This window comes from Peromyscus californicus, unplaced genomic scaffold (assembly GCF_007827085.1).
Source record: "Peromyscus californicus insignis strain IS unplaced genomic scaffold, ASM782708v3 Scaffold_6__1_contigs__length_162567912, whole genome shotgun sequence".
Classification (NCBI taxonomy): domain Eukaryota; kingdom Metazoa; phylum Chordata; class Mammalia; order Rodentia; family Cricetidae; genus Peromyscus; species Peromyscus californicus.
This window is the reverse complement of record NW_026294584.1, coordinates 149,278,511-149,422,689: the sequence shown is the minus strand read 5'-3', so window position 1 is coordinate 149,422,689 and position 144,179 is coordinate 149,278,511. Positions and strand designations below refer to the sequence as shown.

The window sequence follows — 144,179 nt, the reverse complement described above, 5'->3', positions numbered from 1 at the left end:
TAATGTGTAAGTCAGCCTTCCATCTCTGTAACAAAATAACTGACACACTTTAAACAGAAGTATATTTGCCTCACAGTTTCAGAGACTTCAGACCATTGTTTTGTCATTTCTTCTCTGCCAATGGCAAAGAGAAACACCAGGGTAGAGATGCCTCACTGAGGAAATCTTTCACTTCACGGTATCCAGGAAGCCAAGGCAGAGAAGCGGCCAAGGTTACATATCCTCTTCAAGGGCACACTCGCCATGGCCTAATGTGCTTGCCTTCTGAAGTTCCACTTCTAAAGAGTATCATAGACCAGTGGCCAAGCCCTTAGCATATGGGCTCTGGGAGGACATTGTCAATGCAAACAATATACATAAGGACAGTTAACAGTTGTGACCCTCCCTTCTCACCCATTCACTAGGTACCATTAGGAATTTACAGTCATGCTTCTGGAGGTAAATCAAATAGCCAACCTCCATGCTTCCTTGGGGGAAGTGGTATACAGAACTTCAGTCCATCTATCTCAGCATTTCTGGACCTTCCTGAAGTCACATGTCCTTGGGAGGACCTGGGAAGAAAGCTCGTGTAGTTTAGAGGCTCAGTAGCAAAGTGGCCTGCTATCTTTCTGTTTTCTGTCGTCAAATGCATGACGGGGAAGGGGAACAAAGGACATGTGTGACAAGCAGGACCTGCACTGTGCTTGCATCCCTACCTTTGACCCCCTTAAAGACTCCTAATTGCAGGCTCCTCTCTGCAGACCAGGGGTGTCAGTTAAGATGCTCAAGGAGTGGGCTGACCACCCCTGGGACTGACGTTGGAACCTAGTTATTTCCTGTTTTATCTCCAATTCTTCCTCAGGCACTGAGTCCCAGTTCACTCACCAGCACCGAATTCCTGCCTTCTTTAGATGACTGCGTTCCCTACTCCTCCACCTCAGTGAAAACCTTTCTTCTTGTCAAGCTCTTCAATCTGCCTCATTTTCTTCATATGCTTTATATTTAGTCATGTGCCCCAGTTTTTGTGTGGGTTCATTTTGTTTTTGTGTTCTTACCAAATAGAGACTCTTTTCCTCAGCTGTCTCTGTGTTGATGCCTTTGACGGACACTGTGTTCATCTTCTCCTTCCCAGGGTGAACCACACTGCCTAATAAGTCACAAGTGTTCAGGAAATACTGAATGAGAAAGAATGAGTGGATGAAGAGGAAAGCTGGATCAGTGTATAGTTTTTTTTGAGAAACTGTATCCTCCTGGAAATACCTACATGCATCCTCCTTCCTCTCTAAGACAATGTTCTTCTTTTCCCCACAGTCTTTTTCTGTATTTATACTGTCGTGTTTCCCTTACTCTCTCCCAGTGAAGACCCGTGGAAGTCTCAAAAGTTGTGTTTTCATACTAGTAGCATCTTAGCCAGGTGGTGGTGGTGGTGGCGGCGTATGCCCTTAATTCCAGCACTCGGGACTTGGGAGGCAGAGACAGGTGGATCTTTGTGAGTTCAGGCCAACCTGGTCTACAGAGCGAGTTCCAGGACACCTAGGACTGTTACACAGAGAGAAACCCTGTCTCAGAAAAAAAAAACAGCAACAACAACAAAAACCATAATAGTAGCACCTTCATTCCTTCTGAGAAAACTTACAGGTGGCTCCAACATCCATTGAAACAAGCGAGCCGTTGGTCCATTAGTAAGTGCCAGCTATATTATGGGAATGGCTGACTCTTGATATTTTAAAACATAAAATTCAAGTCGTTAAAGCATATTTGTATTTCATTTATAAGAGCATGAAGTCTCTTGAGAGGAGAATCAAGCTTAAATCACTACCATCCATTATCCTCAACTGAGAAAGGACGCTGTTTAGCAATCTAAAGGAAGATGTTAAAATTCTGCCATCTGGTGGCCAACTGAGACATGACATGTGTTAATTTTCTGAATTCTGAATTTTCTTTAGAATCACTCAACCACACTGGGGTTAAAATGACCACTTCCCTCCATCTTTCTCTCTATTTTACGGTGCCTCCTGTTATTTTTGCTTACTTCAAAAATGCTTTTACCTCATAGCAGGATAAGTTTATAACCCATGTACCTGAATGAAGGCTGCCAGCAAGTATAATGCAGATTCTCCTTAGAAATAATTGTATACATGTGTTCCTCTGAATATTAGAAAGCAAACACACAAAGTTGATAGTTCATATGTGTTTCCCTCATCTTTAATACTGACAGAACTCTTGTATGATATAGCTACCAACCAGGGTTCTAATGGGTCTTCAGATATGTAGAGGGCTGGAATTTTTCTGGGGAGATGATTCATTTGGCAAAGTCCGTGCTGTATAATCATGAAGACTCGAGTTCATATTCCTAGCACCCACATAAAAAGTGCAGCACAGAGGCACATTCTGAAATCTCAGCACTGGGGAAGCGGAGTGAGTTGGATTCCTGGGGTTCGCTCACCAGACAGTCTAGTGGAATTGATAAACTCTGAGTTTAGTGAGAGACTGTCTCAAAAACAAGCTGAAGAACCTCTGAGGAAGATGCCCAGTGTTGACCTCTGACCTCCCCACACATGCACACACATGTGCACAAGCCCCTGCGCACACAAACATGTACACACAACACATACACACAGAGAGAGAGAAATGTAGAAGACCTGTGGGAAAGTACAGTCTTGGGGTTCAGGAGATGTGAAAGCCAGAATTAATGACACCCTTGTCTACTGTTTTATCATATTTATTTTCTAGTAAAACCCAAAAAACCCAGAGGAATCATTCACTGAAAGCCATGCTCACACAGGCTCTGCAGATGTAAGAAGCAAAGTGATCATGGAAATTATTGATCTGAGGTTCCCTACGATGGGCAGATAGGAGAATGACAAATCCACCTCTAAAAACAATGTGTTCCGTACTTATTACCATAAGCTGGCCAGAAATATTGTCCCCTTGTGCTGATGCTCTCGAAATCAGATTCTTACTAATTTTTAGTATTGCAATTAGATGAAAATGAGCCAGGTAGCCTGCTGATCGTCCCAACAGTCCGAAGAACAGAGAACCTGAAATCCTCGCAGGCATTTCACATTACCTGGTACAGCAGCTACTCACGTCCCTTGTCACCTCCATCAAAGCCACTTTTAAGCACAATCACAGAGACTCTGAATGGCTCTGGGGGAACTTGTGTTTCTCTCTATAATTTATGACTGGAACGACACTCCACCGGGAAGGGAGGTCAGGATGGGAGCAAAATATTTTCTGAATACACTATCAATCTTATTGATAAGGACGGTGCTGGCCATGGTTGCAACTAAAATTATTTCTTGGGTAAGCACCTGAGCTAATGCAGAATGTTCCAGAAAGTTTCTGTGGAGTTAGAAGGAGTACGATTTGATACTACTGGGACAAGAACCTGGGGCTTCAGCGTCGGGAGACTGGGGACTAGACCGAGATTCTTGGGCTCTCTGCCAGACAGGCGCAGCCGCACTGGGAGGGCAGCCCTGGATTCCAGGTTGTGTTAGGTGACGCTAGCGCCAGCCCGTCTGAGGCGTCAGGGATCTGGAATGGCGAGTCCCTGTCATCCTGCTTAGTCCTCTGCCAACTTCACATGAGCTGGAGTCAAGAGAGACCCTCACTTGTGAAAGTGTCCCCTCCAGATTAGTCGGTGGGCGAGTCCATGGTGCATTTTCTTGATTGATGTGGGGTGGTTCAGTGGACTGTGGGCCGATATCAGGTCCTGGCTGCTATAAGAAGGTAAGTTTATCAATCCGTGGGGAGCAAAGCAAACACTAGGCAGTGCTCCTTTGCAACCTCTTCATGAGCTCCTGCTCTGGGGTCCTGCCCTGCGCGAGCTCCTGCCCGCACTGACCTCCCTGGACGGTGGACTATAAACTGTAGGATTAAGTAAACCCTTCCCTCCCTAGGTTGGTTTTGGTCATGGTGTTTTGTTACAACAACAGCAAAAGCCCTAACTAAGACCTCTATTGTGCAGAAATCTGTTTTGTTGTTGTCTGCTTGTTTTTGGTCCCAGCAGAGTGTGACGGTACACATTTGTAATCCCAGCACCTGGGAGGCAGAGGCAGGAGGTCACTGTAAATTCAAGGTCACCCTGGTCTGCAAAGTGAGTTCCAGGCTAGCCTGAGATACAGAGTGAGACCCTGTCTCTAAAAGAAACAAACCAAGCAGGCTGTTCCTTTCTGACATTCTGAACAGGTCTAGAACGGAAAATTCAGCTTTTTCGTTTAGAACTATCCAGACAATTTAATGTGACGCCAATTTAGACAACCTGTGTTCAAACACAGACATTGACAGGATTTTTTTTTCCCTGAGTTAGACAGTGGATAGTTTAAGCTTGTAGGCAAAACAATTTCTGCAGCATAAACTGCACCATGATAGTTCGGAAATGCCATAGACCATAACAAGTAAATAAATGGTTTCAGACATGATCTACAGAAATGCCGTTTGTGGCAACAGCTGGTAGGGTGGCTCCGGCCTACAGGCTGGAGTTTGCAATCTACTAGGCAGATTCTACCTTCCCGTATCTGTGAATGCATCAGACAGTGACCACAGGGAAAGTCCCCCTCTGCCTCCCACAACACACACACACACACACACACACACACACACACACACACACACACACACACACTAGTTCTCCTGAAAGCAGTCGATCACATCTTATTTGCTGACCTCATCCTGGGAAGATATTTCAAGTTGTGAAGTATGCGAGGAGGCTCTAGATAAAAAAGAGATAGCTTTAGACTCCTCCCACCCAAGGAAAACAGGAAAGTTATGGTTGAGAAAACTAGCCACGGATAAGCAGAGAGTTTCTTCTGAGAAGCTTTGTGACGAGCACTCATGGGTGGTTTCTGGAAATTCCACTGCTGTGCAATCCGTAAAAATCAATGTAAAGTGAAGAAGGGGAGGAGTATGATAAAAGCCACCTACAATCCTAGCTCTCAGGAGGGGCAGGCAGGAAGGTGGTGTGGGCAGGAAGGTGGCGCAGTCAAGGCTTGCACCACGGAGCACCCACCTGTGTCAAGCCCAAAGTGCAAGGAAACAACAAACAGCCAAGTGACAGAGGAGACCGATGAGGGAGGGGACGCAGATGACGACCTGCTGACCTCTCCACATGAGACGGAACTGGATCAACCTTGCTCCAAATTGGAACAGAAGCCTCCAGAAATTCTCAACCTGCCTGCCTACCCATTTGACCTCTAGGGTTGTGTACCCAGAATTCCCCAAAGACCACCAAGAGACCAAATCTGATGCAAAAGCAAAGAGTCTTTTTACTATTCCGAGTGAACCCGGGCCTCTCCATCCATCTGATGCAGCAGCAGAGCAGGAGAGACCCCAGCAGCAATGGGGCAGGGTTTTTAAAGCAAGCGGGGCTTGGGGTCTACAGACTACATAGGAACAGACTCAGGATTGGTTTATGTAAGTGGCAATCATGTTAGTAACTTTTAATTGGCTAGGGTTAGCTGGGGGTTACATTTATCCATGTTGGGGCAGGCCTGAACAAATCCCAGGCTTTGTCCTTGAGCTGCTGTGGAGGCTGGCTGGCCTAGCCCATACTGACTGTGGGGGCTGACTCAGTGGCCCAGGCTTGGTGTGTCTTATCTCCCTGTTCCTGCTTGACAGGATCATCAGTGATTATTTGTTTGTTGTTGTTGTTCATGACCCTCTCAGAAACTGCTTGCTTAGTCTCAGGAAACTGAAATTGAGGCCTGATCTCAGAGAGAAGACTGAGCCAGTCTGTTAATGGCATCTGCTTGGTCCTTTCACAAGGCACACCAAATATGGGCACTGCAGGCCTGTGAGAGAAGTCAACCACCTGTGATGGGCAGTGGTGTTCATTCTAGATGCCAAGAGTGACAGAGCAGCCTCCACTAGCTGTAGGACATGGGGACAAAGCTAAGAAAGAACATCTGTCACTCTTGCTTGGTTCTCTATGGTCTGCCCTTGTGGTTATCTGTATAATCACCTGTCTTAGCTTTAGCAGAAAAAGACCCATTCAAGGTGTAATGTGTGACTCTTTTACAGTACTTACTGTGCCTTTGCCTTCATTTTTCTTGCTTATTAAATCACCATCCAAGATAGTGTTCATAATAGTTTTACCAAAAGAAATTAGTTCTAAATACCTATAACAGAGAAGAGGTATTCCTATAGAAAATATTAATCATAGTTACAAAACACTGAGGATTAAAACTTAATGTGCTTTATGTTTGCCATCTACAGGGCAAAGATTGAATATAATGTTTAATCAACTTTAATTGGAGATAGCCAATCTGAAGCTCATTCCACTTCTTTTCCTTTCTGTTCTCATATTTTATTTCATATAATTAAAATTAAATATACTAAAATTAATATATTAAATGTTCTCTCATACTTATGGATATAATTTATTCAGAATTGAATTGAAGATAAATAACAAATAAATGATTACTTGACCCTTCCATAAATATTTATCAGATATTTATGGTGTACCTACTATGTGCTCAGTCATGTTCTAGTTCACCAAAAAGGGCAGAAAAGAAGTCCCTGTGATCACTAGAATATGCATTCTAGTGGAATTTTCTGGAATTAAAAATAAAGAAACCACATCTAAGATAATAAATATCCCCTGATATTAAGTTGGAGCAAAGCTTTATAAGTTTTGAAAGTGGCCTGGTAGAGAAGAACATGGCCTACAGGCTTGTGGGGACAGCATCTTACTGATCTCTCCCATTCTTGATTGATGACAATGACTTCCAGAAGTGGAAAGCCATCAAAGAAAGCTACAAGACTGGAGACAGCGCCCAGGAGTTAAGAGAGAGTGCTGCACTTACAGAGGACTGGGGTTTGATCCCCAGCGTTCACACAGGGAGGCTCACAACCACCTGCAACTCCAGCTCTTGGAGATCCAGCATCCTCTTCTGGCCTTTGTGGGTATCTGTTAACACATGGCACACAGGCACAGAGAGACACACACACACACATAAATGAAAAACAAAAACTGGGACACCAGTGGATTCAGGCAGTGGTGCAGCAGATAAAGTAGCAGAAAAGGCAACCGTACTGAAAAAGAGGTGGCTGGTGGCACGAGGCCGTGCTGAACAGGAAGCGTGGCTGCAGTCCTCTGGAACCATGAGTGCATCCTGCTCCATCCCAGCTATGGCCCCTGCCAGCCAGGGGGGGGGACTCAAAGATGTAGATGCAGAACTCAATAACCAGTGGCTGATGATTACTTGGTGTAACACTGAAAGGTTCATAGGTCACACGGGCCCATTTCCTTTTGTAAAACAATAGGAGCCCAGAGGATTTTTTTTCGGGGGGGCCCCAAATCCTGTTACTGTCTGACCTGGGGTTTCTGAATCAAGTCTTCTCTATTCTTTATTAATATTTGATAAGTAGACAGTGGGAAACTTTCCAAAATGCAAAAGCAATTATAATTTAGCTAACCAATATTTTAAAGCAAACTTCAAAAAACTATCCACAATAATGTATTTTATATAAAAAGGAGAAACAGCTGCGACCATTCCATTTTTAACTCCCCACTAATATTCCTCACTCTTGTGAGGTGCAAGAGTGAGCAATTCAATGCATACCACAATAATCATAAGTAATTTAAAATAATTTACTCTGTAATAATTGTTAATAAATTTGCAAATTCTCTGGGAAAAGAAACAAATATGTTCTGGTGACTTTGGGGAGGTTGCTGTGATTTCAGAGAAGAATCACTCCTCTGACTGGCTGAACTGAATAAATCCTACTAATCTTCCCTGTTCTTAGCTTATCTCTTTCTGGTTTAGCTTCCTGGGGGTCTCCAGGAATGGCTGATAATGGATACGAGATATAAGCTCTTCATTGATGATACGGAAGTGTTTTTAAATGAGTACTTTGAACTTACGTTTTAGCAAAACCAGTACCACTCCTAGACCCTAAGACCACTGCCAGACAGTTAATCCTCCATCCTTGATCTGGCTTCCTCTCTGCTCCCTGGTTTTTGAGATACCCATCAAAAAAAATTCAGATAAATCACACACAGTGTATTAAGGAAGATAGATAGAGTTTAACACTCAATGGTATAAAGCATCTCAAGAGTGAGAGTGGACAGAGAACAAAGGAACCACTGTGGAAATGTCCAGAGAAGTCACTGTACCTATCTGCATTTTTTCAGTAGGTTTATACTGATGGTTTTCCTTGAGGGACATTTTCTTGCCCAAGAGATCACTGTGTCCACTTGTATCAACGCTTAAGGAATGCAGACAGGTATGTCTTCGTGATTTATCAGAAAGTTCCCAGCTAAATAATCATCTATGAGACATGGTTCAGATCCCACTCTTCTGACCAGAGTCTTACAGCTTTACTTCCTATTTACAAGCTGCTGATTATGGTAGAGGTGGTCATCCTCAAGGACATTCAAAACTCCTACTATCTAACTGTTCATCAATATGACAGGAAGACAAACCTATTTCTTCTCTGTCAGCCACTGATATTTACCTGCACACAGGGTCCTCACAGCCTTCACCCTGTAGTACTATGAACATCTAATGGAACAACAGGAAATCAGTTAATGTGACTCAGCTATTTCAAAGACATTTCTCCATGGTTGGAAGTGGCATTCACTATGGAAGGCTATTCCAACAATAGTGAAAAGGGACATGAGTATTTATTAGACACTGCATACTTTTCATTAAGCCAAGTGTCTTACATGTGCTATTCCAACTGATTCTCCTTGGAATGGTAGTTATTATCATCTGATTTAAAAGGATAGATCCGGAATTGTAGTATAGGTTTACTTGATTGCATATCGCATGGATCACTACACTAAAGTCCGCCTGACTGTCACTGTCATGGTGCTGATAATGTGCATTTTTCCTTCTTTGGCTCTAACCTCAGTGTCAGTTCTCATGACCAGGTTTCTACAGACCTAGAGTCATCTCATAATTACCTCCACTTCTCCACACAATGACTAAGGTGCTAGGGAAGGAAGCCTGCATGAAGGGCAGCATAAGCTGGGGGTGTCCTGGGACCGTGTAGGCATGCTCACTTCTTTTAGGCATCTCTGTTTAGACACATCCATCACACACATGATTGTGTGAATGAATATGAGTTAGAGATGGATATGAGTTGAATATCCCTTACCTGAAATGCTTGGGACCAGATCAGTGCATCTCAGATTTCTTTTCTTTTTTTTATTTAGAGAGATTTGCATATATGTAATGAGATATCTTAGAGAGGTATGATGGCCGATCTTGGTTGTCAACTTGACACCCCTGGGAAAAGGAAACCTAAATTGAGGGATTGCCTCCATCAGATTGGCCTCTGAACTTGTCTGCAGGGCATTCGCTTGATTGGTGGTTGATGAGGAGGCCCAGTCCACTGTGGGTGGCACCACCCCTAAGCTGTATAAGGAAGGCGGCTGAATGTGAGCCCTGGAGCTAGCTGGTCAGCAACATTCCTCCATGGTTTCTGCTTCCAGCTCCTGCCTCCAGTTCCAGCCTTTACTTCAGCAGATGAAGGGCTGTAAACTGTAGGATGATATGACTGTCTCCTCCCAGATTTGTTTTTGGTCATAGCATTCATCACGACAACAGAGAAGCACACTGGGACAGGAGGGGAACTGTTTAAACATACGATGTATTAGCATTTCATGCGTACACCACACAGGCAGCCTCAAGGTCATTTTATGCAATATTTTTACTACACAAGCGTTTTGACAAGGATCTGTCAGATGGGGACAAGTGCTGGACGTTTACCAGAACATGTTATTCATGATGCTCACTCTTCTGCAATGGTCCCGGAAACACGAGTTTCTAGAAGAGGTCCATTAAAAGACCGCCCTCAAGAAGACAGAGCAGACTCTCCATCTCACATCTATAGGGGGCAGAAAGCACAGGGTGTTGTGGGGGCGAGGTAGCACTTGTAAGAGATGAAAGAGAGGTACTACAGGGTGACAGCGGCCAGGAAGTACTTGTCTGGGGTGGTCTTCAGCTTCCTGAGATCTGTCTTCCTCTTCACTACTGGGAACTCCACAGTGGACTTTGCGCTCCTGCAGCTGGCTAACTAGAACCTAAGGAAGGGTTTCTGCTCAGTTAAAAAGATTGAGGTGGGGGCGGGGTGTGCAGAAGGAAGGGAGCCAGAGAGAGCTGCCAGTTCACATTTTCTAGCAGCGTTTTGTTGAGGCTCGAACTGTTTTCCACGGAGGTCACATGAGTTGCAGAGCTAAGTACGAGGTCTGAAGCCCGTGCTTCCGAACTGGTGGTCCACTGCGCGTTTTAGCCTGTTTCTTCCAGTGATGTCCAGAACACATCCTGTGACCCAGCATGCAAGCATCACAGGCAGAACCCAGTGCAGACCTGCGGCGCCCAGAGCTGAGGCATGTCACTCTGGGAGAGATGGTGAAATGGCGGCGGGAACTTTCCAGAATGTCCTGGAGAAAAGCAACCTTCTGAAAACACTGATCACAAAACCTTGAAGCAGGTGAAGTTATACATACCGAAATGCTTTTACAAACTGTGATGGGGTCCTGGAAGTAAAAAAAAAAAAATGAGAACAGCAAAGAAAACCTGGAGAGAATTCAGAAGCACGCATAAGCAAGTGTGTACACATGGCGTTCACACACAAACAACTCGCCAGTAACTGAGAGCGTCTCTCTGCTACATTTTTACTCACTTATGACATATGTGTATGTATATATATACAGAGACAGAGAGACAGACAGACTCAGAGAGAAAGACAGAGATACACAGAGAGAGATGATAGATGATCAATAGTGACATTTTCAGATATATATATATATATATATATATATATATATATATATATATATGTACACAGTGTATATGAGCAATTTCTGAATTTAATCACCAAAGAAATGACAATCTATACTTCCATGGTGGAAGATTAAAGCCTAGGAGGCAACTTAGGTTCCTATTCAGCGTGTGTAAGAATGCTGAACATCGTGCATGAATGTCCTTTTTTGTGTGGCCGTATCACTTACTACATTAAGAAATGGGATAAATTAGAATATATGACAAATTATTTTAATCAGTATCAAAGATCTGTTCGGGGATGGAAAGACGGCTCAGCGGTTATGAGAGCTCACTGCTCTTGTAGAGAATCCAAGTTCAGTTCCAAGCACCCTGCATCAGGCTGCTCACAACCCCCTGTAACTCTTTAAACTCAATTTTAAATAAAACCTCTGAAACAGGTTTCCCAGGCAAACCAGTACTCAACTTCTGAAAGTGTCATTACCTCTGTCTACCACTAGGTGACACCACAGATGTAGCCCTAGCCACAAACCTTTATTTCAGCTAGATGTTTTCAAATTCACTGTACTGTCCCCAGGCAGGCCAGAGCTAAGCGATACATGCAGGGTGACAGGGGCATGGATTTTGTGCAGGATCCATAATTTTATCTCATTCTTGAATTCTAGTAAAAAGTGTTTTAAAGAAAGTCAGAATTTTAAAATTAAAATTTAGAAAACTCATGTTTTAGTCCCCCTCTGCCCTCCTCCAACACATACCCACATGCCAGCTACAGGAAGCTGTTTCTTCAGGAGTTAAAGTCTTTCTTACTAGTTTTTCCACTTAATAATTTTGAAGAAGTGCTATTTGGATGTGATATTTTGGGCCAAATTCATTTGGAAGTTAAAGTATAATGACAATTTAAAAACACCTGCCTAATCTGGGCTGTTCACCTGCTGAAAACACAGCTTTGACTTTCAACACTAATTTCACTGCTAACAGCATCTCCCTAAGTACTGATCTTATCAACAAGGAAAGGCTTTCAGAGGTCTGGAGACCCAGACCACACACAGCACGGTGGCTCCACACTGGCTGAACCGGCCTGGTGGTGAGGGCTCTTTCCACATATGCCCAGACTGCAGCAGAAACAGACATTTAGAACTCAGTTTCTCCCTCTGAGATGAACTCCTCACTGAAGTCTGTGTGTTTTCAGTCCAGGACTTTTACCTCAGGGATCTAGTCCCTTAAATTCAAAACAGGATTTTTATTATTATTATTAAATTTTTATTTATATTGCGTACCAACCACAGTTTCCACTTCCTCCTCTCCTCCTGTTCCCTCCCCCCACCTCCTTTCTACCCACCCCATCCCCTCCTCAGAAAGGGTAAGGGCTCCCATGGGAGTCAACAATGCATGGTCTGTTAAAGGTTTTCTTTTTTAAAACCTCCTGAATGTTTTTTTGTTTATTTAGAGACTGGAGTTAGTGTAGTCCAGGCTACAACTAGCCTCAAGTTCTTCAGATACCTGGGCAAAACAACTTAATTCAAAGCTAGGAGGTGAAAAGACAGGACCCCTTATCCCCTCGAGGAGAACATAAGCACCGAAGGCTCCACCTCCAATGGCAGCACCACCTTCCCACCGTCCCACACTGGGGACCATGACTGGCACATGGGCATTCAGTGGGCTGTGATGGTTACCACTGCCAACTTGATGAGATTTAGAATCACCATGGAAACAAATCTCTGGACGGGTCTGTGATGAATTGTCTAGATCAGGTTAATTGGGGCATGAGGAACCACCTAAATGTGGTGGCAGCATCACACGGGCTGGGCTCCCGGACTCAACCAAAAGGAGAGAGAGCTGAGCACCAGAGTTCATCTCTCTCTGCCTCCGGACTGCAATGCGAAATGAACATCTGCCTCAGGCTCCTTCCACCATGCTCTCCCTGCCATGACAGACCTTAAGCGGGCTTCTATTATGCAGGTAGCAGAAGACAGAGCTTAGAAATAGTTTGGTCATCTGATCCAAAGTGTTCTGCAGACCAACATGTGCAATGGAGACACTCCACTGTCCAAACAGGACCTGCCTGTTGATGGTTGATGCTCACTGTTCAGCAATGTCTTCCAATTGATATTTCTCAGGATGATGAAATAATTTATTCGTTCAGCTGCAGGAACCCTGTGGGTGTTTGGTATGTGTCAATTTATGGTTTGACGCCCAGAGGAAAGTTCCAAAGCCAGCAGGTTTTCTTACCAAAGAATCTGCTCACAATCCATGTGTACCCACTATAACCACAAATCTACTCCTTCAACTAAAATCTTTTTGATGTTCTTAGTGACAACTGGGCCTTCATTTTAGTTGATGCTTGTAAAGGGGAACCAAAGGGTCATTAGCATCTCTCATTATTAGCATGTGGACTCAATGTTTACACCAGACAGAAGGCAGTTTTCAAATGCACGATGGTTTTCCTCAGTTCCCTGCAATTCATTTTTACAGAAAACTAGTTAAGCCCCAATTCATAGCCAGCATGTACAGGAGGATCTTTTGACAGAGTTGTGTGTATTTGCATTCTCAGGGTTGTAGTCTATTCTGTTATCTGAATGGAGTTTTGGGTAAAGGAGTCTTTCATGTTTCGAATGCAGTCTGCTGTATTAACCTGTTTGTGTTGTTGAGCGGCATGAAGGGAAGTGGAAGGGAAGGGTTGTAAGGAGATTGCAGTGAGCATGGAAGAGGTGAGACTCAGGAGCCTGTGTGTCCAGCCACCTGCTATGACGTACAAGCTGGGAGACTTCTTTAGTGGGGTGACTTTTCAGAAGTGTGGGAAAAAGCATGAACTGATACACAATCAGACAACTGGGAGATGTTTTATCCCCATAAATGCTGTAAAAAAAATAAAAACCCTCAGGAGCATCTCTCAGCTCTCTCCCTCTTCCCACCCCAGCTCAGCTCTTTCCTCCTGCTCTCTTCCCCCTTGTCCATCCCTGGCTCGCCTTCCCCTTCCTCCACACCTGTTCCTTCCCCACCATCTTCCATTTCGCATGACTTAGCTGTCTCTTTCTTCCCTGATTTCTAGATTCTTTGCAGTGAGTTACACATTTGTACTTTTGTTGTGTATTTTTAGACACTAAATTTACTATGAAGTAAAAATACATGCTTTATTTGTCAAATTCTATTAATATGCAGATTCCTTATGTCCTGTGCTATTGCTGTTCAAAGAATGGAGACACAGACCCATCATGTCTTAAGTCTGTTTTATCTTGAAGACAGATAAAGTATCTTATGTATTCTGTGTGGAAGAGAAAAGAAAATTACTTTAATGTTAATTAAAAGACAATCCATGTGTTGATTGCAAGCAAAGCTTGTCCTTGTTGGTGGTACATCCAGATTCACAAAAACCCAACTGTGACAAAACCAAATGATCTTTTTTAAAGTGGCATTATTTATTCGATTCTTTTAGAGGGGTTGGCATGTATGAACAGTGTGCATGTGGAGGTCAGGGGACAGCGTGAAGTGGCCAGTCCTCTCTTCCCATGAGCCATCTTGATGTTCGCCTGCAAGTGATTTTAATTAATGTGTCCTTAGCTTTTAATTGACAAGAGAGTTTCCAACAGATTATATTCAGGAAAAGATGTATAACACCATCATTACAAAGTCATTTTTCTGTTTCTCTTAGTACTTGTTTTCACCAATGCCTACTGATGCATTCATCTTTCTGAACACTTTTTTTTCTGAAGGAAGACTTCTCATATAAGTTGTAAAATGCAGAGCATAAAAATATGAGCATGTAATTTCATTATGCTGTGAAGAAAACTAGGAAGAAGTCAATAGAGCATGAAGAATTTGTTGAGACTGATTACCGATCAGGGCCACAAGAGCTATCATGGAGCCCTATGATGATTGGCGTTCATTTTAGTTCAAGCAGCATTTCAAATAACATCATGGAAGACAGCTGTGGTGGCTGACAGTGTGGCGATGAAGAAGTTGGCCAGGTGGGTGGGGGAGAGGAGTGGGTGTGTAGTTGGTTAGGGTGGAAAGAACATCAGTAGGAGGGAGGGTAAATTACCTCTAAGAGAATCAACGCTGTGCAGTTCAGTCTTCATGTGCTATTTTATCCGTCATCTTATACAAGTACTTTCAGGCAGGGCACAGATGCTATGTCACACACACTGCGTCAGTCTGTGCTAAGGCTGGCTCTTTCCCTCCCCTCCCTCTGCCTTTATGCTTTCTTTTCTCTCTCACTTGCTCCTCCTTTTCTTTCCTCCTTACTCTGTCACAGGCAGCTTTCTTAATTTTATCATTTATTTATGTGGATGTATGAGTCTGGTGTGTGCATGTGTGTTGTGTTGTGTTGGAGGGGAGGTGTCCGTGGAAGTCAGGAGAGGGTACTGGCTATCCCCAGGAGCTGGAGTCACAGGCAGTTGCATATATAGAGAAATGCACATTGAAGCATCCGTTGCCGCCCTAGTCCCTAACGTGAAAACCTGGGTCACACATCACTTGCAAAAGTGGCAGAAATTTTGGATGATGATCCATAGGCTTTGGGGCTGTGGTTATGGAAGAAGAGTTGACTGTGCCATAGAAATACAGTGGAGCAGCCACAGCTCAAAGATGTAGGTGAATGTTACTAGAATTGGCGAATGGCCATTCAGGGGGCCTAGTACTATCACATGTGCACATCATGGGTAAGAATCCAGGAACCAGTCACCACAGAAACAGGGAGATGCCTTCATCCCTGCAAAGAAGTGGCAAATCACATCACTCTCTACACTAGCCTCTTCTCTTCACCCCAGGAAGGTAAGAGCCTGGCCAGCAAGGCCCCACCACTTGGAGCTTTGGGAGCTGCAAGCTGCCTGGCCTGGGGAAGCAGGGAAGGAACCGAATTGGATGAGGAGGCAAAGCGATTAGACCAGCTGGACTGGCTCTAAGCTAAATGAGACCAGCTGATCAGAAATGCCCGACACCTGGGGAATCTGGCTGGAATATTGCTCAGGGAGTAGAGGCCTAGCAACTGTGGGAAGCAGAAAAGCTTGGTCTGTGCTTCTACCACGTGAGCTGGAGTGCCTTCATAAAACGGCTACAGAAGCAACACACAGCCCATGTGCTGAAACATTGGCGAAGGGTAGCCACAGGGGACACGTGCAAGTGCTGGATGTGAAGTTGAAGACGCCCACAAAACCACAAAATGTAGATGTTAAGTGTCCACCCCTCTGTAGCTGGAGTTTTCTCCAGTCCTGCCTAGCCCCACGGACCCCACAACCGCTTATATCACTCAGAAGCTCATATTAATTAAACTGCTCGGCCATTAGCTCAGGCCTACCACTGTCTAGCTCTTACACTTAAACTCAGCCCATTTTTTTTTCCTTGCCACGTGGCTTGTGGCTTACGGTAACTCACATCTTGCTACTCGTCACGGTGGCTGGCAGCGTCTCTCTGCCTCAGTCTTCCACTTCCCAGACTTCTCCTCTCTCTTTTTCCTGCCTATACTTCCTGCCTGGCTACTGGCCAATCAGCGTTTTATTTATCAGTCAATCATCCACAGCATCCCTCAACTCATTTTAGAGCTCAGAAGTGAACCCCAAGTGTCACATAACTTGCAGTGGTGGGGAAGGACCTGTTTAGAAGGCTGGAAACACAAGGCAGTTGGAACTCTCTCAAACCACTGTTTTTAACTCCTTTCGGCCTTGCTGTCCTTTCCTTACTCCCAAACAGGGAAATCCTGTGGTTTTTCAGCTCATTATTGGGCAAACAGAACCCACTCTAGTTTTCAGATGATGAAAAGACTAGATGTTCATCTTGCTTGAAGCCCATTCAATTTCCTGTCGCTGTTAATAATCCCGAGTCTAGTTAGTGTGGCCTATTTGCACATGGGTGTGGGGCCATCCACTCCTGTGGGCAATCTACCAGAGGCCATGTCCCCAAAGGAAGGTATTCTTTCTCCCTCAGCAGCCATCAGTTGAATCTGGAGTGAGGGCATGCCCATTCTAGAATGTGTAACCCACAATCATGAGAATCCTTCAGGATTCCAACGGGCTCAAGGAACATGAGAAAAAGAACAGGATACTGCTGTGGGGTGGTCTGTATGTCAAATGTGTTGCTGATTAGTCAATAAATAAAACACTGATTGGCCAGTGGCTAGGCAGGAAGTGTAGGCGGGACAAGGAGGAGAATAAAGCTGGGAAGTGGAAGGCTGAGTCAGAGAGTCACTGCCAGCTGCCATGATGAGAAACAGCATGTGAAGATGCCGGTAAGCCAAGAGCCATGTGGCAAGATATAGATTAATGGAAATGGATTAATTTAAGCTGTTAGAACAGTTAGCAAGAAGCCTGCCACGGTCATACAGTTTGTAACCAATATAAGTCTCTGTGTTTACTTGGTTGGGTCTGAGTGGCTGAGGGACTGGCAGGTGAGAGAGATTTGTCCTGACTGTGGGCCAGGCAGGAAAACTCAAGCTACAGGATACAGTTGAAAGGGGGTTGATGTCCTTTGGTTAGTGCAAAAGTGAGCAGCTGATGTACACCTCGCCATTTCCATCGAAGGTCATCACCTTAGCCCTGGCTGGATGACTTCTGGAGAAGAACCACTTTCAAGATTGCTCCTGAGGGGCTGAGCATGCAGCTTGGTTGATAGAATGCCTCTGGAGCATCAGGAAGCCCTGGCTTAGATGCTCAGCACAGACTGAACTGGGTATGATGGCACATGCCTGCAATCCAAGCAACAGGAGGTGGGGAAAGGAGTTCATGGTCACTGTTGGCAACAGAGGGAGTTTGAGGACAGCCTGGGACACATGAGACCCTGTTGCGAAGAGGTGGGGGGGATTGTTCAGGTCCATATTTTGAACCTGGAAAACATATGCATCATTCAGAGTGCCTGAACTTGGAACTCACGCCAACACAGCCTCCACTGCTCTGTCCCCAGTGCTCTGGATTCTCACTCTAAGTGGCTGCAGAGCCAGCTGCTATTAGAGCTAACTCCCACCAACCCCCACCTTCTGAAGGTTCCACTACCCCCAGCAGTACTGAACTAGTCCATGAGTTTTGAGGGTGCTTTAAGACTGACACCAGCATGACACTGTGTTCTCAGCCTGTGACCTGCCCCAGATAAGGCATGTTCCGAAGTAATGTGGTGTTATGTAAGTGCTGGAGGAATTTGCACAGCGATAGCATAGCATATCTGTCTAAAACCATGGGGTGGGGCTAAGAAGGAAGAGCCCGTCAAATGGCTCCTAGGAGCTCCACTTAATTGTAGGTAAAGCACAGAGGACATTTTTTAGGGTTTAGAAAGATAACCACAGAGACAAGCTACAATAGAATAGTGTGACAGCAGAGTGACTGGAGAGTTGGCTGTGTGGTTAAAAGCCCTGGCCTCTTTGCAGAGGACCCAGGTTCAATTCCCAGCCCCCACGTGGTGGCTCAAAACTGTAACTCTAGTTCCAGGGGATCCTCTGGTACTGCACACACACGGTGCACAGAAATGCATGCTGCCAAAATACCCAGACACATAAAACAACAAAGAAAAAAAATTTAAATCACAAGTGCAAAGCAATACCATAATAAATACTTCTGTGCCTTAAAGAACATCTGTTCCTGTTGCCGTCGCTACCATCTAGACCCAGATCCATTGGTTTGTGTTGAAATGTGGCATCATTTTACAATGAGGTTGAGAGCACTGGTCTTTCAAAATATCAACTGGCCTTTTACACACAAATAATTTTTAAAACAAAATGTAAAGACCAGCCAGATCTTACAAAGGGAGAGGAACATATTCCAGCTTTTAAATTTTTCAAGGTGAAGAGGAACACTGACATGAAATGATGAAAATGAAAACAAATGACAAGGCCAACCAGTGGTGCACACTGTTAATCTCAGCACTTGAGAGACAGGGGCAAGTGGACCTCTGTGAGTTCGAGGCCAGCCTGGTCCACAGAGTTAGTTTTAGGACAGCCAAGCCTACACAAAAAAATTCTGTAGGAAAAACAAAAACAAAAACAAGTAACAAACCAAGAAAAGTACCAGAAGGGCAGCCTGAATTGATCCTCCCTCCTCCCTAAATGCTAGACCATGACTGGATCTGTCATTTGTTCTGAAAGTTCTCGCTGGAGCTAAAACATCGTGTCTAGGCTGAAGGGAAGCAAGCACATCAGACCTTGACATTCTCACTGGACAAATAAGTTTAAGATGAATAATCTTAGGTTGTTTTTGGCATCATAAATATGTACATGACTTAAGGAATGTACACAATATGCCCGTACCCTAAGAACCATAAAAATGTAAAAAATAAAACTGAGGCCAACGAGATGGCTCAGCTGATAAAGATACCCATGTCAATCCTAGTGACCTGCACTTCATTCCCAGACCCAGATGGTGGTGGGAGAGACGGACTCCCAGGAAGTTGTCCTCTGACCTCCATGTGGATCCTTCATGGTACATGCATATGCACATACAAACTAAATAAGCAAATAGATGTAAATATAATTTTTAATTAAAAATGTATATAAAGTCAAATGTACATGTTTACACTTGTATTCCAAGGAGGGCTTCATATTCTAGGTAGGGAATGTGATCTGACTTAGTCTAATATATTTTATATTCCAAAATACATTTAAAACATATTCATTTTCATGTGTGTACGTGCATCTGAGTATGTCACATGTGTACAGGTGTCCAGAGAGGCCAGAAGAGGGCACTGGACCCTATAGAATGAGACTCGCCAGCAGTCGTAAGCCACCGGGTGTGGGTGCTGGGAACAGACTCAGGTCCTCTGCAAGAGAGTATGCCTGCTTAACCAATGAGCCTAAAACTATGCTCTTAACTCTAAATTCTCTAGCTGTTCAGATTATTTTAACTTTTGGTGGTTATAGCTATCACATATATATTTTTAAATGGAGAGTAGGTTGTTACAATTAAGGACTGGTTTCTATAATGTTTAGCTCCACTTTGTCACTTACAGGCTCAAAAGCAAGACAAAAATGAACTCTTAAACAATATTCTAGGCACCGCTGGGACAACCACTCATTAACATCCTTGAAGTCGTTTTAGACTGAAAGACAATTTCTAGCGTTTTCCTAACTGTAGTAAGCAAGTTTAAATGTTGGAATATGGAAATTCCAGCTAACACATCATTTGTGTATTTGAGAGTAATGATGAGTAGGACTTTGCCACATAGGAAAGGGTTTTCCTGGCACAAAGATTTGCTTTGTTGATTAGATAAAGTGGTAATTGTTTCCATTCAAGGTTATTTTTTAAGTTGTTTATGTCTGCGGGAGTCAGTCTATCCTGTCTGTGGTGAAACTTGACCTTCCAGATAGCTAGTATGAAAATAACTGATGATTTAAATAAACATGAGCATGCAAAACATGATTCTCATTTTCTCTCAATCCCTTAATCCCAGGGACTCACATCAGAAACGTCAATGTCCTTTGTCCTCCAGCCATGAATTGGCTGGTCATACACGTCGGGTGGCTTTGACAGATAGTCTCCATTGGGCAGCTTTGGACCAGTCACTCAGAAAACCTGGCTAGACTCTCAGGCTTGGGACTAAGTCCCAGCACAAGAGGCAAATCTGCAGGAGACATGTTTGCCACTTAGTCAATCTGAATGATTCAACCGCTAGGAACTAGGGAGACAGAACAGGTCAAAAGATTGTGTGTTGACAATGGCACCAGGGTCAAGGTCCCTGAAGTTTTCAGGAGTCAATACAATTTCAAGCCCAAGAGAGTGAGGAACGGGTTCCTTGCTTATAGGGTCCACATCAGCAAAAAAAACATGGAAGGAAAGAGGAGTGATGAAGAACTATCTCCAGCCTGGAGAAAATAGCAGTTTTTTTTTTTTTTTTTTTGGTTTTTCGAGACAGGGTTTCTCTGTGTAGCTTTGCACCTTTCCTGGAACTCACTTGGTAGCCCAGGCTGGCCTTGAACTCACAGAGATCCGCCTGGCTCTGCCTCCCGAGTGCTGGGATTAAAGGCGTGCGCCACCACCGCCCGGCTGAGAAAATAGCAGTTTTTAACGGGCTATGACACCTTTTAATATTTTTTAGTTTTATTTACAAATTGAAGCTTGCATAAGTAATTACATGCACATATTAGAGCATTCAAAGGATATAATTGAAGGTGTGATGAACAGGAAGTTCCCACAGCTGCTACTAGGATCCTGGGGGCTGTCTTGATCAAGCACTCTGCCCAGGATGGAAGCCTCAGGAACAGAGAGCCACCCAGGTGTCTATCCCTGGCCAGGCTTGAAGGCAGCCTCCCTTCTCTGGTACACAGGCTGCCAGGGAGCCAGATTCTGAACTCTCCAGGCTTCTTTCTCTGACTAGCCCCAAGCCAGAGCTGAGAGCCAGGGACCAGGTTTTGGTAGTCTTCCTTGCCTTCCCCCTGGGCAGAGTTACAGAGTTGTTCTGTGTTTTAAAACCCCAGGGTATCCAAAAGTATAGTGTCAGCAAGGCTCTGATTGGCTGTGGGTTTGTAAACAAGGTGAAAAGATGAGATCAATCAGAGCTGTCAAAGCTGGTTGGCACAGGGGTGGGTGTGTGGTTGGGGCATGACACCCAGGGCCTGCCAACAGTCCCCAGTCAAGTCTGTGGGTATCTGGATCTGTCTCTGTGGCTGGAGGGAAACAGACTCTTGTTACCTATGATCTAGTCAGGTTGCCGGGTTTGGGCTTTGTTTGCTGTTTATTTGTTCTTGCTGCATTGACAGCTATCAGCACCGATATCTTTGCAGGCGTTTTGACCACCCAGCCTGAGCCTGCCTGCCACCAGAAAGCTCTAGGCGGGTCCCTCTGACTCCTAACCAAATGCATGGTAGTTGCCACCTTTGTCAATTTAGGCAAGAAATTCTGTGAGACTCGGTCTTTACTCTCTGAAAGGACAAAAAAAAAAAAGAGACTACATCACAGAAACCCTCTCACCGTGTGGAGATTGTTGTTTTTATTTGTGTTGGCTGTGGGAGGTTGATAGTCTGACTAGTGTCCTCTGAGGCCATCAGTAGCCTGCAGTAGTGGCTTTATATTCTATGAGAAGCAGTGTATCCAGGGGAAAACCTCGCGCGAGTTCATTCCCTGATTTGTAGCCCCTGAATTGCTCATCGTGGAAGAAAATCCTACCTTCCCACTCTTTAAGAGGAGAGTCGTGTAGATCTATGACTGAGATTCTGCGGCTCAGTTCAAGTTTTTCTCACAATTGTGTATCACACCATCTATCTATGGTAAGATTTTTTCCTAGCCCAAATAACATGAGACTGTTAACAAAAGCAAGTAATTTAAATGTGATTTTAGTCTCTGCTACAGATTCCAAAGCCATTGTTTTATATCAAAATGTAGACATGGATTAATGGGGCTCATCTAATGGCAGGGATAATGACTCCAGATTGAAGAATTCTGTATTCTGTCCTTACTTAAGGCTCTAAAAAAAGTATTCTCTGCTCTAAAGTACATTGTCACAAAGCTTTAAAAATAAATTCCTTAAAGCAACCCAAAGTGTTCATTTATTGCTCATATAAGATAGGCCTGAGGCTCCAATGAGAGCATAATTAATGTCTATGAATTGAAGGTCTCATCACTATAGCATGGACATTCTTGTCAGTAATGGATGATATGTTCCAGGGAGCATCTGCATCTCAGACTCCTTGTAATTGAGCAAGGTCACTAGAGGGTTTTACAGGAGGCCAAAGCCTCTCTGACTGACAGCAGGAAGAGCGATAGAAGGCCTCTCTCACACCACAAGGCAAGCTTTGCAGACAAGGAACATGCTGGCCTCCAAAGACTGCAGTCTGTTCCTTGTGGGATGCCACAAGAACGCAGAAAACTCAACTCTGGAGTGTGTTACTTGACAGTTGGTGACCCAGTGATACCCTTGCCGGGCAGCTGGAGGCAGCAACCTGTTACCAGACTCCTGCTACAGATACTCAAGGCCTTTATGGCTTCCTGCTTATATTGGACTTCCTGTTCAGAACCTTTCCTAAAGGAACCCAGTTTGGGAAAAGCTCCCAATTAAAAAATCATCCCAGGGAATATGAGGTATTGCAATGGTAGGCTCATCTGCTGTGTGACTTACCCTGGGACAATGTGAGCAAACATTGATTCACTCCACATGGGCACCAACAACAAGGGAATAGTTGGTGACCCAAGGCTAGCTTATTGGGCCAATGAGCTTATTGCAGTTACTTACAGGAACATGTCACTGAAAGACAGCTCTCTATGGAGTCTTCAGCATGGATGGTGACTCGTGAAATCTCCATCCCTGCAGGTCCCTGCACAACTTTCAAGCAGTTCTACTGAAGAACATCTCTTCTTCCAGCCACTGTTTACTGCTTACAAAACTCTGGGAAAGGGCCTTAGGAATCTTGGAGCTTCCTAGAAAGTCTTAGGAGCCTCTATCCTCCCTCCAGGAGTAGGGAAGTTTGGAGAAGGTACCTACACATGGACATCCCTACCATTCCTTCCTACTGCCTGCCTCCCTTAGCCAGGACCCCTGGCCTCAGCGTTTCAGATTTTAGCTCTCTCAGATTTCTACTATCAGTGGCCTGGGAGCCATGGCCTGAAATAACTTTCCCATCTCACAAACAGGGCACTGGTTTTGCATTCGGACAATTAGACTCAGTTTTCTCAATGCTTACAGTTTCTTATTTTCTTTCTCCCAAAAGCTTGACAATTTCTGCTTCCTTTTGTGTCTGGGGGGGTCTCTCTGAGGTCACCTCAACCCATTAGTTAGGCTCCATAACATTCAACTTCAAAAGCACCAAGGCTACCTCATAAGACCCCTTCCCCATAATCTCATACATTGTTATTTCATATGGACAGATTCACAGATTCATAGAAATTCCCAAGGGAGAGAAATAGTCAGACTTTTTAACGGTGGGAGGGGGCAGCTTGACAGAGCCTCATTCTGTTGCCCTGGCTAGCTTCTAACTTTGGACTGTCCTGCCTCAGTCTCTCAAATGCTGAGATTACAGACGTGGGCAATAGCGCTGAGCAAACCTTCAGGCCTTTGACAAGCAAAGCCAAACAAAATGCATGAAAGAAACAAGCTCTTCCCTTTGTAGGGCTTCCCTTAAAAGGCTGCACTGGTTTTGATTTATCTAACCCCAAACACCTCTGAAACTGTCCTCCCTAGGACAAGAAGGATCTGGCAGTTAAAGTGATTAGCAACTTCAAATGTTACCTCCGGCCTCTGCCTTTCCATTCTGATCCCTGTCTGGAAGTCTGTGTAAAACTTCACCTAATTTAATTCTGATTGTAATACTGTTATAATCCTGACACGAGACTTCTGAAGCAGAAGTCCTGAGCCTCTGGCTCTTGCAATCTTCCTCCCCACTTCCTGGATGTTCCCTGAGCCTTGGGTGTAAGGGTCCTGTTGTGGATGTATCAAGACATTGTCACTGTTAGTCTTCCGTTTCTGGTATAAGTGCCACAATCAGAGATACAGGACTGGTTAGGTCCACAAGCCCGGATTCCAATGTGGCCTGCTTCTGTCCTTAGCCATAATACTGCTGCCCTAATTAACTTCCAGTAAGAATTAACTTCTAATTACCTCAGTCACTTCCTTGGGATCTAAGAGAAAGAGACATGGACGGTGCATGTGAAGGAGGTATGAAGTTAGGAAGGGGGAATAGTGCAGAACAGTGGCTCAGGTATGCGACCCAGAGAATGCAGACTCCAGATGTTACAGCTGGAAACATGTGGATTTGGGACTCTGAAGAGAAGCAGAAAAGACGTTGGGAATCCTGCAGTAAATCATTTCTGGAGTAACTGATTATCAGCTTTAGCTTCTTGCTTCTGTATTCTGGCTTTGATCAGACCCACCACTCTGCCTTTTGACTATTTGACAGTCCTCTAGAATTTAATATTTGCATGTTTTCAGTGCGGCTTCTGTCTCTGGTTGGGATGCAATGCAAAGTCTCTTAATATTTGATAAACAGTCCTCCTATCTTCCACCAGCCGGCATCGCCTGGAATGCCTCAAATGTGTCCTGGTTGCTGTGCATGTGTCATTATATGAACAACATCTCTTGAACTGATACTTTACAAACCTAAGACGGTTTGTTAAACTGTCCCTTTATTTGGTTTGCAAAGGTTTCATGTAACATTTGGGTGGGTTTTCCTCATCTACATCTTTAGAGGAAGCTCTTTAAACTTGATGCTTTGTGATGAAAATAATATAATCTAATAAACACTGTGCTATGGAATCAGGAATAACTCCACGCAGTTGCTTATTCTGCACAGTAGTCTTCACTTTGCTGACAATTCGATTTTGTTAGAGAGCCTGTCGGAGGCTCTGTGGCAGCTTGGCAAGGGGGGAGTGCGCTCTCTCCCCCTCTCTCTCTCTCTCTCTCTCATTCTGGATTCATTTTCTCACACAGTCCACAGTCCATGGACGTTCTGCTGGTGTGAGGTTACTCTTTTTCCCTTCTGTGTATTTGAATGGATAAGCCTTCAGGTTTTTTCAATTCTGGCAATAGTTACAAATTGACTTTAACTATAGCTCTGTAAGCTACTAGAATACAGGGGAACGTTGGTTGCTTCTAACATTTTCAGGAAAAGCAAGGAGATGGTTTTCTATCCTGATTTATTATGCACATGCTTGGATTTACAAAAAAGTTAATTTCGACTATTTTAGGGTTTTGCTTTTTTGTTGTTGTTTTTTAAATAATCTCTAGCGGTACAATGTACTGATGTTATCCTCTAGATCAAGGCAAAAGGAAAAACAGAGATTAACCCTTCCCCAAATATAGAAGAAGGCACTGACGGTCAGCCACCTAACGATGACTGGCAAAGAGTGAGGCTTGGATAGAAATGAGTCCTTGGTGCCTCCAGCGCGCCGTCATCCCCTAAATAATCCCCAGACCTGCATGATTGACAGCAGCATGCCTGCCCCTCTCCCTGGCAGAGACAGGAGTGACAGCATCTTTTAATGTACTTTCATGCCTGCCCATCATCACCCTTCCCGAACAAGCTGTTAACACACCACATAGCCACCAAAGAGTAGATGAGGCCTCCTGGCAGCGATTTTGCAAGAAATACAGTTGCAGAACGCAGACATCTTCCACATTTACGCTAAGGAATTTTGCTACAGATGGACCAATTTTCTGGATAAGCTTTCCCAACTATCTCCATTATGCATGTATTCACTTCATAGCTTGTTTTTAAAGGGGTAATGTGATTGTTTAAATTTTCCAACTGATGAAATACATGTGATACATATGCCCTCATCGCAGGACAGAACAATTGAAACAGACGAAGGCATTATTCCAGGTGAGCCTGACCCTTCCTGTGTGTCTACCAGCACCATCCCCAGCCTCTCCATCTGTTTGCTTTCCGGCTTCACACGTGGTCTGTGCCACAGTGCCTACTTGCACACAGAAATGGCATGGACTCTTTTAACATGGATTGCATACAACTTTAGATATCGCATCTTATTTTGTGTTGGAGATACTTTTCTGACAGCATACACACATTAATTTTATATTTTTAATACAAAAGCTTACATTGACCTTCAGGTAGGTTGATTTTTTAGATTATTTTAATATAATATTTTTATTAATTCTTTGAGAATCCCATACATTGTATTTGACCATATTCACACACCCCCATTCCTCTCCCTAACTTTTCCCAGATCCAACCCCTGCCTCCCTACCGACTCCCAACTTTGTATCTTCTTGTTTGTTTGTTTTTAAATGATGTCCATATAGTCCAAAGTGTGTGGCCATTCACTGGAGTGTGGCTAACCTACCAGAGACCACAGCCTTAAAGAAAACGGATGCTCCTACCAGTCCATAGCGGCTCACTCAAGGGTGGAGCCTTATGAGCTCCTCCCACTCCATACTAGAGTACTGACTGGCTTGATCTGGGGTAGGCAACCACAGTTGCCTTGAGTTTATGAGCGCAGTGGTTCCCTCATACCCACAAGACACTATTTCCCTCTGGTTTTCCCCAACATCTGGTTCTTATCTTTCCACACCCCCTCTTACAAAATGGTCCCTGAACCTGTGGCAGAGGGTGATAGAGATGTCCCATTTGTGACTGAGCACTCTGCTCACAGAACTCTCATCAGTTGGGACTTTTCTCATTAATCACCATCTGCTGCACAAAGAAAGTTCTCTGGATGGTATCTGGGGCTGTACTCATTCATAGGTCTAAAGATAGGAACTTAGAGGCAGTTTGATACCATGTTCATTTACCAAAATATTAGTAGAGGGTTCCCTCGAGCCTGTACGCTTCCCCAACCATGGGTTCTTGGCCTCAATTTATTTTTCATGTGTTAGTTGGGGTACCACAAACTGTCAAAATGTTGAGATTGTATTTCAGACTTACTGCTAGTTTAGCATACAAAGATCACTCATGCCATCTGAGCATATTAACACGCAATCAAACTTACAATTCCATGTGAGTAGATTTCCTCAAAGTTATACATAACAAGGCTAAAGTGTTTTTATAAACATAGTGATTACTAAGTTGAATTTGTGTCCATACCCCCCATCAACTTAAAACTGTTCTACTGCCCAGCTAAAAGCCAACACAATCCATAACAATAAGAACTCAGTAACTCTATCATGAAAATCTAATCTCTGGTGGTCTGGAAGAACGAGATGGACTCCTAGAGTACTAAATGTGATTCAGAGGTTATGGCTCAAAGGTTTTCTCATCAGCAACTTGCTTGTGTGGCCACGTACAACATGAGCTGTCTACTCCTTTTTATGTTCTAACTTTAAATTTGTATTTATTCTTAGAGAAAGAGAGAACACACCATTTTGGGGAGGAGCCTGTTCTCTCATTCCATGGTAGGAATCTAATAAAGATCACTGTGATTATGACAGTCCTGACCACCATGTGATGAGGGCTGGGAAGGATTTCAAGTGAGAGTCTAAGCCAGAGAGACAAAGAATATTGGCCACAGGTTGTGTTTCTCTAAACACATTGGTTTCTGCATTCTTGTGCTGTGGACAGAGAAAGAACAAGGAAGATATCAGCCTTGTCAAAGGTGAGAACAGTGTCAAGGGAGAGGAGCTCAGCTAAAATATAAAAGTCTTGGCTATAAGGGTCAAGGGCACCAGGTTGTGTGTCCAGTCACAAATTAGACATATACACCCCCTTCTTGCCAAGGCTCAGGCGCCATCTTGGAAGAGTGTGGGAAGACTGTTAAAAGCCAGAGGGTGAGGAAGACCAGAGGTAAGCTGTCCTCTGGACATGGGAGGACAGCCGCACTCATAGACTCCAAGACGCCCCCAGAACAAGCCGGTCAGCACTCTAGCATGGGATCTGGAAGGGGTGCTCCTGAAGCTCCGCCACAATCTGATGAGCTACAGATAATTGATGGCTTCTGAGGTGGGGAGAGACAGGTTTTTTTTAAAGGGTGTGGCACCTGGTAGTTCAACCATGTTGATAACCTCACACCTAGGAGTCCGTGGTTAACAAAATTTGGACTCAGAGAGTTATTTGAAAATATAAGAGGGTATGACGTTGAGAGGAGATGGGGAAGCAGGGGCTAGATCCAGAAGGAATTAGGGGAGGAGTGGGGGTGAATATGACCAAAACACATTATGTGAAATTCTTAAATAATTCATGAAAATACTATATTTTAAAAATAGCACAAGTTTGGGGAGGTAACAGCACATACACCATAGTGTAGAGTGAAATTGTTTCAAAAACTCGCTCCTTTCTTGTGCTTGATTTTCATCTGGCACACCTTTCCTCTTATTTCCACCTCCAGTTAATCTGTCTTTATATCCAAGGTGTTTCTTATGGACAGCATACAGTTACACTATTCTAACCCAGTCGGAAAAGTTTGATTTCTTACTTGGAGTTTTTGGTACATTTACATTTACTGTAATTACTGAGGTAAGGGAGCACAAGCCTATCTTGTTGTTTTTGCCAAGCTGCTCCCATTGTTTCTTCACTCCTCCTTTAATTAATTAACTAATTAGTTTTCAAATTGAATGTGCATTGAGGTTTTGCCTGAATGTGTGTCTGTGACCACATGTGTGCTTGTCCCCTCAGAGGCCAGAAGCAGGTGTTGGATCCACTAGAACTGGAGTTACAGACTGTTGTGAACTGCCGTATGGGTGCTGGGAAAAGGTGCTCTGAACCTCTGAGCCATCTCTTCAGCCCCGTTCTGTGGTGGTATTTTACTTGTACTGAAATGTGATTTTAATTGTATGTTAATAAATAAAGTTGCTCAGGGGTCAGGGCTATTAGAGCCATAGCAAGTGCGTGGCGGTGGTGGCACACGCCTTTAATCTCAATACCATAGAGGACCTGGAGAGCTGTACATACAGGCAGTGATGAGGCAGTCACGTGTTTGGGTTTACAACCAATGAGAAGGCAGAACAGCTAGACTATATAAAGACATACACACAGGAAGTAGGTCCCTTTCGGAGAGCTCTCTTGACTGAAGAGGATCGCTGAAGCAGGAAGGGTGAGGCTCTTAGCTCTGACCTCTTGGCTTTCTTCTCTGAATCGGCTCTGTGTTTCTTATTTAATAAGACAGTTGGTTACATCTACACCGTTCCTCATTCCTCTTTTCTTGCTTTGCTTTATATTAATGAAATGTTTTATCTGCCCCATTTGCTTTTGTTTTTCAGGGCTGGGGACTGAACCACGTCCACAGGCATGATAGGCAGGTACTCTATGGTTGAGTTACATCCCCAGCCTAGTGTTTCTATTTTATGTTTGGATTTTCTAGTATTTTCCTAGAAATAATCAAAGTGTATTCTTAAATTATATGTCTATTTTACATTAATATTCTTTCTACATCTCAGAAACTTACATCAGTATTACTTGGTGTAAATTATTGATGTCATAGGTTTTTGCTTACAGGTGTTACCTCATACCCATAAGACATTTTAATGCCGTGACTTTAACTGGTTAATGTTCATTTATTTTGACCTATGTATTGACATTAATTGAAGTGGCTAATTATGGCTTAATTCTTTTTCTTCTATTTGGAGTCATAAACTTAAAGAAAAATTGTTCTGCAAATAATTAGTGAACTCTCCCAAATTGTGTTTGAGCAAATGACTTATTTCCGTCAATGTAGAATCAATCCTGGTATGGAACTTTAATGAAGTCACTCTGTCTGTCCCCTTACATCTTTCACAAGTTATGCAGAGATCTTATCATCCATTCTAATCAGTTTTAAGATATTTCCCTGGTTGCTTTGAATACTTTTCTCTCCATTTTCATTTCTGCAAGTTGGTCAGGCTGTGTCTCAGTGATGTTCTTCTGTTATCGGCCTGTTTGGTGTTCATGGAGCTTCTTATACTGGAGCACTCCCAGTTCTCAGCAGATTTGCAAAACGTTTGCAAAAATGCCTTTCAGCCATTATTTCCTGAGATGCCTCCTTTTCTCTTTTTCTCACTTCTTCTCTGAGTAGGATGACAATGCTTGTGTTGGGCGCTAGCATCACGGTCCACATTTCTTATGATGCTCAGGTTTTTCCATTCATTATTTGCCTTTATTGTTTCTTCCAGATGTTTTCTAATATCACATCTTTGAATTTACTTATTCTTTCTTCTTTTAAAAATTTTAATATTTGGTAATTTTATATATGAGTATTGTATTTATTTCATTTTACTAATTCTTTCTTTTAATCCTATATTCCACAGCTAAACTCACCAGACATGCTGTTAATTTGAGGTATTATATTTATAAGGTTTTCACTTAGCCATTTGTGTTGTTTCCATTCTGTATCAGTTCCTTTGCTGCTGCTGCTGTGATAAGACACCATGACTAAGGTGACTTGTAGGAGGGAGGGTTTATTCAAATGTCCAGTTCCAAAGCTCTAGGAGTCCATCACCTTCATGGTGGGGGGCACGGCAGCAAGCCTGTATGACCACTGGAACAGCAGGCTGAGAGTTCACGTTTTCAACCACAAGCAGGAAGCAGAGAGCAAGTACAGAGCCCTCTAAAGACATACAAAGCCTGCCCCAATGTCATATTTATTGCAACAAGGCTATACCTAATGAGCTTCTCCAAATAGTACCACCAACTGGGGATCAAGTACTCAAATTCCTGAGACTATGGGGGAGCATCGCATTCAAACCAACACAATTCTTTGTTGAGATAGCCACATACGTGAGAACATTACTTATGGTTCTTCTGATTTTGGTCCATTCTTTCTCCCATTGTTTCTACCTTCCCTAGACAATCCAGCAACCCTGAAGCTGTACTTAGACTCTAGCTCCAGATCACCTGTCAACCGGCTTCTGTCATGTTAGCTTCTCATCATTACTGTTTTGTCTTTGGGGCTTTGTTAGTGCTCAGTAAATTTTCCTGGATGTGTTGTGGATGGATGTTTGTGTGCCCAAAAATGTCATACATTGATGCCGTAATTCCCAATGTGAGTGTATTTAGAAAGGGCAAATACTCTCCCAAATGAGCTACATTCCCAGGGTCAATATGATTTCTGATAAAAAGAATAAATCATATAATAAATGTGAAATATATTATTGTATCATTCAGGATTCTATATAGGAGCAGAATGAATATATATGTATAGATACATATATGCACATATATGCATACACATGTATATGTCTATCTACATATGTGTGTATATTTATGTATGCATGTAGACTTTTTTTTTTTTTTTTGGTTTTTCGAGACAGGGTTTCTCTGTGTAGCTTTGCGCCTTTCCTGGGACTCACTTGGTAGCCCAGGCTGGCCTCGAACTCACAGAGATCCACTTGCCTCTGCCTCCCGAGTGCTGGGATTAAAGACGTGCGCCACCACCGCCCGGCTGCATGTAGACTTTTATCTGTATGTATATAGATTTTTAGAATGGCTTACAGGCTGTGGTCCAGCTACCAATGACTGTCTACCAACAGAAGGTCCAAGAATACAATAGTTCATTCCATGAGGCTGGATGTCTCAGCTGGTCTCCAGTATACACCAGAATCCCAAAGAAGTAGTCTCTAATGCCAGTGGAAAAATGAACTTGCCAGCAAGAGCAAGCAGGCAAAGAGAGCAAGCTTCTTTCTTCCACGTCATTTATTTAGGCTGCCAGTAGAAGGTGTGGCCCAGAATAAAAGATCTTCCCACTGTAGGCAGATATTTCACTGGGACCGTCAGCTTCCCAATAATGACATGGAGACTTATTAATAAATGTGAAAGCTCCGCAATAGCTTAGGCTTGTTTCTTATAGCTCTTATAACTTAAATTAACCCATTTCTATTAATTTACTTTCTGCCTTGTGGCTAAATTACCTCATCTCCATACTGCCCACCCTGTTGGCTCTGTGTCTCCTGGTGTCTCTGGCTTTTTCTTACCAGTGTCCTCTGCCCCCAAAATCCTGCCTAGCTATTGGCCATTCAGCTCTTTATTAAACCAATCAGAGTGACACATCTTCACAGTGTACAAAAAGATTTCTCCATAATATCCTACCTTAAAAGATCTGGATTAAAAGTGGGTCTTCCTATTTCAAATGCTTTAACGAAGGAAAAAATCCCTCACAGCTGCACCCAGCTGTTTGGGTTTTAGTTAATTACAGATGTAGTCACACTGACAACCAAGAGTAGCCATCGCAACTGTACAAGAAAAGATGATGGTGGGATCACTGGAAGCAAGAATAGCTAAGAAAATACGAACAAAAAGAGGCAGCCATTGTCAGAGAGATAGACAGAGGCTTGCTGTAGGGCCTTCTGGGAAGCACTTAATGAGTCATAGTAAAGAGCCAATAATAGAAAAACCACGATAATAGAGCTACTAAATGAATTTCTTCCTTTAAATATAGAACTCCATTTAAATGACTTTGAGAGTGAGAGCTGTAAGTGGAATGCAAATGATGTGCATCTTGACAAGGAGTCAATAACACCCCAGCAAAACCAGAGAGGAGGCTAGGAGAGGTGAGAGCACATAAGAAAGCTAGTCTCCCCCTCCTTTAAATCGGAGAAACCACGTGACGCAGAAGAAAACTGATACCGGCACAGGCACCATGAAGTCAGAGCCAGGTCACATGATAATTTTGACTGCTCAGGAACTGTAAGGATGGGGAGGCTTGTAACACGTCTCACGTTCTCTTCTCTTTGCATTCATTTTGATTTATGGAAATGTCATCTTCAGTATGATGGTACTTAACAAATCTTCCAATAAAACCATGTCCTATGGTACCTGGCCTGATGGCGAGCATCACTACTGTCCCTCGTGTTAACAGTGGCCATTTCTGGATACTACGGTCTTGGGGCCAAGTTTCTACTTCTTAGAATTTCTCCACATGCTTTGATTATTTATAATGAGTATAATTTCAGCTTGAATTATACTGTGTGGTTTTCTTTTCTTTTCACCTTCTCATTAGGTTAGAAGTTTAACTTAAGTCTGGAAGCCAGGGAGTATGGATGACAAAGCCTGCCCCCAGGGGAGGGACTGCCCAGGAGGCAGACATCGTGGAACTGATCCACGAGGCAGGTGGCTTAAGGGAAAGTGTGCATTTTTGCGGCTTTTGATAAAAGATTCGTTTCATAGAACAGAGGACACACGGTCAGTACAGTACAGTAGATGTGCGGCTCCAGTGCAGCTAGCTCATCTGTCCTGGTCCAGTGTGTCCAGAACTGCAGGTGTGACATTTACACATCCATGTCTACTGCTGTTCTATTCACGGTAACAAGGACAAGAACATGGAGCCAGCCCACATGCCCATTAACAGGAGAATGGATCTCGAAAATACAAGTACACACACAATGGAATTTTAGTCATCTGTCAAGAAAAATGAAATTATGAAACTTGCAGGAAAGTGGATGGAATTGAAAGGATTCTGTTAAGGGAGCTGGCTCAGTCTCAGAAAGATGAAAACCATGTGTGTCTCTCACATGTGGGTCCTAATGCCTTACATTCATAGGAATGTGACTAAGGGGTAGAGAGGGGTCTAGACCAGGGAGCTAGAGAGGAGATTCTGAAAAGGGAGCAGAGAGGTGTTGGAGGGACAAAAGGTCACCTGTGATGTGAATGTGGAAAGGGATTGGAGGGCACAAAGGAGGGAGAGAGAATGAGGAGGGGGAAGGAGCAACAAGAATTTTGCTTGAAGAATGCCACCTGATTCTCTGTAGGCTAATATAGGTTTTTAAAAAGTCGCAGGGGTGCACACTAATGCACTCCTACATTGAGTGATGAGCTCTCTTTTATAAGGACTGTCCAAGAGAATAGAGAGAAACAGCTTCTGGGACAAGATAATAAAGGATTGTTCACATGAAACCCTGCTTGTGGGCCTGTGTCTTCTTCAATAATATCCATTGGATAGGAGTGGTAAAATACAAACTCAAACTTAAGTCACTGTAAAATTTTATATATATATATATATATATATATATATGTAACCTAAATTTTATGTTATATGTAAAGTATATATTTGTAGATACTCTCAATACTGCTCTACAAAACATTATGAAAAAAGAAGGCAGATTGAAACTTGATCATATTAATGCTACAAAATAGCACACAATTTGAATTTTATAGAATTCTATACTATCTACATAATTATCTTCTCATTGTAGGCTTTAAGGTAGTCTGTATTCTGAGATGCTGAAATCTCTATGTCTCAAATATGGGATCCATTCCTTCAATTCCACACTAGTTAGTTCATCCTAAATCAGGATACAAGCAATTTAGATGTATCTTGTCTCAAGTGGTCTTCTAAGTTGCATTTATTTGATCATTGTGTGGCACGCCCTACAACATAGGAAGAGAGTACACACATACACACACACACACACACACACACACACACACACACACACATACACACACACACACACACACACACAGTATATTCCCCACTTCTCTCACCTCTGGAATTTCGAGGTTTAGCAGAAAACTGAGAAACAATGCTGGCAGGGTGATGTGAGATGTGGAAGAGAGTGTCCGATTTAAGGGTCCAGGGGATGTTGGGGTGACCGGGAAATTCGTGGTGGATGAGGTGTGTAAAGCTCACCTTTCTCAATGACTTATCAAGACAGCCTACTGAAGGGGACACATCCCGTGACTGTCAGAGGTACAGCCGTCTTTATCCAGCCTGTCTGGCAAGTCCTGCTTCCATAGTGACCTCCCTTCCTTCGGGTTTGGCCTTCTCCTGTTGCCTTGATTTCTGTAAGCCACCAGATACTCTAGTAAGAAAGCCCAGATTTGCAATGAGGAAAGAGACCCGCATAGACATTTCCTGTTGCTTTGTTCGTGCATATCACTGTCTTTGGGAATCTTTTACCTCTCTGGAGTTCCCCTTCCCCTGTCAAAGACTGCAATTACAATGGCCTTGCTTACCTCAAGGGAGGTGAATATCAAAGGAGATGAAGGATGTAAGCAGGCCTTGCATAGCTTAGCATAGCATGAATATTAATTATCTTTGTTGGGGTTTGAACACAGTTGGGTAGGACAGGACGCCAAGGGAAATCTTATAAATGCTGGTCTTGCCAAGAGAACTGAGCGCGCTGGAGATTTTTACCATATATACAAACATGAATTGCAGTTGAATTTGGTGTTTATATCTTTTGAAGTATATTTGTTTCCGATCCGGTCCGGATTTTCTCCCAGTCATTTACTAGCCTTGGACCAGCCTGCCCCCCTCCCCTCCACCCACCCCCACCCCCCCGCCTCTCTCTCATCCTCTGCTTCCTCTTGACTATCATGAGAATAACTGAACACATTCCCAAAGCGTGTTGACAAGATCCTTTGAAGCAAGGCGTAGAGAACACTGCGTAAGTGATGCTTTTTAATCAAGAAAGAACTTAGCTGGAGCCTGCAGGCCTGGCGCTGAGCTAGGCTGGGTTGTGGGGCGCTCGGCTAGCAGGCTGGTCCAGCAGGGGACGCCCGAGCGCCTCACTGCAGCATCCCGGCGGCGGAGCGCAGCGGCCGGCAGGAACTCGCGTCCTGCCGCAGTCTCTCGGCAGCTAGTCTGTGCGAGCTCAAGGGAGGAGACCCCCGCCCGGGCACCACACTTGCAGCCGCGGTAACTCCCACCCGCGATCGCCGCCCTCTGGCTCTCAAACGCCTCTCGCAGCCTGCGTGGGTCAGCGTGAGAGGGCTTCTCGGTCTCCGGGGCGGATTGCCAACTTGGAGAGGACCGCGGCTCTCTACCCGGCCTGGAGAGTGAACAGGTGAGTGACACACGTGTCCAGGTGGCTCCCTGCGGACAGAGTGCTAGTCCCCGAGAGCTCAGTCCCTGGGTTTGTCCTCCAGGTTGCGGGGTCCCTCGCCAAAGGCGACTTGGGGGTTCTCTGAGAGGGATGTGAACGCCAGCACCAGGCTTGACAGCGCGTCCTGAGCTAAGGGCGTCCTTCTGATGTAGGGGACATCTATCTGCTCCCTGCTGTGGAGCCTGAAATTTGCAAGATCTGAAGTCCACTGTGGGCTTGCTTCTTGCTGCAAACCTGTTGATTTCAGGTTAACGAGATAGCCCGGGGGCTTGCACAGTTACAGCTTCTTTGCTGTGGGTGTTGCGTTGTGATAAGATGAAGGAAAATTCCTAGCAGAGAAACTGAGAAATCTTTATTTCAGGAGAGGTCTGGCTCAGAGGGAAGCGATCTCACTTCCACCATCCAACTGGGCTCCTAGCTGCCCTGGACAGCTGCACTTTGTTTTGTTGTTGTTGTTTTTTAGGAAGCCATAAAAACACTAAAATGTAGTTATAAAGATACCCCCACCCCCCTCAGATGAAGTGGAAAACACTGACCTGATAAGCACGGTCTGGGAAATGATTTATTGGGAGCAAAACCTAAGTAAATAAACAGATGAATGAAGCGTTAGAAATACAAATGTCACAGGTCTAACAATCCCCACAGGTAGCCACTTGGGTTTGTATATAGTTGTGTGGGGTGAGTTAATGAAGGCATCAGTAGTACCAAATTAAAAAAAAAAAAAAAAAACGCTTTTCTTTCCTTTACCCTAATTTTGCTCTAATGACTTTATGCATAGAAAAACGCTCCGTCTTTCATATCCTAAAAATGTAGGTGTGACTTTATGATTGGGAATAACAGGAAGTTGAAAGTCGTCTGTTCCTTTGTTTTGCCCCCACTAAAGCCCTCTGCTCTGAGAGTGAACTTCTGGCCATGGTAGGAATAGTTCCATGTGTTAGAACCAATGAGTTTTCTCAGATCTGAAAGCTAGAAGGTCTCCAGTTCCTAATTCAACAGGAACTTCCCTTACGTTACTATGACAACAGTTGACACGTTGATGGTTTCTGTCAATTTTTCATGTGGAAATAAAATGTGAAGGCATCTCTAGGGGTCAGTTTTGCATCTTCCCTTTGATTTTTTCTAAACATAGCATGAGGCTGACAGTAGCCAGCTGGATCTTGATTATGTTACAAAGGGGGGAAATTAACCCACATAATCTCTCTTTCCATGAGCTTCACAGGTCAATAGGAGTTGCTGAAATATTTGACTTGGTTTTAAAAAATACATTTGATTTTGGTTACTTTTACGAAGCATTAAGAATATAACCACATTTTAGGTATATAGGAATGACACTTTTACATGAAATAGCAAATCATTTGTGAATGCTCCTGATGTAAACATGCTTTATGTTTCAAAGAAATACAAGTCAGTAGCTATTCGTAAGTTAAAATATAGCTAACAAATTTAATATGTAAACCTTAAATATAAGGCCTTTTCTTAGTGGACACATATAAAATGACAGATAAGGAATTTGCTTTGTTTTGGCACACTCTCTGCTTAGGTGGCCCGAAATACCCTGAAACTCATGATGTAGCCCAAGCTGGTCTTGGATTCAAGATCCTCCCACTCCAGCCTCCCAAATGCTGGGGTTACAGGCCAGCACCTAAGGAAGTATATGCCTTTAGCCAGAAGGATGGGGTCATCATAGAACCCTCACCCAGTGACTGAAGGAAGCAGATGCAGAAATCCATGGCCAGGTCCTAGGCAGAGCTCCAGGAGTCCAATCCATGAGAGAGAGGAGGGATTCTATGAGCAAGAGATATTGAGAAAAAGTACAGAGACAACTAGCCAAACTAGTGGAAACACATGAACTGTGAACCAACAGCTGAGGAGCCCCCATGGTACTGGACTAGGACCTCTGGATAAGAGAGACAGTTGTTTAGCTTGAACTGTTTGCAGGGGCCCCCCAGGCATGGGTATCCAGACCTGTCCCTAGTGCATGAGCCAGCTTTTTGGAGCCTAGTGCCTATGGTGGGACACTTTGTGCAGCCTTGGTGCAAGGAGGAGGGACTGGACCTGCCTCAACTGAATCTACCAGGCTCTGCTGACTCCCCATGGGAGACCTTGCCTTGGAGGGGGTGGGAATGGGGGGGGGGTGTGGGGGGGGAATGCTGGGGGGCAGGAGGAGGGGGAATCTGTGGTTAGTATGTAAAATGAATAGAAAATCTCTTAATTAAAAAAAAGGAGTAAGAACAACAACAAAAAAGGATGGGGTCAGATCTGGAAGATCTTTGAGGATCACTGCAAAGTTCTGGTTCTCGTTTCCTGTTTGGAGCTGGAAGGAAAGTCTGGAAGAAGCACCCACCTCTTCTTCCCTCAGAAGCACCCACGCTTTAGAGATGTGCTCATCAAAATGTGTTAGGTCCACATTAATGGCTCAAATACATAAAAAGAGGGATAAGAGGGAACTAGGAACTAACTCCTCCTTGTGGGATATGTGTTCAGAGGGAGTTCTGTTTCCTCTTTCCCTTTCTTAGGCTGTTTTTAAAAAATCTGCATATCCAAAATACTGGACAAGATCAGTTAAATTATTTAGGAAACAGATTGTGAGATCGTGGTTGAGAAAGGTTCTGTAGCCCAGGCTGGCCTCAAGTTGGCTACGCAGCTGAGAGTGACCTTGAACTTCTGAACTTCTTCCTACATTCTGGGATTAAAGGTGTGCACCACCATGCCTAGCAAAACATGACTTTACAAACTAGAACAGTGAATGAATTCTGAACACCAGTGCCACCGAGTTTAACATATATAAAAGTGAGGTTTTTGAGTTTATGGCTGAAGCATGGGTGGAGAAGTTCAGACAGTGGGAGTCCTCAGCCTGTGGGAAAGATGTAAGGCTTCCCATGATTGGCTGTGCTGGGGCCCCCACGGCGAGCACATAGGGAACTTCTGTTGTGACAGTTTGTCAGGTTGTACGGCAAGTTGTGACGAAGGGAACTCCATGTTTTTAGAGTCATTGACACAGCAAGTGCCTGGGGACAGCTGTGCATATGGTGATAGGGAGAGGGAAAAGTCAAGAACTTAAGCAAGTTTTTTCATCTGTCCCCTGAAGAATGCGTGAACAGCTGGCCCTCGCATTCCTAGAAAGTGGAAGCTTAGGATGGGGAGAGTCCTGAGGGCTGCCAGGCTGCACAGCCAGATCTGAGGGAAGGAAATGCCTTGTTTGTATGGAGAAGAACCAGGACAGCACAGGTAGAACTGACAAGGAGACATGTCAGAGCCCAGTACAGTAGGTAAGGAAGTTCTAATTGGAAAAAGCTGACACTACTTACAAAGGAAATAAACGGATCTCGAACACCTGGAATTAACCAGTCGGACACAGAATGGTTAGTTGACAGAGGAAAATCTTTGGGTAATAACTGGGAGATTCCCTTGACTGGTCTACCCAAGGCCTTTCCCAAGTATATACTTCCTCAGTATTAAGAACCCAGATGTTGAGCTGACGGTATAACGTGTGATAGAGATGCTTGCCTACCATCATGAATGAGGCTTTAGATTCAATTCCCAGCACAGCATAAAATTCAGTTAACAAGAACCCCAGATGTCATGACTAAGCGTCAGCCTATATACAATGAGCAAAGGCACCCAATGCCATGCTGGAGCGTTAGGACAGTGTGATAAACCAACTTGCCTGAGGTCATCTTTAAAGAGGACTCTGAATGTGGAGCACACTTCATACCTTTTGTGTACTAGGGTATCACACCCAGCAAAACATAGAAGTATTATTTAGATATTATATATTTATTGGCTTTTGAACTATGTGTATCTGTTACATAATTTACCCTGTTGATCTAGTGTGAACTGAGATTTAACCTCGAAATAGAAAATTGAATTGTGTGGCGATGAAGTTGACTGAGATGAATGTGTATTGTTCATTAAAGAGATCCCAAAGTGCCTCTCCCATCATGTGTATACTGGCTGGTTTTGCCTGTCAACTTGACACAAGCTAGAGTCATTGGAGAGGAAGGAGCCTCAGTTGAGGAAATGCCTCCATGAGATCCAGCTGTAAGGCATTTTCTCAATTAGTGATCCATGGGGGAGGGCCCAGCCCATGGTAGGTGGTGCCATCCCTGGGCTGGTGGTCCTGGGTTCTATAAGAAAGCAGGCTGAACAAGCCAGGGAAAGCAAGCCAGTAAGCAGCACCCCTCCATGATCTCTGCATCAGCTCCCGTCTCCAGGTTTCTACTCTGAGTCCCTGCCCTGTTCAGTGATGAACAGTAATGAAGAAACGTAAACTGAATAAACCCTTTCCTCCCCAACTTGCTTATGGTCCTGGTGTGTTGTTAATGCAATAGAAACCCTAAGACAATGTGAGTTTCTATGTTGAGGATTTATAAGCAGGTGATAAATGCATTTATTCACATAGCATTTGTTTTCAATTATGCCAAGAAACAATCTATCCATAAAAAAGCATAGTAGAAGTGCCTTGAAAGAGTATACTATATGTGCACATTTTTAAAACCAAACAGTTCTAAATTATTTTTTTAAGATTTATTTTTATTTATGCAATGTGTGTTTGAAGGTGTGTGCACATGAGTGAAGTACCCATGGAGGCCTGAAGAGGACTTTGGATTCCCTGAAGTTACAGGCAGTTGTGAGCCACCCAATGAGGGGGCTGGGAACCAAACTCAGGTCTCCTGAAAGATCCATATTTGCTCTTAAGCACTAACCTATCCCTCCAGCCCCAGTTCTAAATTCTTAAGTCCCAACTGTACTTACTGAGTAGTTTAGAGTGAGTTACTAGGGCCTCTCATAGGGTGGTGGTGAAAACCAAATCAGAAGATGCATAACTTGTGTGGTTTGATGGTCAGTGGTAACTGCCAACGTGGTGGGATTCTGGAAATCACCTGAGAGGTAGACTTCCGAGCCCACTGTGAGGTGAGGTGAGCAGCGGCAGCGAGCCTTCATCCCTTTGTGTCTTCCGGTTGTAGGTGTGGTGTGACCAACGCTTCCCATTCCCACTGTCTTGACTTCCTGCCTGCTACGATCGACTACACCTTGAACTATGCACGACAATAAAACATTTCGCCCTTAAGTTGCTTTTGCCACAGAATTTTATCGCCACAGCGACAGGAACATAAACTAAGACCGAGGGTGACTGGTGTGTACCTGGTGTTCCACAGACGTGGATTCGTTTGTCACTTAGAATTCCAACTCTTGTCTTTTAAGGATTGTGGACCCTTTCATAATTGACATGATGCAGTGAGTCTAAAGGCTGCCACCGAAGCCATCTGCTTGCATCCCGAGTCTGAACAGCAAATCCTGTCACCAGAGACCATGGCGAAGAGCGCAGAGGTCAAACTGGCCATCTTTGGGAGAGCAGGTGTGGGCAAGTCAGGTGAGGTCCTTCTTGTAGCGTTTATAGGATCTGTGAGTTGGTGACAATTTTGGGGATGGGGCAGGTAAGTAGTCAGTATTTTTCATGTTCTGCCTGTTGTCCTTCCTCTGTATCTAAAAGTTTTATTTTTCACAGATAACGCATAAATTCTGCTTATTTATGACGAAGTAAATTTGCTGATGACATACAAGGAACTAGGTAGATCATAAACAGCCTGCAAAGAAATCAAATTGTGGAAATTTCATAAAATGTCCCTTCTTTCCTGGAAATGGAAGATCTCAAGAGGTCGATTGATTATATGTCTCATTTGTTTGTATATTCTCAACAAAACGGTCCAAGGTCAAGCAGATGTTGGGGCCCCAGTAAGTGCTTGTTGAACGAATCTGTCTGTCAGTGACAGGGCTGTTTTCTTCCCAGTGCGTGTGTCTCTAGCAGGAGAAGGACATTGAGGAGTAGGAGTGCAAACTTCTGAGCAAGACAGCTATGGCCAGGCCTCTGGAGTGAACCTAAATTAGTAATTCTGATTAACATCAACAATGTAGAGGCCTCTTTTCTTTGGCAGTGCTAAGGAGGCGAAAGTCAGGTCCTTGTCCGTGCTCGGCCATCACTCCATCCCTGAGCAACAGCCCCAGCCCTAGGTTCCTTAAGACAGAGTCTCACAACAGAGACCCAAATCATCTCTTATTCCCTATGCTTTAAGTTAAGTGTGTGCTGAAGGAGATGTTCACCAAATGCTAACACCCCGTGACTTTACCAGTGATGAGGGCTTGCTTGGTGTCTCATGGGAAGGAACCAAAGCCACACAGAGCTTTTGGCTCTCAGCAAGAACACAAACGCCCCTGGTGGGTGTGAGTGGGTAGACAGAAACCTGCCAGGAAAGAAACCGGCTGATCCCCACACAGGTAATCTATATGCTTTTAAAGAAACACACACACACTCACACACACACACACACACACACACACACACACACACACACGTGCAAGCACACACACGCCTTCTATTCTGTGGCCTTCTGTCTTCCTGGCTGTCCCAGCAGTGGTCTACCCTGCTGTAAGTCCTGTCTCTGTTGGGTTTTCTGGGCTCTGCCTCTGCGACCTTGCTTCTCCACCGCTGTTCCTGCCTCTGGCAGAATCCAAACAAGGAAAACAGCCGGGCCAGGGCTGAAGATGCCCATGCTCCTCCCCCTTTAATCTCCTTCAGTTTCCCAATGGCGTGAGAACCTCTGTCTGTAGCTGGTAGAAGGATCTGGAGAATGAGGAAACCGCCCCAGGGAGTGTGTCTCTGGTGGCAGGAATGGGATCTGTGGGATGGATAGAAAGGTGTGTGGGGGCGGAGGGCGGGGCTTGGGGAGAGGGCTGGTGGGAAGACTGTGTTGTAACAGTTCTTCCCTCCCTTCCTTCTTCCTTCCTTTCTTCTTTCTTTCTCTTCCTGCCTCCAACAGGAGGCATCAGAGGAAGAGTTCTTCCAAGCCTTTCTGCATGGTTCAGAAAGCCGAACCCAGGGCTGGCGGGATGGCTGGGAGGGGAGGAGGGTTTGCTGCTCAAGCAGGAGGTGCCTGAGCGGAATCCCTGGCACTGGCGTGAAAAGCTGGCTGCGGCCAGGGCCATCCCCAGCCTTAGCTATAGGTGATGGAGCAGGATTGCCCGGCTTGCTGACAGACAGCCTGCCTAGTACCAGGCTCTGTGAGCCTTTCTCAAGGAAGTTAGATAGTGAAAAAGCAACACGTACGTAATGCCCTGCTGGAGCCTCTGCACATCCCACACACCACACATCCCAACACAGATTGCACACACACCACACCCCAAATAAATAAACGTCTTAATTTTAGGATAGTAAAAATAATATAGACAGAAGATGCAGCCTCAGGGAAGAAGTGTCTGGTCTGTGACTGCCCATCCACGCCCCATCCTCGGCACCTCAGAGTGAACCAGACCCTCCTATCCTGGCTGACCACTACCTGAGCTGGGCCATCGGTCTCCTCTGAGGACCTCCGGAGTGGTTTCCATTACTGTGGCACCTGTTGCCATCATTCCCTCCTGACGGGGTTTCCCTGAAGCCCACCTATCTGTGTCCAGCCATCTTTGTCTTTTCTCAAGTTTGGTGAATATGGGCACTGAGTTTCCTGTCTGTTTTGGTCATTCATTATTTAAACGCGTTGACCCGCCCCTGTAGCTGTTCTGCAGAGACTCCCTCTGCTGAGGTCATGACCCATCAGTTCCCGAGAAAGTAAGTCAGCAAACCTGTCATCCTGTAATCCTCTTAGGATTCTTTTAAGGGCTCCACACAAGCCCTCTTCCCGCAAGGTTCCTTCCCAGTGGGTCGGGGGCATTACCCTCCCTCCCGGTGTTCTGGGTAAGTCTGTTGGCTCTAACCAGTTGTGTTCTGCCTGCCTCTGACCTCGGGTCTTCTGAGAGTCCGTGTGATAACTAAGACCCCCAGGTTGTTTCCACTTCCTGTGGGTGATTCTCTACATCCAGGGCAAAGATGCACCCACTCTAGAGGAGCAACTTTGGATGCCCTGAGCTTCTTATTGTTCATATTAAAAGCAGAGGCTGAGACTGCTCATGTCGGTCCTTACCAAGTCTGTGTCTTGATGGTGAATAAATAAGTCATTTTGGATCCATTTCTCCATCCTCCCACAGATGTTCCTCCCACTGTTCACACATAACGTTATAGTGCGTGTGTGTGTGTGTGTGTGTGTGTGTGTGTGTGTGTGAGAGAGAGAGAGAGAGAGAGAGAGAGAGAGAGAGCGCACATTGCATTTGTGGAGGTCAGAGGACTATTTGTGAGACATAGTTCTCTCCTAAAGGAGAGGTTGGAGAGGGGAGTTGAACTCCGGATGTCAAGCTTGGTGGCAAGTGCCTTTACCCACTGAGCCATCCTGCTGGCCCAGGTTCCCACCACTCCTGGTTCTTCCCATTGCAGTGAAAATGACCATAACAGACAACCTGTCTTTAACATAACTTGTTTGTTCTCTAGGCAGACTCTGTTTTCCTATTTCAACATTTGAATGCTTTCTTGAGACCTGAACCACACCCCTCGTTGAGAAGGCTGCACAGTCTCACAATCTCCTCACAGATGGAGGCCTGGGAGACAATTCTGAACTTGGCCACAGCTCAGTGGAAACAACCACAGACTGATCTATCAGTTCTGAAAACACCGTGTAGCAATACTGAGCTCATGTTTACTCTAGTTTCTTAAACTGTCCCTACCTGGTTTCTGCCTGGTCAGGATACGACATAGCCACCCTTCGGCCCGAAAGCCTGCGTGTGTCTTATAAGTAATCTTTGCTTGCTCCCCGCGCCACCCCACCCCCTTGTGTGTGTGTGTGTGTGTGTGTGTGTGTGTGTGTGTGTGTGTGCCCCATGTGCTCGTGCGCCCATGTGGAGTTCAGACGTTAGCCTCAGACATCTTCAGTTGGTAGCTATCTTGTATTTTGAGACAGTTTCTCTTGTTGGCCAGGAGTTTGCCATTTGGCTAGGCTGGCTGGCCAGTGGGCCCAGGGATCTGCCTGTTTCTACCTCCCCAATGCTGGGATTATGCCACCAGGGCACTGCTCTGAGTCTGGAGCCCCAGGGTCTTCCTTCCTTTGTATACCAGGACTGAATCAGCTGAGCCATTCTGCCAGGCCAACTTTAACTGTTTTAAGTCTGTAAGAAATCGTACATACTGGAGTGTACTGTAGTTGTGATTTACTCAGGTGCCTCCAGCACCTAACTGTGATCCTCCCTTGGGCCTACACAATCTGATCTTTCTCCAGGTCACTGGAGTACCTCCCAGGGAGCCAGCTTGAGATTCGGGTCTGTAGAGACGGAACATCTCTGATTTGACTTGGTCTGAATTGCTCAAGGGGCTTCGGTCTCAGTCCCCCCTCTGCTTTCTCACCCACGCACTGATGTATTGTGGGGTATTGTCCGTGTACTGTAAGACATGTATATCAGTCTGAGTCTTGAGCTCTGCGAACTTGGCAGTGTGAGGCAAGTCACTCCTCAATTCTTTAAGTTATGGGAAACACACAGTAGTGCCCATCTCAGTCATCAAGACTGAGTTACTGCATGCAAGTCTTTTAGTGCAGATCATGGCACGGAGCAGATGTGCATATGCTTGCTCATATTGCTAAGATGGTTCATATATCTTTTGATTTCTAAATTCCCTGATGAATAAATTAAATAAAAAAGAAACATGTATTCTACTGGGTATTTTCTTTTTTCACTGAAAATCAAAAGACTTAAGTAAGGTCAAACTATACCCTTCCTCAGTAATACCAACATATGATACACACATGTGCATACACACAGAGATGGGTTGGGGGAGAACAGACAGAGACAGAGAGAGAGAGAGAGAGAGAGAGAGAGAGAGAGAGAGATCTTTTATGAGTCCAAAGTCTAGTTCATCAATTACAGCTTGGCCACTGATGGTTATAATGATACTTAATGACTTTATATTAAATCATGGGAAAATAATCAGAAATATATTAATTTCACTAATATATTGACATACTTCCATTTGAAAGTGCTTCCGGTATATAATGGAGGACTTTCTAATCCTAAGTGATAGATAGGTCTTCTGGGTTTAAAAAAAAATTGGACCGAACTTTCTAGTTGACAGGTTGACCATGGAAATACCAGCAAGGAAACAATTTAGGAATGTGCTAATTACTAGGGTAGACCAATATCATAAGTGAGGGGCGTATGTATGATACGCATGTGACAGCATGCACACGGCCTGGTGTAGGACACAGACTCTTTATCCAGTCTAATTTCACCTTGCAGGCTTGTCTTCACATGAGCTCAGACAGCATGCTGAGCACGGTGGGGGTGTGACACAGTGGAGGCTATGGTTTCCCAGCTTTGCTAGGCTTCTGCCCCAGCAGGGTAAACATTTTCCTCTACTAGCCAATGGTAGACCACGAATAAACATGGCACTCACACCTCCCTCCTGAGTGTCTCAGTCTATATTTTGACAGGCTCCAAGTAATTAAAGCAAAAAGACCTGCCAAAGCCCAGAAGACACCAGACACACACTTCATTAAATGCTTCCTAGATTCACGTTATTCAGATTGTAGCAAGTATGGGAAGGGTTGATCGAAAAACAACTGAAAATTTAAATTTGGTTTCACAGTTGACACCCTCATTTCAGAACTGAAATACTCTGCGCCATCACAAAATGTATTTCTTGAAAGGGCTAGTCTAGCTGATTGAGTAATGCATTCTCTAATTCAAAAGCCAACTGATGCACTCATTCGTGCAAGCTTAAATCGTACACTCAGATTTCTGGGCTAGAAACTGGCTGCCAAATCAAAACAGCTTGTGATATTTCCATCCCTTGGCCCAAGGGTATTTTTCTCCTTCTTGCTCTTGTCTACCACTTTTTACTTTAATGAAACAGCAACAATTTTTATTTAATTTTAGTTTTTGGATATAGGGTCTCATTGGAGCCCAGGCTGGCTTCAAATTCATTATATAGCTGAAGATAACCTTGAACTCTTGATCCTTCTGCCTCTACCTCTCATGTTCTGGAATGGAAAGTGTGTGCCACCGTGCCCAGTTTTATGTGCAGTGCTAGGAATGAAGCCCAGGACTTGATGCGTGCTAAGCATGGACTCCACCAAGTGAGTTACATCCCCATCTCAATGATTCTGATTTTAGATGTGATTTTTGGTATACACACTAAACTATTTGAAAATATGCGTGCACATTATGACCAGAATTTACTTGTGAGTCCTGTGTACAATCAGGTCAGTCTCCTTAGGTTGCTGAGAAGGTTTTGATTGTTTAAGTGGCTATATCACACTGATTCTTTGTCTTTTAGACTTGTTTTGTTCCTACCTGAATGTTGCTTCTTAAACATTGTTGTCAAGGTACTTATGACCAAAGAAAAGAAAGATGTAGGGGACTGGGCGGCTTGTTAGCCTCTCATAATCTTTTTATTCTTTTCTGTATTTCACATAAAATGCATGCAGGTTAATATTAATATATGGTCTAGCTGTGTTTGTTATTGCTCAGGAAAATTTAACAAGTTGATTTTTGGCTAAATAACACCATGGAGGCCTGAAGAGGGCATCAGATCCTCTAGATCTAGAGTTGTGAGCCACCTGATGTAGGTGCTGAGAACTGAACTTATGTCCTCTGCAAGAGTGCATATGTTCTCTTTATATGACTTTAATCACTCAGCTGTGCCTCCACCTTATGTTTTGAGACAGGGTCTCTCACTGAATTTAGAGATCAAGAATTAGCTAGACCAGTGATTCTGTCTCTGTCCTTGGCCCCCAGAATAGGGATTACAGGTGTTTGTCCCCACACTTGATTTTTTTAATATGAATGCTAAGGATTCTAACTCTGGTCCTTGTGCTTATGAAGCAAGCACTGTACCCATGGAGCTATCTCCCCAGCCCTTATCTCCTCAAATATTCATCATTCTTTTACAGTGCGAACAGGTAAAATTGTCTTTCAGACATTTTGAGTTATACATAATTAACTTATTAATAAGTTAGTAATAAAGTTACCATGTTAGTAATAAAATATTAAAGTCACCGTGGTGGGCAATATGCCACCAGAACTTGTGTCTCCTGAATAAATCAAATGTGGTACCTTTTGATCAGCACCTCCCCTCTCCCTGTCCCCACCCCTGCCCTGGCCTCTGTAAAGGCCATTTGCTTCTGTTTCTGAGTATGGGTTTGGCTCTTTTATGTTTTCCATGGAGATTAGTTGGGGTGGCCTTTGTCCTTCTGTGTCTGGCTGTTCTTCCTATGCATAAAGTTCTCTGGTGTCAAAGTTGTTGGACGAACAGGATTCCCTGATACATGTTAGGCTACAAAGTACTCTGTTACATAAACATCTTTTCTTAATTGACCATTGGCGGCTAGTTTGGTTGTTTAATATCTTGGTAATTGAGAATAATGCCATAGTGAATTTGAGAGTGTAGTGTTGATGAATTTCTAAAATGGTCTTATTAAATAAAAAACACAGAGCTAAATATAGGGGTGAAAGCCTTAGAGAGATCAGGGAAATAGGGAAAGCCACCAGCCAACCTTACTTACCTCGCCAACTCTGCAGCTTCCAAATGCGAGCTACTTCCTGTCTTACTCACGCCTTTATTGCCTTGATGTTCTGCCCTCTCACTGGCTCTCTTAACCCAGCTACCTCACTTCCTCTTCCTACACAGCTCTGTCACTTCCTGTCTGTCTGTACAGACCTCCAGGCCTCTATGGTTGATACTGGGATTAAAGGCGTGTGTCACCATGCTTGGCTCTGTTCCCTAGTGTGGCCTTGAACACACAGAGATCCTGCCCGCTAAGTGACAGGATTAAGGACATGTGCTACCACTGCCTGACTTCTTTGTTTACTTGTAATGGCTTCTTTTTCCTCTGATTCTCCAAGAAAGCTTTATTTATCAAAGCACAAATAAAATATCACCACAATGCAGGCATAGATTATATAACCTTAGTGATAATATTCTACAAACATCAGTCAAGGTAAAAAAAAGGGTAGATTATGTTTCCTTTTTGCTGTGTAAGAACTTGCAAGGGGTGTGTGTGTGTGTGTGTGTGTGTGTGTGTGTGTGTGTGTGTGTGTGTGTGTGTGTTTGCGCATATATGTAGATATTTCCTTTTTGGTTTGCTTTTTTTTGTTGTCATTGTTTATTTTTTGTTTTGTTTTGCTTTGAGATGTGATCGCTTTACATAGCCCCGACTGACCTGGAACTCATATGCAGACCAGATTGGCCTTGACCTCACAGAGATCCTCCTGCCTCTGCTCCAGGAGGGCTGGGATTAAAGGTGTGAGCCACCACGCCTTCCTTCCCTCAAAATGTTACAAGAAGTGAGGTCCATTGATGACTCTGTAGTTAATGGTTAGAACAGTTTTTAAAGGATTAGGCCAAAGGGAGGCAAATTGCCTGCAATCAACTTAACTTCTGAGTTGTCAGAGAAGTCTGTCTTCCTGTGTCTACACAGACAAAGAAGTAAGAGAATGAAAACGGATCTTTGTTTTATCCATCTGAACGGCACCCAAAGAATATTTTTAAGTTACAGGACTCTACTTAGGGATGGATGTGTATAAAGCCAGAGTTCTGTATAGGTTCAAGTCATGCGTGGCCATTCTTGCATGCCCAAGCAAGGAAAGTGTGTCAGTTTCTTCTCTCTTTGCTGTGACTCAAAACCTGACCAGAAGCAACCTAAGGGAGGGACCAGCTTCCTCTGGCATCCAGGTTGAGGAGGTGCAGCTCATTATGAAGGCAGGCCGTGCAGCAGGAGCCTGAGTTAGCTGGCCAAGGCAGCTGCAGAGCTCCGACCCACCGGAAGTAGGGCGGGGCTGTCAGACCTGGGGCCCGCCCACACTGACCTCACTCTTCCTCCGTCCTCCAGCGAGGCTCTCCTACTGGTTCCACGCCTTCCAAATCAGCACCACACACTGCTGGTCAAGTGTTCAAACTCGCGAGCGTGTGGGGGCAGCAGAAAGACAGTTATCCTGCAACAGGAAGAGGAGGAATTGTGCTTTAAGAGTCCCAGGGAAAGAAAAGCGGCAGGAGTTGAGTGGTGAGGAACAGTTAAGCGCTTTGTCCGCGGCAGTGGTCAATTCCTAGTTAAACTTTCCACTTAAGAATTGCTGCAGTATCCCATGAAAATAGCTTTTTCTTTCTTTCTTTCTTTTTTATAATGGAGACAGGAACATGAAAGAGGCAGAAAGACAGAAAGATACATTTATGGAAAAAGCAATACAGGGAAACAAAACCGAATTAAATCATGAACTCTTTTTAAAAGTCAAAGGACATTTTTCTGTATTTATTCTAATGTACTGTATCATTGTATTCAATCCTCCTTTGCTTTGAGCGGCCGGCTACTTCATTCGCTGGAACGCCATCTCTGTAGTTAAGTGTCAGGCTTCCGCTGCTTCCGATTGAACTTGACATTTTTTTTCTTTGCCGCTGATGAGGACTAACTTTAAGAGGAGGGAAGAAAATTTTAAATCATCCCTTTTCTTCTCTTGTTATTCTTGGTATCCCTCCAACTTACGGGTTTGAGGAAATAAGCCAACTTTTCAAGGTGGTACCAGCCTTGAAGCCAAAATTCCAGGGCAAATGCATCTCTGTAGCCCCAGCTGCCTTTGAAAATTGATGTGGTTTCTGGAAAAAAAAAAAAAAAAAAAGAACCATAATTTCTTCCATCCTATTAAAAATAGGAGTGCAATATTGCAGAAGCCAGGCAATCTGAAGTAGGTAATTGCAGCATACGTAAACAGATATGCAAAGCTGATATACATATACATGAGATGCAAATAGGGGGCCTGGTAGTCGTGCCGCTCCCTGGTGCTGGTGCTGAGACTAGATAGAACCCCAGGTGAGGACTCTGCAAAGCTCTTGGGACTGTTTTCATTCTGCCCCATGCAGCTCTTCTCCACGTCCTGTCAAACATTTTCTCTTACAAAACCATCATCAGAATTTCACAATACGACCTTCGTAAAAGCCAATGTTTTGTTTTACGAGAAATTTCCGATGAATAACCGGTGTGTGGCAACCATTCCTGGGAATGCCAGGTGTGTTGTCAATCATTTGGGGTACAGACCTTCCAGTAATTGGAGGAAGACCACCCACACTAGCAAGGTCACCCCGTTACTTACGGGGCCTGAGTGAGTGGTGAGTGTGTGCTCCGCTCCTGCGTAGCCTGTTTGGACCTGCGCAGTTTTGTGCAGCACAGCAGTCCTTGCCCATTACTGCTTTGCCTCTTTGGAATCGGGGATGTTTTCAGCCTGTGCTCATGGCATCACACAGAGCATGCTGATGCCCTCTTCCATTTGACAGTCCTGCACAACCAGCATGCCTCACTCACTTCTTTCCTAGTCTACTGACAGTTACTTTGTTCACTCCCCCGAGAGCATTGGCTTTGAGCAGGCTCTGAGCCTGCTCAGCCTGGCGACTCTGAAGCCCCCCGGGCCTAGGTTGGATTGCAGCCATTGGAGACGTGGTTTGCCCCAAACAGACCTGAGTGAAACAGTTTTGCCTTCTAGATACACATTCTGCTAGGACAGCCAAAGGTCACTGCTGCTCTCAGGGTGGCAGGAGATGTGACGGTGGTTTGTGGGGACTTCACTGAAAATGAAGGCTTTTGGGTTTTCGGTGTGTGGTTTGGGTTTTTAATGTATACTCTTGCTGAGCTAAATATTCCCTAAGCAGGGTGTGTGCGTTTAACCCAGGTGGAGAAGTTTATTTTCGCCATCCTCGGTATTGTTTTTGTCAGATACAACTGGTTCTTCTGTCTGTCAGGGGCCTTTTCAGTCTGAATTTGTGTCGTCCATCCTCCCAGTTCCCCGTCATCTGGATGGATACTCGCTGGGGAATATTACAGGCCCCTGTCTATCTGGCTGTCTGTGTGCATGCATGTATGTGTGTGTTGTGCATGCATGTGTGCCTGTGTGTGCATGTTTGTGTGTGTGTGTGTGTGTGTGTGTGTGTGTGTGTGTGTGTGTGTGTGTGTGTGAAGGCCAGAGGATGGTTTTCTAAGAGGCGCACACCTCAGTAACTCTGATATGAGGAATTGTGATGTTGAGATAGTGAGGTACTTGGCAGTAGTGGGGGCAGATGGATCTAACCTGTAGTGTGTCTAGAAGTTAACCACGTAGGCCAGCTATGACACAGGTTAAGCATTCCTAATCCAAAAATCCAAAGCGGGAAGTGCTCTGAAATTTGAAATTTTCTGAGTGCCGACATAGGGTGTCGAGATAAAAGACTCTCACCGGAGAGTCGATGTAAACATTCCAATGTCAAAAGCAAATTCTAGGAGAAGCATTTCAGACAAGGAATGGTCAGCTTGCCCCAAGTTTTTTGCAAAGAAGATCACACAGAAATGGAGCCCAGAACCTGGATCTTAACACCACATTGCCAGTCAAGTCTCATAAAGAGCCAGGCTAACATACCGTAGCTAGATAGCTAAAGAGGGATTTTATGTTGCTCTCTGGTAAATGGTGTTTATAAAACTTACTAAAGGTGGTGTCAAAAGAACTGCCATGTTGAGAAAAGTTTATGCATCTTTACATTTTAGGAGCATGAGTAACGTATTTTCCTCAATGTTGCATGTCCTGTCTCCTTAAAAAATATTTTTAAATGTTTCTTTCTATTTTCTATCATGAGGCAGTAATTTTTTTTTTTTTGGTTTTCAAGACAGGGTTTCTCTGTGTAGTTTTGCGCCTTTCCTGGAACTCACTTTGTAGACCAGGATGGCCTGGAACTCACAGAGATCCGCCTGGCTCTGCCTCCCGAGTGCTGGGATTAAAGGCGTGCTCCACCACCGCCTGGCTATGAGGCAGTAATTTAAGAGGGAGAGACAAAAATAAAAATAGGAAAGGAAGAATTTTCAAAAATTGTGAATATTTGTCTGAAAAGTAATTGATTTCCTTTTGTATCAAGAACTCCATAAATTATAACTGGACCAAACAACCGGGCCAGCTTTGTACTCACTTGGCTACATAGTGAGATGTTTTGAAGGGTGACTCAACTACACGTGGTAATAGAATACACATTATCTGCTACAGTGCCTAGAAATCTTTTCATTAAAACATTTTATGTCTTTTTTTTTTAACTTTGTTTGTTTGTTTGTTTTAAAAGACACAGCTCACTATATCGACCTTGCTGGCCTGGAAATTGCCATACAGACTAAATGAGCATCAATCCTCCTTCCTCTGCCACTTGCTGAGATTACGGGTTAAAATATTTTGTAACCTGTCCATATATGTTTGAGACAGGGCCTCATTTAGTTCAGGCTGGCTTTGAACTCACTGTTCAGTCTAGGATGACCTTGGTCCTCTTGTTTCCACCTTGAGAATTTGCGAATTACTCCTGCAGGTGCCACTGCCTCCAGTTGTATGTAGCACTGGGGCTTGAACCCAGGGCTTTGTTTGTGCTAGGCAAGCACTCTACCAGCTGAGCTACTTCTCCAGCCCAATGATAGTCCATTTCTTTCTTCTTTTCTTCTGTTAACCACAACGCATTATTGACATGGATCCAGTGTCGATTGTATGATGTGTTATACAACAAAGCTAATCTTGAAAGGATTTATTCTTTTTTTTTTTTTTTAAAGATTTATTTATTTATTATGTATACAGTATTCTGTCTGCATATATACCTGCAGGCCAGAAGAGGGCGCTAGCTCTCATTACAGATGGTTGTGAGCCACCATGTGGTTGCTGGGATTGAACTCAGGACCTCTGGAAGAACAGTCAGTGCTCTTAACCACTGAGCCATCTCTCCAGCCCGAAAGGATTTATTCTTAATGCAGTTCATTCTCGGGTTCTATTTGAAGAGAAAATTGGGCAGGAATAGAGAATAGCTTGAATAAAGGATAGAGCTTGTGAATTTTTGAAACATGAACTCCAATAGACAGGTTGATAACAACAACAACAACAAAATTGTGTTGGGCCATCAAGATGGCTCAGCGGGGGAGGGCGGTTGCCACCAAGCCTGATCATCTAAGTTCTGTCTCTAGAACTTGTGTGGTAGAAGGAGAGGACTGACTACTGAAACTGTTCTCTGACTGCCACACTTTCACCATGACACAGACACAGAACGAATAGACTAGTAACCTTTTCTTTAAGGAAATTGCACCTTGAGGAAATGTATGTGTACATTCACCGTTTGGATCCTTTAGGTCAGGAATGCTAAGGACAGATAGGAGGGAGAGAGTGCTGGGAAGTTTTAGGAAAAGGGTGAGTCCCAAATCCCCTCATCCCTTCTCTACCGCAGAGCTGACTGTGGTTCAGGTGAGTGGGTAAGGCTCCGCTTACAAAAGGCACACAGCACCACCAGCTGGGAGCATGGGCTAACACTTGAGCCTGGGAGGACATTTTGCATGTAAACACAGCCCCAAGAAGGCTGATTCAGGCTCTAACAGTGTCTATGAAAATGTGTTTTTACTGTGTTTGAAAATTGCTAGAGGAAATGGAGATCCAGAACAAAGGAAGCTGCAATTAAACTGAGATCTTAGAGCCCTGTTCTTTAACATTCAGCTCCATTTTAAAAATAGTTTTTCTCTTCCAAATTCCACCTATGATTTCATGCTAAAACCTCTTATTTGGCTTTGGAGGCTGAACAGTAAGTGAGTGGCTAGGGAAGGAAGACGGAAATTATAAAAAAGATGGAAAAGTAGAACTTTACTGTGCAAAAAATGTGGAGCTTGTTAAATATCTCCACTGGAAAAGAAAGAAAGGATATGCTAAAATTTGACTCTAATGAGCCCCAGAAGCAAAAAATCAGTAGCTTTTCAAAAACATGAGAGTCCATCCTTTTAATATTAAGGAAAACATGTAGTCAAGTCAAAGATTTGAAAATAATTGTTGAGCATAATAGAAGAGGGATTCGTTCCTTCCGTGAGGTGCAAGATGGTCTTGTCAACCAAGGGCTGGGGGAAGCAAGCTCCTCACCTGGGGAAAGTGCCGGTGGGCTTCCAACAGCTCATGATCCAGGACTGGTTAGGCCTAGATCCCATCAGATAGCTAGAGATCTTTTATCTATCATGAATCATTCATGATTAATTATTGCTGGGGCCTTCTAGGTCAATGTGTACTTTTAAAAATTATGATACTTCTTATAAATACCTAGGATCACTGTTTTCATTGTTATTAATATTTGGATTCTATAACTGAATGTTCAAAGTTATAATGTGTGGACATTTAATGAAAATTTGACATGCAGATCCTTGATGGCAAAGTGGAAACTGTGCTAGATGCTTCTTTGGGGGCTTCCCCCACCAAATAAAGTAGAGAGGAAATTTCTTCAGTGCAAATTAAGAGATACTTCACACCAATCATCACTGAGACCATGTAAGCTATTGTGAATGGATTTTTAAAAAAAGTCAAGTCTCATGAAGCAAGAATTTTAAAATTATATCTTTAAAAAGATTTATTTTATTTTTATTTGTGTATCTGTGTGTACGGCATGTGTGTACATGGGTGCCCTTCCAAGCCAGAACTGTCTATCAGTTCCTCTGGAGCTAGAATTACAGTTGGCTATGAGCTGCCCAGTATGGTGGGAACTGAAATCTAGTCCTCTGCAAGAGGCTGAGCAATCTCTCCAAACCCTTAAAAATTATCTTTGTGCAATCTAGCCATCCCATTGTTTTTAGTATATAAGTAAACAGTTTCTGTCTTATTTGATCATCTATAAAATATTCATTACACCAGACACAATTGTCTCTGCTCAGTCAAGTTCATTGGCAGACCTGTGACCCTTGTTTGAAGTTCCCCCAAGTAGTAATTTGAAAGGCCCCAGTTTTTTTTTTTTAAACTTTTATTGTGGTGATAAAATTTTCTTTTTTACTGAAGGAAAGGAATTGTTAAGAAATGGCAAGTTCATTTTTACACTGGGATGCTTTGCTATGGAGGGGCGCTGATAGAGTCAGGCAGAATCAAAGTCCAACTCCTTAGGTACCAGTTCCACTAGCACCTAAGTTAAATTCACTGTGTGCTTTTCAACACTCTAGTGTTTGGAAGTCGGTGACATGGAGAATGGGCCATCAAGACACTTGATGGCAAAATTGACAAGCTGAATTCAATCCCCAGGACCCACATAGGAGACAACCAGCTCTTGCAAGATGTACCCTGTACCCTGCCCTACACACACACACACACACACACACACACACACACACACACACACACACACACACACGAATGTTTTTTTAAATTCCCATAGTTTGTGATGAATGAGTATATATTAGTGTGTGTCTGTATGATGGTTAAAGCTAAAATTCCAAGTTCTCAGAACCAAGTGGTCTATGAATTATCATACTTTCTAGCTTGTAAATGAATAGAAGATTTTGAGATATAGAGAAAGTCAATACTTAGTTTCACATTTAGTTTTATTCTCCCATGGGAGGCAAATCCTGGTCTAGAATATGGGGATATAAGAAAAATGTGAAACCGCCCGCCTCTGTCCTAGATGCTGGGACTGTGCCAGACCTATGATAGCCTGATACAAACCAAAGCAATAACAAGAACAAAAATTACTCATGAGCATTCAATAAAAATGCCTGAGAATGCCAATGCACAATGGAAATATCTCGTAAAATGTGTACAATCACAGTAACCCATTTATCTCTAAACAGCCACCCTGGGGAAAGATACCTGGTGCTGCCACCCAGGGCCTCACACATGTCAGATTTACATGAAGTAGACGTTGAGATTCTGGACATTTGAGCTGGTGACATTTTGGCCAGACTTGTGAATATGTTGCCTTCCATGGCAAAGGGGACTTTGCAGATGGGATTGAGGTTATGGATGCAGAGATGGAGTTTTCCTAGAAGTGTCCAGGGGAACCAAACCTAAAAGTCAAAAAGTGAAGGACCTTGCCAGGCTGGAGTCAGAGGCTGGGGTCAGAGGCCGGGGTCAGGGGAAGATGTGACTAAGATGTAAGGGACCTGGAGACATAATGGTTTCAAAAGACTTTTTTGAATCTTTTTTTTCCATTTTTCTTTATTAAGAAGTTTTCTACTCACTCCACATACTATCCACAGATCCCCCCTCCTCCCTCCTCCCACTCCCCAGCCCTCTTTTCCCAAGCTACCCTATATCCCCACATCCCCAAAATCAAGGTCTTCCATGGGGAGTCAGTAGAGCCCAGCAGACTTTTTTGAATCTTGAAAGGCCTGTGACAGTTAGATGTTTTCAACAACTCCCCAAATGCATGAATCCAGTAAATGACAAAGTGGGAACTGGAGCGAGGTGTGCAGCTCACACGTCAGATCTCTGCAGTTTTAGGTCCATCTCCCACTGCCTCATGGTGACAAAGCTCAGCTCAGACACTCAGCACCACAAGTCACAGAACACAAATGTCTCCCAGTTGTCTCCCCTTAGTCTACTCATTATTTGTGAGTTTCCCATTGGATTCCAAAAGAGCCTGATCCTATGATGCCCAATCACAGTGATAGGGTTATAGCCCAAGGGCCAGACTCACGGATTCAAAGATTCAAATCCTGGCCTCACTGCGGCACTAGAATGTGAGTTATAGAAGGTGGATATGTGTGCAGGAGCTGACTTGATTACTGATTGGCTTGTGGAAGGTGCATAATAAATACCTAGAGAAGAAAAGACTGCCTCACATTGACACTGTAAGTATCCTGTAGAATAACTCATGGAAATAGTTCTGGAAAGTGCAGCACAAGCTGTTCTCATACTTGAGAGTGAGTCCTGTGCATCCATAACTGGTTGGACCCGTGGTCCTTGGGACGGCCGCCAGCAGGAGTTAGGGTTATTTCATGATTGGAACCTTCTCTCGTTCCTGGCCTTTCTCACCTCTCATTCCCACCAGGACTGTTTTGTTTCAGTGGCAACATTTAAGTAGGATCATACAGTGTTTATAAAACATAAGCTCTGCTATGAATACTTAAGAATAACTTTCCCCTTCCACTATAATTATGTATAGAAAATGGATTGCCAGCAGTAACTTAGTAGGAATCATCCCTTTTAAAGAGCTTTATAAATGGATTCTCTGCCCAGAGAGGTGATGTGGTCTTGTTTTTCGTATTAACTTCATGTTTTCTGTGATGATTGTCCTTCATTGCCAACCTGACTAAATGCAGAATCACAATGGAAAGAGTTCTGGGCATTAGTGAGGGTTTCCCAACACGGTTTAACTAAGGTGGACAGTCCCACCTTAATATGGGTGGCACCATCCCACAGGTTGGGGTCCTGGACTGAAAGAAGAAAGCAAGCTGAGTGCCATGGTCCACTCATGTCTGCAGCCTGATTGTGGATATGGTGTGACCAGGCGCCTCGTGCCCCTTCCCTGGCATGATGGACTGTACCCCCAAACCATGAGCTAACATAGACCCTTTCTTCCCCAAGTTGCTTTTGTAAAGTATTTTAGCACAACAATGAGAAAAACAACTAAAAGCCCCCAGGGCACCAAATGCTTTCCCCTACTCTAGTGTCTGAGGTGACCCTCAGCATATTTTTGGTGCAAGATCTACTGTTTTTCCAATGAGGACCTAATTGACCATCACATCAGGCTTTCAGACTTGAGCACAGGTGACGGATGATACAAAGCCGGAGCTTGAGGCTGCATGTATTTGAGAAATACCTTCCCCAGGACAGAGTATGGTTGAGACATGGAATCATTTCTTAGCATGTTTATGCCAGTTTTGTAATAAGGTAACAAGGTTAATCATGTCTGTTCAGGAAGCAAGGGCTGTGTCTTCAGTCAGCAAAGCTTTGCCTGAACAGGACAAAATGTTCTTTCTTCCTGTTTTCATGAATAAAAATGCCATGTCTATACTGTTTCACAAGACTGCACACTGTGGTCAGCCCTGCATGCTTGTTACTGCTCCATCTTAGGACCAACCGTGAGTTCTAGTAAGGAGTCATTGCCCAGGGAGCCAGGGAGGGTTCACTCATGCTAGTTTGTGCGGCAACACAGTCTTGTTCTCCTTTTCTAAATGGACGGGGGAAGAAGGTCATTTGGCCTGTACTCTTCACGTGGCCAAAGATGACGATTTGGCTTTGGATTGCTAGTAGAATAGGGCACCTCATGGGTGTGTGTTGGGCGTCCTTAATGATTGGACAGCTCTCCTTTCACACGCTTCTCCGTCTAGGTTGTGTACCACTTGCAAACACAAATCAACAACCATTGATTGAACTATTGTTAACTTTTAGTTCATGCCTCATCTGAGAACAGGCTGAACATTGAAGCTCTATGTTTTCTGGGGAGGAGTGTAGCACATTAGCAGCATATTTACTGTGAGTGGCGCAATCTCTCTGTCTCTGCCTACCTCAGTTTTGGGCCCTGCTGATTTCCACCCACTTTCCTGAAGCGGTTTTCATTTGACCTCTGTTCAACTCTAAACAAATAAATGCTAATGGGTTTGGGCAATTAATGAAACAAACAAGGAGAAACAAAACCAGTTAAACTTGCTATGCCTTAAGGAGCCAAGCGGAAAATTTCCATAGGTTACAGAAGCAGGACATATCATCGTTCACGGAGCTGTGTGAAGGCCGCCTACTTAGCAGGAAGAAAAATGAGTGGGCAGCAAAGAAAGATTAGTGGTGACCTTTCTCTTTGCTCCCACTCTGCTTCCTAAGCAAGCTGAGAAGTTGCCCTTGAGGGAGAGAGGAAGAACCCTTAGTCTGTTACAGCCCTTAGTGGTGTTGGACTTTACCCAAATCAACCCTCCTAAAGGCCTCCGTGAAAATCTCAACACCCCCTTCCCCATCTCTCCACAGCTCATTAGACTCTTAAGTCAACAGTTATTTGTTCATTAGTGATGATCTGAGTGGTGCTCATGAAGGCTCTGCTTCTCAAAACTTTGCAAACAGTAACTTCACAAGCTTTTCGACTGTGGGGACCATGGGTCAAAACATTTTTAAAGATTTATCTTATTCTTGTAAGTATGCATAGGAGTATGGGCACTTGAGTGAGGGTGCCCACAAGGAGTAGAAGAGGGTGTCTGATCCCCTGAAGTTGGAGTTACAGATGTTTGCAAGCAACCTAATATGTGTGCTAGGGAAAGGCCTAGATAGAGCAGTCCATGCTCTTAACCACTGATCTTTCTCCCCAGTCCCACAGGTTCAGTGTTCCTACAGATTATACACTGGGAGATAATTGATGCAGATATTAGCAACACTAAATGCTCCACTTCTGGGGAGTGAATGACTGAACCCTTAGTGGAAACTACTTTGTGATATTAGGCAACCTGAAAATCAGCTTTGCTGACACAGTGGACATTGGGGTGGTGATTAAACTGATACCCAGAGGTCAGGAGGCAGAGGCCAGCCTGGTCTACATACAGAGTTCCAGGCTGTCTTTGAGACAGAAAGAGGGGTATGTAAAGAGTCTTTCTCTGTGCCATCAGCCAGTTCCCCAAAAAATGACACAGAGACTTATTGATTATGAGAGCTCAGACGATAGCTTAGGCTTGTTTCTAACTAGCTCTTATAACTTAAACTAACCCATCTTTGTTCATCTACATTCTGTTACATACCACCCATCTTGTATCTTCTTTGTCTCCGGCCATCTTTGAGAGTATGTACATTCATTTCCTACTTCCCCTCTCTCTGCTTCCTGCCTAGCTATTGGCCATTCAGCTCTTTATTAAACCAATCACAGCAACACATCTTCACACAGTGTAAAATATCCCACAACAGGGGCGGGGAGGTTATTAGCATGGAGCTGGAGAGGTGGCTCCGTGACTGAAGAGCACTTGCTGCTCTTCCGGAGGACCTGGGCTCAGTTCACTTATAAAAGCAAAGGAAATCTGTTTTTAAAAAATAATGCCTAGGGAACTTATCACTCCTCAGTAAGATTTTTTTCCCTCCAGGACGTTAGCGGTTCTCAGCAGTCAGACATCATGAGCCCAAACTCAGCAACCAGAGGGAAAAGCCGGGGCTCTGGTGCCTTCCCTGGAATGCAAAGAAAACGGGTTTCTTGGCGACTAGAGGAGATGTTGAGAATTCTTGGGGGAGATGGGCTCCATCCAGTCTTCTAAACAGCACCGAGGCTGTATACACAGTGCGTGAATCTGAGATAAGGGCCTGTTAGCAATATGCATAGCGTTCCTCTCTAACAGAAACCCCACTGCATTGGGGAGGCTGTGCTCCCTTTTATTTAAAATCATAAATGATGAGTTAAATAAAGCTGATATTTCAAAGCCTGTGTTCAGAAGGAAGATATACCTCTTGTTTAATTGAAAATGGATTTTTTTTTCATACAACATATTCTGATTATGGTCTCCCCCCAACTCCTCTGAGATCCTTCCCCCATCCCATCCAAACCCACACCCTTCCTCTCCCTCATTAGCAAACAAATATCTAAGGAATAATAATAAAATAAGAGAAAACAAAAGCATACAGACCAGAAGAGGACAAAAGAAACAAACAGAAGGAAAAGCACAAGAGACATAGACACGCAGAGACACACGTGTTGGCCCACACAGGAATCCGTTTTTAAGACCTGGGACGCTGCAGGGGGAAAGTGAGTGAGGGACTAGAAGAATGTTGATCCAACTAGGCCAGTTTTTAGAGCCTTCTGAATGATCCCCTGTGATCCTGCTGAAAGGCCTCTGCCTCCCCTCCCACCCCCCAGCAGCAGGGCCTGGAGTGTGCTGCAGAGGGAAGCTATGTTTGTTAGTCAGCGTTCAGCCTGCACCCTGTGAAAGTAAGCCAGGCAGGCTGTGCTGTCCCGAAGCCAGCCTTCTCCTCTCCACCCTCCTGCCTGCGATTTTGCATAATCCCCTGCAGGTTCCTCACCAGGGGGAAATAATCTTAAGGCCGTGACTCATTGTTTTGATTGTTCTAAAGGGCCTCGCTTTTCACTTTTTCTTCCTCTTGCAGCCAAGTCTCAGATTCAAACCCTTTTGGGGGGGAGGGGTGGGAAAACTGAGACTAAGAAGAACTATCCCCCACCCCACCCCCCACCCCTGCTCCACTGGTGCGGTTTCCTCAAGGCGGCAATAACCAGAACGTTGCTAGCATCACAATTTAGGGACAGGAAGAGACAGGGGGTGGAACAGCAGGCGAAGGGTTGGGGGAGCTTCTCCCGTTTACAATTATACTCACATTTGTCTTTCCTTTATTGACAGAATAGTTTTTTCAGGCATACCAGACAGAGTCAAAATGCCAAATGATTGGATATATCCCGAGCTTAGAGTTCAGCACACACTCGGCTGTATTACGTGGTTGTTATTAAGTCATAGAACCATATATATTCATAAAATTTGGTTTTCTGGCTTGTTTTCCTTTGAGGGGGCCTAGGAATGAGGATGGAGTAGAGATTCTCACAGTCTTCAGAGGCACCCCAACTGGTTATCCAATACCAAATGGTCAGCCCTGAAAACATATTTACAAGTAACATTACACAGACTGAACAGGTTGTATTTGGGACTATATATGCCTATACACATATGTGTGTAACAATAACTAATGCAAAATGACTCTCTGAATTTGAAAGAGAGCAAGGAGGGGTATATGGGAGGCTTGGAAGGAGGAAATGATGTAATTATATTATAATCTCAAAAAAGAAAAGGGATAATTAAAAGTGTTTTTAAAGTTTGAGAACCAGGATTCCACAGAGAACTGGTTGCTTGTAAGGTTGCTGCATGGAGATGAAAGCTCAATGTGGAATGTCTTGTGACGTCACAAAGGAGTGCGGGGGGGGGGGGGGGGGGGCATTATTACAGAAGAAATCTGTTGATGAGTTGATAGTAAGGCTACGCTAATTTCTTAGTTTTGATGTATACGATGGTTACCTAGATGTTGACATTCATGAATCCTGCTGAGAAGCAGATGGGACTCTTACACTGTTCCTACAAACATTTTCCAAGTCTAGAATGGTCCGAAATGAATTACTGTAGGTTGATACTTTGTTATCTTTCTGCACCTTTCAACACTAGGAAGTAAGTGACCACACAACACCCAGGTCGGTGTCAAGGTAGCTGCGTCCGTCCAGTGAAACTTGTCATCCATTGGTCCTTCAACAGCCACTCACCAGTCAATAGATCGACGGCTCAGTCAGTCTTCTGAGTTGAACAGCTAGCTCACACGGTAGGCAGACCCTGGCAAAGCTATAGGTATGAGGACTAGGGAGGTTCGGGGGCCTACGGAGAAACACAGAAGAAGCTAACTAAGGCTCAGAGGACCAGATACCACATAGCTGCAAAATGGGTATGACCGGCCAAGATGGCCCTGACTGAAGAAGGAGGGGAGGTGGGGTAAGAATGTGTCTGGTGCAGCAGAGATGAGAGTTAGATAGAGATGTGGAGTTGGAGCAAAGTGAAGCAACAGTGTCTAGATTATGGAGTTCATTGGGAGGGCAGAGGAAGCTAGAAAGATAAGCAGAGTCTACATTACACGAAGGAGTTAGTGGTTTAACTGAATGTGATGGGAATCTAATGAAGAGCTTGAATCAGCAGCCTAGGGAGATGGTTCTGTAAGAGGGTGCTGCTACACAAGCTAACACTCACATACAAAGCTGAGCATGGCAGTGAGCACTCACTGTGCTGAAGCGGTGGAAACAGGAAACTTCCACCTAGATAGTCTATCAAAGTGGTGGGCTTCAGGTTCAGTGGGAGACCCTGTGTTAAAACAGTAAGTTAGAGAAGCAACTAAGCATGTTGACCTCCGGCCTGCACATGCACACACATATGTGCACACAAATATACTCCTGTGCACAGAGAGAGAGAGAGAGAGAGAGAGAGAGAGAGAGAGAGAGAGAGAGAGAGAGAGATTGAATCAGGAAGTTTAATAAAAAATTCTGTTTGGGCCAAATCCAAGACTTCTTCCCTAGGAGAGAAATTGATTACTTGGGGCAGAAGAAGAGGAGACCAGTGAGGGAGCAGTTGCAACAGTCCTAGTACACAATGTCATAGCCTTGGCACCCTGAATGGGGACAGATTCAAGGAGACTCGAGAAAGCACAGTCGATGGAGGCCAATGTCTGGCATGATAAGAGTGATGAGGAAGGGGAAGATTTACTGTTTAGAAAACTCATCTCCACATCTAGGGTCTATAAGTCATTTAATCTACATAAATTCAAGCTTTGCATGTGGCAGTGGCATGTGACTCATACGTGGCTTTCTGAAGATCCATATGAGCATATGTAGGTGTGTCAGACGTACCTACCATGGCCCCTGTCAGTCAGGTCCTCCATCCTTGAGTTCAAGCAGAATCTATAATTTGTGTCTAACCAGTAGAAAGCAACAAGGACAGTAGGGTGGCACTTTTGTATTTAAATTATACTATATGAAACTGTGTTTTAGCTGACTGCATGGGAAAGACCTTTACTGCTCTCTTTGAAGTTTCTGCTGTGTGAAAAGGTGACTGCATGGCAAGGGATTATGGGTAAGGTCTTAGCTCTGCAAGTGGCCATGGGTGACTGCCATCATAAAACCTTAAACCTACAAAATCACTTTGAGATACTGAGTTCTGCCAAGCACATGAAGAAGTTTGGAACTGACTCTTTCCCAAGCCAAGTCCCCAGGGTGATGGCACTTCCAACAGATGCTTTGATTGCTCAGAGCCAAGGCCCCTGACCTACAGAAACTGAGACGATGGGTCTGGTGATGTGCACCTGCAATCCCAGCACATGGGACGTGGAGGCAGGAGGATCAAGAGTTCACGGACAGCCTTGGCTACACAGTGTGTTCAAGAGTAGCCTAGGATATATGAAAGAAAGCCAGAAACACTGAGATATGAAGTGTGTTGTTCTGAGCCACTGAGTTGGTGACAGCTGGTTATGTAATAACAGAAAGGGACATTCCTGCTCACTCTGTTTCTCCCTCTTCTGCACTCTGCTGTCTCCATGCACAATCAGAGTCTTAACCCGGGCGCTCTTCCTTTTGGCCTTCACTTCCCCTTTATGTTTTCAGATACAGAGTCTGGATGTTCTAAGTATCGCAAACTCCCATTGGCTCTATCTATCAGAACTGGCTGACTTACAGATTAAAAAGCATCATTACCACTGTGGGACAAGCCTATAATGGTGGTGTGAAAATGGGACATTTGCTCCCGGGTGTTAGAGCACCGCGGTGTCTTCCTGCTGCTTACACCCCGAGAAGCCATCATTGACCCATGCTGGCCCCATCTTGTCTTTGGTGCCTTGCTTGCCACGGCCCCTGTGCACCTAGAGTGCTTCAAGGCTTTATGTAAACCACTGCCATCCCCTTAAGTTTTGTGCTTCATAAACCCTCTTTAATCCCTAGCAAACCCTCTGAGTTTCCTCTATTCCCATGCCACTGAGAAGCGTGATATACTGTGAGTTAACATCAGGGAACGGGTAGGAAATCACAAAAAGAGTGTGTTTGAGAATGTGCAAAGTCTAAGAATTCATACACATGTCTATCCATGAACCTCCCTGACATTGGTGACAGCCACGAGGCATTGGTTTTGGACTTTTCCATGGATTAATGAAGACAGATTTAACAGGAGACTCCTTGGGAAAAACAAAACAAAGCAAAAAAAAAAAAAAAAAAGAAAGAAAGAAAAGAAAAAGAAACCCAAAAGCTATTTTTGGCCCTCACTTTTATTGAAGGGCGTGTGAATTTATCTCCCCAAAGCCCCTTTTCCTAATCCTCTGGATGGAATAGTTTTCAGCTCATGTTTATTTGTCACTCTCCCTAAGCCAGTCTCTGCCTGGGGCTCTGGGGATACAGCAATGAACAGGCTGGTTGAACTCCGTGGAATTTGTCTTGTAAAATGGAGATATATATCACGAGAACGTTAATAGCTGCAGCACACAGTGTTTCAGAAGTGATGGCTGCAATAAGCAAAAGCAAGAGATGAGACCAGAAATAGAGCGCGGACGTTTACAAGTTTGGACAGGGAGGTCAGGAAATATTCCAGTGGCCACAGTGGACTTAACGAACTATCTAAAGAGAGCCAGGGAGTGGATAGTTAACAGTTGTCCCACGCAAAGGGAACCCTGTGGAGAGGTCCTGTGTCTTCAAAGGGGAAGGCCAGCTGAAGGGACCAGAGTGGGACAGAGACAAGAGGAGAGGTTGGAGAGAGGAGTCTTTGGAGTATTTGGACCACGAAGATGTCTAGACTGCCATGCTGCTCTGCCTAGAACAAGATGCAAAGGCTCCTGGAAGACTGTAAGCCGGAGAGTGAGAAATGGCTTCCATCTGATGGTGTGCTGCAACCTCCAAACCTTCGATGTTTGCAGGAGTGAGAGCGAAGACAAAGGAAGAAACAGACACTGTCTACGAGACTACTGCCATAACATACAATAAATTCAGAATGTCTCCATCACCGCAGAAGGCCCTGTTGGACTGTTGGGCAGGAGGGACCACATGGGAGTATTTGTTCTTTTTGAATGATAGCATCTCTCTCCCTATTCTGTGAGGACATGGTGGTCTGGAACATTCTCTTCGCTACTACCAATGGAGTAAAGAAAATGTTGGGAGGGACAATAGATCCCCTCCTTTGCTCAAGAAGTATATCTGTATAGGCTGTAATTTTAGCTGGAAAAACCCTTTAAAGGAAGCAGAAATAAACTAATCATTGCTGTATGGAAATAAAACTTTCATATGCTTTTGGTATAAGCATGCAACGCATCCAATGTTAACAATGCTTTCATGTTTATCTTCACACTAATCATGTAAACTGTATCTCCATTTGTACCAAGCTGCTGCTCGACGATGAAGGAAACCCTCAGGGTAGGAGCCAGTGTTGAGCAGGGCCCGGTTCCCAAAAGCCACCCCTTTTCAAGGATATGCCTTCCACTGCCTGTCTCTGGGCATTCCTTCATGCCTGGCAGATTAAAGGAAAGTCAAGATCAGGGGGCCTGAGCTTTTGTGTAACTGCATGGATATAACTGTAGAGACCCTGTGACCATCTCCAAGAAATTGTGATTATTCAAGCTTCGATCTCTGGCCAGGGGGATAGATCTGTACCAAGAAGACATAAAAATACTGGTGGAAATACGTGAGCCCTTGGTAGGGTAGATGTGAGGGGAAGTTCTATTCACTATTTGACCACTGATTAAACTTGTGCCCTTAGTGAAGGAAGTGATCCTTCTACTTAGATATTTACGGCTCATCCTTCAAATATTTCTTGTTTAGGGACCCGACCCAGTTCTGGTTCTAGTACCCAGCATGATGTTTTGTGTCCTGTTCTCCAGGCCCTCACCGTACTGTTATTTACGTATTTCATGATAATGCAGAGATCACTATGCAGTCTTATAAAATTGTACTTAAGATGCATTTCCATGGAATTCGCCTCATACAACCCAATAAAAAAGCATCAGTGCACTTAGTTTTCCTGTTGAAAGTAGTCAGATGGTCAGGACGAAGCAGTGAATGTTCACTAGCTTCATTTGCATTTGTGCCTGACTCACACTTCAGGGTTAACGTGTCAGCGCTGGTCACTGAAGTGCAGGCGACTTCTTCACAATAGGATTTAGACCTTGGACCTGGCAGACCGGCTGGCTTCCAGTGAATCCCCCTTGGTACTGCATTTACTCCGGAGCACACTGTAAGCTCTGCTCTCCCACCAGAGCAGTGCCGTTTACTTACTGCCGTTTACTTACTGTTCATCCTTGTGCCTGATGCTATTTCTTGTCTCCAGAGCTGGCCCCACTGCTTCTCGGAGGTCAGTTTTTAACAGTCTCTGTTCTCCCCTCCCGTTTTCAAACAGCGATCTTGGTCCTGACTCCCAAGTTGGCCTCAGATAGTGGAAAAGTTCTCCTGGGTTGAGACTGGAGGAGTGAGAGTTGACCCAGACGGTCTAACTATCTCCGCGGGGATCTTAATTGGAACCAAACTCGTTCTCCATGTTAATGTTTTCCTAATAGGAATAAAAAGAGGAAGCCAGACCCAGAGTCCAAACCCTCCTCTAGGTTCTGCTTAGCAGTGAAATTAACAAGGATCCTTTCCTGGGTATTATGCATTGGCTGGGAATCATTTGACTGTCCCCAGGGCCAGCCACTCGTCCCAGCTGCTCCATTAATCTCTGGGAAATCCCCAGCGCTGCAACTGTCACTGTATAATTAAATGCTTTGTTATTTTCTGCATGGCCCCGTGCTTTGGCAGCGTATTTTTATTAAGAGCAGGGCCTGTTGTTTGTCATTTGTTCCGTATGGCTGTGAGGAGGTGGCTTCCCATAGTCCTCCTCCTTTGTCCCTGCTTCTTCTCAATCAAGCAGTTTTCCTCTCCTCTCTTCCCTTCTTTTTCTCCTTCCTTCTGTTCATATGGAAGTGTGTGTGTGTGTGTGTGTGTGTGTGTGTGTGTGTGTGTGTGTGTGTGTGTATGTGTTTGTTTTGTTTCATTTTTGAAGTGAGGTCTCATTGTGTGTAGTCTCTGCTGACCTGAGACTCACAATGTGGACCAGGCTGGCCTTGAACTCACAGAGATCTGCCTGCCTCTGCCTCCTGAGTGCTGGGGTCAAGTGTGCACACACCTTCACTGTCCGCGGTACTGGGTTTCATAAGGATGTTTTAACACGGGTCTGTGATGTCCTCTGACCAGCCTTTTGGAGGGCACATTGCAGTTCAACTGGGACCACACCCAAGACTGATGTGAGGGCTGGGGGTGCTGTGTTTGGGAGCCCGTGACAACCAAGGAGATATTCACGATGAGAAAGCACTAACAGCTCCCGCTGCTGTTATAAGCTGACACACAGCCAGCCTTGGACTTGATATCTGTCTGGAAACCTCACTTTCTTAAAGGGCGATGGTATGGAGGGGCAGATATGCTTGCTCTTTGGGGTCAGATCTTAGCAAAGTTGGAACCTGCTGACTCTCAGGTCTTGGTTCTCTCATTTTAAAAAATCAAAATAATGCTGCTCTCGTGTATGTCATCAAGTTTAAGAAAACATTCTTGAAGTGTGAAGACAGAGTGAGGTACTTCCTAATAACTCAACAAGTGGTAGTTATGGTTAAGGTGTTGTCTAGTATGATGTGGTGGTTTGAAAGAAAATGGCCCCCAAAGGAAGTGTCACTATTAGGAGGTGTGGCCTTGTTGGAGGAAGTGTGTTACTATAAGGGCAGACTTTGAGGTTTCTTTTGCTCAAGTTTCCCTCAGTGTGACTGTCAGTTGACTTCCTGTTCTCTGCAAGCCAAGGTGTAGCCAGCACCATGTCTGCCTGCACACCACCATGCTCCCTGCTGTGAGGATAATGGGCTGAACCTTTGAAACTATAAGCGAGACACCCCAATTAATGTTTTCTTTATAAGAGTTGCTGTGGTCATGGTGTCTCTTCACAGCAATGAAAACCCTAACTAAGACCCATGGTGACTGTTAAAGGCTTGCCCCCTCTCTGCCCACACTTCCTCTCTGCCCACACAGTTGTGCCAGGTGGGCCTGTGTTCATGTTCTCTTCAACAACTCCATAGTTTTACCTCTTTCCCCTTCTAATCACAAGCATCTTTTCCTTGATGGACTAGTTGGTAAAAGTGGTGTTTATCTAGTGATTTTTGTCTTGCATTCGAGTACAATAAAAGGACAACAAAGGGAAACAATTAAGTAGTGAAAGCTCCTTCTAGTGAATTAACTAATGAGAGCATCTTGCTCTGACATACACTATGTCTATTTGGAAGATTATTAGATATTGGAAAAGGAAGATGCAGAAAACCAGTTTTGAAAAGGCTGAGATTGAGTCATAGTCAGAAAAAAAAAGCTTGAGAAATAAGGAAGGAAGGAGGGAGGGAAGGGAAGGAGGGAAGGAGGGAGGGAGGAAGGAAGGGAAAACGATAAAGAAAGAAGAGAAAGATCCCCCAGTGCCATTAATCTCTGATGGAAAAGCCTTGGTTCACAAAGTTTAGTTCATAAAACTGAAATGAATTCCCACCTTCTCAAGGATCTTCCTCACTCTGACTGCTCACTCATGCCGGAATCACCTGAGAGCTGAACCCAGCATCTTACATCATCCCCTAGATCCAGGCGTCAGCACTTATTGATAGTCCCCTGGTGACTTCAGCCAGAGCCAGGGTGGGGACGCATTGCCTAGCACAGAGCCTGTCTGAGGTTCTTGCTGCAGGAGCTAAGCATCTGCTTCTGATTGCATAACTAGCTGCACCTTTCACTCATTACCCGACTCCGTTATCACTGCTGAGAATAGAGCAAATCACAGTGTTTCCCAAATACTGAATTAATCGATCCTATGAGTCTTCAAAACAGACAAGAAAACTAACTTATAGCCTCAAGTCATGCATCTTTGTTATTCCTGTTTTTGGTGGAAACCAGTCTTCACTGTCAAACTGATAAAAAGTTCTTAGAGTTTTTAGAAAACCCCACTACTACTGGGGGAGGAGACAGAAAATAGTGCCGTAGGGATGGAAACAAAACGATGAGCTGGCTGTTCCTGCCAAGTGACCATTGGGATATCTTGTTACCCTAGTCAAAGGAAAGAGATGGCCCATGACCTTCCCCACCTGAATCCATCACTAGAGAGTGGTTGTTTGGTATTCTTCAGACCACTGCTCTAAACTTAACTGTTGGTCTCAGTGTGGAACTGTACCACACTCACGTGATGAAGGAAAGACTCTGTGATATCTATGACATGAAGATCATTATAGCCTTCTCGCCTAGATATGAAGTTGTTCGTGATGCCCTGAGGATGGGGGGGGGGTGAGGGAAGAGGGAGACAAGGGCCGTCTTGAACTCCATCCCTCTTTCCTATCTTGGAAGCTATGGTGTACTGACTATACCCATTACTTCTTACATTGCTGTACCAGACACTGGACTAAAGGTTTATTTTGACCCATGGTTTGGAGGACTACAGTCCATCATGTCACAGAAGGTACAGACATGAGTGGCTAAGTGACAGCAAAGGTGGTGGACCAGCCAGCGAGTCAGGTCAGGAAGGCCTGAGTCCCCGCTTCCTCCAGATAGGTCCCAACTCTCAGACATATGAGCCTGTAGAGAGCATTTTACATCAAAGCTACAACACTGACTCTCTCCCAAACTTCAGAGCCTATGGATTCATGTTGAGGCAAGAAAGGCCTTGCTGTGTGTTTCTGGAACACTGGCACACCTTACAGGGAAATTTCCAGAATCTCATCTTTCAAGTAATGTTCCTCGAGGGGGTAGAAAGGTTGTTTCTCATAAATTGGCCCTGATGATAGTCATGAGGCAGATGACCGCTCATGGCTCAGGAGTGATTCCCTCAGAGGAAACAGTCCACTTCTTCCCTTTAAGGATGTTTAACTTAGTGCCTTGGGCAGTGTGTGCCTAAGACTCATGCATTGCAGAGCACAGTACCATTTATATTATATTTTACTAATGCATAAGAAGTTACTCCAGATTTAGTGATGTATTATTTTGGATCATCATGGGCCAGGAGTCTGAACTCAGCTTAGATATACTCTCTGCTAAGGGATTCATCAGGGGCCAGCTGGTGTTTGTTCTTCTTGGAAAAAACTTGAGTAAGAAAAAGTCTGAGACTCCTTTGGAGTCTTAAAGATTTATTTATTTTTTGTATGTGTGTGGGCACATACACACTGTTAAATGAGAGAAGCCATCAAGAGTAACTCCTTGTGACTCAGTGTTTCAGTATTTGAGTTATGGTTTATCTGGAAACAGCACTTTGTGGCTTGTTTTCCCTGGAGTGTGAACTCCTACAGGCAGGTCAACCTCCTGCTGAATCTCCCAGGGCTGGATTATGTAGAAGGGAAAAGTAATCAAACAAATGGAGTTACCATAGTTACCATAAACCTCGCCCCTCCCCAGGAAAAACATGAAAGGGACGTGCGTTATCAGTGTGGAGAGATGAAGTCTTAGATGGCGCTGATCTTAGACTAGGGAAGAGTAAGTCATAGACTCTCACCCCAGCCCACATCATCCTTCTCTGAGGAATTTATTTGAGGCTGAGATATTCAGGAGCAGTATTTCAGGAATGTAGGCCACCTCTCATTTACAAAAGAAACTACGTAGTTTGCATTCTGATTTATAGTTGTTGAAATATGGAAGAAATCGGGTCTAATTTGTGTATATTCTAGATATATTCTGGGAATTGTGGTGTTCTCATAGAAACTGTCTTGGGCTAATGAACATCCTAGGTATGGGTGGGGAGAGGCTAGGGATGCACACACTGTCCTGTGACTTTGATGGCAGGGAATGAAAACCGAACTGGGAGAGTGACATGGAGGCAATTTGTGCCATGCTTAGTCGGTGCTTGACAAACTACTGTGGCTGTTTTCTGTTCATTTCCATCGGAGAGCTCTATTAGGTTAAGGGAAAATGGAGTTACCGTAAAATGGAATGTCCTTTTCTCTGCCTGCTCCCATTCTGATGATATGTTACATTATACCATCTAAAGACCCTCTAAGTACCTCAGATATGTTCTGAAAGAGCCCCCAAGGGCCAAATAAGAAGTAGGAGGGAAATCACTTTGTCACCCACAAACAGACTCTGCAATATTCATCTTTCATAATTCATCCCCAGCTGCCTGGAGAACACACCCTCTGACAGCATGATTTGCTACCATTGGATGCCATTAAATTCATCATTTCAAATACACTGTGTTCCTAGGTTTATAGCTTGTAATAACGATCAAGGTTTCTGCATTCTTGATAAATGAGGCCTATCATGATCACATAATATGTATTGGGAAGGCTTTCTGGGTTTAAAAAAACTCAGATATTCTACCTTGATGCATAATCTCCAATGTCTCTTCACTGGATGTAATTTTCTTTTCTCTCTTAAATCAGCTAATTTTAAAAATCACACAGCATCTTCTGCAGGAGCAAGGCCGCCTTCTACACAATATTAGTCTCCTACACAAAGAAAACATCTTCCCCTCTTGTCAGAACTAGGTGCACTCAGGATTACTACCTGTCACTCCTGCACTAGCATATCATGCATGTTATAAAAGTACAAAGGACTAGAAACGTAGTTGAGTTGGTAGAGTGTTTTCCTAGCATGCAGGAAGCCTTGAGTTCAATTCCCAGCACTGCATAAAACTAAGTACTGTGCACATCTCTAGTACCAACACTTGGGAAGTAGAGGCAGGAGGATCAGAAGTTTAAGGTCATGCTCAGCTACATAGCAAGTTCAAGACCACGTTGGGATACATGAGACCTTGCCTCAACTTCCACCCCTACTCCCATCCCCCAATAAAGTATAGAAATTTCAAAAGGATGACATTCAAATCAAATTTGAATGGTTCCTTCCTGTATCCCTTTGGAGACTTGTAGTGAGGCGAGGAAATAGATTCAAGGACGTGAAGAGATTCGGTTGTTTGTTTTTTTGTTCCCTTCTCCAGCTGTTGCCTGTTGTTCCCTGTTGCCTTCTGATCTGACATGTCTGCTGCCAGTTTCAGGAACAGCCAGGTGGTTTTTCACATCCCGCATTTTACTTTTAGAAATGTTACAGAAATATCAAGTGTTTGCTTACAGGTTCCTCCTCCTCTGTGTGGCTGGTGAAGAGATAACACAGCTCTGATAAGACCAGGCTTTCATCCCAGCAGAGTTCACGGCAGGTCAAGCCCCAAACACTGGACTCGGGATGAGTCAGAATGTCCCTCTACTTTCAAGCACCTGGTGCCTTTTCTGAGCTAAGATACACCAGAATCGTTTCTCTAAAATAACAGAAGACCTGTGTCTTAAAGAGAAGGAGATATGCTAATAGATTCTAGTTTCTTGACATCTCAGAAAAACAGACTGTGAAATAAACATGTTGTAGACATTGAACTTTACAGAGCATCAGGAAAAATATTCTCTGTGACCAGGAAGTTTGGATTGAATGCCATATTGCATGTCTCCATTGACTTTTCTTTTGATGAAAATTTGAGATAAATGTCTGGCTATTTTTGGTTGCCAAACCACAGACTTTTCACATATATGTGTGTATATGGACATCTATATGTATAAAGTGATAAGTATAGTTTTAAAGTTAGTTTGATTTCACATCTATAACTTTTAAAATTCTAAACTAAGTTGAGAATTTAATATTCTTCAATACCCTGGTGCCTAGTAGATCTTGGTCCACTCAAGCTCTCCTGCCCAAACACAGTGAGATTCTAATGACACTGGGCATCAGAAGGCATTCTCTGGACCATGAAAGCTGACATCATAATGGATTATTTTTATGACATCTCAAAGATGTGCCACAGTTCAGGCCTTCTTCTCTCATCCCATCTTTGTATAATGTTTGGGCCAGAGTGTCTCTCATACTTTCTTAATGTGGTGAATGTCAGTTGTTTTCGAATCTTCAGGGGACTCAGTCAAGTTGTTATAGATGCCTGTTGATGTTGCTGCTATCACTCTGAAATCAACATGGATATAGAGAAGGCAGATGCTTTGCCATCTAGAACTTTACAATTGAAATAGCAATTGCTTCCTCTTTCCTAGAATTCTTGCTATGTTTGGTAGTTTTAAACGAAGACAGAAATGGTAACCTATTTGCCTCATGATGCTGTGTATGGTTCCAAATTCAATTATTTGACCTCTGAAACCTTTGCCTACTGTTGTCCCTAGGTCTCTTCATGACTAAGGCTTAAGGAGAAGTCCCTCGGTAAGGATAAAGAGTTCTTTTAGCAGAAAACTAAGAGATCCAAAGACTTACTTTATTTTTAATTATATGTATGTGTGTATGTCTGGGTAAGAGTATGTGCGTGTGCCCTTGGAGGCCTGTAGAGGAAGTAAAGCCCCCAGAGATCAAGTTATGAGTGGTTGTGAACTGCGTGATGTGGGTACTGGGAACAAAACTCCAGTCCTCTGCAAGAGCAAGTGCTCTTAACCAATGATATATTTCTGTAGCCCCAGAAGTCCTTTTCAAACATTACTTAGTCTGTTTTCTGTTGCTGTGATAGAATGCCACAGACTGGGTAAATTATAAAGAAGGCAGGTTATGTGGTGGATGATTCTGGCTCTGAGAGGTTGGTGCTGGCATGTGGCATAGACGATCTTGCTAGGTCATAATCTGGTGGAAGAGCAAGTAAGTTGGAAAGAAACAGAGAAAAAAAATGTGTCTGAACTCTGCGATAACTAACCTATTCCCTTTCTAACTGCATTACTCTCTCCATGCCTATAGAGACTGAATACACCCGTGTTCTCTGAGAGATCTCCCATCTTGATACCCTCATAACTGAATTAAATTCCAGTATGAATTTTAGAATTTAAGCCATATCAGAATTTAATCTGTTACAGGTTTTTCTCCTCTCTGAGATAGAATTGTGGCATGAACTATAATTTGATTCTTCAGGATATGAAAAACAGAAAATGAATTTCCAGATGGCTCCTAATAGTGGTGGTTGTGATATTCTCCAGTTTTCTCTATAAATAGCAAAGCTGTGAGGTCACGTGTGACAGTGACCTCAGGAGACATTTCAGCTGGTTGTAATGTGACCTCACATCTTACCTTCTCACCTCCATTCTCTTCTTGATGTCAGTTTACACAGAATCCCAGCTGTCCAGTTACTGCCTCTGGTCCTATATGGATGCAGAATAGATTTGCATGTGGCTAATCATAAAACCTCACATTTATTGAATTTCTAGGATGCCTAGGAACAGTTCTGAAGAATTCACATATATTCATTAACACTCATAACAGCTGGTGAAAGAGTAATAACAAGTAATGTTGACCCCACACACAGGTGGAGAAACTGAGGAGAAAGAGGTTGGACATCCTATCCAAGGTCACCCAACTAGTGAACGGCGGGGCTGGGACAGTAAACCAGCACCAGGGACTGCCAGCACCCTACACTAACTTCTCAACAATAACTCAGTCTTCCTTATGTCTGCAAAGCACAGCCATCAGCATCCTTGATGGAAGAGACATCTGCAAACACAAACAAAAGAATAAACCCCAGCCTAATTTTTCAATTAAGTGTGGAATTTCATAAATGTTATCTATCCTTAATATTTTGTCTCTTGTTCGGGTTATTAAGATTTTCTTTCTTTCTTTTTTTCCTGGTACAAAAAAAAAAAGCTTGCCAACTGTCAAGTTCTTGGATGGAATCCACATGACTTAGTCATCATGAGACCCCCTGGGGGCCTCTGCTGTCCTGGGTGGACTGAAGGCTTTCCATGGACTGCCGTGTTGTTTGCTAGCTCTGAATGAAACTGGAGTCCCAGCTGCAGAAGGCGAAGCAAAAGCATAGTCTGAAAAACTGTTGATTTCTGGGTTTGGTTTCTTGCTAGGGCTAGGGGAGGAGGAAGCAATTGGAAAACAATTGAATATTTGTCTTCAGGAGACACGCCACCGTTAATCATCTGTGCATGCCGCAAGAACTGAGATCGAGAGCACATGAAATATCTTAACCACTAGCAGCAACCTGGCTGTGTGGTCTTCAGTTTGGAGAAAGAATTTTAGGAAAGTCTGCTTTCCACTCATGAAGCTGGGAGTTCCATCTGTCCTGTACCCGACACATCAAAACGGGCAGAAACTGCATCCCAAGGAAGCCAGGAACGAGGCTGACAGATGAACCACAGGGTTCTTTTTTTTCTTTTTAATTAATAAGTCTTGTAATGGCCCTGCTGGTTCCTAGCAGAGAGGAGGGTTTCCCATTTCCCTGTTGACTTCAGCCAGTGCAACTTCTGTCTCGGGGCCAGGGAGTCCAGTCAGAGGGTCCCATGGATGATTTATTAGGCCCGTCTCATGAGTGTGGGTGTGGCACTTCAGCATTCTTGGCCACAGTGCTCAAAGCTACTGCTTGCAGGAAGCAGACCTCTAGCTGTTGAGCCTGTGAAGGGAGGCCAGGCCCCTCCACACTGCAGCCTTTGCCAAGTCTGAGCCGTTTCCACCCAGGGCCCTGCCACCCCGCCTCTCACTCCAGGACAGAAGGCTTTCTGGGGAAGGCGCTTGGGGCAGTAGCTGACACAGGGTGTCCACTCCCAGAGTCTCTACTGGATGTGTCTGGCGGGCCCCCTCCGTGCTGGAAATAGAGTACATCTTTCCTTTGGGTTTTACAACTGCACTTTTTGTTAATTTCACATATCAGTCTTTTATACTAAAATTCCAAGTCTTCAGTTGCTAGCAGAATAATATTCTGAGTTTGGTGGGGCTCTGCTGCATTGCACTCTGTGACTTCTCATGTTTAGGAAAAGTTAGGTTTTTAGGGAAGGGATTTTATTTTCTTGCACCTTCTATCGCTTTCCTAAAATAGATTCAGATAAGTGAATCTCATGTTTCTGCATCCTCCTCCTTCTCAAATTTCTAAACTCAATCTACCTTCCTTTCAGGTCACCTTTGGCCTGGTCCCTAACCCCAGGTGGTCTGGATCTGAGCATGAGGAGTCCTATTTTGTGTTCTCCATAAAAAGCTGGGTGGACCTTTTGAGCTCCCGGTGCTTGGTGGGTGAGCTGCAGGATGGTTGGTGGGTGAGCTGTGGATGTTTGATCTCACCGAAGCAGCCCGCTCCTTCTCTGCGCTGTCTCCTTTTGCTTTCTCTGTTGATTGGTAACTTTGCCTATGACACGTGGTGAATCACACTGTTGTGGCTTCCAGGGATGACAACTGGAATGAGAAGCCCTGGAGGCATTTTCTCACACGTCTCTGAGTGCCTCGGTATTTTGGGATGTTACATGGCAGCCAGCAAATGTTTCCTAACAAATTTTTTGAGGAAAAAAAAAATGCAGTCTACATATGGAAGATAACGTATTCAAGAGAATAAGCCAGAAACTTTAAAAGTTTTTGGTGTAAATTCTGTTTTAATTGGAGCAGTTGGGGGTAGAAGATCACTTTGGATCAGGTATAGACCCCTCACCCTGAATGTCAGCAGTGACTGATGACAGGGCCTTTAAAGCCCTTCTGTGCCCCAGTTTAATCAAAGTACTTCATTGGCCTATGACCTTTTTGTCTTCTGAATCACCTTTGAGACTTCAAAACATCATGGCTGATGACGTAAAGACTGTCTTTAGAATGCATTGTACTAATTAAAGGGCAATCATACAGTTGAACTTGACCTTGGCTAGCTAGGAAGTACCAGCCCTGACCACCAATCCCCACACACCAGCTCTCATTTATTGCACCCATTTGCCTCTGAAACATGCACGCTTTCTTTGCTGCCTTTCCCCCTTTGTCTCTGCTTCTAGTTTCCAAACAGAGTAGATGTGCAGCTCTAGTAACATATCTTCTTTAACGTGGGCAGAGGGAGCACTCTCATGCTGGGCGGAATAGTAGCCAGAAGAAGCCGTAATTTATAATACCAACTCACTCTGCCAGGGGGATCTGGAGTGTCTCTGGAAGGTTCTCTCCTAAACACTTGGTCCCCAGCAAGGCTCTATTGTGAGATGGCAGAAACTTTAACATGGAAAGGCGCTGGGGTCACTGTTTCAGAGGACCTTAGGGAGATGTGTTCTCTCCCTCGCTCTTTCTTTACTACATGATGAGCAATTCTCCTCTGTCACACTAACCCCACCAGTACTGAGGGGCACACCTACCTAAAAGCAGTGGGTCTGACTCAGTGGTTCTCAACCTTCCTAATGTTGCAACCCTTTAATATGGTTTCTCAAGTTGTGACCCCTCAACCATAAAATTATTTTCGTTGCTACTTCATAACTGTGTTTTTGCTACTGTTATGAATCACAATGTAAATGTCTGTGTTTTCCAGTGGTCTTAGGTGACCCTGTGAAAGGTTCAGTCATTTGACCCCCAAAGGGGTCACAACCCACAGATTGAGAACTGCTGACCTAACTAATAAGAACTGAGACTACTAACTCACTACGTAGCTGAGGATGACCTTGAGCTCCTGATCTTTTGGCTTCCATCCTCCAAGTGCTGGGATTACAAAAAGCACCGTCTTTCCCTGCACTGACCTGACTTTTTTTAAAGATTATTTTTACTTTTAGATTGTATGTGTATGTGTGTCTGCATGGGTGTTTGTGTCTGTGACTGCAGTGCCCATGCAGGCCAAATGAGATCATCTGATCCGTGGGAACTGGAGTTACAGGCAGTCGTGAGCTTCCTGACGTGAGTGCTGAGAATTGAACTCTAGTCCTCTGGAAGATCAGTGAGTGCTCTTAACCATAGAGCCATCTCTCCAGCTGGCCTGATTCTCTAAAGCCTGATTCTAAAGTATAACTCTGGAAATGAAAATGATTATTATAGTAACGGAAAGAATTTCTTCTGGTAAATGCACTTTTTTGTCACAGTCCTAGGGACCCCTTTATCACAGTCCTGGAGACCCCTTTGTCACAGTCCTAGGGACCCCTTTGTCACAGTTGTAGGGATCCTTGGTTGGATCTACACACAGGTCGACGACCTTGGAGGATGTATCTGTCGTGTGTCCTGGCTGAAAGTCTTGGAGGCTCACAGATGTTAAACTCTCCATTCAGTCATTTCATTTATCTTGGTCATTGGTTCTCATGGAATGTTTTATTTTTCTTTATTTTTCAATGGAGGAAGTTTAGGCTTAAGTAGAATAAGAATATATGTAAAATTTAGTTAGTAAGCAATGAAATTAAAATTAAGAAGTTGCAAATATAAAAGCTAAGGGGAAAAAGGGGAGTTGTCTTAGGCTTTTTCCTAGACTGTGCATTGTTTATTTCTGATACTTTATTTTACACAGTGTGTCAGTTCCATTCATTTAGTGTTCACATTTCTAACTGCAACACAAATAAATAGGAAACAGGAAATATTGCAGGAAAGCCCAGTGGTGCCATTTTCAGTGGGACGGGAGGTAGCATGTCTCAGGAGAATGGTTGAAATGAGTAAGAAGAATGTGGCCATCTGTAGAGAGGGCAGAGTTCCTCTCAAAGTTAATTTCAGTGTGGAATGAAGTTCTTCTCAGTGCTTTAGTGACACAGTGACAGTCCTGTGTAAGGGGAGCAACCTTCCCTCTAGAATCTGCCAGGCTGCCGTTTCTCACAGCCGCTGCGGTTGTGGGTCTGCTGGCTTTCAGGGCGGCTGTAGGGCTGGGGATGGTTTGGTAACAGTAGAAGACACTAAAGTGCTGTAAGCAGTCAGCAGTTGGTTTGTTTATTTTAGTGAATAAACACTTTTAAGATAGTTACAGACCTTTAGTTAATTCTGCAGGTCTGAACACCGTCACTAAAGCCTGTTTTATAGTCTTAAGCAACACAGTTGAAAAGGCGTTGTTGTGGGATGTGATTCACAATCTCAGGAGAAGCCCTGTCCTCAGGGTACTCATGAGAAACAGTCAGTAGTAATTGTTTAACAGCACAAACAGGGTGATGGCTGGACATGTGAAAGGTCTACCGAGGACTTTTGGAAATCTCTGATATATTCCTGGGCATGTAGTAGGGTGCATCCACGTTCAAGGCTGCATACATGCTCAACAAAGACATGAGAGGACACCAGTCTTGAACACTGGCCTTGAAGCCACGCATGAGCAAGAAATGAAGTCAAATTGACTAGCTGAGCACTAAAGGAATGACCCGGCACATACACATAAAAACGGGCAGCTGACCTCGGTGCCGAAAAGTGATCTTGGGTCCTCGGCTAGAGCAGTCTACACCAATTGCTGAGCCATTTCCTCAGCCTCATCACCCAAAGTTTTTCAACATCCACAAGACAATCCTAAATTTTATTAAAAATTCAGTGGTTCCAGGATATGTAAATGTTATTTAAAAGAATGAATAAAATTGGAGATGCATACACCCCATTCCTAAACTTCCCACAAAGACCCAGTAATCAAGATAATAGAGTATTGGGTGGGGACTTACATGTAGCTCAATGGATCAGAACGGTCCAGTAACATCCTTCTATATTTAAAAACAGTTATCTTTTGAGGTATTAAATACATCAATAGAGAAAGTATACTCTCTCCAAGTGGTTCTATTACCACTGCCTGTTCACATGCAAATAAATGAAGTGGGAGCCATGCCTCATGTATACAAAATTTGACTCAAAGTGTCCCATAGACTTAAGTACAACTTCTAAGAAGAAACCCTGTGAGTTAGAACTTGAGACTGATTTGATTATGTTTCTTCCATATAAGATGAAGTACAAATAACTGAAGAGATAGTTCACCTTGTCACAATTAAAACTTAATGCATCATAAGAATGTGTGTGTGTGTGTGTGTGTGTGTGTGTGTGTGTGTGTGACAGAGAGAGAGAGAGAGAGAGAGAGAGAGAGAGAGAGAGAGAGAGAGAGAGAGAGATCGAGCTGGTGTGTACAAACCCCTCAACCCAACCAATGCGGACTGGGAGCAGGAGGATTAGGAGGTGAAGGCCACCCTTGGCTGTATAGAAAGTTTGAGGCCAACCTAGCTGTGGCTGTGTGAGGCCTTGTCTGAAGAGAACAAAAAGAAGAAGGGGGAAGGGGGGAGGGAGGGAGGGAGGAAAAGGGGGAGAAAGGAAGGAAAGGAAGTACAAGTCATAGAATAGGAGAAATGCATTTGGATGAAATATCAATTAAGGATGTATATTCAGAATTTAAGAAAATAATTTTATACTCAGTAATAAAAAGATGAACTCAGTTAAAACTGGACAAAGTATTTAAATTGATTCTTTTCCATCGAAGATACTCAAGGAACAGAAAGTACATAAACCAATACATCATTAACCATTGGGGACAAAGCTATAACTGTAACACACTCACTTAAGAAAATACAATGAGAATGAGAATATCCATAGATGATGCAGAGAAGGGTGTGAAGGGAACCGGTCTCTGGACGCTGGAAGGATGTAAATAGGGGAGCTACTCTGGGAAACAATTTTACATTCCCTAAGATAAATATTGAATGCAATCGAAGTGCGTTCATTCTCTCTCTCTCTCTCTCTCTCTCTCTCTCTCTCTCTCTCTCTCTTTCTCTCTCTCTCTCTCCTCCCTGTCCCTGCCTCTCTCATCCCCTCCCTCTTTCTGTCTCCCTCTACACACACACACACACACACACACACACACACACACACACACACACACACATAAACACAAAAGCAGTATAAAGAAAAGTCATATCCACACAGAATACTCAATACGTGTGTTTATAGAATTAAAATCATCTGAAAGTTGAAAATAGCCAAACTGTCCAGGACTAGGTGGATAAGCAAAACCGTACACCTACAGAATGGGATGTTATCCAGCATATAAAGTAATAAGCGCTGGCACCTGCTGTGACATGGGTGAATCATGAAAACACTCACAAACCAGTCACAAGGGCTGCATGTTGTATGCTAGCATGTAGGTGGAATGTTTGGAGAGGGCAAAGCAGAGGCAAAGGGGTTAGGAGCTGCTGAGGCAGGGAGCAGTGAGGGAGGAATAAGGACTGACAGCTAACTAGGTAGGAAGTTTCTCTGGGGATGATGGTTATAAAATTTGATTGTGTGGATATTACACAGCTGTGAATACGTTAAAAACATTGACTTGTATATTTGAGTAGGAGAACTCTGTGCTCTGTTAATTATGTCCATTTTATTTTATTTTTGAGACAGGGTCTGACTATATACCTCTAACTGGACTTGAATTTGCCATGTAAACCAGGCTGGCCTCCAGGGATCCACCAGATTCTGCCTCATGAGTGTTGGGATTAAAGACATGTGCAACCATACTAGGCTCACCACATCTAATTCATAAGGCTATTTAGAAAAACTGTAAGTGTCTCCTGTAGCTGGAATTTTCCTGTGTCCCACCTGGCCCATGGTCAGGACAAATCTCTCTCACCTGTCAGTCCTGCAGCTGCTTGGACCCAAGTAAACACACAGAGGCTTATATTAGTTAAAACTGCTGGGTCATTAGCTCAGGCTAACTATTGACTAGCTCTTATACTTAAATTAACCCATAATTCTTGTTTATGTTTAGCTATGTGGCTTGGTACCTTTTCTCAGTTCTGCCTTCACATCTTGCTTCCTCTGTGTCTGGTTGGCGACCCCTGACTTAGCCTTCCTGTTCCCAGAATTCTCCTCTCTGCTTATCCCACCTATACTATACTTCCTGCCTGGCTACTGGCCAACCAGCATTTTATTTATCAACCAAATCAGAGCAACACACATTCACAGCATACAGAATGACATTCCCATCAGTATCCAAAAAGAATAAGAGGTATTATTTTTTTGATATAATTAATAAGGGATATTAGTTGTGTGTGTCAATACTAGTTGCATATATTAAAATACTAATTATACGTATATGGTGATTTGAATGAAAATTAGCCCCCATAAATGTAGCAGGAATCTTAAAAGTTCTTATTAATAAAATCAAACCTGAGCCAGGTATTGGGGTGAACACTGGAAGATCAGAGAGACAGAACAAGCCACAGCTAACCTCACCTGGCCAACTTCTTAGCTGGTCTTGTTTCCTCAGACTGGAAGCTTCTGTGTCCTCATATCCAAATGGCTCTCAGCTGAACTGTGCTGCTCAAAACCTAAAAGCTTAACCAGCCAAATACTTAACTAGCCAAATGCTTATCCAGGCCAAATGCTTCTAGTTCCTGGTCTTCACACCTTATATACCTTTCTGCTATCTGCCATCACTCCCTGGGATTAAAGACTTACTCCCTGGGATTATGTGTCACCATGTCTGGCTGTTTCCAATGTGGCCTTGAACTCACAGAGATCCCAGATGGATTTCTGCCTCTGGAATGCTAGGATTAAAGGTGTGAGTGCCAACATTTTCTAGCCTAAGTATCTAGTGGCTTTTCTGTTCTCTGATCCCAGATAAGTTTATTAAGGTACACAATGTTTTGGGGAGCACAATACCACCATACATAGGCTCATAGGCAGTGGCACTATAAGGAGGCGTGGTCTTTTGGAGGAAGTATATTACTGGGAGGGGAGGTGCTTTGGTGTTTTAGAAACTCAAGCCAGCCCAGTGTCATTCTTCCTTCCTGCTGCCTGCCAGTTTGGATGTAGAACTCTCAGGTACTCTCCAGCATCATGTCTGCCTGCATGCCGCCATGCTTCCTACCATGATGACGATGGACTAAGCCTCTGAACTGTAAGCCAGCCCCATTTAAATGTTTTCTTTTATAAGAGTAGCCGTGGTCATGGTGTCTCTTCATAGCAATAAAATCCTAACCATGACAACTTATAACCTATCATTTGTGCATATTAACTGTGCATACTAATAAATTAATTGTGTATACTCATGGCATCTCTGAGACACTTTCAGACATGAACATGTCATGCTTCAGTCATACTGTTTTCTGAGCTGCCTTCTCCCATCCTCTCCTTCCTCCTCACATTAGGTTCCCTTCTCAGTCCCTGGTACTCACACACACCTATGTTATGTGATGGGGTTGCCCTCTATACCATGTGTTTTCTTTTTGCTGTGAAGGAATGATGGCTCTTATTGTAAGAAGCTTATTCTGTATCTACTGAGATGACTGTATGGTTTCCACCCTTGATTCTGTGCCTGTGATAAATTACATTCATCGGTCTGTGTAAGTTGCCCTAGCCTTCCACCCCCAGACTGAAGCCAACTTATTCATGGTATATGATCCTTTTAATATGTTTCTTTTAGTTTAATTTGCAAGTATTTTAATTACAATTTCCGTGTCTGTGTTTATCAAGAATACTAGTCTGTTGTTTTATCTTCCTCCATTTCTTTTTCTTATTGTTATATCTTTATTGCTTTTAGATAGTAGGTAATGTGGATTTTATAGACTGAGTTTGGATCCATCTCCTTTCTACTTCATGGGGTGGTTTGGGAAATATTATTGTTAGTTCTTCTTTAAAAGTCTGGAACAATGTATCTGTGAAATCACCTAGTCAGGGGGTTTCCCTTGATGGAAGATTTTTTATTACAACGTTGATCATATTATTTATTATTGACTTATTTAGATTTCATATATTGTTGGTTCAATGTTTATGGATCATCTTTTTCTAGAAATTTCTCTATTTCTTCTTGATTTTCTACCTTAGTGGCATAACATTTTTTAAAACATGCGCTAATGATTATCTGAGTTTCAGGGGTATCTATAGTAAAGTCCGTTTTTAGTCTCTAATCTTATTTATTTCTGTCTTTTCTCATTTTTTAAGATTAGTTTGGCTGAAAGTTGGACAAGTTTTACTACTCTTCAAATCTAGTATGTGCTCAGCTCTTTGCTTCATTGAACTTTGGTGTTTTTATTTTCATTTCTATTTTTGTTTATTTCTTCTCTAACTTTTTCCTTCTACTAATTTTGATTTCTTTATTCTCATTTTTCCAAGATCTTGAGCTGTACCTCCAGGTTATTTGTTTGATATATCTCTTTAAATATAGGCACTTTTCTATAAAATTCTTTCCTTGAATAAGTTTTGTTTGTTTCATTTAATTTTAATGAATTTCTTTATTTCCCCACAAGTACAAGTTGACAAGTTTTGTTTTATAAAAACTAGAAGAGCAAATATTATTATCTAATTATTGACATGTTTTATTTTAAGGATGTTTGAGCAATGACCTCTGTTATTCTGGTGGATTATACTTTGATTATGTGTCAATATTCTTTTCCCGGGAAATACAACACTTACAAAATTTTCTTGCGTGTGTTCAAGGAAACTGAATAATTTTACTGAACACATGATTGGGTAAAGAAAATGTGGTACATATAGCCAATGGAATTTGGGCATTCTTGGGACAATAGATGAGTTAGAGATCAGTATGTTAAATGAAATAAGCCAGCCTCAGGAGGACAAATCTCACACGTTTTCTCTTACATGAGGAATCTAGTTTTAAATGTATAGATCTGAGAGTAGAAGTTTGACTAAGAGAGGAGAGAGGAAAGTCTAAATGGAGGGAGAAGGGAGAATGTGAAAATGTCATGGAGTACATATGATATGAAAGTCCAGAGAGGATGAAGGCGATGAGTGTAGGAGGCATGCAGTTGAGCGGAGGGAACAAAAGAGAATGGGAAAAGGTAGGGGTAGGTGAATAAGAGCAACATATAAGAATATGTGCTTGTATGAAGTGTCATAATGCGATCTAGTACTTGCCCACTCATGTTTCCTTGGCCATGGTGAACAGTGCTACAGTAAACATGATGAACATGTGTGTCTGTGTGTGCTGACTTAGAAGGTTTTTTGATATATTCCCAGGAGTGGTATAGCTAGGTCTTGTGGTGGTTCTAATTTTAGGGTTTTTTTTTCTTTCTTTCTTTCTTTTTTTTTTGAGGAAACTTCATAGTAATTTCCAAAGGGATGCCTTAATTTACACTGCTACCGCAGATTTACTTTAAGATGAAGGATGAAGAGGAGGAGGAAGAGGAGGAGGAGGAGGAAAAGGAGGAGGAGGAGGAGGAAGAGGATTAAGAGAGGTAGAAAACAAGCCAGATTTTATGGAACTCACATGTAATTTCCAAGCTGGGAGCTAGAAAGAGGCAGGCAGATAGATTTCTGAGGCTTAGTGGCCAGTCAGCCTAGCTTAAATGGCAACCAGTAACAGACTCTGCTGAAAATAACGTGGACAGTGCTCTTGAGAAACAACACCTAAGGTGTCCTCTGGCCTCCACAAGCATGCACACAAGTGTATATATACTCCCACACTCATGTACCTATACACCCACACATTGACTCACACTCACACACGGACATAACACACACATGCAAACACAAAACATGTTGCAAGCCTGCCTTACATCTCATTGTTCTGAGCTCTTGAGTTGCAGATCTCTGACTTGATACACACATTCACACAGAATCTTTTGTCAGCAATATGTACCTTCTCCGTGTGGGTGCATGCCTGTGGATGGCTTCTTTTAATATCCTTAACTCATGGACTCTCTAAGGACTATGAGTTAATCATTTAGAAGGGAAGTCTGGCAATGACCAGGAATTGGTGTCACATAATTGCCCAGCTAGGAGCTCATAAAAATAAGAATTCTGTATACATAGGGATTTGCTCTGTTAGCATTCTCTGGAGAATAGAACCAATAAGATATACATTTTAAGTGAGATTAATTACAAGGAGTGGCTTACATAATTAATTCCATGGTCAGCTATCTGTAGTTGGAGGCCCACCCAGGAGTCTCATGGAATGGTTCAGATTCTAGCACAAGTCTGAAGGCCTGTGGACCAGAGGCACCAAGAACAGGAGTTGCATGTCAAGCTCAGAAACAGACAGAAGAGAAAAGTCTCCTTTCTTCTCCTTTGTCCTAGTCAAACGGATTAGATGATGCCCACCTGGATAGGTGAGGGTGATCTTTTGTGTATGTGTATATATTTGTGCATGTGCTTGTGTGTGTGTGTGCATGTGTGTGTGTGCGCATGTTTGTGTGTGTGTGCGTGTGTGTGTGTGTGCATGTTTGTGTGTGTGCATGTGTTCGTACCTGTGTCTGAAATCCAGCAATCAACCTCTAGTGACATTACTAAGGGCCCACAGTAATGGCTCCAGCTTTCTTGGGGGTCCTGGGGGACTTAGCTCAGTTCTTCATGCTTGTACAGCAGACACTTTACCGCCTGAACCATCTTTCCAGTGTTGGTTTGTCTTTGCTCAGGCTCTTAATTCAAACCCCGAGTCTTTCTGAAACCAACGCCATGGGCACACCTCAAATTATAGCATTTAGCTAACTATCTGGAGACTCTTTAACCAAGTCAGGTTAATGAATGAAGTTAAACCACACCCTTATATAGCCAGAAGGAATACTGCAGACTTGCCTTTACAGGGTGCCTTCTCAGAACTGTCCATAACCACTTAAAGAAGGATAGCGCTCTCTTATTTGATTTTTTTTTTTGCCTTGGTATCTCCTTGATTTAAAACCTTTCCTTAGAAGTCATTAAAATAACACCATTTTCAACAAAGAATGATTTGTGTGTTAAATAATACACCCTGGGGTTGGGGATGTAGCTCAGTTTGAGGAGTGCTTGCCTGGCATATGCAAAGCTCTGGGTTCAGTCTTAAGAACCAGAGAAAACAAAAAGGATACACCCTTTAGTTAGTTATTGTCAATTACTTTCTATTGCTATAAAGAGGCACGATGACCAAGGAAACTTACAAATGAAGAATTTGATTAGGGGCTCGCCTACAGTTTCAGAGTTCATCCATGACCACCATGGTGGGCAGCACGGCAGCAGACAGACAGGCAGGGCACTGGAGGAGTAGCTGAGAGTTTACATCTCATCCACAGGCTTGGGGCAGACAGAGGAATAGGCTGGGCTTGGTGAGATCTTTTGAAACCTCAAATCCCATTCCCCAGTGATACACCTCCTCTCAACAAGGCCACAAATATATACATACGTGTGTGTGTGTGTGTGTGTGTGTGTGTGTGTGTGTGTGTGTGTGTGTGTGTGTGATATGTATGTCATGACATAAAAGGAAAGAAGGTACTATATGAATCTGCATCTGCATTTCTCTAGAGGAAAACACTAGCTGTACAGGGTTATCAGCTGACAGCATGCATCTGGAAATGGCTTTGTAGATGCAGAGTAGTGTGAGCAATATCATGAAGGTAAGTTAGTGTGGGGCTGTTAGTATTTCTCATCAATCTCCAAGTCTGAACAGAGAGGCACATGCCTGAGAAAATGTTCCCTGAGAACAGAGCAGCTTGTGTGCACCAGGGCAAACTAACCATCCATCCATCATAGGGAATACACCGTACCCATAGCAGGACAGCAAGAAGATGATATTGACTCCTGGCAAGATCAACAGTCTCAAGTGTACTTGCTCATGTTATCTCATCTTGTTCTGGTCAGTAAAACAGCCCCCCCCCATGTGATCCACTTTATTATCGGTTCCACCATACAATAAAAATCCCCTGGGGAGTCAAGGTGATGCCTCTGGGTTCTCGAGCCAGGACGGTTCAGAGCTGAGACGGAAGTGGAGTCAGTGGGTTTGTTCAGTGCGACACACTCACTGTGTAACACCCTGGGACTCACGTGGCCAGCTGAGGTACGCCAGAGACTGAATGTGGCTTACAATAATCAGGATCGTGTTGTGAGATTGAAGCTGCAGGAACTGGATCCAAGTCACTGTTAACAAACCTGGGAACAGCACGTGGCTCTTGGGAAAGGGGATCTTTCTTAGGAAAGTTGGGTGTTGTACTTTCATAGTGAAGCCCTAAGGACTCCAGCATGAGAGTGGAGGGTTCAGAGTTCCTTGTGTAACAGGAAAAGCAGTCACAAGCCGACCAGCAGATGCAGTGCAGGGGAAGCTGAGGCTGGAGTGGATGTGGGTCTCACCTTCCCTGAGACGTATTTCCCAGTTATTATCCAGCGTTCAAAGGACATTTGTAAATCTGTGTTACCAATCTGAACATCTCTGTCTCGGTTTGGACAAAGAACCATTTAAAACTTTGTTAGTCCAAGGGCGAGTAGAGACAGGGAGCAAAGAGTGTAACTTCGTGTCTTCTGCAACAGATGCCTGTATACACAAAATGCTTTGTTTAGGTGTGGCTTTCATAACGAGCCTATTTTCTACATTAAAATCTATTTCTACCACCTCTTAAATGTCATCTAGTCTAAGGTCAATGAGACCCAGCTCGTGGGACTGCCTATTTCAGTGGCGCATTTATGGGTTATTTTAGATGGTAGAACTTGGGGCGCTCCTGCGGAGACTGCTCATTACAGAGCGAGCCTGAGGGTGTAGCCTGATGACCTATCAGTAGCATGATCAGGACACGGGTCCTCAAATGAGCTGTTAAATTAGAAATTCAGAGGGTGGGGCTTGAGGCATCTACGTGGCATAGGTTCCCAGAAGTCTCTGATGTTGCTGCACTTGGAGAACACTGTTCCAGGAAAGGCAGGCCTACGTTACAGTTTGGATCAAGTTTCTCAACTGGAGAAATCTCTGTTCCCTCTGGTTTCTCTGTAGGGCCAGTCTGGAGGTTGAATCCTCAACATAGGGGACGTTTAGTCTCTGGAAGGTTCCGGTTTGTCTAGCTGGACTCACCTAGGAGTGAGAGAAACCCCCAGACACAGTTATGTGTACTCTACACTCGTCAAGAAAATCTTTCTGCACCAAGGCTTGCTCCACATTGTCTCCCTTAAGAAGCCATACCTTGTTTGCATGGCATTATTTTGTCATTGGTGTTTTGAAGTTAGAAGATGAAAGGGCGCATGCACACACAGCGTGTGCTGAAAAGCCATCTCACCTGCCCTTTGTCAGGAGTCTAGTGGTCAAATACAGCATTCATAATAATAGTGACAGTAATAAATACTCTCTGAACACTGTATCTTTTCTAAAGTTATTTATACATGTTAATGAGATTTTTAAATAGTGTGCATCCTAGGGAAAGTGTACGGCAGAGATTCCATCCTCACTACCATCCTGATCGCCACCATCAGGAGGCAGGTCCAGAGCCTGTGTGAACAGAAGATAAGGCTAAGCTGTGCTTTCTCATCCTTTTTTGTATCGCACCTTCATAGTACCGTGAACCAAAATGTGGAGGTTTTGTTTCTAAAACATCTCCATGCAAGCCCAGAAAAGCGCTGGTCCCTTCTGCCGTCTTCCAAGCTGCCAGATTCTCTGGACTAACTGTTGATACTCTGTCCTTCCCAGTCACCCTCCTGTAGCGATTTTACCATACCTCACTGCCCAAGCAGCCGTGGGGTCATACCATGCTGACAGCAGTACAAACCCTTTTAAAATTCCTTCACAGATGAGAAGTTATTATTTCCCAAACTTAAGTCCTTCTTCACTCTGTGAATACAAAAAAGGAAGAATCTTTCAGTTTTTAAAAAGTAGTTTATTTGGCATATAAAATAATGGATTTCCCTATGACATTTTCATCCATATGCACCACCGTGCTCTACTCTTGTACATCCGACACGACACCTTCCCCCAGTTCCCTTTCTCCCCCTTAGCTGGTCCCCTTCTGCTTTCATGTCAGACGTATTTATGTGGTTAAATCGAAACCTGCTTATAAGAGAAAATGAGGTACTTTCCTACCACCCCCATTATATATGCATTCTCCCTGCCAACCCCCTCCCCATCCTTTCTTTATCTTTTAGAACAGGTTCTCATGAAGCCCAGGCTAGCCTTCATCTTGCTTAGTAGCCGAGGGTGACATTCAACTTCTGATCTTTCTGCCTCCGCCTCCCTAGTGCTGAGATTACAGGCGTGAATGCACCACAAGTTTGGTTTTATGCAGTAGAGGGGGGAGGGTCAAACCCAGGGCACCTGGTGTGCTAAGCGAGTACTCTACCAACTTATCCCCACCTCATTCAGCTCTTTTGTTGGGTATTTCACATGTGAGATCTACTCCTGATCCACAACATGCTGATGACCAGTCCATTTTAATCAGGGGGGTAAGGTTACGCGGCAGCCTCAGACAACCCGGGGATTGCGGCCACAGGTGACGCATTGGCTTCTTGTTGGGACTTCCTGTTCGTGACTGTGATAAAAGCATCCATCTCATCATTGTTATTCCCAGGGACTCAGCCAGAGTCCCTGTGCCAAAGAGAACAGAATGGAGGGCCCTGCAAAATCTCACAGTAGTGATTCAGTGCTTGACCCAGGACACGCTGCCTTTGCTCCCATCTCACTGGCCCAGCATGTGTTTCTTCACCGTTCCCTGTAGTGATAATAACATACCACCTGTACACCGCCCTGCAGTCTCCTGTGAGGAGTGACTTCTACTTACTGGGTAATCATGGGGGCTCCTGACGGTCGCAAGCCAACTGTGATCCAAGCACTCCCAAGCTTTGTCCATCTCCCACCTCCACAAGGTTGGTGGCAGCAGTGGCAGGGGCAGGGGATGAGGGGGAGAGGCTATAGAGAGGGTAAAGGCTGACCTTCCATCCACAGGGTAATATTGGGAGTTAGAGGGATGGGCAGCCCTAGAACTACAGTTAAATTCCAGAGAGTCTGAAAATGTGCTGCACTGGGAATGTGACAGTCATTACTTCACAGACGTCATTGGATCTTCCTGGTACATACTCCAGGACAACGTGACCCCAGTTTGAAAATGCATTCTGCCAGTGAAAGTTGGCCAGACACATCTGGGTAGGGCTGTTATTTAAAGCTACTGCAGTCGCTGCCTGCTGCAGATGAATGTAACTTGTATGTGGCATGTCTTACCACCTTCCATATCAGCTAAATAATCTGCCCAAAGGCAGTTGGCCACTGAAATGACAGAGCCCTGGATTATTCCTTATCCATTCTGTGAGTTCCCCAAGGGAAGTACAGAGTGTATATTTTCTGGAAGTAAAGTTTATTATGTTGTTTGAAAATGTTACTCCGAGCAACAGATGTTATTTTTGGAGCCTGTGCAACTTTATTTTAGAAAAAAAAAAGTCTTGGCCGGAGTTAAAAGCTCTCTGGCTTCGAGTGATCGGTATACAGGCTCCCAGTCTGGTTTCTGTAGTTGTGCCGTGACTGCTTGCAGGCAGAGGCAGCAAGTCTACCGGTTTTCACCAGTTTCCAGACTTGGAGTGGTCACCACCCTGCTGTGACTAATGCACCTGGGCTCGGAGACACTCCTTGCCCTAACCTTCACTTTGAAGAACCGTGCGGAAAATGATGGAGAATCTGCTCGTGTCCTCAGAATCAATTTGGATTTGGTACAGTTCGTTCCTCTTCATTTGGCTGTGAAGAATAGCAGTTTGGAGCCTCAAAGGGAGCGTGTGTACTCCTCTGTGCCAGGAGGATTATTCACAATTTCCTCTTATGTGAAAATTCTCGGAGTGGCACTGTGGCTTAATGAAGCCAGCACTCTCCTGGAAAACTTCAATAAGACATCTCTGGATTGTCTCCAGGGGACAAAGGTCAAGCTTCCAAAGGAAACCTGACTTCATTTTTGCTTCATTCTCCTACACCTTTGACTCTTTCCTGCTGGTCATCGCTCTCTTGCGGGTGGCTCGTTACTATGAGAAAGAACGCAAAGGAAACATGAATAGTCGGAGATAAGTGAAGTCCATGCCAGGAAAGTGACAGTGACTCTTCTAGGCCAGGGCTAGGTCTAGAGTATAGGGCAGGGTGGTGTGGTGGATTCCGCTGCTGACTGAGATCCAGCCTGGCCAGTAGATGCACAGTCTAGTAGATGCCTCTCGGGTTACTGGGCTTCAGCCAGGTGGCTGCACTGAGGACCGATGGTCCGCTGTGGATCCCTATTTTGTCCCCAAGGAGAAGGTTCAGTTCTTGCTGCTTGGGAAAGGGCATCCGTGAGCTTCCTAGACTGCTGTGGGCTCTGGAAAGCAGTACCTTCCCAATAAGCCTCTGTGGTGAGCACAAGAGACAGTCTGAACACCTGGTTTGTGGCGGAGACTCAAAAGTTTGGTGACCACATTTTAAGTTCTGAGCTTCCTTCCAGAAGCAGGAGAGAGGAACATGGAGGAATCCAGGCTCACGGAATGGTAGTGGAGTCTTTTGTGTGAGTCAGATTTGGATCAGAACTCCACAGGTCCATAAGGGTCAGACCTGATTAATTGTGCCATGTGCTGGCAAATACCTGGGCAGTCCTGATTGGCTCCCAGCTTTGCAGCTTCGTTCTGGTCCTTCTTCCAAGTGTGCGTGCTAGGTGAGAGGCAGCCTGCAAAAGGCTGAGGGGTGGAGGAAAGGGGGAGAACCAGCGTGTTTCTTTCTCTTGATGTTTCCTATGGTATTTCCTGCAGTATCTGCATTTTGGCTAGTTACCTGAAAAAAAATAAAAACTCTCCCTCATATGTGAATTCCTCTGGCCCCAGGTTTTTTGAGAAACTCCAACACTGTGCCCTGGTTACCCAACTCCTTACACCGCCATCCCACTTCTTATGCATCAGTTCCCTTCTGCTCTTGACTTTCTGTGATGGTTAATCATCACTGTCAACTTTATTGGATTTAAAACCGCCTAGGACATTAGTGAGGTGCTCTTGTAGATGATTTTGTGTGAAGGCATTTCCTCAAAGAGTTACCTGAGAGTAAAGATTCATACTGAATGTGGGCAGCACCATCCAATGGGCATAGGTCTGAACAGACCAAAAGCTGGTGGGGGCCGGGGGGAGCCAGTCACCTGAATTCCATCATTCCCTGGCTCCACTTCCTGTCACCATGATGTAAGCGGCCTTCTCTGCTGTATTCTTACTGTTACAATGTTTCACCCAGGTGTGGGGCACCGGGTCATCACTGACTGAACCCTGAGCCCTGAGAAATCATAAGCCAAAACAAAAATTTCTTTCTCTATGAAGTTTTTTTTTCTGTTTGGTATTTTGTCATAGCACTGAGGAAAATGACTCGGGTAATCTCCTAGTCTTGATCTGGGCCCTCAGGTCATTCCTTACTTTAGATAATAATGCCCCTGTATTAAATGGCCTCTATTTGGAAAACCCAGAGCCATTTCCCTCTACTGGAAAATCTCAACCTGCAGGAGATGTCATCCACTAAAGTACTACTTTTCCTCCAGCAGATATCTGTGCCTATCCCTTCCTCAAATATTCCTCCTTCTAACCCATTTATTTCCTTCACGTTCCTGCTGAACTTTCATTCTCTCGGGGCATTTTGCCTTTCCACTCAAATCTGTATTTTCATCTGAAAATTAGCAGGCACCATTTGATGTGTAGTTCAGGATGCGTGATTTCGGGTCACAGAATGAAATTAAAAGTCTTAATTGGCATTATTTCCTGTTCCCTGCTATCTAGTCATCTAGTTTTCCTGCTGTGGAGTTCCTTTCTCTCTCTCTCTCTCTCCCTCTTTGAATATCAGGCCACCTGGCGGGGTGACCTGCCTGGCTTTTATGCACTGCTCCTGATACTATGGGATCGCAGCCAGGGAGACTACTCATGATCCCTGCCTCATTCTGAGTCATTTCAACAAAAGGCAGAAATAGGGGTCCTCATTAGCAAGAGCAAGCAATGCATCCATCGCTTCAGCCAGGTCTCTCAATTCTTAGCACAACTGTTGTCTCACCAAGGCTTTAGCTGTTATTACCAGGGGAGCTAAAACTGTTCAGGTGAAATGCCAAGGCCCGACACAGTGCCGTTGGGAGGTCCAGGCTCAGGTCTTCACTGTGATGGTCATCAATTGTGTGCTGAGAGGCAGGGGACCATTTTCAAAATAAGAGCTGGGTACATAATCTCTAAGAGTCCATGAACAGAAAATTATAACTGTAAAGTAAATCTGGTTGTGGTTTTTAAAAATCCATTTCTTTGTGATTTTTTTTTTATCATTGAGAACAAAAGAGGCCTTCAGGTGCACAGGAAAACACACATTCTCTGCTTCCTCTCTCACCCCAATATTCCTATCTATATTCCTACACTTCATGTTCTCACCCAAAGGTGTGTGGAGAGGTAAATTAGCTACTACCCTATTCTCTCTCACAGGTAATGAGCCTCAGATGGAAGGATTAGCATGGCTAAGATCACACACACCTTCTATTATATTATTCCTTTTGGTTTCCATTATGGATGGAGCCCCTACAAAGGTTCACAAAGCATGGACTTGAAAAAGCCATGTTTCTATGGAATCCGCACTGGCCTCACATCTTCTTCAAACCCTTGCACTCCATCTCCTGATGTGAGCTGGTTTATACCTAGACAGGTTACTACAGCCAGTGAGAGAGCTTTGACCCTATCATCAGCAAAAGACATAGCCTAATACTACCCCTCTCTTGGTTTAATATGCATCAAGAAAAGATTTTAAAACAAATGATCAAACTATGATCTCAAGAGAGTGACAGAGAGACAGAGACACACACAGAGAGTATACTGCCTACAAACTGTACAGACCACTACACCAAGATACATCTGCAGTTTTGTACAAAAAGAAATTTGCCGTAGATGGTGTGTAGTTGTGTTCATCTTTCCCTCTTCTGTTTTCCAACATTTATGATTGTCTCTGAGGCTTTCTTCCTTCACATAGAGATAATGGAATGCCAAAACTCTCCTCCACTGTCTTAGAACTAGACCCATTCAATCACCATTTTCTCTGCTGTCAGGAAGATAAATTAGTTTGAAATTTTTTATTGCAGTTCGTTTTCTTTGGGGTCTGATTTATTATTCTCCCAGTAAGCATAAGGAAGTATCCAAAATCAATAGCCAGTAAAGAACTAAAAATCTCAAAATACAAAATGCAAATGAATATATGTTAAAATCAACAACTCAGCTTCCTATTAAATTAAAATGATTCAGCTTTATGTAAGAACTAAAGATTTATTTCTGTATTATCAATGCAGAAAATTATGCAAACACCGTGAAATGCTGAGGGTCTGTGCCAAACAAACAAGGTCCTGTCAGAAGACACAAGAGGCCAGCTTGAAAGGACTCTCACTGGCCAGTCCCTGAGCAAAGTAAATAATGGTAGCAATGTCTTGCACTCAATGAATAAATTGAGAATGCAAGCGGAAGTGTGGTCATAGTAAGTTGCAACCTACTAATGCCCCCAAGAGTGTCCATGTCCCCACTGATACGAGGAATAAATGAACAAAGAAGGCAATGGAGAGAAGGATAAGCTCCCCCTTACACTACAGTGTCACCCACAGCTATGGTAGGAATGACAGAAGGCCATCATTAGGATGCCATCATCAATGGGAGGAGGGGCTGATGAGAATCAGGAAGTTTACCAAGCATCTGAGTATCTCTCGTAGATTCCGTGTTACCTGTGGGAAAGTTGTAGAGCGAAGGGGTCATAATATTTCCAATATACCTTCAAATGGTACAGAAAAGAAGTGTAAATAGCATAGAAAGTTTCACATGTGCAATTGTATGCATTTCATATCATTTGTATACATTTGTGCATATGGACATATATATGTATAGATAGATATTTGTGATCTGTGTAGCTAATATACAGCCATACAGCTTTAGGAAGAAAGAGAGTAAATGCTAAAACAAATGGGACAAAAAAATCTAACATTTAGGCAAACAGAATATCAGAATCATCTGTTGTCTTCTCATAGATTTGTTTGAAAGAGGCCATGTGGTCCATCTCAGCGCAAAGAGAAAGAGATGCTCGACTTCCTGAAGTGAGCAGCTGGAATTCCTGTTCTCTAGTCCTTAAGAACCTTTGTGCATTTTTGTAGCTAAAATTCTGTTTCACTTTTTTCCTTTTCTCATGTTTAAAGTATAAGATGGAAACCAAAAAGAGAAATATCAGCAAAGTTAGTGTTGCTTCAGGGATGGGAAGATGTTCGCAAGTTTTAGCAGCACATCCTCATGAAAGAGGGCTATGGTTGTTTCCAAAAATGGCCATAAATTCCACCCTTCAATTTGGTCTCACATAATGGGAATTTGTTTGAAAAATGACTTGCTTCTCAAGCTTCTTGCATGTCCCACGTGACATTTTGGCATAGAAACACTCAGGGTGGGTGGATTGTAAAATATTTCCCCAAATTACAAAATATTTGAAAGCTGATACCAGACTTACACTCTTATCTGCTGATTGTAGATAGTCTTAAACTATTTTGGTGCGCCTGGGCATCTGCCTGCGGGTGCAATCTGATTGGTGTCGATTCTCCCCTGCTTTCTTTTTTTTTTTTTTTTTTTTTGGTTTTTCGAGACAGGGTTTCTCTGTGTAGTTTTGCGCCTTTCCTGGAACTCACTTTGGTAGTCCAGGCTGGCCTCGAACTCACAGAGATCCGCCTGGCTCTGCCTCCCGAGTGCTGGGATTAAAGGCGTGCGCCACCACCGCCCGGCACTCCCCTGCTTTCTTAAACAGAAGAGTTCTAGAGAACAGAGCGAGGAACACAGCCGACCCATCTAGAAGAAAAGAAGCTGATAGAGAAGACAGGCCCGAGAAGCTTGGTGGATCTGTAGCTGGTCCCCCTCCCCGCCCCCCTCCTTCTCTCACTATAATGGGCAATGGATATTTTACTGCACTTTGCAAAGTCTAACACTTCATTTAGTGTTATCTCACTTAATCTCCTTAAAAGCTCCATGAGATAAACACTATTTTTATGCACATTTTGTGGCTCAGATACCTGAAGCTTAGAGCAGCAGCTTGCCCCATGTGTGTGTAGTTGCCAAGCTTGGGCTGCCCTTTACCTCTGTGATGAGTTCATCACAGAGACTCCACTTCCCTCTCCTGGGGACTCAGGAGGCAACAATTGCCGCACACCGTGCAGCCCAGTTTGTTGCACGCCCTCGTTTAGAAATAAACCGACATCAGCTCAAGTTTCTCTGAACCCACCGTTAGCGTCACCAGGGGTGTAGGGCCACCGTGTTTGATGCTCATGGTCTCTTCTCTTCTGAAGCTGCTGAGATGAGATGTCCAATGAACACTGACTGCGAAGTTGGTACTCAGTGATGCAGCTGCAAAAGCTGATGTAGGATCCGTGAGAAGCTAGATGCATGTGGTAGTCTGAAGGTAATTGACCCCCATAAACTCACAGGGAGTGGCACTATCAGGAGTTGGCACAACAGGTGGCCTTGTTGGAGGGAGTGTGTCACTGGGGAGCAGGGGATGCTTTGAGGTCTCTTTTGTACAAGTTTTAGCTCAGTGTGACACAGTCCACTTCCTGTTGCCTCCTGATCAAGATGTAGCCAGCACCATGTCTGCCTGCAGGCCACCATGCTCTCCGCCATGATGATAATGGACTGAACCTCTGAATTGTAAGCAACTACCACAATTAAATGTTTTTCTTTGTAAGAGTTGCTATGGTCATGATGTCTCTTCACAGCAGTAGAAGCTAAGACAATGAGCAAAGACAGACCTCTTCAGTGGGACTCTGAATCTGAAGTCCTGATCTACTGAGGAGCCCATGGACAGTTTTATCACGACATGTGGGGTGTTTTGCACTATGAAAGCCGAAAATCATTCCAGTGTTGTTAGCAAAACTGTGACTTTGCCACCCAGAAAAATCTATTAATTTCCATCACATTAATTGTTGCTATCTTAAAATGTCACTTATACTTTCCATGAAGGTAAAATTATGGTCGCTAGTAAATTCAAAACTAAATCCTATTTAAGAAGCTAATGAAGACACAATTACTGTGTTTCATTTTTAAATTATTTTTACCATTATGTCAGTGTTTTAAACAATGTAATAGTGGTATTTCAACATAGCTAGTGTTATCTATAATTATACATAATATATTCTGTAAAATATTATTATATTCTAAAATATCATTATAAATATTATTATGGTATTTCAACATAGCCGGTTTATTTATAATTATGCTTATCATATATGGTATAAAGTTTTACTGTGAGATATGAGTCACAGGCTCTGTAAACATGACCCACAGCAGAAAAGCGGTTAAGGACTCTATAGCAAAGACCACACTGGAAGGTTTCTTTTGTGTTTGTGTGTGTGTGGGGGGGGGGATACTGTGACTTAACACAAACTGCTCCAAGAGCCCTCTGGGAGCTCTCTAGTACAAGACATTTGAAATCCCGGATGAAGTTAGTAGTTAGAGGTGAACACACATCCAAGTACTTCCCAGCCACAAGAAGGAAGACACCATCACCACACCCACTCCTTCCGGATCCCAGTTTCTGCCCACCCCCAATGCCTCCTCTCCTGCCTACTCAATTTGAATGAAGGTGTATGTCTTCTGGAGCTCCGTGAGACCCAGTGCTCTGGAAGCCAGGCCTGTATGAGCAGGCCCATCGGGTGGATGGAAGCCAAGACTTTTGTGATTCTCTCCACCCCCATTTTCCTGTGGAAACACAGCTCAGGAGGCCTATGGCCTCAAGAGGGTTGATCTACCAAGTTTATCTAGTCACTTTACTGGAAACTCGTGTTGTCCTTTTGTGTGACATTTTCTCTGATTTCCCTAGTTTTAATCCTTCATTTTCCAGCAGGGAGAGCCTGGTCACATCTACACATCTACCCAGGGGGCTCCAGGTGTGCGCATATTTTTTGGATAGTTATAATGCATCATCAACACTTAAGTGGAAAGACCAAAAGCTGCACAGATGGTGTTTATAAACACAACTTCCAAGGATCGTTGGGGTGACTGCTGACTGTTGTTTACACTGCCTGACAGGGACCCATGAACTGCCCCATGTTCAAAGTAGCAGAAGCCTTTCTGTGCTCTGGAACCAGCAGTAGATGACCATGACAGCTGTTTGTAATTCCCATTTTTTTTTTTTCCTCTTGACCAAATTATTAATCAGGCTACAGAGCTATTTGGCCAAAAGACATAACCAAACTCAGAATCTTTTCTGATTATCAGGTTCCCCTTCATTCTACTTTGAGTTATATTCAAAGCAAATTTTGTATTTGGCTTCATAATGGACTGTGTGAACATTTGTAACAGATTCTCCTTCCTGCTTGCTTTGGTCTGGCAAAATCTGGAACTGGCCTCACATAGATGGCAATGTGAAGTGGACCAGGTGGTCGGATCCAAAGGCAAGCTGGGCAAAGCTGCTGGTCTCTGTAGAGTGCCAAGGAGACTCGGGGACTGAATTGCAACCTCGAAGACACACACTGAGAGAGAATCTGCATCTAGCCCTAGTGCAGTCATCACAAAGTACCATGAGCCAGGTAGCTTGAGAATCAGAATTGTACTCCCTTGCAGTGCTGAGGTGAGACTTTCAGAGTCCAGTGCCAGTACTTGTTTTCTTCCGACGACTAAGGGAAAATCTGCTCCATCTTTCTTTGCTAGCTTCTGATAAGCTTGAGTGTACCTGGGCTTTGGTTTCTAGGTGGCATTCTACCCATGTCTTTCTCATTCCTTTTTCTCATTTGTTCATTTTTGCATGTGTGCACGCAAGCGCGTGTGCACGTGTATACCTGTGCATGAACCTGGAGGCCAGAGGAGGGCAATGGGTATCTTTTCTATTCTTTTGAGGCAGGGTCATTTCTTGAAGTTGGGGTGCACATTTTTGTCCTTCTCAGCTATGCTGGCAACCCGTAAACCCTAGCTATCCTATCTCTACCTCTCTTGAAAATGGTGTTATAAGCATTCAAAGGGCATCCAGCTGTTACATAGATGCTGGATCTAAACTCTGGTCCTCACGATTACATAGCAAGTGCCCTTAAGTCCTGAGCCATGGCTCTAGCCCCTCAATTCATGTCTTAACATCATCTTGTTCTGTATGCTTCCGCCCCTATGACCAAATTCCCCCTTTAGAAGAACACAGTTGTAATTGATAACAGCCAATGAAGCCATCTTAACTCGGTCAAGTCTGCACAGGCTCTGTTTCTAGATAAGGTTACATTCATGGGGGTGAAGATTTTACATTGGGGAGGATGCAATTCAACCTGTAACATTATCCATCTTGAAAAATTCCCAAAGAAGATAATTTGTAGCTGTTGGTGGAGTGTGTAGACTCAGATAATTTGCCTTTAGTGAATGTATTTATTCTCGATGCCTTATGTAGGTAAGGGGATGCCAAAAGGATCAAATTATGGACCTCTTTTTCCTTTATAAATTATAAATGTTCTTTAATTCCACATTTCCCAGGAACTGGTTCTTGCTAGTTCTTCCTAGAACTTGTTAGCATTTTCTTCTGAGTGATATCGTTTCCCTTTTTGTAAACTATAGAGTCTCTCTTGCTCTTTAAACACACGTCTAAAGATCAGGATAAAGAGTTTCTTTTATGAACAAAGTATGTGTCTCTGGCCCTGTTGTGAGGGAAATTTAATGGAGGAGCATTCATTTGAAAGGAGCAAAGCTCACACTGCAGGGGTCAGGGAGCAGGGTGGGGGGAGCAGGGTGGTGGGGAGGGGGGGGTGGCGGGGGGGGGAGGGAGCAGGGGAGGAGCAGGGGGGGAGCAGGGCGTCGGTGGGGGGGGAGCAGGGCGGGGGAGAGCTCACACTCCGGGTTCCTACTTGATCCTTTCCAGAGCAGCAGTGGTTGGTTGTGTTGTCTATAAACAGCAGATAATTTTAAGATTCAAGATGAACACCTATCATAGTGCCCCCCTTCCTTCAAGGAAACCCTGGGTGACCCTAAAAATGCAGAGTGGCTGGAAAAACACTGACCCAGAAAATAAATGTGTGACAAGTCACATTTTCCCCATTACTTAAGGGAAATTGGGGTGTTAATTTTTATTCTTAATCTATCTGTTAAGTGTAAATCTATGAGTCACTGAACTGCCTCACTCCTACACCATAAATATTAAGACTTACAAAGAGGTTGAGTCCACGTGTGATGAGCAAATACTTTCCTATTTTTTCTAAGTAACAATAGAAACTTTAATGTCATTGAAAAGCAATGTTATTTTCAAAGAAAAGTTACACTAATAGAAGAATCTTTTTTTTTCAGATAATAATATAATTGCATTAGGCTTTAATACCTAAAAGCATGCAAGCTAAATCTGGTTCTAATCAAAAACAGCCCAGTTAAACTTCAAATACTATGTGAAGTCAATTAAGAAAAAAAAGTTTGTTTCTGGCAGATGTCTATTCCTAGTAACAAGGAACCGCGAGGCAGAAATCCCACCTGCGCTGGCTTCCCCAGGTCAAGTCATCACACTGTTTCCGATATGGAAACTTGGGCACAGTGTCACAGAAGGGACAGCACACGTGTCCTCTGTCCTTCCAGAAGACTGTCCTGTATCTGACCTAGATCAAGGAGCATGAAGTAATAATCTGCGGTCTCCACGAGGTGCCAGCACTGTCCAAAGCAAGGGCCTTCTGTTTCATTCTTCTCTGGACTTTTGAAGTTGGAGGGAGTGGGTACTGTGAGCAATAACTTCAGGAGATAGCCCATATGCCTGGCTAGAGGGGGCAGAAATGCCAGTCAGTGTCCAAAGCAGGTGCACCGTTACATTTCAAAGCATCTGAGTCATCTTGGGACAGAAGTACCAATGAAGAGCCTTCTTAAAGATGTGATTTCAACTTCATTGCATCCTTGCTAATAGTTTTCTGCTCCCCCTTCTGCCCACCCTAGTAGCCTAGCCACTGTGCTTTCTGTAGGACAGACTATCATTTTCTGCTATTTCCTTATGAAATTTGGTGCCTTTTTTGGAATCTTCCTGTTTCCAAAGAGGATGAGGTTGTCTCCCCGTCTTTGGTATGCATTGCCAAGGACGACTGTAGCCACTGTTCTCACAGTGGACAGCAGTGGTAGTTAGATTGCAAGACAAACCAATCCCTGCCTTCTGTGTTTTCTAATCCCAGAGTCATTGGGTGTGTTTTGTAATTATCTCAGAAAGCCTTTATTCATCTCCAGAGTGCAGGCAGAAAGTTGCTATTATAGTTCATTTAAACCATCATGAAACAAGTCAGAACTCTGTAGAGATGACACTCAGCATTTATTGTAAAAGCAAATTTTTACAACCAAATGGTTTCAGCAATTGAAGGGGGCCCTAGCAATAAGGGTAACATGCAATTCACCAATCTCCTGTAAGTGGGAATAAAACCACTTACCTGACTTATACAGGAAAGACAAGAACAATAAAGGGGCATTCTGGTGACACCTTGCTTGCTTTCTTTGCACATAATGGGGAAAGGTGGGGAGGGCTTTCAACAGGTCTTCAGAAAGCTTTGAGCATTCCGGTGGTGCCCTCTGGTGGATGGATGGAAGGCTCCGCTGACACCCCTTAATTTGGGGGCATTTGTTTCATCTACTGTGTTTATATCCTTTGCTATACCATACAGCACTCGCCAGGAGATTTCTGTGGCAAGATGGACCACAGCAAATGTCCCTGGTTCGTGGTCTGTGAGGAGCGTCTGTGGTAAAGTCAACCAAAGAGAAGATCAGGTTTTCCCGTTGCCTTTAAATGGCCTGGTCAGTGTGGGTGCGATTTGGCTATTGCGTGCAAGCACCGGCCTCCGCTATGTTTTTGTAAATGGTTCAAAGCTGTGGACTGTGTCTCTGGCAAACTGCTTACGAGGAACAAAGGAGAAATAAGAATGTTTTTCATTTAAAAGGCATGTGGTTCTTATTGCCTTCCTGAGATTAGGTTTTGTTTCTCTTCGTTTTATTTTTAAAGTTAGTTTTCCACTGTGAGATGAAGTGATTTTCATAGGAAATGTTGACAGTATAGAGGGAGGGGGTTGACTGCAGTCATACTGAAGCGAGGACTGATTTGGGACGTAGCCAGTGGTGCAGGCTACTTCTTGGAATGTACCCTGCAGGGTTTAATGGGCTGAGCTCCTTTACCTCTCTGCACAGCTGCTTCGCCTGATCTCAAGAGCCATTGATAGCTTTGCCTTTGTGCATTGTCTGTCTCAAATTAGGAATGGCATCATCGGCATACTAACTCTAGAAGCTACTCGTTCATGTCAAAGCCTTACCTCGGCTGAGCCCCTTGTCTCCCGGGGAGCATCCCTCAGACCATGGTCAGTCATTTGCCACAATCCCTGCCAGAGCTTGTTCAACTTCTTTGGTCCTTAGACACCAGGATTTGTTTGTATAATAGTGCTAAGTACATCTTATTAGGTCCTTATCCCAAAAAGTCATACACATCCTGAATTTCAATCTGCCCTTCCCATCTACTACCTGTGACTTCTTGGATGAGCAATGTACAGACTAGATTTCAGATTCCCCTTTTTATGTCAAAAAGAGGTCCTGAGACCATGGGAAAACATGGAGGAAAGTATGTCATAATCACCTAATAATGTCCAATACAGGCACCAAATGAGGATGGTGGAGGTCTGCCGGCTTTTATCAGACATCACTAATATACATTTCCATGCACACTTTCTTTTAAGTATTTTATTTTCTAAATTCAGCCTTTGAGTGCTGAAATACTGGAAGCAGAGACAGGAGGATAGTGAGTTTTGGGCTAGCCTCAGCTACATAGCAAGACTTTCTCTGAAAATAAGTAAGTAAATGAATAAAGAAATAAATTCCTCTTCTGTTACTAAAAGACTTTAAAAAAAATGGTATGGGGTTGTAACCCAGGGGTAGTAAAACTGCTTAGCATGTAAAGGAGTCTGAGCCAGTACTCAGTGTCCAAACATACCAAAACAAAAAGCTGAAATTTCTCATGACTGTTAAGAAACATCCAGGATTCGGTGAGATTTCTCAGGAGGCAAAGGTGCTTGTCACAGGCCTGACCACCTGAATTCGATCCCAAGGACCCACATACAAGAGAGCTGAGCCAGCTCCAACCAGTTCTCCTCTGACTGCCACAAAAACGCTGTGGTGGGTGTGCATGTGCGTGCGCGTACTCACACACACACACACACACACACACACACACACTATAATAAAAAATTTAAAACACCTAATAAGCAAATAAACATAGCCCCCCCTTTTCATAGTCATTATTAGAAACTAACATTACCAATTAAAAAGTAACTGTCTGTTGATATGGGCATTGTGGTACACACCATATCCCAGCACTTGAGGGTTAGAAACAAGGGGACCAGGAGTTCAAAGCCGGCCTTGACTGTATAGTAAAATGAAAAGATAGTGTGGATTTCAGAATGAGAGCCTATTTTATTAAAAAAACAAACCAAAAAATAGAGGAAGGAGATGACTAATGACAGATAGAACCACTGTCCAAAGTATGGATGGTCAAAAATCTCAGTCTCAATAGACATACTAATACAGGAGCTGCAGCTCACAGCTCACACATGCTAATTGCTATTACCCATCAGGCTTCATGGGTATACTGTTCAATTCTTAATTTTGAGACTTAATTTTGACCTGACAGAAATGATAAAAGTATTAGCTTCAGTTTAAAGTAAGCATGAGTTTCTCCCAAGTGGAAAGTAGTTCATCGGTCTCTTTCTTGAACAGCATATTAAGACAATTTAGTCGACCTGCAGTTGTATCCAGATCTCAGCTTTCCTTCATCTGCCTGGAGTAATATTCTTCTTGCTCGGTGTTGAGTGCCACCGAACAGTTCCTCTTGCTGCTTCCTTTTTTGTTTTGTTTTGGGTTGAGACATAAGTCTAGGAAGCAGACATTCCAGGTTCTAGTGTCTCTTTTCGACAAATTGTACTCACATGGATAAGTGCGGGGAAGGGTATAGTTTATAGAGAGGAAGATACAGAGGGAGATGGAGATGTGTCTAGCCTTCTCAGCTGTGGCCTGGCTCCAAGAGAGCAAGAAAGGGAGAGAAGGGATGGAGCGAGGTCCCCAGTGACTTCTTATGTATCATTCACATAATTCTCGCCTCTCTCAAGTTCCTGTGATGCAGGCCATTGCAGGTGATGCTGTATTGGCTGAAAGAGCATGGGGTCGGGGAGCTGCCAATCCTTCCCCTGATGACACCATTTGTCTCCTTTTTCTGGAGTTTTGCCCTTTACTGTTTCCTGCCTTAATCTCGACCATTGGGCACAACTGTACCTTTAGGGTGTGTGTGTGTGTGTGTGTGTGTGTGTGTGTGTGTATTTCACACTTGTGTATTTTGTATGTTTGTGTGTGTGCTCATGCCATGGCACACATGACATCAGAGATCCACCCATAGACATCGTTCTCTCCTTCCACTATGTGGAGCCTGTGGCCAAGCTCGGGGCCTTAGCCTTGGGAGCAAGCTCCTTTACCCAGTGACTCATTGTCATCCACAGAATATGTGTATTAAACTCGAATTCCAGTTTTTCTTGTCATTTATTAGTATAAAGGGGAGTTAATTTGTGTCATCACTCTTCTTAAAAATCACAGTGGTTAAAAATAGCCCCACGCTTCCTCTCTTTACTTAAATTGTTTCAGCCTGTATTGAAGGCAGCTTGTTCCCCAGTTTCCATCTCCTTCATCTCGTAAAGGCACGATTTTAGCGAGAGAACACTATAAAACGTTTTTTTTTTTTCCCTGAAAGCAAGTTTTCCAATAGGAATTATGCTCACCATAGACACAGATTTTAATCACTTGGATTTATGATGCTACAGTGCGGATCACATAATTCTAGGAACTGAAGTCAAGCAGCCTCTCTGGCCACCAGTATAAGTTTCATTCAAAGTTTACAGAGAGACAATGAAGTCTTTTTTTTTCTAAATAGTGTCCAGCATTAAATGTCAGCTGAGCTGAGTGTAACCTTAAAACAAAGACAGAGAGAAGGGGAGAGAAAGGATGGGGAAGGAGGAAAGGGGAGGGGAGAGAGAGGATGGGGAGGAGAAAAGGGGAGGGGAGAGGATGGGGAGGAGGAAAGGGGAGGGGAGGGAGAGTGTCAGGGAAGAATGGGAGGGGATGAGAGAGCAGGTTTAAGTTTCAATAATTTTGTTTTAGAAACTGACACAGGATCTTCAGAACACTATGAAAAGGGCAGATTTAAAGGGGATACAGGTTTTCTATTTAAAAATATTTGAAGAAAACCCAAATAAAAATTAAACTAAAGCAAAGGGTCATTCGTGTAGTATTCCTAAGTCATTTCCTGTCAAGTCCGTCTGCCCGTGTTTGGACTGCTTGCCAAAGCTTTGGTCAGACCCTTAAAGTAAACAGGGCCTGGAAGCGGCCTGCTGAGGAATTCAGCACCCAGCCTTCGCCCTGCTCTCAGCCTGTGAGGCTTGGTTAGATGTGGCCCTGGCTCTGCACTTCAGAGAAAGAGGCTCAGTTCATACCACAAGGTTCTAATGCCGATGGGAAGAGGCATCTCAGCGCTTGTACTATGACTTCACAGTGGAACAGCCTGGCCTTCCACATGACTTGCCTGGTCACAAGGCAGTATGACCAGTGGTAGGTTAATTATTCAACATGGGTGAGCATTAGTGACCCTCACTTTTGAAAAGGGAACATAAACAACACTTGCCTTGCCTTGAATGGCTACAGGATAGGCTACAGGATAGGGAAAGGACATCATAAAATTTATTACCCCAACCAAAATGTCTACAAATAAAATGGGAATTATTTAAATTATTCCAGTAAAATATCAGTCAAATATCTCCTTCTCAGGCAAGCCAAGAATCAAATAAAATGGTATGATAATATTTAGGACTAAAATGCCACAGCTCAGGGTACATGTCACGGCCAAGGCCAATGAGCAGAAGCAGGGACCGAGGTTTTTACAGCCATACTTTATTCAGAAGACAGCAAGTCAACATCCTTGCATCTCATCACCAGCCAGCAGATCCTATAAAGGGTGAGGAGCTTGGGGAGCAAGGGCAGTCAGTCAGTCAGGCTGTCTCACCCTGGTCAAGTGCCCCGTCACATGTCTGAGACTGGTAGTGGCTGTGGCTTTCTTGTTATCACCCCATTCACTCTTCCCTTGGTCTCTGATGTCTGGACTCAGGCTCTTCATGCCACACCAAGGCTCCTGAGTATCTGCTGGTATCAACCTTGTGCTCCTCCAGGGCATCTGGCTGAGGGAGAGGCAGAGGAATGCCAACACCCTACCAACATTGTGTAAATCCTAAGCTATTAGTAACTTGTACCTGCAAATTCCTCTCTAGAATATGAAGTACACATATTTCTTTATAATATAGAGTATGAAAATGCCCATACCTGTCGTTTCTGTCCCCTATCATATATAATGTATCTGTCCTAGTTAGAGTTTCTATTACTATGATAAAGCACTATGACCCAAAGCAACTTCCACTTCCACATCACAGTCCATTATAAGGGAAATCAGGGCAGGAACTTTAGGCAGGATCCTGAAGCCAGGATGTAAGCACTAGGGGAACCTAGAATGTTTGCACACAGGGTTGTTCCTTCAAGGGAAGGAATGCATGACCTACTATTTGCCCAGAAGGCTGGGAGTGGATGTGCTTAATAGTGACCTTTACTCTATCTGTATGACCAGAGACCACATTGGACCCTCTCCTAGATCCTTATCATAAGCTTGTTTTTCTCAGTTAATCTATAGAACCCATCTTTATGGAAGGTGTCACATGTATTTTATAAAGAGTTTTGATGTGGTTACATCCAATCTTTATCCATCTTACTTTGTTTCTCAAAGAGATTAATGTACACTTTATTGTACACACAGGATTGAGTTAATTATCACCAGAAAAGTTTTCATCAAATTGTGCTGTGCTTTAATTATGCCTAAAATAAACTATGTAGGGTCAGACTCCTGAAGTTTGAGCCAAAACCGGCTTACTTAGTGGTGTTGAACTGAGCTGCCTTCTTGTGTCCCAAAGATTGTCACTCTACTGACTTTGGGGGTCACAGAGACCACTGCAGCAGGAACTCAAGGAAAGGCCACAGAGAGATGCTGCTTCCTCGCTTTGTCCTAGTGGCTTTCTCAACTTGCTTTCTTTAATTTTTTTTTTAGATTTATTTATTGATTTATTTATTATGCATACAGTGCTCTGCCTGCATGTATCCTTGCAGGCCGGAAGAGGGCACCAGATCTCATTATAGATGGTTGTGAGCCACCATGTGGTTGCTGGGAATTGAACTCAGGACCTCTGAAAGAACAGCCAGTGCTCTTAACCTCTGAGCCATCTCTCCAGCCCTCAACTTGCTTTCTTACAGCACCCAGGACCACCATCCCAGGGGTGGCCCCACCCACACTGGGCCACATATAACTGCTGCTCCACCCATTTTTCTGTTTAGTGCATTCTCCCCCCAGCTGCGCCAAGGGAGAGTTTATATTACCTGTTTTCAGTCTTTATCAAGGAAACTTTGGATGGATTCTGTCTTCCTTTAGTTAGAGAATTTATGGTTGATAAAACACTACTATGTGCACTGTGGCATTTAATAAAGATATAATTATTTGTAATTTTCTCCTGGTAAATCAGAGTGCTAGAACTCAGCAAGGCTCTCTTGCTGGGGAACTGGGAAGAGTAATAGAGGTAGGATTCAAACTCAGTTCTTATTGGAGGTACAGAATTTTGTTCTTTCATTTGCCAAAGAGCTGCACATGGCTGGTGTGTAAATGTCTCAGTCAACCACAGAGGCAGCTTTCGGTGTGACTAAAACAACCTAATCTTGAGCTCAGGTTGCATTCTCATTTCAAAGGTAAATTTTAAAGGAGTCCATTGTATGTGGATTCAGCCTGAAACTTCTGAAGCTTCTGGCTCCTCTTGACTGACATGATAACTCACTCAGTCACTGTAGTTCCCACTGCCGTCTCTTTACTGGTGCTGTGAAACCTCAAGTTTGATGCTCAGCAGCAAAATGGCCTCACTGCCCTTTATGCCACCAACCTCTGCAGACTCTGAGCACATCTGTTGGAACATTTATGGTTTAAATATGAAATATTCCACCCTAGGCTGACTTATTAACATGTGAGACCCTGCTGGTGTTACTATTTTAGAAGGTTGTGAGAACCTTTAGTGAGTAGAGACCTCCTGGAGGAAGTTAGATGACTGAGGGCTGGTCTTGAAGGTTTAATAGCCCAATCACTCTCTGCTTCTTGTTCGCCTAAGATGTGCAGAAGTGAGGGGTCCTATTAGCACAGCGCTGGCACCGTGCAACCAGCGCCTTCCCCTCCATAATGGACTGTATTCCCCTTGACCCGTAAGCCAAAACAAACCCTTACATTGATTTTGTCACAACAATGAGAAAAGTAACTAATACCTTTTAGGGCTACAACAACACAGGGCTGACTCTTGCCACATCTGTGTGCGCCTGTGTCCTGTCAGCCACGGAGCCGGTATTTGGATTGCCTTCGCCATGTTGGAAAGTGACTGTATGACTGTCTAGGATCCATCTGCTGCTCCAGCTCTCCCTGATCCTCTTCCCTTTCCTCTTCTGCACATGTCACCATAAAGCACAGCATTTTGAAACTTATGTTCTGATTTAATAGTGTTTTCCTGAAATCTAAGGATCATGAAACTCCTGGGATGAAGCTTTCGTCTGTTTACACCCCTAGGACCCAACAGAGCCTGGTGTATAATAGTTGCTTGATAAATGTTGAATGAATGAATGAATGAATGAATGAATGAATAAGCAAAATAGACTCAGGGCCAGCAGAGTTCCTCAGCAACCATCCCAGTGCCATACACTCAATTGTTACGAGTAAGAATGTGTTGTGTGTTGGATGAATGGATAGAATGGGTTAAATATATGAGCAATTACCTTGAACTCTAAAACTCACAGGAGCACATGCACATACACATAGCACTTAATATATATATTCTATAGGTTTTTGATCTTTGTTTTGATTATTTTGCAGAAAGGACCCATTTACTCTCATGGAGATAGTCTTTACTATGTTTAAACAAAACCTTGGTATGCATACAAGGCAAGAGGATGTATGCTAGCTGCCAGTGCCCAGCACATGTATACACCCCAGAGACACCCCCCCCCCCCCCCAGCACAGCCTGAGCTATTGCTTACATTAAAAAAAAAAAGAGTTCCATGGTACTTCCCTGTATGCAAACATTCTCCTTCAGTGCAATTTGCTTTCCTACCTCATACTATGAAAAGAGTGTTCAGACAGTCCAAAGAAAAGCTGGGTAAATATACATACATATATACATACATACATACATATATTCCAATGGATTGTTAAGGTGGCTTAACTACCTTAAAAATCCAATGAGAGAGATCAATGTTACATATTTATTTTCCCTCTTATTTCTCTCTCCCTTGAGATCCCAAATAGTCTTATTATTCAGGGAAATGCTAAGGAAAACAGATGCAAAGTAACTCAGAGACTAATTGACAAACCATCACCGAATAACTAAATTGATATTTGCATCACACCACATGAGTCTCATCAGGAACATATCTATGTTAGAATCCCGTGAATGAACACAACAGCGGCGTGATTCATGTTACCATTCAGTTATAGAGAAGTGGATGGAGGCAAACAGATGGGGCGTGAAGTGAAATCTTCCAAATACTCCAGAGGACCACACAGAGCACGCCCTTTGCTAATGCTGCTCTAGCTGTTCCATCCTGGTGACTTACCCTGGAATAAACCTGCCCTCTGAATTTCTAGAAAGAGGATCTTTGGTGTTATTTGTGTTGAAAAGAAAATAAGACTAGCAACGTGACTCTGAAGCGAAGCTTCAGATTTGAACAAAGCAACAGTTCTGGTTGTAATGGCTAAAAGGCAGCACATGGTTCATGAATTGTAAAATATAATACATGTCCATTATAAAGCATGGTCATTGGTTTTATAGATAGATAGATAGATAGATAGATAGATAGATAGATAGATAGATGGATAGAGAGAGATACAGATATATTAACCAACCATGTGTTCAGACACTATCTGTAATGTTAAGCTTAATGTGAACAGATAGTAATAAACCTAACAAAAATAACGGTTGTCGGAGTTGGCTCCTGTGTCTGTGATAACACTTGGAAAGGAGAGGGTGTATTGTCTTATGGGTTATGGCCCATTATAGAGGGAAGTCAGGGAAAAAGCTCTGGGCAGGAACCTGGAGGTTGGGACTTAGGAGAGTTCATGGAGAAATGCTGCTTACTCCCTTACTTTTACTGAACCTGCTTCCTTATACAACCCGGGACCACCTATCCGGGGTAGCGCTACCCACAGTGGGCTGGGCCCTCCCACATCACTCATCAATCAAGATACTGAAATTTAGAGTTTGGTTCCCACTGGGCCACAACCTCCTATAACTCCAGCTACTGGGGATCTGATAGCTTCTTCCAGCCTTTGTGAGTATCCACACACACCTATCACACACACATGCACACACATACAAACACCCACACCGACACACACACCCACAAATGGACACACACACACACACACGCACACGCACACGCGCACGCACACACACACATTCATATGTACACAATAAAATAAAATAAATTAAAAAAAGAAGTGTGTTTAGGTTGAAACTTGGGAGAAGATGCAGATGAAATCTTTTGTGTTTTTATTCTTTAAATGATTTAATGATAACCCTTGTTCAAACAATTATAGTAACAATGTGTATAATTAAAATGAGTGACAGTAATGACACAGGGGAAGGGTAGATGACAGTCTACACTTCAGGAAGAGCTTTTCGCTCAGAAGCTGACCTAGGTGTGCTGTATATTACAAGCTCTAAGAAAAGCACTCCTTTTTTAAAAATGTAGTAGACTAAGAGAGACTCAAAAATTTTTTAAAATATAACTTTATCTTATGTGCATTGGTGTGAAGGTGTCAGGTCTCCTAGAACTGGAGTTACAGACAGTTTTGAGCTGCCATGTGGGTGCTGGGAATTGAACCTGGGTCTTCTGGAAAAGCAGCCAGTACTCTTAACCACTGAGCCATCTCTCCAGCCCGGAGACTCAAAATTAGAATGGTGCAAGATGCTTAACTGAACCAAAGACTCTATGAAAAGGGGGAAGGAAGAATGTGTTGCACAAATCCTAAAAGGTCTTACAATAAAAACCCGGAGCCAGATATTGAGGCAAATGCAGAAAGACCAGAGAGACAAAGGAACAAGCCACAACCTCTTTTCACCTCACCAACTCTTGTGAATCCTCTGACTGAGTGCCTCTGAGTCTTCAGCCGAAAAGAGGCTCGAGTTCCTGTCTCCTCACACCTTATGTGCCTTTCTCTGCCCAGTCCTTTCACTTCCTATCTCAACTTTCCCAATGCTGGGATTAATGGCGTGTATGCTTCCCAAATACTGAGATTAAAGGTGTGTGCCACCACTGCCTGGCTCTGTTTCTCTCCTAGACTGGATCAGTCTCATGTAGCCCAGTTTGACCTTGAACTCACAGAGATCCAGACTGATCTCTGCCTCCTGAGTGCAAGGATTAAAGGTGTGAGCCACCACTGCCTGACCTCTATGTTTAACTCTGTGGCTGGCTCTGTCCTCTGGTCTTCAGGCAAGTTTTATTAAAGTACAACAAAATATCACCACGAGAATGTATAGAAGAAAGAACTGCATAGACTATACATGGATCTGCAGGAGTGAATGAGTATGAATTTGAGTGGACGAGGCATCGAGGGAGGTTCATCACCGGTAACAGAAGCTGTACCCTTGTGTGAGTCATGAATAATGTAGCTTGGACTGGTCTTGAACTAGCAGAAATCCTCCTGCCTCAGATTCCCAAGTGCTAGGATTACAGGTTTTAGCCATTTTGCCCTACTTAGATAATGTAATATCCTATTGCTGAAAAGGCTGTAGACCCGAGGGTGCTGTCAATCACGTTCTTGAAAATGTAAAATGGTGTAGACACATTAGAGGACACTTGGGAAATTCTTATAAGACTAAATGTATAGTCTTACCATAATCCAGCAACTGTGCTCTTGAATATTTACCCAAACATTCTGATGACGTCTCTACATAATTCTTGTATGTGAATTCCCTTTACTGAACCATATCCGTCCCAAAATGGGACCAATTACAATATTCTTCAAATAAGGGCTGGTTTAAAGGCCTATGTGTTCATAGACTGGATTATTCAGCAATGGGAAAATGGGAGCTGTGGAGCCACACAGTGACATGGATGAATCCTAGTGTTGCTGCAGAGTGAAGGAGTTAGACTGATAAAGACACACGTGACTATTTCTAAGCCTGATTCTGCAGTTACTGATGGTGGAGGGAAGCAGGTACCACTCTATCTTAGCTTCGTTGTCCTTATGTAGTGCTGGGAGCATTTCAGTCTCACTCACCCCACTCAGTTCACTTTGGTGCTGAAACAGCAACCACGTGGATTAAATCAAAACTCGACCATGTCCTCTCTTTTATGATGCTTTTCTTTACTTTTATAATTTTAATTGGCATTTACTCGGTGTACATGGAACGGACTCTCACAACATCTTCATGCAAGCACATGATGATGTACTTTGAGCATATTGTGGTTTGTCTTACAAGCTCCTCATGGTTGGTTCTCTAGCCCTGTGGTCCACAGTTTCTCTCACCTACACTCTTAGATTTGTGAGCCCTAGCTCCCTTCACAATGGACCTTTAGATCCAGTTTTTATGGAGCTGTGAAGACAGTTTCAGGATCGTGTGAGGCTCACAGGAGACTCCCTGCCGCCTACAGTTATACCTAATCACTAGCCATAGCCAGTTAAAACCACTGTGTCACATAGACAAGAAGCAAGACCAGAGTGGGCCAAAGGACTTCTTTGGACAGAGCCCCATGAGGTCCATGGGTCTTTCTGTAACTGGTGTCCCCATGAGCATTGTGCCAGTGTCTCCTCTGCTTCCTTGGGACACTTAGTCATTCGGAATCTCTTTCATGCCTGTACTAAAATCTGAATATTTCCAGCTGTCAATTTCTACTCCTCTGTAGCTATAGACACAAGGAGAAAAAGAAATAGACATCAATATCACATGTATTTCCTCTTCTAGCAAAAAAGTAAAAATTAAAAACTCAGTTTTTATTCAAATCCTTTGATAACATAAACAAATACTTAATTCCTTGTGGATGATTTTGGTGAAACCCGTTGCCTTGGAATAAAATGTTGTTTTTTTGTTTTTGTTTTTGTTTGTTTTCTAATAAACATACAACAAACTAGAAAAATTGTAAATACAAGCCCCATATTGGAAAGTTGTCATTATTTATTACTTAATAGTCATTCTTATAATCAAAGCAAATAATAATTTTTGATTTGTATGAAGCTAGTTGGAAAGTTTGGACCAAGAATGTGTAGATTTTGATTGAAATTTGATATAATTAACCTTTAGATTCAAAGGCAAAACTTAATGACCACAATATTCCAAACTGATCTCCACTTATTTGTTCTTTCCATTTCATTTGAGCAGTAATATAGCGCCAGGCAAAACTACGTATTAATTTTGCTCTTGAAAAACTAATTGCTTTCATTTTATAATCTTCATAAACATCCCCAAATTTCTTATCAAATATGTTGGGAATTTTGAGTCATGCTTCCAGTCTTTCCTACTCTCATTTGTCATCCTAAGGCACAGTTACCATTATCAAATTAATCCTCACCTCAACACTTCTACAGCAGTGTGAGTCATTATTCATGATTTGAATGTACTGAAGTGAGACTCCATAGCTAGGGCTTCCTAAACAAAATGTTTTCTGACAGCTCTTGGAAATTGTATTAAGAAAAGCCTTTCACAGAAAACTCACATTTCCCTGATAACTCTTTTCCTTCGGGGTGATATTCTTCTTAGAATGTAGGACAAGTCCACATTTTCAGGCTTAAACAAACAGTCATTTCAGAGCTATTCTTCAGCCCCATCTGGATCTAATTTACCTCACATTTTCACTCCTAGCTTATAAAGCATGCATCTTTATACTGCATTCATTTTATACAGCCATTTAGTTGCTGCATTTTGATTCTTTATGAGGCTTGAGGATTTTTGTGTCAATTTGTTTTGAGCTTCACAGGAAAGACAGCGAGGGGCCAAAATGATAAGGGGGGGATGGGGCCACGTTGGAGAGTACAGCCATAGACGGGATTATTTAACTATCTACCCTGATCTGGATTCACTCACTCTCTCAGTGCAGTTAGATTTGAGATTAGGTAGAGAACACAGGAAGCAGAGGGCTACCATAGTTAGGAAAAGACAGCATTATGGACAGTCTCTGCTCTCTTAAACCACCCACCACAGCTCAGCAGAGTGGCACCACAAGGATCACTCCCTCCAGCTGCAGGGCTGGCTGGCAGCTATGGGACAAGTCTGACAGTAACTATGATAGGACCGACAGCCAAGTCAAATATGAACATTGACTATGTGACAGATGGGTGGGTGAACTGAAGAATAAGAGATGATGCATGAGTGTGTGTGTGAAATGATGTGTAGATGGTAACTATTTAATATTTTCATTAACGTCACGAGCTCACCATCTTCAAGTTTTGATGTCTCTATTTAAAAGACTCATTGATCTTCCAGAATGTCATTCTTTATGAAACCTTTGTACTCATTCCTCTCCCATACTCTCAACTCCTAATCAGTGAACATTTCTGGACTAGATCAAGTCCAGTCATCTTCATCCCCAGGGGCTTGTGTATATGCCCATGAACTCCAGGGTAAACCGAAGCTCCTCGATGTGACTTATGAGTCTCTTCATATTCTGGGCTCAGAGAACTTCACAGCCCACGCCCAACACACATGCCCACACAGCACTTTACTTATCCCTGAACATGTGATTCCTAGCTGAGCTTGGCTCTACTTCGTCTCCATCACTAGACATGACAAGTGTCTACTTGACTTTCTCTCTAGAAGTCAACAAGCTTCAACTCATCCAAGCCTCAGCTCACAATTTAGCTCTAATATGATGTCATCTTGCCTGTGGAATTTTCTGTCTTGCTTTCTTTTGGTACTTTGCATGATGTTCAATGAGTGTGTATTGATTAAATGTGAAAATTGCATATGGGAAGAAAAGTTTAATGAAGAGGTGTGTGCATGTGTGTGTTCACATACATATGTGGAGAGTATGAATACACATCTGTGTGCTCATGTGTGTTGAATCTATATAGAAGTCAATGTATGGCATTCCTCAGATGTCTTCCTCAATTGCTAATTTTTATATGTATGGGTATTTTACCTGCATGCGTGTCTGGTCATCAGATCCCCTGGAACTGTAGTTACAGATGGTTGTAAGCTGCCATCTGGGTGCTGGTTATGAAGCTTGGTTCCTCTGGAAGAGCAGCTAGTGCTCTTAACCACTGAGCCATCTCTCCAGATTCCCCCCAACGCATACACACACACACACACACACACACACACACACACACACACACACACAGAGAGAGAGAGAGAGAGAGAGAGAGAGAGAGAGAGAGAGAGAGAGAGAGTCTATCACTGAGCCTGGAGCTCACTGATTAAGCTGGGCTGGTTGCCAGCAAGCTCCAGAGATCCACCTACCTCTGCCTTCCTAGTGATAGAGGTATAGACACCACATGCCCCCAGGCCAGCTTTTTATATAAGTACTGGGGATCCAAACTCAGGTCTTCATCCTCATATAGCAAGCACTTTACGAAGCTGTCTTCCCAAACCTAAAGAACTTTTTTTTTTTATTATTTTGTTTTTTTTGAGACGGGTTTCTCTGTGTAGTTTTGGTGCCTGTCCTGGATCTCACTCTGTAGACCAGGCTGGCCTCAAACTCACAGAGATCCGCCTGGCTCTGCCTCCCACATGTTGGGATTAAAGGCGTGCACCACCACTGCACTACTCACCTAAAAAACTTTTAAAGGACTGAAATTAGTCATCAGTACACATATCTGAAATTCGATTTTCATGCCTGTATCTTTTCGATGAGCCTTTCTCCTTAGGTCCTGACACTTCAAATGATGCAATTGTTAACCGTTCTGCCTCCAGCCCAGCAAATATTTCCTTCCAGAACAGTTCATCAGTTCAGAAATTATTTTTTGTTTTCCTTTGACAAAAGTCTATGAGATTTCAAACTGGCATAGCATTGGTCTCAACCGTTGCCAATGCCTGATAACCCAACACTTCAAAGAGCTGCCCTAGCTCTCTCCATGCAGACCACACCAGGTTCTGTGCTGGGACATCCAATAATTCCATCCTCCCGATGAGTCACAGTGGCTGCTGTGTCTTGTAGGAGGAAAGAGCAGCCATAGAAAGTCCCATCCAAAGGAAGAATGTGCATGTAGAAGGTGGGGTAGAAAAAAGACCTGGGTCTGAAGAGAAGACCTGGCAGGCCCAGAGCAGGAGGAGGCAGGAACCTTTAAATTGGAGCCTTGGTTTGACCTGGATTGTCAAAGGTGCAGGTGAAAGGGGAGAAGGGGTGCAGTTCAGATATTGATCTGAAGTTTATGGGTGTGCAGGGGTCCTGAGTAAGAGGATGGCTGCATTTGAGCTGGCCATGAGATGTGCACTAATTAGATGTGGAGAGTGGAGGAAAGAGGTGAGTGGATGTGTTCCGTAGAATGAAAGGCTGAGGCAGTACATGTCTGTGATCCCAGAACACAGGAGGCTAGGGCAGGAGGATTGCTGTACATGAGTTTCCTGCATGACTCTGCCTCCGAAGAAAAAGAAGAGGTGGGGGGAAGGGAAGGGGAAAGGAAGGGTGAGGAGAGGGTAGGAGAGGAGAGGAGAGGAATAACTTTGGAGGTGTTTTATTATTGTTATTTGAGGAGTATAATAAGGAAATTAATTAAGTCTCCGTGATGCTGAACTTGAACATGTGACACTACCAAAAGCTGTAGGTAGAGAATTACCAGTCACCCGCCTCTAACTCTAAGCCAGAGCAGAAGCATCGGTTAGCCCTTCTAAAAGTGTGACTCCAGCCGGGCGGTGGTGGTGCACACCTTTAATCCCAGCATTTGGGAGACAGAGGCAGGAGGATCTTTGTGAGTTCGAGGCCAGCCTGATCTACAGAGTGAGATCCAGGAAAAGTGCAAAACTACACAGAGAAACCCTGTCTCGAAAAGCCCCCCCCCAAATAAATAAATAAATAAATAAAATAAAAAATTGTGACTCCATGTTCATCTCTCATGTTTTATGCTCTGGGAAACACAAATGTCATTCCTCTGGGCCACCACAGTGAGTCAAGCTCTCCACCATCTGCCCTTGTTTCTGTCTTTTCAATAAGAACACTGTGACAGCAGGACTCGGGTTGGGGTTTAGTTTGATCATATTCTAGATCAACTGCCCCCCCCCCACCATCACCTCTATCTTAGATTTTCCCCAGGCATGCCTTTAAGAATAAAAACCATGTGTTATTTCCTTTGCTGAGATGGTTGCCTAAGATGGTTCCTGACATTTTTTCTTTCTGAAAGAAACTGGCCAGGAGACAGCAGCTTACCACACACTGCCTGATATCTGCACCATTACGTACTTCCTGTCTTCCTGGTCTGTTGTATAAATAAAAGGCCATTTGAAGAGAGAAACAAAAATTTCACTTATCTTAAAGTTTCCCTTTTGCTTCTCAAAATTTATAATCTCTCACTGTGTTGCCATGGTTTTGGGTCATGGTGATTTTCTCCAGTCAAGAAGAAATCCAGTCATGAACCAAAAATGCAATTCTCCGAGCCTGCTTCTCGACAGGGAGTCCACTCATAGAGGAAAAAAAAATATCAACCATGTAGAATTAAGTCATGTGTGGAAATATTAAAATATAGTAGGAACTATTGCATATTGCTAAAAGTATGTGCTTTGAGATTTAAAGTTACTGGAGTCTGTCTTGGCTCCTCCATTTAACAGAGAAAGTTAATCTGATTTCTGTTCATGTTCTTTCTGTATAAAATAGGGCCATTAATTCCTGCTTTCAAGAGTTTGTATAATAAATAAATACACTTATGATCAATATCCATTATGTGCTTGGCTCCCCTTGAATGTTCAGAAAGTGCCATTGGTGTTTAATTTAAAACATTCCTAGAACCTCTCTAATGCTATGTTCAAGGAGTGTGTACACTTCAACCCACCAGCTAATCTGATTAATGAATGGAAATTTAGCTTCTTATAATTGAGTCATGATAATCCACAATCAATCATCTCCTGGGTCCTCAGTGGGAGTTCTTTTGTGATGAACACCCATTTCGGTTTTTTTCTGAAAACACTTGGCTAGTGTAAGGCTAACAGCTGTGGGTGGCAATGAGGGTGGATCCTCTCTGACCTACAGGAAGAGGCACAGTGGGTCCGGCAATTCAGATCAACTAGATTTGCAAAGGAGGTGAATGAGATGGGCATAGGAACCAGGGATCAGATCTGAGAAGAGGCTGATAAATGGAAAGTCCTCTTTAATGAGTATGTTTCTCCAACAGTATAAACACACCAAAATACAGACCAACTTATCCAAACCAATGATTTATTAAGATATGCATTGTATCCTCATCCATTTCTTAAATAGGTAATGTTATGTATGTTAGGCATTTATGACAACGGGTGGAGATGAATGTGCACAAGGTTTCATCTCTGACTTTACGAGATCATTCACGCTCGATAGGACATAGGAATACTAAATATTTACAAAGTCGTTGGGTATATTCTGTAACAGGGAAGAAATGAATGACAACGTCATGGCAGAGTAGAGGAAGTGATGTCCTGGCAAGGCCAGGGAGAATTTTCAGCTGGAGATGACTGCTTCAGGCCCTCCTGTAGATAGACATGCCGTCTGCTGTGTGTGTGTGATAACATTGTCTACGAGTCGCCTGGGTCCTGTTTGTCCTTAGTCTTCCCTTCGTTGGTGATGGTCCTGTCTTCATTATAGCCACTCACTATGCTAATCAGTTATTAGCTTGCTGGAATTTTAAGGAAGCCAAGCTAAAATAAAGTTGGCGTGAGCGGACTTTGGACGCCAGCCTCCCACTCCCCACCTCCACCCCCCCACCCCCAGACACCCACCCCTCCACCACCACAGTTCTCTTACACTATACTTAAAATATTCAAGCCCAAAGAAAACAAACTGAGTCAACTGAATGAAGCTGATGAGGCAAAGCAGTGTGGAAGGACTGTCACACCACCTGTAGTGTGTGGTAGGGGTACAGAAGGGAAAATCACGTCACGTCTTTGCTCCACACTGAAAATACGCAACAACACATACTCAACCTTATGTCTAGAAAAGTGACTTTTCTCAGAGATACTTCAGGCTTTATTTTCATCATGGGTTTGATTCTTTTGTAACAAAAGCCATGTTGAGCAAAACCAAACAATGTTTTGGCTCCCCCCGCCCAAGATGGAACAATGTATGCAGGTAGCATGTAAGAGCACTTGTACGTATAACTTACGTATGGCATCCTCCGGAAACTTTTCATCCAGAGAACACAGCGACAGCAGCAATCTTTGGTAGCCCCTTCTTTATCTGAACCCCAGGGACTGGAAAACCGAGGACCAATGAAGCCGAAGGTCCTGCCTTATATGAGAAAGAAATGTGGGGCCAGTGAAATGGCTGATGTGGGTAAAGGAGCATGCTGCCAAGACTGAAAATTTGAGTTCAATGCCCAGGCCCCATATGATGGAAGGAGAGACCTGACTCTCAAAAGTTCTCTGGCTTCCCCAAGTGCGTGCGTGCGTGCGTGCATGCGTGCATGCGTGTGCGTGTGTATTTAGGGAAGCCAGAGGACACACACAAATAGAAATAAATAAAATGTAATTAAAAACTGTAAAAAGAAATATGTAAATGATCTGAACTTTTTAATTCTTCATGCTACATAGCCACATATACCCATATTCTCCTGCCATGAGTAAGTGGGGAGGAGAGACGCGCTTGCAGAGGCCTAGCATGGTGTCTGAGCTCACAGGGCATGCTCAGTACATTAGAGGGGGCAATGTTAATACTGCTGCGTTCTTAAACTTTCCCCATTAGAATTTTTATGACACTGTTTCAATCAAGGTTGTGCTTTGTGAAATGAGCAAACAATTCAGGGTGATATGGAAACTCAGCTTTCTCGCATTATTTTTAGTGCTTGCTTTATTATGACATTGAAACTACAAACCATAAATTCAATGTGAAAACAATTTCCAATTGATCTTGCAACCCATGTGGGCTTGGTGATAGGTACCGTGGCCTCAGGTGTTTGCTGCATTGAAGTCAAATAATCCTGCAGTAGGTGCTGAGGAGGAGAGTTGGGAAGAGAGGGCCTCTGTGGGCAGAGTCTCATTTCAAGAAACTCCACACTTGGGATACTGTGTAAACTTGTTATAATGTCCTCGTGTAGTTTAAACTTAAGACTTTTGTTGAACAGTAACAAGCTTGATTGTAAGTTAAATTGGGAAAAATTGATAAAAATAAATAAAAATTGTTCTTACCCAAGACAAATGGACCACAAAAGGCGCTGGGAAACAAGTTTCCCTTATATTTTGTGTAACAAAAACAATTGTGTTTTTTTGAAGAACATTTGAAGGTTTTTATGACAGTAGTTAGTAAAATGTGTAAAAGCCACAATGTTGAGTGTTTTCACGAAGGTCTTGCAGGTTATAGAATGAATACGAGAATTCATTTATTTATAACCAAACCTTTCACCATTATGCGAGTTAGAAAGTATAAACACTACGTGAGAGCCTAAATTAAATTAAGGGTTTCCACTGATGGGGTACACGGTGACCAGGGGAAGCAGAATGCAGTAACAGTTATAAAAGCTTTGACCTGGGGACTGACAAGAAGGCTTGGTGGATAAAGTGCTTTCTGCCAAACCTGAGGACCTGAGTTCAATCCCCAGAACCTACATGAATGTAAGGTGAGAACTGGCTACCACAAGCTGTACTCCGAACTTCCCATGTGCTGTGTGGCATTGTATACATAGATACATACACACATGCGCACACCCCTAAATAAATAAGTGTGAAAACCTTCAAAACTTTGGCCTGGGTATTTTGAACACTTTCAGCCCCACCAGTCTGTGTTATTTTTCTCGGCCACTCTATAATAAATGCTTATTCTCCCCTGCTGCTGAGATTAGAGTCAGTTTGTTGCGTAGCTGTGTACCTGAGGCCCTGCAGAGACGAGCAATCACATTTTTGTAGGAGACTGACTGCATTTGTGCATCTTAACAACACACAGTGCAGACGCTGCCGATCAGGGTCACTTCATGAACTTACTGTTTAGCAGGAGCCTGAACAGTACCATCTGGAGGTTCTGTCTGTGTTGCTGTTGAATCGAACTCTTTTAAGTATGAGTGTTAGCTTGCATGTGGCTGGATCAGCCTATTTCCATCTAAAAAGATGTATCACATAGAACACAAAACTGGAACAGGAAAGTCTCCCATCAGACTTCTGTGGGAAGCAAAGGTCACAGTGTCATATTGTGCTTCAGAAAAGCAAACAAACTCAAACTCTGCCCGACATAGTGAGAACAGAGAAGTCAAGAAAATTAAACTGATCTTTATAGTGGCTTTCTTGAGAGGAGGCAGTGCTGGAACTATGTCCCGGGGGCTTTGCACATTCCGGGAAAGCATTCTACCTCAGAGTCACACCCCCAACTCTTCCACAACATTGAAAAGATATTTTCAATGTTATTTATTGTTAGTGTGTACACACACGTGTGTCAGGGCACCTGTCAGCACACGTGGAGGTCAGAGGACGACTTCGTGGACTTGGTTCTCTTCTTCCACTTTCATGAGTGGGTTCCAGGGCTTGAGCACAGGTCGCCAGCCTTGAACAGCGATCACTATCACCTGCTGGCTGCCTCTCTAGCCCCAGACAGTACATATTGATAAACTATAGAATAACAAGTTTTGTTGTGATCATGAAAAAGACCTTATATGCCTCCCCCAAGCTGCTAGAGCCCCCACCATCATATATCCAGGTCACTTCTTAAAGGAAGATTTATACAAAGATGGCATGGTACTACCCGGAGTTCTCTCAGGCTGGTTTTTCGGCTGTCTTTCAATGCTTGGCTGTTATTTCCATGTTAAAAATGAGTCGTCATTATTACCATCACTGATCCTTGTTCTTCATCTACCTAGTAAGTATCTTCTAGTCTACCAGGAACTACTCTAGACAACGGAAAACTGATAAACAAAACAAATCCCACACTCTCATGGAATATGTAGTTCGAAAGAAATGGACAAGCAAGATAACAGCAACAATAATAGTAATTGTAATAACAGCTGTATAGGATCTCAGTTGTTCTGTTCCTCTTAATCTTAGTAGGTGGTTGTGGTAGTTAATGGCAGCTATGGCTCTGTCGTGAGCAGCAGTGCATTATGGGGCAGTGGTACGACACTGCCTGGCCTCCAGCTGTGCCCACTACTGCTCCTTTGGCACCAGCCACCCTGCCTAGTCCATGCTATGGGTCAGGCCGCCCACACTTTCCTGTCTCAGGGCCTTTGCACTTGCTCATCTTTCTGTCTGGAGTATTATCCCTTCAGACATCTTCTCTTATACATTGCAGATATCCCTCTAGACAAGGATGACAGGGGCTCAGTGGGTAAGGGCACTTGTTGCCCTTGTGTTTGGTTCCCAACACCTGCATCAGGTGGCTCACAACTGCCTGTAACTCCTCTTCCGGGAATCTGATGCCCTCTTCTGGTCTTTTTGGGTACCTTCATGCATGTGATAAACAGACATGCAGACACACACAAACATGTAAAAGTAAAGAAAAATCTTTTTAAAAAGAGGATCACCCTTAAATAGCATCCCTCACTCCCTCAAGCATCAATGCCAGATCCTCCCTAACTTACTCCGGGTCTTTTATGCCAGAGCACTCATCCTCTCCAGCATACTGTGCACATCATCTGTATAGTGTGAATCCTAATTGGTCTTAATAATATAAACCCGGATCCAGATGTCAGGGTAAATGCTGAAAGAGCAGAGAGACAAAGGAGCAAGCCACAGGCACCTCTTACCTCGCCACCTCCTCAGCCTGAAAGGGGTGAACTCCTGTCTCCTCCTACCTTATATTCCTCTCTCCACCTAGTCATATCACTTCCTGTCTCCATTTCCCCAGTGCTGGGATTAAAAGTGTGTACTTCCCAAGTACTGGGATCAAAGGCATAAGATCCTAAGTGCTGGGATTAAAAGTGTGTGCCATCACTGCCTGGCTTCTATGGTTAACTAATGGCTAGTTTTGCACTCCGATCTCCAGGCAAGAGTTTTTTTTTGTTGTTGTTTTGCTTTGTTTTTAAACAAAATATCACCACACAGCTGTCATTTGAATTTTTAACTAGTTTCTTCCCAGAAGAGAAGGTCCTAAGGTCAGGCATGGTGGTCTGAATTCTGACCTGGACATGTCCACACAGAGCAGATGCCTGCACAGAGTAGGCACTATATAAAGACTGGATCAATGTCATGAGATCACGGAGAATCTAAGACAAAGATGTTACATGAGATGGGCTGTATTGAATTTTAGCACAAGGAGGTTGCTCAGGTGAATAGAGGCAACCCAGCAACAAAGAGGCAATAGCAGTATTAACTGGTGAAGCAGGAAATGAAATCTGCAAGGGTGAGGCCAAGATCATATATAGAAATCATATGCCATAATGAAATATGTAAAAAAAATCGTGGGACTATATAATACTGGTAACCCTTGAAATGTGGTGTGACTGAAGCATCTTGGACATAGCTTAAAAAATAATAAAACATTTAACAGACAATACAGCACAGTGTAAAATTATTATTTTTATTCTTTATGTTAATCAAATTAAACTATTATAGAAATATAAATCTAAAATGTATCATTTTGTCTTTCCTGAAAATAATCTATAAGAAAAGAAAGAAAAGCACTTGAGAGCGCATCTCTGAAGGACGCCTGTCACTCTTTCTGTGGGCTATACTGGTATTTGAAGTAGATTAGTTTTTTAAATGCATGCTCCTGTCGTTAGAAATAATCACAGTGTGCATCTGTGTGAATACAATATTGACATTGTTTAGATTGGTTACACTACCGGAAGTAGGTTATTCTGTAGGGTTGGCAGTAAGAATTCAGCCAGTATCCCAGGAGGCAGCAGGAACAGTTTACCAACAACAAACATAATGCTCTGGAGGTAGATGAATGCTGTACTTTATTATTGTTGCTGTTGTGTGGTATGTAAGTATGTGTGATGTGAATGCATATGCCATGGTGTATTTGTGGAGGTCAGAGGACAACTTTCCAAAGCTGTTTCTTTCCTTCCACTGTAGGATCCAGGGATCAGACTCAGGCTACGAGGCTTGGGCCACACGCTATTTTATCCACCGAGCCATCTGCCAGCCCAGTTATGTTTCTATGATTATAAGAAATTTCTCTGGAGTTAACACATCCAAATTCCTCCTGTACTATATACAAGTTTCTTAATAGGTTGACTAGTCTTTGGTAATAAAAGTGACAGCATGGAATTGCAGTATGTCATTAAGAATGGTCCCAGTGACCACAGCTGAAGGACAAAGTTACGTTTTGTAAAATTCATGTACATATTCAAAACCTTCAAATATTCAAAAGCACCAGCACTCTGGGTGTCTTTTGCACATCTTCCTTACTGTTCAAACCATATTGCCAGACCCAGACATCATCAAATGATGCAATTATACTCAGTATATTTGATTTTGAAAGGCAGTGGAGTGTCTAATGTAGTTCAGAAATATTTTGAAAAATGATTGAATTTTAAATGATTTGGAATTGAGAAACACCAGTTATATTTTTTAAGTAGCTCAGTTGAATAAGTCATTCCTTACAGATACAAACACTTTTTATAGATTGACCTTTAGAGTTAAAATATGCATTTTAACTAAAGATGGGGCCCTTAAAATACCTTTGCCAGCTCTGTCTACTAACATTGTTTTGTTTTTGGAACAGGCTCTCACTATGTGGCCCTGACTGGCCTAGAATTCACAGAGATCCACCTGCCTCTGTCTCCCAAGTGCTGAGATAAAAGGTATGCACCACCATACCTGGCTAACATTGTTTATTTTTAAAAGAGAAAAGTATCTGTCTGTACTTATTATTTCATACATGCAAAAAAACAACTTAAAAATAAAAGCCTTATTCTCAAGAGCATTCGCAGTGGCAGACTGAGGGCGCAGCTGGAACCACAAATGCATGCCCTGTGGGAAGGATGACAGGGCAGTGGCCACGCTACTTCAGGCTCTGAACATATATTGGCTCAAATTAAGTCTCACACTCTGCAATCAAGAAAGAATATCGCTGTTTTCCCTCTAGTCACCAGCAGCGAAGTCTCATACGACTGTGGTCTGTCTGACAGCGTCCACGTGTCGAGGTCCACTGTGACAGCTCACAGGAGACAGGAGGGGAGAAAGAGGCACGCTTCTCTGCTGATCCTAAAAGTGACCACAGACACAGTGGCTAGAGCCTTCACCAGTGAGCTTTGTCCCTTCAAGGACTATCTGCGAGCAGCTCATTCAAGGCATTTCTGTAAAAGGAAAGACATAATTGATATTTTAAACTAGGAGCCCTGATTTTTGAGTTAAGTTCAGTGGAGTCTCAGATGGACCATCAAGGACCTTCAGAGAGCTCTGTGCTGCTGCAGTTATTTGCCAAATAGTATGAATGTGCTTTTTTTTTTCCCCCAGGGAAGGGATCCAATATTCTTTGTCTATTTTTAGTGTCTGTGACAGCCTCCGTCAAAAGCGTTCTCAAGTTTGACAAGCGCTCTCATGAGCTGCAAATGAGTGCAATGCTCTGACATGAGTCTCATCAACTGTCAGGACAACCATGTCCACATGTTTAAGCATATTTTTTTTGTTTTGTTTTAAGACAGGGACCATTTATTTAGCTCAAGATAGCCTGGAAGTTGCTATATAGCCCAAGGCATCCTCAAATACATTATCTTCCTGCCTCACCCTCCCCATTCTAGGATTACAGGTATGTGCTGTCATAACCACCCACCAGTTCTCTTTTTCCAAGCCAAAGATCATCTAGATTGCCTATGATGCAAATAAGTACAGAGCAATGGAGAAATTGAAGGCATTTCTTGGAGACAGGCTCTATACTGATCAAACCTGGAACAAGGCAGCCAGCAAACCCATTTGATTTTCCTGTCCTTGGTCCCCGTCTCCTCCCAGCATGCCTGTATTGCATGGTCATGCCCAGCTTCTTTACGTGGGTGCTGGGATCTGAACCTGCGCCCTCATACTATTGCAGCACTCTTAGTAACCAAACCGTCTGTCCAGTTCCCACAGGTGCTTTCTGATGAGCTGTCATGAATTCCTAATTCTCAATTTTGGATAGCTACATTTCTATTACATTATCTATTGTAGAGTATTATTTTAAGGTGTGTTACATTTTGTTTATGCTGTGGAACATTTGTTTAATGATGTGAAGATGTGTTGCATTCTTTTATGTTGCATTTGTTTAACTCTGTGAAGCTGTGTTACTGTGCCTGTCTAAAACACCTGATTGGTCTAATAAGGAGCTGAACAGCCAATAGCAAGGCAGGAGAAAGGATAGGTGGGGTTGACAGGCAGAGAGAATAAATATGAGAAATCTGGGAAGAAAAGATCAAGGAAGGAGAGAAGAAGGAGGATTTCGGGAGCCAGCCACCCAGCTACACAGCAAGCCATGGAATAAGAGTGAAAGTAAGATGTACAGAAGTAAGAAAAGGAAAATGCCCAGAGGTAAAAGGTAGATGGGATAATTTAAGTTAAGAAAAACTAGCAATAAACAAGCCAAGCTAAGGCCAGGCATGTTTAAGTAATAATCCTCCATGTGTGGTTTATTTGGAAGCTGGATGGTGGGTCCTCTAAAGAGCCAAAAGAGTAAAATAACAACCAACAATAATTGTCAGCTTATATCCTTTCATCCTAGTAATGGTGATCTCTTTTATTTTAACTCACCTTTGTTAACCTCTATTAATATTCAAATTCTAGAGACTTGTAATGTGGCAATTTGCATCTGAATTAAAGGCTTTATTGACATTTTTTGTGTGTGCATTTTTACACTGTGCTGGTTGAGTTTAAGCCTGTGACGAGAAGAATAAATCTAAGTTGTAGATTTGTGAACGACAAGCATAGTAAAACACCACCCAAGTTTGAGGCCACCACATGAATCTGAAGTGCATTGAAATAATCATAGGTGAACTGGGCCTGTAGCCAAGGAAATATCGAATGGGTATGGTGTTGTATGAATCTCTCCTCCTTCTGTAGAAGGACAAGAACTCTAGCAAGAGCTGGCATTTGACATGTTCTTCTCTTTCTTCCACAGCTATTGTAGTGAGATTTCTGACCAAACGATTCATCTGGGAATATGATCCAACCCTCGGTATGTTACACATCATATCCTCACCGCCTCCTCCTTCAATAGGACCCTGAAAAGGGGACAGCAAGTCTGTGGCACTCTTGTTAAGCCCCTTTTGGCTGTTTTGAAAGCATAATGTTTCATTTGTCACGCATGAAGCCCTCCTAGAGGCCTGTGGGTGTGCAGCACATCCTGTTTTGAGCCCTGCAGGACTTTGTGCAGCAATGAAGTTAAATCCATTCTCAGAGGAGAAGAAAATGGGTTCAGCAGGATGCTTGCTCTCCCATCCAGTATGTACCCTTGTCCTACTGGGAGAAAGGATGACTCAGTCAGCATTCGGGGTGGAACCAATGGGTATGATGAAGAGAGTGTCACCGTAAAAGCAAACATCTGCACACTGATCAGGGGACGTGTGAGCAGAAAATCTTATCCCATCCCTTTAGCTTCTAATGGTTAGACCAAAGCGGTATTTGTGGGTAAAGAAGGCAGAAACTGTTTATGCAGAAATATGGGTAAAGACTATTCCTAGGCACTTTTTTTCTGATGTTTTTTCAGTGTGTGTGTGTGTGTGTGTGTGTGTGTGTTGGGGTGGTAGTGTCCATGTGTCATAGTGTATGTGTGGAGGACAGAGGACAACTGACAGGCGACAGTTCTCTCTTTCACCATATGGGTTTCAGGGATCAAACTCAGGCTCTTCGGCTTGGTAGAAAGTGCCTTCACCCTCTGAGCCATCTTGCCAGTCCCACAGTTTTGATTTTATGTTTATTGGTGAGTATGCCTTATGCATAGTGTTGAGTTTCACATAGGCAATTCCCTGCAGATGTATCAGGCATGAGATTACGTGTGCAGTTCAAAAGGAAGGTGGCCCCTTGCACTGTGCTCGTTTCAGTCATTCATTCCACAAATATTATGACCTGCCCTCTCTGCATCTGCCCTGTAGTTCAGGTGCTATAGAGAGACCAGGTAGCAGACTCTGATCTGGGGTGGGGTGCACTTGCTTATGCACATAGAGCTCAAAGGTTGGGTGTCTTTCTCTATTTCTCTCCACTTTGTTTTTTGAGACAGGATCTCTCACTGTACCTGAAGCTTACCACTTCTGCTAGACCGGCTGGCCAGCCCCCGGGATCCTCCTGTCTGGTCCCCCATCCCCCAGTGCTTGGATTACAGAACTGCAGCACTGTGCCTGGATATTTGTATGGGTTCTGGGGATACAATCACAGGTCTACACTTCATCCACTGAGCCACCTCCCCACCTCAAGCCACTGATGTTTTGACCCAGCAGTCTAGAAGAGAGTCAGGGAATAAATAACCGTAGTCAGATGCTGTGGGGAAGGGAACAAGGAAGGGATAGACAGTCCTGTCGCTTTATTTCTTTAGTGTTCAACTTTAGAATCTATCTGAAACTTACTTTAGTGAAGTGAGGACTCAACAGTTGTCTGTGAATCATTGACTGGAATTCCCTTCTTTAGTTACATCCTGAGGCCATCTTCAGATACCAAGTCATTTGTAGTAGGATGCAGTCCAAACATCCAATGGCATCCTCTTTGCTTATTGCTCATTTCTCTTTATTTTCATTATATGTACTATTTGGCTGTGGTACTGTGCTGCCTAAGGACATTTCCCACAGGCCTGCACACTGCATTGACCATATCCCCACCAGATTTCCTCTCCTCCTTTTGTTTTTTATAACCACTCCTGTCTCCCGTCAGTTCCTTTCATTCCTCTGGACATTCTTACCCCTACTTTCATGCCATATTGACCTACATGATTCTATACATCTATATAAAATCTATGAACCACAAGTGAGAAAAAAACATATGGCTCTATCTCTGAGGATGCCTTGGTTTGTTTAATACAGTCCTCTCCAGTTGCATCCATTTTCCTGAAAATGGCATACCTCTATTCTTCTGGGCAAGCAGAAAGCATCCCATTGTGTATAGCTTGCTTCCATGCCTCAGCCATTGCTGACAACACTGAGCCCCTTCACAGCTCCATTCTGTATTTTGACAAATAGGAGAGAGCATCTTCCTCCTTCACTCTCTGACAACATTACCTAGGTCACTTTCAGAGACTGTGACAGCATGGCATGACTGATTGGAACTGACTGAAATCATAAATTATTTTTGAAGCTTCATATTCTATGATATTCAATCTTTCAAACCGGAGTTTGACTTATATCCATTTTTAAGGGTCCTCCTCTCCTCTGCCTTTGCTTTGTAAAAGACTATCACAAGTGACTTTATTAGTAAATACATAATCATACTTACCCATATTTGTATCTGGATAGAAATATCACCAGATACCTCTGTGAAGATGTAAGAAATAATGAAAAGTTATGTGCCAAGACAGTAACATTAGCTATTGAATGAGATGAGAATACAAGATAATATTTTCTGATTTTGCTCATCTAAATGTATCTTTGTAACACAAACAGGAAAAGAAACAAACAAAAAGACCCACATTTGAAATACAATGTGTCTTAGTTACGGTTTATATTGCTGTGAAGAGACACCATGACCATGACAACTCTTATAAAGGAAAACATTTAATTGGGTAGCTTACAGTTCAGAGGTTTAGTCCATTATCAATCATGGTGGGAAGTAAGGCAGCATGCAGGTAGACATGGGTGCTAGAGAAAGAGCTGAGAGTTCTTAGACCTTGACCCACAGGCAACAGGAAGTGATCTGTCTCACTGGGTGTGGCTTAAGCATATATGAGACCTCAAAGCCCGCCTCCACAGTGACACACTTCCTCCAACAAGACCACACCTACTCCAATAAGGCCACATCTCCTAATAGTGCCACTCTCTTTGGGGGCCATTTTCTTTCAAACCACCACACAATACTTTCCTGGCTTAAGTATTAAGTATTAAGAATTAAATTTAATATTTTAAATTTCTAAAATTATTTTATAGGCATGCATTATGGAATAATTATCAGTTGGAACATATAGAAAGTACACTTTCATTAGTAATGTTCTTCCCAATATATTCTCTGATAGTAGGGATTAGGAAGGAGAGAAATAATTATTTCTTGAGAAAAGATGCTTTTAAATATCTTGTTCATCACATTCTTCAGCATATGTACAAGTATAACAATAGTCTGAGTTTGAGGTAGTTTATTTGGATATAAAGATGAACCTGGCTTTAAAAAGGAGCCACTATCCATTGTCTTTCCCAGCTGTGTAGATAGTCCCTCTTGTATTTTTCTCCTTTATGCAAGTTTTAATTCAGTTGAAAGCTGCTTATTCTCCATTCTGTCCACATATCACAACAAAAGATGAAGGTTACAAAAAAAAAAAATCATGACATTTTTAACTTTCTCTGGGTGTGTTCTAGTAACTAATGTAAATGTTTTTAATTAGTCTTTGGTGAAGCTTTTTCCTTTTCTTTTATTCATTCTGCACAGCCACAGCTATAAATAGGGATGAGCCTGCACTGGTCATCTGCAGGCATCCTTCTCTAGGAAGCATGACGCCACACAGTAGCCTGTACCGTGCTGCTCAGTGAGGACCCCGGCTGCTAAGCAACCAGAGCCCTCCCTCTACCTTCAGGGGGAACAGGTGCATGACTCACTGGCAGGTGACGATGTCATTAGCTCGCACACTGCAGACTGGATCTGTGTGGGTGTGTACATTGAAAGCCCGTTAATTTTCTAGCATACAGGAAACCTCAATCCAGTGGATTCAAGAGAAATTAGCATTTCTTGGGCTTAACTTCCCACTCCCATAGGGAAAGACTGGATCTCTGTGGAAGTCATGGTTACTTTACAAGTTTCAAAACAACCAGCAACCAAGATAGCTACATTACAAAGCAGAGTGGCGTGTTTGTCGAGGAGAAAGAGGAAGGATTCAGGAGTTGTCCTCTTGAATTCTGAATTCAGTCCCTTCCTCAGAACTTGAGGAAGTGGGTTTCTTGATTTGGGACTTTTGTTGTTGTTTTGAGAGAAGCTGGAAACTATGAACACCACCCCACATATTAACAAAATGTAATAGTTACTGCTCTGAAGCAATCCCACAAAGAAAACACTTTGCTCTTTGTCCTAGATTGGTTTTCTATTGATGTGATAAACGCCATAACCAAAAGCAACTTGGTGAGGAAAGAGTTTATTTGGCTTATGTGTCCCAATCACATTCTACCCTAAGGGAAGCCAGGCAGGAAATCAAGGCAGAAACTTGAAGCATAAACCTTCCCCATGGCTTGCTCAGCTACCTTTCTAATACAGCTTAGGCCAACCTTTCTAGGGGTGGTACCACCCACAGTAGCCTGGGCCCTCCTGCATCAATTAATAATCCAAAAAAAAAAAAAATGCCTCACAGACATGCCCATAAGCCAATCTAATGGAAACAATTCCTCAACTGGAGTTTTCCCCTAGGGACAGCTGGGTTTGTGTCAATTTTACAATGTCTAATCAGCACACTATTATAGTGGCCAATGGTTCCAGGCTTCTAGATTTCAGACCCAGTGATTTTCCTATGTGTTTTTTGTTGCTGTTGGGTTTTGTTGAATTTGTTTATGAAAGGATCTTTCATGATGATTCTAGTTAGAGGTACAAGCAAGGGATAACGGGTGGGTGAAGGGGACTGTATCTATACCGATTTGAAGTCCCATTTTACAAAGAGGGATTTTTTTCTTTTTTAATATACAAGTGTTTTGATGGATGTAGTCTCAGAAAATCTCACAATCCTTTATATGGAATTATTTTCATTTCCCTTAACTTTTTCTCATCTCATCAGTGGATTCTTTGCCAGATTCAGCCCTGGCTTGTTAATAACACCAGAAACTACCCCTGAAATTCATCAGATTTTGGATGTGGCCCATTTAATCAGGAAACGACCTTGATGGTAGGAGGAGGATTCTGGCTGCAGACTAAACAGAATCTATAGATGTCTAGTCCCAATCAAGAATTGAATCCCTGCCTTTTAGAGTCATGTTACCCTCAAAGAATGTTGCGAGACACAAGAGTACAGAGAAAGGCTTGTAACACCACATAATTGTGTGTGTGCCTGTGTGTGTCCCTGCTCATGGGTGCATGTTGGAGGCCTGGAGAGAGCAAAAGAGAGGGTGCTTTTTAATATATAGTACTACTGTCCTGGGACAAAAAAGGTGATGCATATTGTGTTTGAATGCAGGGTTGCTGTCCCTATGCCCAGGAGAAGTCCAGCCAGGAATAGGGGAAGGAGTCAGGAGACATAAGACACTCACTGGCTCATTGATTCTGTACTAGGTTCGTCTTCCTTGCCTCACAGGTGTTTCTGCTTGGACAGGCTCAGGCAGAGAGACAAGTTCTCTCAACTGAGTGCTGAAGCAGATGTACGGGCAGCCATAGAACCACTTAGTAACAATACTGCAGGAGAATGGGAGATGGGCCAGGCTTCATCCAAGATGACATGATGGGTTTGTAGTCCGGCAAGAGTCCAACTCAGAACAGTTTCCACTCTAGCAGAAAGCCATGCTGCTAACTGCTACTGTTACAGCACTGGCCAGGAGGCCATACTAAGATGTTGAAATAAGCAAAACAGCTTTGTCCAAGGATTAACCACATACAAACAGCCGAGTGTCCAACCTTGCTAGAGTGTACAAAATATACTATTTACAGAAATGTCCTGGGATGTTTTTCAAAGATTATTTTTATCATTTTTAGTTATACGTTGGGGAGGCTGGAATGTGCACATGAGTGCAGGTGCCTATTGAGGCAATAGACACCAGGTTGATCTGGAAAAGAAGTTGTCAACTGCCTGAAGTAAGGGTTTGGTACCAAATGGGGATACTTTGGAAGAGCAATACACACTCTTCACCACTGTGCTACCTACCTCTCCAGGCTCCTGAAGGCATGTTTAAGTCATGTTCCTTCATATATGGGAATCTTAAAGATAATTTTAATATACCTAATTTAATTATGAAACTGATGTTTGTTTTAGAATATACATTCTTGAGTCACTTTGGCCATAGATCAGTCAAACATACCCCCAGCCCTCCAAAGAAAGGACTCTTGTTACCATTCTTGTTAGTATAAAGAAAATAGAGCATATATAAACATTCCAAACACATGTGCATCCTTTGATTTTTTTTTTCTCTTTTGTTTTGTTTTAGGTTTTTGAGACAAGGTCTCTCTAAATATCCCTGGCTGTTCTGGTACTCACTATGTAGACCAGGCTGGCCTCACCAAACCCAGCTTTCTTTTAAATTTTGAAATGAAGAGCAGAAATTATGTGTTTTGTTAGAATTATCTCAGATAAGCTCACAAACACATATCTAATATTTTACCTCTTTAGGTAATATTTTCAATGTCTTGCATGTAGAGAAAATGAGTTCCTAATGAGAGAAAGACGCATGAAGGGGGGAAAATGCTCAAAACAGTGTGAAATAGTATTTATCTTGGATGAAATTGGTTCAGTGCCACCTACTGCTGTGTCTGCGGCAGACATTCCCTCATTTCCTGCATTTCATCCCTTTCACTTCAGTTAACAAACAGCCGAAGAATTGCACAACTTCATGCATGTTTCATCCTGTTCCACTCCCCCCTGTGGTGGCCTTCTGCAGTTGAGACCCACAGCCCGTTTATCACGGGTGCCACAAAGAACAATGTCCTTTCCTCTGAGACAGATTGTGGGGCAAAGAGATGGATGAGAGCCCGGGTTTCTGTTTTCCAGGCTGCAGGGCTGATACCAGCCATTTGAAAAGGGGGAGTCAGTACAAAAGGCACAGAAGAACAGCCTGGGGGGGGGACCAGAAGGGCGTGGATGCCTAGCATGTGTGCAGCCAGCTGGACTTCTCCTCAGGCCCAAAGACTCAAGAAGAAGAAAGGAAACTATTGGGAAAACACTTGCAAAGCGGGCGCTGCTGTAAATGGCGGAACATTCAGTCACCCAAACTATACCCTCTTGTTTAACATGAAAGGGTGCAGGCCTGGGAAGCTCTTCAGATGAGAGTCCACATGCTCTCAATGTGTGGATCATGAGTTCCAGGAGAGGAAGCAGATGCAAAGTACGTTTCTTCAAGTATATTGAATGTAGTCTCATTCTAAAATGACAACTTGTAGCTGGAGTTTTCCCCAGTCCTGCCTGGTCCACAGTCAGGACAAATCTCTCTCACTCACCAGGCCCGCAGCCATTCAGACCCAATGGAGTAAACACACAGAGACTTATATTACTTATAAACTGTATGGCCGTGGCAGGCTTCTTGCTATCTAGTTCTTATATCTTAAATTAACCCATTTCTATAAATCTATACCTTGCCACATGGCTCGTGGCTTATCAGTATCTTACATGTTGGTACTCATGGCGGCAGCTGGCAGTGTCTCCTTACTCAGTCTTCCTGTTCCCAGAATTCTCTTCTCTGCTTGTCCCACCTATACTTCCTGCCTGGCTACTGGCCAATCAGCGTTTTATTTATACAGAGCGATATCCACAGCAACAACTTTTCCAGAAAGGCTTGGATTATACAGGTTCCAGTAGTCACCATTCACGGTATTGTTGCTGGATGGCTAAGTCCTGCCCATAGCAAGCTTCCTTTCTGCATTTTATGCCTTGGATAGGCACTTGTTTACTGTAAGAAAACGGAAAAGTAGTCCCCAAAGGCTGCAATAAGTAGTTGATAAGAAAGGAAGGAAGGGAAGGAAGGAGGAAAGAAGAAAGAAGGAAGGAAGGGAGGGAGGGAGGGAGGTGTGCTGAAGAAATGAATGATCAGGTATGCTGATTTCTGGTCTAGTCCCCAAGAGAGGCAATGCCAGGCTCGTGCACTTGGTTGGTTAGATGTTCCAGTGATCGGTGTGCACAAATACCCAGTTAGTATTTGTATTAGATGTCTTGCCGTCTCTCCAGCACCCTCAACAGAAATTTTTTAAGTTAGAAATCTTGGTTTTACAATCAAATACAGAAGGAGCCTACAATTTTCTTCAAATTGTGTTTTCTTGTTGCTGCCTTTGTACCACCAGCTGGTGGGGTGGGCACCTGTGTCGTGCTGTCTTTGAGTTCTGTGCCCGCATCGTTTTCGATTCTTCCTGGTTTCTCTCAGACTCTGTAGAATGGAGTACTTAGCTCACCTTTTCTAGTCCCCCCACCCCTTTTTATCCTGGCATGTTTGTTAGTTACACTTGCCTTTGATCTTTGCCTCACCTTCATCCTGAAAGGACGCATGAGCATCAGCTGGCATGAACCACAGTTCTGGATTGCTCCTGATATGGTTTCATTGACTTGTTCTGCCACTGATGTCCTAAATTCAGCTTCACTGAGAAGCTCAGCGTTAACTGAGCCACACCCTTTCGTGGGAAATGTACTGTTTTTCTATTAATCTGCCCCCTCCCCCATCATCAATGTCCTTAAATTTCACTGTAATGGGTACATTCTGTTGGATATTTTTATCTTAAGACCTTCAGTCACTCTTGTTCCCAGAAATTCTCAGCCATTACAACCTCAGCTGTTTCTACAACCCTGGAGATTTTATTCTCTTCGTCAAGGCTTATTTTATAAACAATAAGATTTATAGATGTGTTATACATATTTCTTATTAAAATTTCCAGTCATGCTTTCCTTCTTATCAGCTAGTGATGCCTCCTGAGAAAACCCCTCAGTGTGACCTTCACCAGCTCAGTCAGTCACTCTTGGCTCCTTTGTCTGCCTTGCAGTTTTCATAGATGGCAGCAGCGGCTGACTGCGGTGATATTGTGTTCCCCAAAATATTATGCACTCTAATAAACTTATCTGGGGTCAGAGAACAGAACAGCCACAATATTAAACATAGAGGTTAGGCAGTGGTAGCACACGCCTTTAATCCTAGCATTCCAGAGGCAGAGATCCACCCGGATCTTTGTGAGTTCAAGGCCACACTGGAAACAGCCAGGCATGGTGATTCATGCCTTTAATCCCAGGAAGTAATGGCAGGAGGCAGAAAGGTATTTAAGGCATGAGGACGAGGAACTATAGCTGGCTAAGCTTTCAGGTTTTCGAGAAGCAGTCAGCTAAGATCCATTTGGATGAGGCCTCAGAGGCTTCCAGTCTGAGAAAACAGGATCAGCTGAGGAATTGGCAAGGTGAGGTGGCTGTGGCTTGTTCTGCTTCTCTGATCTTCCAGCTTTTACCCAATACCTGGCTCCGGGTTTGTTTTATTAGAAAGACCATTTAAGATTCGTGCTACAGCTGACACTGCTCTGCTCTGTGATTCCACTTACACGATGAGGGATGTATTCAGACTGCCCAGGCTTCTTGTACCTGCTACCTTCTCATCCCTTGGGGTTTGGGGACCACTAAGGACCCAGTAATTGCAGCTGGTACAGAACAGCTGCTATGTCCTGCTTTGATCAGGCAACATGAAGAAGGAATCTGCATTATTCCATCCTCTCCATCTGCTCAGAACCTTTATACTTCGGGTTACCACTCTTCACCAGCTACCAAAAACAAGGTCAGCTGCCTCTTACTGTCTCAAGGTCCCGGTAGTTTCATATCACATGTTCAGCCTGTTACAGTCTAGGGGTCTTGATCAGGTTTGTATTTTCGTTTTTTTTGTTGTTGTTCTTTTGTTTTTTTTTATCTATAAGTTAAGGAAATAAAACACCCAGAAGCTCAAGTGTGACAGGAGGCTATGGGGAAATTCCCAAACACAGCGGACAGAATCAGGCAGTAAAGAAAGCTTTTATTAGAGGTGAGGAAACACACACAATATAGCAAACATAGACCAGTCATCCACAGAGCAGAGGGGGACTTTTTAAAAAGCCTTTCAAGGGTTTCCTTCCCTAATTCGGGTTGGTTTGTTTGAACAAAGACAGGACAGGATGGCTGGTGAGCCCACAACTGTTCCGTGAACATGTTCCGATCAGTCTGGCTTTGTCAGGTCCATCAGCCAGCACCAGCCTTGGTTTCAAGCTGCTAGGCTTTTGTCTCGGGTCAGGAGGGTGAGGAGGAAGAAGCCAGCCATCCTGGAAGTTCACTGTCTTTGTCTGTCTGTCTAAGTCCCTGTCTCTCAGTCCTATACAACTCCCTCTAATGTCTGTAATCTTTACAGGGTTGATGTTAGGAAGAGACACAATGGGGTTTTCTGAAAAACAAGCAAACAAGCAAACAAAAAACCCTGAATTTTAGGAATATCAAGGCAGAATGTATTTTTGTATGGAAAATGAATTTTTAATTTTTTTGGAATGTAGGTATCTCATCCAGTTAAGATGGAAAAGAGTACTAGGGGGCTGGCCTCACAGAAAAACAAGATGCAGCCTTGAGGAAAGGATAGAGGACCAAGGGGGCTGACGGCTGGAGTTTGGGGCCTTATAAAGCTCTGTAGAATATAGGGCTGTTTCTTTGTCCTTCCTCTCTTCCCTGGACAGTCCCCCCACCCCCACTGCTACAAAGGCAGAAATACTCTTCCCATGCCTAATTTCTGACTTCAAGGATCAAATTAAATCTCACATGTGCCTTTATGCCATCTTCATTCTCTCATTCCTTCAGAGTCAACCTACCGACACCAGGCAACCATCGATGATGAAGTTGTTTCTATGGAGATCCTAGATACTGCTGGTCAGGTGAATAGGAATTCAGCTAAGTATTTTCTGCATTAAATAAAAAAGAGATATGTAAGATATGCATAATGTAAAAAAATAAAGCCAAAGGAATTTTTCTGTACATGACTAAAAGCTTATACCTTTCATTATCTCACCACTTTATACATTAATGCATAGGTAATTTGATCCTTGTGTAAGTGACCTTGTGCTTTAAGAAGGTACTAGAAACATTACAATACTCACAGACCATCTAGGGTAGACTCTCCCTCTGTATCTGGGGGGATGCCAATGTATTCATGTGTTTTTTTTAATAGCCAAACATGCTTTTGAAATGCTCAAGTGAATTTAAATAAGCATCTCTATTGAAAGGAATTACTAATACCCTCATGTGCAGGGTGAGTCCTTGAGAGAGAGCTCTGGTCTATACTGCATTCCAAGTCTCTATGACCACATACAGGTTTGTTTGTACCTTTCACACTGCACTATGTGGAGATGCTTGCCTGTAAATCTGGCTGGCAAATTTCCTTTGACATTAGTCAGATCAAGTCTTAGAAAAGGATTCATAGTCTCAGTTCCCAAATGTGGAAATGACTACAGGGATGAGGATTGGGTGGCCAGGCATTTCCATGGTGCTGAGACAATGACCCATGACCTCCAAGAAGACTTGAATTGAAGTGTTTAGTCTAAGAAATGCTCCTGAGATTAATGACATCCCTATCCTTCTCAGTACTCCTTCCATATACATGGACCTTCACATAGTGTTGAACACACCAAGGGAGGCAGGAGCCTCTAGGAGACAGCTGAACCTATGAAAACAAAGCTTTTTTTCTCTCCTTCCCGCTCATCTTTTTTCTTCCTCCTCCTCTTCTTCCTCTTCCTTCTCTTTCTCTTCCTCCTCTGTCTCTCTTCCCACACACAATGCCTTGCCATCTCACCACATAGCCCAGGCTGGCCTTGAACATGACATCCTCTCACCCCTGCCTCCCAAGCACTAGGACCACAGGTGCATGTACTTCCAGACCCAGCCAGCAACACCTTTCAAACCGTGCAAGTTTTCTCATGAAGGAGTAGTCACCCCTCTGAGGGATACTGCAGGAGAATTTTCATCATTACTACTACCACCTTATAACACAAATTAGGGCATTGGGATGTGTGGGAGGGGATCCTAATTTCCAGCTTAAGCAGTATACTTTATACAGCATGTCATGGTTTTTTCTGTCCCTAGGGTTACCAATTGTCATAATCAGAACAGAGAGGATATTAAAACAAATGGGGGTGGGTTGTACTTACTTTCCAACTACTGAAGAAAATAAGCTGGACCAGGAAAACAGCCAAGACATTTGATAATAAGAAGATATGAGGAGGTGTAATTAAGGGATTAGTATGGCAATAGCAGTGTACACATTGGGATTAGGCCCAGGTCTCCTGACTGCGGGTCTTTCTTTGCCCACAGGAAGACACCATCCAGAGGGAAGGGCACATGCGCTGGGGCGAAGGCTTCGTGCTGGTCTACGATATCACTGACCGAGGGAGCTTTGAAGAAGTGCTGCCGCTGAAGAACATCTTAGATGAAGTCAAAAAGCCCAAGAACGTAACTCTCATCTTGGTCGGAAACAAAGCCGACTTGGACCACTCCAGACAAGTGAGTACCGAAGAAGGGGAGAAGCTGGCTACAGAATTGGCTTGTGCATTTTACGAGTGCTCTGCCTGCACGGGAGAAGGGAACATCACCGAGGTATTCCATGAGCTCTGTCGAGAGGTGCGTCGCAGGAGGATGGTGCAAGGCAAGACGCGGCGACGCAGCTCCACCACACACGTCAAGCAAGCGATTAACAAGATGCTCACCAAAATCAGTAGTTAGAGGCCCTGCCAAGATGTGCTGAAAATTGAGAAGTCTTTCCTGGCTCTTCTTTTGCCCTTCCAAACACGAGCAAAATATTCTACTCTTATTCTGACTTTAGGAAATGTCGGGGTTTCTCATGGTTCCTGGTCCACTATATGCTGGGAAGTTCTCCAGTGTCCTCTCGGTCCTGATGCTGTAACAGTCTCCCCCTTTCCTGCTTGCGTAGGATCCGTGCTAATATAGTTTGAAAATGTAACCACCAAAGATACCGAAGTGGCTGGGTTCGCGGAAGCTAATTTTAGGCATCCCTGCCTTGCTTTAATAAGTTGAAGTCTTTTCAAAGGCGTTTTAAGATGCTGTTTCTTATGGAATACTTCAAAGGTCACCATAACATTTTGTGGTGTCTAGTGAGAACTTGAGAAGGGTAGCTGGGTGATTGGAACAGGAGCAGAACTCTAGTTCCCATCTGAAGTAAGGACTATTAAAAAATTGCTATCTTACTCAAATTGTACAGTTTTTCTTTAACCCTTTATTTCGTTTTTAGTTTGAAATGTTATCACTGATTTTTGTTCTGTAATGTAATTGCCCATTTCAATTCAAGTTGGTTCTCTCCAGGGTCTCTATCAGTCCTTACACTCCCAATTCTATTATAATTTCCTTAACAACAACAACAAAAACAAAAACAAGACCCGCAATTCACATCCTGCTGTGTCTTGGCTCCCAGAAGCCTGGGTGATAAAAAAAAAAAAAAAAACAGCAGGAATCTTTGTTCCAAAGCTTGACTTCACTGCATGTTAGTAGAGGAGTTAGAATTAGAGACACCTGGTTTGTGTATTACTCTATTAGCACTGTAGCAGGAAGATAATCCTCTAAATAAGACAATTACGATGCCTAGTTAGTCCCCATTGGAAACCAAGGCTGAATCCCACGTAGGCAGCAGTCAACCTCTGATTCAGTAAATTGGCCACATGTTTTCTTAGCCTTTTAACCTTTGGCTGAGGTTAATTCCCTTGGAAGAATTGGGGAAAAGAATGGGTGATTCAAATAATCTTTATCCCTGAATGAGCATATATGTAATGTGGAAGCTCAGCTGGTGAAGGAACTGTGTAACTGCTAAGAGTTCATGACCCTTTTCTCCATTTCCTGCCCCACATATTAATATTTGGGCACTTTATTTTAGAAGAAAATATATATCTTTTACATATGTATGTATTTATATGTATACATATAAGTGTGTATAAAATTTGTAAGCATTGGAGGCTTTAATTCACCAATGTATTTGAACAACCTGGTGTAACTGACTTCGTTTTATGTGACTATAATAAAAAGTATAGTTTTCAAAATCTGTCGAAATTCTTTGTGACTAGCTTGTAAGTTTAGGGGAGGCTTGGGAAGCCATTGAATTGAAGAATGAAAAGTCAGTGAACCCAATTGGAAGAGAAATTAGCTCCTGCTAATAATAATAGCTGCTACTTTCAGGATACTCAGGGTTTTTTGGGGTACTTTGTTCATTTTCTCCCCCATCCGTCACAATTATCTTAAGACAGTGCTGTGATAACCGTGGTAGAGGTACAGATATTGAGCCAGACAAGAGAGGAAGTGATGTCACCAAGTTTATGTTGATGTTTGGAGGGTAGAGAGGAAGTGATGTCACCAAGCCTACCTTGGTGTTTGTAGGGCAAATCCAGAACACTAACTAGAGAGAATCAAACTCTGTGGTCCACACTGTAGCCCACTGGACAGTTCTTAGCCTTGGCTGCAAGAGTGAAGACAAAAAATGAAGTGATTAAGGGAAAATGCCTTCCTTATTCTCTTGTTCATCTATTCACTGCATATTTGTTTATATATGCCAAATATGTAATTTTATACAGCCCACTTGGTGGTGCATGACCCGAACTTAAGGAATATCTTAGAATAATCAAAGAAAGATGGCAAAAGTCTTGTAAGTAGTGGAAACAGCTTGGAATGAAAATATGGAGACATGAATATTATGGTGAATGCAGAGTCCTAAAGAAGTTCAGAGGGCCACGTACTATCATTTTTAGAGGGAGAAGGGATAGGAAAGTAGAAGGAAAATATTAAAAGTGTGCAAAGAGTAGGAAGCGGGAAAGAAGTAAAAAGCTCATATTCCAGCAAGCATACCTGCTGAAAGTGAAGTGAGTAAATGCCATGGCGATCGTTTTCCATTTGGACAATCCAAAGGGAAAGGAAACAGGGACAGTTATTGGTTGGAATGTCTAGACCCAGTCTCTTTCATCCTCACATATCTTTACTAGGAAATGTAGCTCAGCCAATCCCGCTAAAAACTACTCTTAAGGCAGTGAAAACATGAATGTCGTTCTTGAGTCAAAAATTAAGGAAGTTGGAGCTGGAGAGATGGCTCAGCAGTTAAGAGCACTTGCTGCTCCTGCAGAGGACCTGGATTTGGTCCCCAACATCCACCTGAAGGTTCACAACTGACTGTAATTCCAGTTCCCGGAATCCAAATCCCGCTTCTGCCCTCCAGGGGCACTACACATATGTTGAGCGCATACATGGAACCAGGCAAGGATGAAACACATGGAATAAAATAAATAAACAAAAGTAAGGAAGTCAAAGGCACTGTCAGTGCAGTAACGATGACAGACATGGGCAGTAAAGCCAGGCAAACGTAGAAGTCCATCTTTTAATTAAAGACCATGTGAGTATGCCACTGTAACTTCGCTAATCCTCTCATATTCCAAAGAAAGATTACAAACTAATGCTACCAGTTGTCTGAAAGGTTAGCTTCATTTTGATAACGCTAGTGACGTAAGCTCCATTTACTAGTAAGGATGATTTGCCACATCAAATGATGCCATTCGTGTAGCCACAGTGCGGTGACAAGAGCACTATTTATCTTTGCATTTCACACTGCTAGGAAGATCCAGAGAAAGTATATGTAATAACAAGTTTACTGACGTTGAGTAATGAGCAATAAGGTCCTAGTGTTCCTGAATGAAGGAAGACTCTCAAGGTAAATGCCTGTGACTGCTCCAACTTAATGTCAAGCAACTGACTCCAGAAAAGCAAACAAAACAACAGAGTATGGCTTCCAATGATAGAATAGATCCTGAGAGCTCATTGATATAAAAATCAGAACTGGAGGAGGCCAAGTTCATCAGAATCTGTGGCCCAAGAGGGATGCTAAAGATTGACAGGCAGACTCAGCCTGAAATAAAAGGTGAAGAAGGTGTCACCGGTTACTTTCCTCACCACTGGGACCAACACACGGGAAGAGGGAACGCAAGGGAGAAAGGACTTATTATTGGCTCCTAGTTTAAGGGAATACAGTCCATAATGGCAGGGAATGTGACTGGACCTTGTTCACATCTGGACCTCAACCCTCAGGATGACACTGTCTACATTCAGTGTGGTCTTCCACAGTTAATCCTTTC

General features: G+C 43.4%; 1 protein-coding gene across 2 annotated transcripts; it reads left to right on the top strand.

The window, feature by feature from the left end:
* Positions 1-35,370: 35,370 nt before the first annotated feature.
* Positions 35,371-141,552, top strand: Rerg (RAS like estrogen regulated growth inhibitor). Of its 2 annotated transcripts, XM_052720692.1 has the most exons (5): positions 35,384-35,756; positions 41,001-41,169; positions 128,401-128,457; positions 138,868-138,941; positions 140,374-141,552. In XM_052720692.1, the coding sequence occupies exons 2-5, from the start codon at positions 41,109-41,111 to the stop codon at positions 140,779-140,781; spliced, it is 600 nt and encodes a 199-aa protein (XP_052576652.1). In that variant the 5' UTR covers positions 35,384-35,756; positions 41,001-41,108; the 3' UTR covers positions 140,782-141,552. The 2 variants fall into 2 exon arrangements, with proteins under 2 accessions (XP_052576653.1, XP_052576652.1); XM_052720693.1 differs by lacking the exon at positions 128,401-128,457 and having other exon boundaries at positions 35,371-35,756.
* The last annotated feature ends 2,627 nt before the right edge of the window (positions 141,553-144,179 follow it).

Bases quoted from the DNA above. Each gene is read 5' to 3' on its own strand.
- Rerg (XM_052720692.1), top strand. From the start codon at position 41,109: ATGGCGAAGAGCGCAGAGGTCAAACTGGCCATCTTTGGGAGAGCAGGT. The intron at 128,458-138,867 runs GTATGTTACACA...TCATTCCTTCAG, and splicing joins GGAATATGATCCAACCCTCG to AGTCAACCTACCGACACCAG. The intron at 138,942-140,373 runs GTGAATAGGAAT...CTTTGCCCACAG, and splicing joins TCCTAGATACTGCTGGTCAG to GAAGACACCATCCAGAGGGA.